The following is a 106,648-nucleotide window of genomic DNA, read 5'->3' as shown; positions in this document are numbered from 1 at the left end:
TTTCCTCTTGCATGGCTCTCTTGAAATTCCCTCTGAAAGAGGTTCAGGGCAGGGATGGTCTGTTCTCCGTTACTTGAGGGCCTGTCAACCCTCAAAATATCAACCCTCCCCACAGGGTCCAGGCTTTGGCAGACTCGCATCTGGCAGTAGTTCTAGGAAAATGGGAAACTGAGGGAACCGTGCTGCATTTGAGGAGAGGGGGTCGTGGTCCTCTTCTAAGAAAACGCCAGTGGAAGAGAGAGAGTATAGACCCCCCCCCCAGTGAAGAAACTGGTCCAAACCGTGGTAGTAACTGCTCTCCAGTTTATGCTAAATTGCCGTCCGCTGGGTATCTGCTGCCCAAGACTGGCTGTTTTGTGGCTTCGAACTGCAGCAGCGGCTGTAAAGAAAGCGGAGGAGGAGGAGGAGGAAGAGACGGAATGCTGGAAGGCTTGGGAAGAACAGCTCCAGGTCCCGGAGGTCACAGAAGGTCGAAGACTCTGTCCTCCCCTCCCACCAAATTCTTTCAATAACCGGGAGGCTTTGAAAATGTGCTACCCGTGTTCCTTGGACAGGCTGAAGAATCCACGGACAAAGCCGAAGAGTGTCTAGTGGTGCAGAGCAGGGATGCCACCACCTCCGACGTCCAGGCAGAGGGAAGCGGCTGCAGCGGCGGAGGCTCAGCCATCGTTGGCGGCCACCAGTTGCCCCATGCCCTCTCGGATGTAGACCGACTGGATCTCCTTGGTCTTCAGGCAGAAGTCGCAGGCCCACACGGCGGAGGCCTCGGTGGTCAGCAGCCCGTAGGCGTTCTCAGTCATCCCCGTGCACTCCCGGTGGAACCACTTCTGGCACGAGGCCTCGCACAGGATGGCGTCCTGGTCGTCATTGACCTCGCTGCGGCACGCCCCGCAGGGGTACACGAGGCCGGGCGGGGGCTGGTGGCCCGAGTTCCCGGAAGCCTTGCTGGAGGGCGGGAGGCTGTTGGCCTCGGGCGTGCCGCCCCCGCCGTGCCCCGTGCTGTTGGGCGCAAACGGGGGCTGGGTGCCGTTGATGGCTGCCGGCGAACCGCTGTGCTGCTCCTGGCTGAAGGTGCTGGGGGGCGGGTTGAGCGGCTTCCCCCCACCGTTGTCTTCACCGCCGCCGCCAGGGGGGAAGCTGGGATCGGGCCCAGGGAAGGAGCTGGGGTTGGGGGGCAGGTTGGGGAGGTTTGGGTTGGGGCGCTGCATGGAGGACTGTCCGAACATGTTGCCCGGCTGGTTGAAGCGCTGGGCCATTGGGGGGCCCCCGGGGGGGTTTAGGGCGGGCCCCGGGCCCATGTCGGCTCCGCGTGGGGGCTGCCCCATGGTTGGGGAGATCATGGGGCCGAAGCCGCCCATGGGGCCCTGCATCAGCTGCCCCCCAGGGGGGCTGAAGTTCTGCCCCAGGGGCTGGCCAAAGGGCTGGCCGCCAAAGCCCATCCCTCCGGACTGCACGTACCCGGGGTTCTGGGGAGGCATGTTGAAGGCGGGGCCCATCTGGCTTGGTCCAAAAGGGGGCGGCTGCCTCCGCATGGGCTGCGGGCCCCCGCCGTAGCCGGGCGGCACCTGCGGCCCCATCGCCCCCTGCATGCGGAAGTTCCCAAAGGGTCCGGGGCTGCCGAGGAAAGGTGCGGAGGCAGAGCCGACTTTGGGGGCCCCGAAGTCATCCTCAAAGGGGTTCGACGCCACCAGGTGGTCCACCATGGGTGTGGGCGGGGGAGCAAATTCCGAGAGGTGGGAGTAGGCAGGGCCCTGGAAGGGAAAGATGTGCCACAGTTAACAGGGGGGAAGCAGGGGACCTCTACTGCACAGATGAAACCAATCTGTACATTATGCCCAAGGAATTATGTGCTGCTCCACCTTGGGGCTGAAAACAGGGTTGTACTTCTCGACCATTCTCGCCATCCAGGATGGCCATTTGATTTAACCAGGTTAATTCTTAAATGTTTTTCCCCCCCTTAACTCAATTGATCTTTTTTGGAAAATGACACCCTCTCCTCAACAAAAAAATATTGAGGTATACAGTGAAGACACAGTGTAAGAATGTGATTTAACCCAGAGCAACCAAAGAGAGGTCTGGAGGGTGGCAACCTGAGAACGGGGCCTTTTCTGCAGTGGCTCCCCATTTGTGGAATGTTCTCACTTGGCACATTCGTTACATATCTCTAGATGCCAGGCAAAAAGGTTCCTCTTCAACCAGGCCTTTGACTGATTGACATCTGATGCCCTTTTAAATGTGAGGTGCAAGGGGGGATTAACTGGGTCGTCTCTGGTGTTATTTTTCATTATGTATTTTGTGGGGTTTTTTATTGTAATATTGTGTTGTGAACCACCCTGAGATCTACGGGTATAGGGTGGTATAATAATAATAATAATAATAATAATAATAATAATAATAATACAACAACACTCTGGATGTCTGAGAAAGTTCAGGACTGTTTGTCTTATTCATGTAATAAATAAAACAGTGTCAGTCAGTTGTAAATGACTCTTTGCATCTGTGCCAGCCGTATTTTGTTGGTCAATTTCTCTATGAGGACTAGTCACCAAATTATGTTAAGTTATTTCAATAAGGAAGCCCCTTCCATGTCTTTCTAAAACATATGGGCTATAGCAAGTCTAACTGCTAACAACACTAATAAGAGATTTAAATGAGATATCTACATTCTGAACCGGAGATACATTCAATGGGCTGAATGATTTATATGAGTGATATTAGGTATCTCAAATAATGACCACAATTACTCAAGTCTAATGCGACATCAAATCTAATACGCACCTCAATTTTCAGTACTTTGAAACAAAAACAAAAAAAAGTATTTCCTGGTGAATGTAAATGTGCCATCGAATCTAATGCACACCTTAATTTTCGCAACGTGATTTGGCCAAAAAAGGTGAGCCTTAGATTTGAGTAAATGCGGTAATTCTTTTGCAGCTGCTACTTCACTTTTAAGACAGTTGCAAATCTGCTTTTTGGTCAGGCAAGAAATTCACGTTCCAATTGACTGAAGCATTAGAAAATGGACGCAGCAAAGCGGTAGGATCTGTGCGGGGAAGGAAGAAGTAAGGAAAAACCCAGATCCAGAAATCTTACTTGGAAGAAAATTAAGGTGCATGCAAGGGAAAAGGGAAGCAGACAGTAATTCTCAGAGGCTGCTCTGTAGAGATGTATTAATGCTGATTCATATAGGGTGCAAACAGACACACACCCCAGTCACGTTACCTGTGTATTGGACTTGCGGCGCTTCTTCTCGGGACTCTTCATTTGAAGGCCTAATTAGGAGGAGAAAAGGGAGGAGAAAAGGAAATGTAGATGTGGCCGTGGCAATCCTGGTGCATCTGCTTGCAACTAAGCCCGCCCATGTCACCAGACCACTAAACCCAACAACACCCTGTTTGCCTGTCTACAGATAACTATGCTAGAAATTTGTGTTTCAAAAACAAAATCAACTGCATCAAGATCATTCCCTGCCTAGTTGCTTGCTTGCTTGGAAGGAGGGAAGAACCTTGCTTTTCCAGAACCATAAGAGAGACATTTGAAAAACGCACTGATTAAATTAAGTGCCACAGGATTTGCGAAAGCCCCCACCTTTAATATGCTTATAAAGGGGATCAGACAGACATAAGGAGGTGGGCTGGGCTATCATTAGGCTTGTTAGCTGTTACAGCTAAACAAAACTTCCAGGTCTAGAGACAGAATACTGGTACTTTTGAACAGATTTTGCTTTGGGGAAGTGCTGGAAGAGAACAAACAGTATGAGAAGGGAAACTGCCTTCAGGCCCTGCTGAAATATTTGCCTGGGCACAGTGGAAAACTGGGTGGTGGGTAAAAACCGCCCTGTGATCTTCAGATGAAGGGTGGCATATAAATTGAGTCACTACTACTACTATTGCTGCTGCTGCTGCTACTACTACTACTACTACTACTACTAATGTGTTCATGCTCATATTAAGCAAAACAGTTCTTAGATTCTTCTAAAGCATGTGTGGAGAAACTGTGGCCCTCCAGATGTTGCTGGACTATAACTCCTATCAATGGCAATGCTGGCTGGGGCTTATTGTGTCCAGTTCTGTGCAGCACAATTTAAGAAGGATATTGACAAGCTGGAACACATGCAGAGGAGGGCAACCAAGATGAAACCAAACCTTAGGAGGAATGGTTGAGAGTTGGGGATGTTTAGTCAGGCAAAAAGGAGACTGAGAGGAGATACATCTGAAGGAAGGGCTGTCACATGGAAGATGGAGCAAGCTTATTCTCTCCTACTCCAGAAGCTAGGGCCATAACCAGTGGATTTACAGTAAGTTGCTAGAAAGGGGATTCTGACTGAACACCAGGAAGATATTTCTGACAGCAAGAGCTATTTGAAATTGGAACAGAGTCCCTCGGGAGGTGATGGACTCTCCTTCCCTGGAGGCTTTTAAGCGGAGGTTGCATGACCATCTGTTATGGATGCACTGCAGGGTTTGGACCAGATGACCCTTGGAATCCCTTCCAACTCCCCATTCCTGTTCTAAGGGAGTAAATAAATTCATGGCACACCTGTCCATCGGTAGTTGTTACTAAAGCTAAAATAAAAATCACAGAAGACAACCACTTACTGTGGTGGAGGGAGCAGCAAAAACTGGGAAATGCTGCTGCCATCCAGCCCAGTATGGCACAGTGGCTCTCATGGTAGTAAGCAAAGGGCCAATTTAAAGAGGAGCACAGGAAGCTGCCTAATCCAGAGTGAGGCCATGAGTCCTTCTAGCTCTGTACTGCCTACCCTGGCTGGCAGTAGCTTTTCGGGATTTCGAAAAGGACATTCCCAGCATTGGGGCAGATGCACCCTGCCTCTGAGCTGCAGCCCTTCTCCCAACTGCCCTGTTCCTTCTAACTCACCAGGGTTCACGCTATCACACTGAACAACAGACTCAAAAGGACCTAGAGCTACCACGCGAGGGCTCAAACACAAGGCTGCTTGAGCTCCTGTAAGTCCCATTGATTTTCAAGGGCGGAGGAAGCTGCCACTCGAAACGTGCCGACTCCATAAGCATAACTTCCGAGTCCTACTGATTCAATGGATCTGATCTTACAGCAGCTAAGTCCGAACCCAACGTGCACGTTTTAAAATAAAACAAATATTTAAATTCCAGAGGGAAAAGGGGGTTCCACCCATAGACAAGACACCCCCCATCATCATCATCATCGTGCGCCCTCCCCTGTCACTCAAGGCCTCCGTCTCCATGACAACCACCCTCGCCCGCCTCCCGGGCCCTTACCGGCCTTGCCCTGCTTGCGGCCTGGCCCTGTGGAGATGTTCCCTGGCGGAGGAGGCGGCGGACCCGGAGCAGGCGGAGCTGGGCCGACTCCCCCCTCCAGCTTGTCGGGGTGCGGGGCCGCCATAAGAGGGAAAAGGGGGGGAGGGGGAAGGGAGAATGGGGGGGAGGGGAAAAGCAGCTACGAGCGCCGGAGGGGCCCTGCGCGCGCCATCGCGACGAGAACAGGAAGCGGAAGCCCAAGGCCATAGAGTTGAGAGGCAGAGGGGAAGGAGAGTGCCGCTTCCGCTTCCGCCTGCGACCGGTTTTGGGAGGAGAACGCGCGTCGCGCTGCCGCTCTAGGGACTAAGCTCTATGGCGACAGAAAAAGGCGAGCTGCGCTCAATAGTTAAACGAGGGACATTCTATTTCGCCCTCTCTATGGCTCAAGGAACCTAGCCAATAAGAAGAGAGCTTGGACGTGCGGCGAGTGAAGGGAGATTGGGATGTACCATTTCGTTAGCGGTAGGGGGGGTAGGGAATAGAGAAACTAAAAGAAAGCAGTTCTTTCGTGTGCATGCACACTTCTTCAGATAAAAGAAAGCAGTCACAGTAGATCCTGACCCTGCCTAAAGAATGAAATCAAGGCAAGGTTGACTTTTTTTTCCATAAAGGGTGACACGCATCCTCTTCCTACCCACCCCTGTGGAATATTCCTAAACGCAAGGCGGACAGGCTTAATCCTGACAGGCACGGCCGTTGGCTAATCAGCAGAAAGGAACTTCTTCTTTGGTGATCACTCGCCGCCGAGTAAGATTGTCTCCCATAAACACGGTTTCAAGAGCGACTCTGTAAGTGACTGTGGAGGCCAGTTCTGGATCCACACGTCCTTCCACAGTGGGGACATAGGTTTCCAGGCGGGAGTTGACCAAGGTGTGGATTTGCCAAGCGTGCCTTCCTCCCTTTTGTCCTGAGTTCGAGTGTCTTCAAAGCCCATGACACCTTTGGTAAAGGCTGTTCTCCAACTGGAGTGCTCACAGGCCAGTGTTTCCCAATTGTCAGTGTTTATACTACACTTTTTAAGATTTGCCTTGAATAAGTCTTTAAAACTCTTTTGTTGACCACCAGCATTAAAGGTAAAGGGACCCCTGACCGTTAGGTCTAGTCGCAGACGACTCGAGTTGCGGCGCTCATCTTGCTCTATAGGCCGAGGGAGCCGGTGTTTGTCTGCAAACAGCTTCCGGGTCATGTGGCCAGCATGACTAAGCCGCTTCTGGCGAACCAGAGCAGCGCACGGAAATACCGTTTACCTTCCCGCCAGAGCGGTACCTATTTATCTACTTGCTCTTTGATGTGGTTTCGAACCGCCGACCTTCTGATCGGCAAGCCCTAGGTTCTGTGGTTTAGACCAGCATTACACTTTCCATTTTTAAGTTCGGAATAGAGTAATTGCTTTGGAAGACGATAATCAGGCATCCACACAACATGACCAGTCCAACGAAGTTGAGGTTGAAGAATCATTGCTTCAACACTGGCGATCTTTGCTTCTTCCAGTACACCGATATTAGTTCGCCTGTCTTCCCAAGTAATGCGTAAATTTTTTTGGAGACCCTGTTGATGAAATCTTTCGAGGAGTTGGAGATGGCATTTATAAGTGGTCCATCTTTCACAAGCATACATTAAGGTTGGTAGTGCAATAGCTTTGTAAACAAGCATTTTGGTTTCCCTGCAAATGTCCTGGTCCTCACTCTGCACTTCAGTCGGGAGAAAGCCGCACTCGCAGAGCTCAGACAGTGCTGGATTTTGGCATCAATATTGGCCCTTGTGGAAAGATAACTGCCTAGGTAGGAGAAGTGATCAACATTTTCCAATGTTACACCATTGAGTTGGATTTGTGGCGCTGCAGAGGGGTTATTTTGTACTTGGTGCAGCACTTTGGTTTTTTGGATGTTGAGTGATAGGCCAAGCTTTTTGTAAGCTTCTGCAAAGATATTTAGGATGGTTTGGAGGTCATCTTCTGAGTGCGCACACTACATTGTCATCAGCATACTAAAGCTCTATGACGGAAGTTACGGTAACCTTACTCTTTGCTTTTAGCCTGCTCAGATTGAAGAGCTTTCCATCTGTTCAAAACGCTCTTAACCAGTGAAGCTTAGGGTCTGCCCTAAGGCACCATGGGAGTTGTAGGAATGAATATGTACAAGCGATTCCCTACTGCAGAGGCAGTGGGAGCGAGCAGCTGCCCATAGAGAGTTTAGGGAAGCAGCTGGCATTCCACACAGAGAAGCAAGTGCACTATACACGCAACGTGGGAATGAGCGTGTGCTTTGCCTCTCCTGAAAACGGAGCCTTGGGATCTGCTCTGGAACAGTTAATAACTTCTCCCACCCAAGTAAAACTCTTTGCTGGGTGCCCCCAACTCTGCCCCACCTGAAGCTAAACAAGCAAACAAATGAAAAAGGAGCCGCAGCTTTAAAGAAATACCAACTTTTAATAATAATAATTATAATAATAATAATCATTGGGTTCCTTTGGTATAATCAAGATAAAATCAAACCGATAAAAAGTGTGTGTATAGGATGGGGGAATTGGCGGGGGGAGGGGACAAGTGAGGTGGAAATGAAGTCCCCCAGGGTGGGGGGACAGGCACAGTGATCATGGGTGTGTGTGTGTGAGGGAGGGAGGGAGGGAGGCTACACTTTGGCTTCTGGAGTATAACAATGTACATGCAACACTAAAGTTATCAAACGTATTTACAAACCTGGGGAGGGGAAGGAGGTGTGGCTGCAGCCTGAGCACTGCAAGGAGACGTGGCTTTCTTCTACCCCCACCTCCTCTCTCCCTGGGTCCTTTGGGTGCTCTGGAAAGCTTTGTGCTCCCCACCCCAATATTGCCTCCTTGCGGAAGGTCCTCAAGTTCAAGGACGAGCGTCCCACAAATCCCGAGGGGTCCCTGCGCTGCTAAGGCTGTGCTTTCATAGAATCACGGAGGTGGGAGGGACCCCTGAGGGCCATCTAGTCCAACCCCCTGCAATGCAGGCGAGGAGAGGGGCTGTAGTGTAGGGCGTAGCCCAGAGTAATCCCACCCCCTCCTCCACCTTCCCCGCAGGGCACCTTAACCTTTTGCCAGCAGGGATGTCCAACAGGGGTGCAGGAGTGCCCGCCAGGGCACAGTGGTGGCTGTGCAGGTCCTAGAGACTGGGGGGGGAGTGGGGGGGGGCAAAAGAGAACGACAGCCTTCTTCTCTCCCACCCGCTAAACCCTCCCACCCCTACCCCACCGCCCTCCAAAGCAGACCACCACAGCGAGAGGGATTTTGCATAAAATCTCAGACCTGTAAAAGGGTCAAGGCACGCAGAGTTAATTAATATGTAAAGTGAGTGTTTTTTGGGGGAGGGTGTGTGTGTTACACATCTGGGTCCAGGAGGAGATTTGCGCTCTCTCTTTTTGTGCTTTACAAAAAAGGGAGGGGAGAGAGGCTATTGTTTCCCTCCCTCCACCCTCTCCCCCCACAAAAGAACAAAATACGACCAGCAACTTTGGCATTAGCTGAATCCATTGGGCAAAGATTCTATCAGGCGCTGCTACAAACGGAGACGGGAACGGACTTCCGCCCAGCCGCTTTAAAAAGTCAAGAGAAGGGTGAAGTTACCTGAACTGTGGGGTGGGGGGTGGGGTAAATAGGCAGGCGAAGTTTGGGGCTCTTCTGCCCCAAGGGAAGCTGTGCAGGCACGGGATCCAGCAAGGGCCATGAGAAACCGAGACCCTCGCGCCCTCCCTGAGGACTAGCGCCCTGCGCAGGCTTTGCAAAAGTGAGGCAGTGCTAGCCCAGGGCCTCCTTGTGAGAAATAAAAGGTGGGTGATGATAAGCGACAGGAGAGTTTGTTGATAATCAGAGAACATCTTCTACCAAGGAGGGATTTGCGGAGTGAGGCAGACGTCCAGCTCGCAATAAAAGGGAGACGCTTTGGCAGAGATGGCATCGCTCTGGCCTGTGGTGGGGGGAGCCATTAATGCCTGGTGTACAGGCGACACGTGTGTGAGGAACAGAACACCCGTAAAAGGCAGGAGAAGCTGAGGTGAAGCTGCTGGAAGGGGCAAGGCGGCAATTTTCTTTTTCTCCACTGAAGGATTTGGGGGGTGGGGATTAGGGTGACACCCCGGCCCCTCGCTGCTCACGATCTCCGCTCCACTGGTTGCTGCAGGCAGAGCTCGCTGCCCGCTGAAATGATTGGCAGCCGATTGTCCATGTGGTAGCTAATGAGGTGGCTGACGCTCTCGAAGCGGTGATCCTTCGTCCGGACCTGCAGGTGGGGGAAGCAGACTTTGGCTGTAAGGCTTTCTTTCTTTCTTTCTTTCCTTCTTAAACCCGAAATGCACTGCTTGCGCAATGGGGCTCCCCCCATTCCTGCCTCTTACCCCCCAAAACTGGCCTGGGGGTTGGTGTTGGGAAAACCTCCAGAAGAGCCCATCGGGAAAGGAGAGGGACAAAACAAGAATTGGTGGGCTCTGGCTCCGCCCACCTTTGGGTCTCCCTGCCTCCTGTCCTGCCTCTGGCTCCACCTCTTGTTGGCCTCTGGCTCCGCCCACCTTTGGGTCTCCCTGCCTCCTGTCCTGCCTCTGGCTCCGCCCACCTTTGGGTCTCCCTGCCTCCTGTCCTTCTGCCTCTGGCTCCACCTCTTGTTGGGCTCTGGCTCCGCCCACCATTGGGTCTCCCTGCCTCTGGCTCCACCTCTTGTTGGGTTCTGGCTCAGCCCACCTTTGGGTCTCCCTGCCTCCTGTCCTGCCTCTGGCTCCACCTCTTGTTGGGTTCTGGCTCCGCCCACCTTTGGGTCTCCCTGCCTCCTGTCCTTCTGCCTCTGGCTCCACCTCTTGTTGGGCTCTGGCTCCGCCCACCTTTGGGTCTCCCTGCCTCTGGCTCCACCTCTTGTTGGGCCCTGGCTCCGCCCACCTTTGGGTCTCCCGACCTAACACCCTACTAGTCTCAACAGGGGGCAACCAGCAAAGTGGGGATTTGTGACAGGAGGGGCTGTTTTGTAGGTCGCACTTGGCCCCTCTCGCCCCACAGCCTGAAGAAGAAGAAGAAAGCCTCACCACTCCTTCGGGGTCCACGAGGAGCAGGTGCTTGGGCTGCCCCCCCTGCAGCCCGGTCAGCACATACTGCCCCGGTGTGGTGGTGCTCTCGCGCACCAGGAAGTCCCCGTTGGCCTGGAGCAGCTTCTCGGCATCTTTGCGACTCATCCGGCCGTGGTACCAGGGCTCCCGTCGGAGCTGCTCCTCCATGGAGGCCACCAGCTGGGCTGGTGACGCAGGTGGCGGCCCCCGCAAGGCATCCTCAAATGGCTCTGGGGAGAGAGGCAAGCGGGGAGAGGCGCACAACAGCCAAGTGAGGACTAGGAGCTTGACAACTTATTTCAGTGCCAGCGAGATATAATTGGTTGGGAACTACAAGACGCTAGTAGAAGTCCACGAAGGAAAAATGAGTAGGGCAGAAAGCTCCCTCATCGTTTTATTCATTCATTCATTCATTATTATTATTATTATTATTAGGGATTTATGGTGGGAGTTGGAGCCCAACCCACATTGGTGAAGCCTGATTTAGAGCATCAGAAACTCTCCCACTACTCCCAATTGAAAAATTTCCAACAAAACCCCACATCGCAGGGCACCCCACAAACACCACAATAGTTTAAATGGAATGGTTTCAAGTCAGAAACATGTTAACAGTACTTCTTAATCATCTCTTTTGAATGGGATATGCACTTCTGCAGGAACAGGCGTGCATCTTGAGACGAGAGAGCAGTTAAATTAACACAACTAGATTATTTATACCTAATTAATGAGGTCTTGTGACAAACCAATCAAACAAACGAACAAACATCCTCCAGCCCAAAACACACTTGTAAATAAGCCTTTTAAATAAGGTCACCAAAAATTACTAGCGGCCTCCCAACCTCAAGCCACACTTCATGGAAGGCTCTCCACCCAGCATCCTCTCTCCTCTGCTATCGCTTAGGGGCAGCCATCCCATAAGGCTGCCTCAGCTGGAGAGATCGGGAGCAGAAGGCCCATTTCCTCAGTTGTGCTGGAGGCCCAGCTCCTGCCCCTGAACTGCGCCAGCTGCCCAATGGTTGAAGAACATGCCCGGGTTTGATTTCCCCCTCTTCCCTCCCTGTCGCTTCTCCCTCGTGTTGTGTGACCTCAGGCACTCTGGTGATCATGCTGGGGCCCGTTTTACCTTATTTTGTGTTATTTTCATTCGCTTAATTTTATTCCCCCCTTTCCCCCCCTTCCCTTATAACAGTGAAGATGGTGTGTGCTCAATGCGCTTCTCATCCCGGTTTCTTAATGCTGCTCACATTGACCGTAATACTAAAGATTTGATTTGATAGCTCAGTTGGTAGAGCATGAGACTCCAGAGTCGTGGGTTTGACCCCCACATTGGGCACCAGAGTGCCTGCATTGCAGGGGGTTGGACTAGATGATCCTTATGGTTTCTTTCAACTCTAGGATTCTATGAATTAGTGACGAGTTTGATTTCCCTCCCTTCCCTCTTTTCCTTGCGTGTCTTTTTCATTTCTAAGATAGCACCTGCCTGCAGGCTTGTGTATTGACCGTACGGTAGCCCCTTGGGAATCTTTTTGGCTGAAGAATGGGGTACAAACGCTTGATATGACAACTCTCCCCAGGAAGGCCTGCCAGGACCAATATTTGGCACCAGGCAAAGACAGGATGAGATATTATTATTGTTTTTTTCTCTCTCTTTTTTTACTTAGGATGCAAATCACTTTGGGACTTTGGTGAGAAGTGCACATTTCACAAGCCAAAGCTAGCTTGCAGGTTACTAATAATAATTGTACCAGCCTATTGGAAGATGAGGGACGAAGAGTTTGCCCTGCCCCTTTCAAACATTTCCCCACTAGATGCTTCCACCAGCTTTATTATCCGCCTGTGGCTACCAGGCAAGTGCTTAATTGCAAGGCTGCTGCCCCTATGCCCGCGAGTCTCTTGCACATACACGCACATGCCTTTCGACACTCACTCATGTCAAAGAGATCTCGCTGGGCACTGCCGTTGGCGGTGGCCCCCGGAGCCCCCTGCCGCGCCTTCTCCAGGTTTTGCACATTAACGTAGGATGGGTCGTCAAAGAGATCCGTGCGGCCGGGTGGGCCCCTCTCCCTTCCTGCGAGAGGGGACAGAACAGAGCGTTAGGAAACCCGCAGGAAGACTGCTAACAAATAGAAGCCCCACATGGCAGCAAACAGAAAGGGGAACTCAGGAGGTCAAGGGTAGCTAAGAAGAGCCTCTGTGTCCAGAGGCAGCCTACCAGGAAAAGTATGGGGTCTACCACTTCTGGCGGGGAATGGGAACGCAGAACATTGGAAGAAAGCCTTAAATTAATTCACACCCTATCAGGAGTTGCCAATACAGTACAGTGGTACCTCGGGTTACAGACGCTTCAGGTTACAGACTCCACTAACCCAGATGAACTTTGCTTCAGGATGAGAACAGAAATTGTGGGAGTGTAGGAAGGTAAAAGCTTACTGGGATATGATATATAATGAACTGAGGGAAATGTTGAAATATACATTTGTTAAAAAACCAGATTGGACAGTGTTCTTGAAGCTACTAACATGAGTTTGGCCAAACTGCGAGAGGCAGTGAAGGATAGGCGTGCCTGGCGTACTCTGGTCCATGGGGTCACGAAGAGTCGGACACGACTGAACGACTGAACAACAACAACAACAAAAAACCAGAAGCTTTTTTACTGGGTATTATAGGTACGGACATTAAAAAGCAAGATGTTAAACTTTTCCAATATGCTGTGACTGCGGCAAGGATTTTGCTGGCACAAAGGTGGAAACAAGAAGAAATACCAACAAAGGAAGATTGGACACTAAAATTAATGGAATATGCAGAATTGGACAAAATGACGGGAAGAATCCGAGAACAGCGGGACCAGAAATTCATCAAAGACTGGTTTAAGTTCACGAACTATTTGAGAAATAATGATTTACAATTGAATACGTTTATAGGACTACAAGAAGCTTTGTAGTTAAATGTGGAAATATTATTGTAATTATGAGTTTTTAAAGCGATTAATATGTATATTAATATTGTAAGCAATGATAGACTAAAAGAAGTATAGAACTATGATAGAAATTTGAAAGCCATGTGAAAGGTCTGAGGGAAGTCATGGCTATGGTGGCCAAAGTAGATGAATGTATGTGAATTTATATTTTATTTTATGTAGTAGTTATAGTATAAAACAATAAAAATAATTTTTTAAAAAAAGAGAGAACAGAAATTGTGAGCTAGCGGCGCAGCGGCAGGTCCCATTAGCTAAAGTGATGCTTCAGGTTAAGAACAGTTTCAGATTAAGAACGGACCTCCAGAACGAATTAAGTTCTTAACCCGAGGTACCACTGTAATTGAACCCAGGATCTTCTGTACTCAAAGCAGCTGCTCTACCACTGAATTATGGCCCTTCCCCTGAAATTAAAGCATGAACTAAAGGCAGATTTAAATAGGAAGCTTCCTTATCCTGAACCAGTTCATTGGTCTACCTAGCTCAGGGCTGACTGCACTGCCTGGCGGCTGCTCCCTGGGGTTTCAGTCAGGGAACATTCCCAGCCCTTCCTGGAGGTGCCGGGGACTGAACCGGGGACCTTCTGCATGCCCTACCACTGAGCCAAAGCCCTACAGCATCACCAGCTGCAAAGGGTTCCCTTTTCCCGCTCAAGGCAAAGCAGCGGCCTGGAAGCTCACCTTGTGCTGCGAGGTGCGGTTTCTTGGATTCGTAGTCCCCGGCAGACATCTGGGAGACAGGCTGAAGGAAGGAAGGAAGGCAGCGAGTGAGGCATCTAAGCTTAGACTGGATTTGGCAGGGGGAGGGGGGCCCTCAGGAAACCAGCTTCCTGCTTCTGTACTTAAGAAATAGGAGCTCAAATGCTTAAAGATGCGTTTGTGACATTACAGTCAAACCTTGGCTCCTGAACAAATCGGCTCCCGAACGCTGCAAACCTGGAAGTAAGTGTTCCGGTTTGCGAATGTTTTTTGGAAGCCGAACATCCGACGCAGCTTACGCTTGAGTGCATGAAGCTCCTGCAGCCAATCGGAAGCCGCGCCTTGGTTTTCGAACAGTTTCGGGAGTCGAGCGGACTCCCAGAACAGATTAAGTTCAAGAACCAAGGTACCACTGTAATGTCTAACGCTTTACAATTTTTTAACGCGCTGTAAGCCGCCCAGAGTGGCTGGGGAATAAATAATAAAATGCTTATTATAGCTGTAGATCAGGGATGGGGAACCCAATGTCCCTTCACCTGCTTATGGACTCCAACTCCCATCAGCCTTGACTAGCCTGGCCAATGGTGGAGTGATGGGAGTTGTAGTCCCCAACAGCATCAGATGACTCTGCAGTTAGGATGGAGCAGAGTGCTACTCTGGGCTTCAGAATACAAGAGTAGCCCTGGCTGATCAGGTCAGTAGCCCATCTATTACAGCGTGCTGCTCTCACATTATTCAACCATATGCCTCAATGGGAAGCCCACAAGCAGGCGCTGAGCCCCACAGCAACCCTCTCCATCCACGATTCCCAGCTTAGAGGCAAATCACGGCCTCCAACGGGATGGCAGAGCATAGCCATTGTGGCCACTGACAGTCTTTTCCATTAATTCTATTTTAGAACCATCCAAGGTGGTGGCCGTCGCTGCTTCTTATGGCAGTGAGTTCCAGGGCTTAACTACACTGTGGGAAGAAGTATTGTCACAGAACTGTAGCACTGGAAGGGACCCAAAGGGTCATTTTGTTCAACCCCCTTGCAATGCAGGAATCCAAACCTTTAGCTGCCCCAGATAATCCTGCTGGCTTCTAGTGTCATGAGATCGAGAGAGAAACCGGCCCCCTGTCCACTTCCTCCACACTGTACTTATTTTAGAACCAGCCTGGTCGCCTATGGCGACTAGGAACTACACGCAGGTGAGCGAGCGAGCTGGCAGAGGAACGCCGGCGCACTAACCAGGGTGGCTCCTAAGTGGTTGGGCATCAGGGCCGCCGCAGCTCCTTCTCTCAAGCGCATATCTACCACGCCTCCCAGGGGGGGCTCCTTCCCCGGGAAGTCGTTGTAGTACTGGTGGTCTGGCAGCGGTTCCTCCTCTTCGTCCCAAGCGGAGCCGTCGAATCCAGCCATCCTGAGGAAAGAGGGCAGGCGTTGAATGCAAGAGAAGCCCTGGCGGATCAGACCAGGGAAGTTGCCATCATGCTCAGCATCCCCACACAATCCAATAGGATGCCTTAGGGAGGGCAGACAACAGGGCACAGAGGCTACAGCCCTCTCCTGCTATCACTACTCCGCAAACAAGTTTTATTTCGTTTTTCACAGGCAGATAACACGATACAAGACAGCCACAGGAAAGAAGGGAGCGCAAATTGACCTCCTTGAAAAATCTCGCCTGATTTTTTTTCTTGGAAAAAAGGGGGGCGGAAATCTCGCTTGAGTGTCTGAGGACCTAATGGCTTCTTTGCCATTAGGTATAATTTTATTTTATATACAAACAGCAGCTCAGGAGGACCAGGTACCCACAGGTCTAAGCAACTGTCCAGATTTAGTACAGTCCAAGGTTACACGGAATTGAAATTTTGAAAAATGGCAGTGGTTTCGATTTAAACCATGGAACCCTTTGTAATCACAGAACACACGTCCTTCTCCTCTTGGTTATGTTTTCTTATCGATTCAGTAAATCACATAGCTGCATCCTTTATTTTTTTATTGACAACTAACCTTTCTTTAAAACAAAGCTATTTTTTCTTTCATTGCTGTTCTTGCCTGCAGTTGTTCAATAAAAAAAGGAAGAATCAGAAGCAGCTCCAGGGGAAATAAAGCACCAGAGTAATATACAAAGTTCAAGTGTTGTTTCCAAATGCTCCTGATGACAGCTGTCTGCTATAAAAAATAAAAAAGAGCCGCCACAGCATATAAACAGGATCCTGGAGATTCTGTTCCTTGTCTGAATTTCAGACGGTGTGTGATTTTCCTTTGTAATCGCTATATTCTCCAACACTACACGCATTTAATATGTGATCCCTGATTGGTTGGGACATGACTGGTCTAGGAAAGGGGTGGGGGCCCTCCAGGTGTTGCTCGATAAAACCAGCTTGGCCTTACCTGTCATGTGGGGTGACGAGCTTGGGAGGGTTCTTGAGGTACTGTTTGAAGCGCAGCTCGAACGCCTGCCCAATGGTGCTGATCACGTCCTGCGCCAGCCCCTCGGGGCACTCCAGGATGTGGCAGGCTGTTGGGGGGCAGGGAGAAGCAGAATAAGGTAACAGGTTGTATCTGATGCCGTTTCAGGTGCTCAAGAGTAGAAGCAGTGCAAAACAAAACAAAACAAAACAAAACAAAACACCACAATGAAATAAACCCAAGCAAACTGAAAGCGCGATAAAAAGATTGGGATGAAAAAAAGCAGTTACAAACCGACGTAAATACATATTTTGCACACACACATTATACCTATATCAATAAATTTAATGGAATCTTATAGCAATTAGAATCTCTCTCTCTCTCTCTATCCCCCATCTATTTATGTATTCCTATCCAAAGCAAAAACAAAGCAAACAGTGCATGCTAACAGAATATCAACAAACAGAAGACATGTAGCTCATGAAATATTGTCGAGCGCCATCACCGATCATTTCTCCAGCTTCCTGTAGCAGCACTAGAAGCTGCCTTCTACCAAGCCTGACCTGCTGGGTTCATTCAGCTCAGGACCGTTTACACCGGAGGTGGGGAACCTTTGGCCCACAGGCTTAGATCAAGCCCACCAGGCCTCCTAATTTGCCCCCCCCCCCGGTCACTGGCATGCCTGTCGGGCGCCGAGACTTTTTTTTAAACATTATTCTGATTGTGAGCGAGCTGAACGTGGTTGCTGGAAAAGCAGGATGCAAATCTGTTAAACCCAGTTGAAGCTGACCCGGCCCCAGGAAGTTTCTGGTTGGCACAGATCGTCTTACCTCTGTGATTGACAGGGTCTTTGGCAACGTAGGCAACATACTCGGCCGTGTCCTGGGAAGATAAATGCCAGATTTAAAAGGGCAGAGAGGGAAGAAGAGAAAGCACCCCACAACTACCCTTCATTGGCGCTGCTTTATTTGCTATATCTATCTATCCCCCACCTTTCTCCCTCAAGAAGCTCAAGATCGTGTAAATTGTTCCTTATCCTAACCACCCTGCAAGGTAGGATTGTGTGTGTGGCCAAAAGTCACAAAGTTTGCTTTGGGAACAAGTGGGAATTTGAACCTGGCTCTCCCCAGACTTCAATGTTACACCACACCAGCTCTCAGTTTCCCTGACATGAAGGAGGGTAATAAGGAGTTATCTGAATCCTGCTGGAGGAGAGAACGGCTAGTCAAAGGATCTAGCAACTGGGGTGCAGTGGAACGAATATAGTCAGGGCTGCATGGAGTCTGTGCTTGAAGACCCTAAAAATTCCACAGCACGCATCACTGGAATTCTGCAACCTGCATAAACTATGCGAACGGCGTTAATCTGCATAATTTATACAGGTTCTGCTAGCCAGAGGGAGAGTCTACGCATGGCTCACATGCAGAGAGGATGGCACTCAACTAATTTTCTGTGCAAGGATTAGCATTAATGCAGGAGGTTTCCCCCCATGTGCATCGCACACCGTCTCCAGAAACTCCAGAACAAGGTAAGGTGGCAAACCAGGGAGCGGGGAGAACATTTTGCCAGGAAAGGAGAAATCCTTAACCCTGTGCTGAAAACACCCCATCCACAAAACCCTCTCGACACTCACCGGATCCCCTCCGGATGCAAAAGAAATGGATTGCATATGATGGTTGGCGATGATCTAAACAATGGAAGGGAAGGAAGAAGGAAAAATGAGGTGCAAAGCACAGCAAAAAACACAAAACGAACTTCCTCCCCGCCCCTTCCCACCCTCCTAAAATTCTTACAGTAAAGTCAAGCTCTCCTGGATTATGGGAGTGCCAGATTGTAGCTCTCCAAGGCAGACTTCTCCAACCTGATGCCCTGGCAGGACGCTGGCAAGTGGGCACCAGGGGAAGGGGGGCAGTGTCTGTGGGGGCCTGTACCAGCCAGGAGGCAAGAATTGGAGACAGGAGGCAGAGCTAGAGGAAGAGGCAAGTTAGGCAGAAGAAGGGCTGTGTGCTTCTCCACCCTCGCCTGCAGCACTGTCACCCAGAACCAGGAGAGAGCTGAAGTGGGAAGAGCAGAAACGGCATCCACGCAGGCGCAGTCTCTGGCTATGTGCGCACAGTCCATTAGGGTAAGATATATAAACTGGTGGAGGGGGAGTCATCCCCAGTTGCTGCAAACGCCCCCTAGAGCGATGACCCGGGAAGAGCTGCCTACATGCTAGATTGCTGTGCGCAGGTATCCAGAGCCGTAGAAGCAGCTGTAAGTGTTATCTTGGACAATAAAGAGTTAACTCTCTGCCGTGCGCATTCCGTGTCTGGGAAGCACCCCTGACGCGGTTGGCATGGCCAATGGTTGATGGCCGTTGTGGCCTAGCAGTAGCTGGAAGGGATGCAAGTTCCCCTTCCCCACATTGGAAGAAGATCGGATTGTGACCAGAGAATTAGCTTAGAGAAGGCAAACAGAGGTTCAGTTCAGGGATAGGGAACATCTGACCCTCCAGATGTTGCTGGACTCCAACTCCCATCAGCCCCAGCTGGCAGAGCCAGTGGTCAGGAACAATGAGAGTTGGAGCCCAGCAATGCTTGGCGGGTTCCTCAGCCTTGCCTTAGATGCATGTCCCAGCCAATCAGGGATCACGCATTAAATGCACTCACAGAGGTGTAAAGCAGGGATGGAGAGATGTACAGCTGGACTAGCGTGGCCAATGGTCAAGGGACAAAGGGAATTGCAGACCAGCAACATCTGGAGGGTCACAGCCTGCAAGGGGGAAGGGTGTCTAAGCCACGTGAAAGTGCCCATGATCCTTAACACCCCTGTCCGTCGCCGAGGTGCAAGCATCCATCCTAGACAGTGTGTCCCAGAGGAGGTGCAGGAGGTTGGGAGGGAAGATATCTCCTCACCTGTTTACAGTCAGATGCCATGAGGTTGAGGCTGCTGGTGGAGATGGTGAGCGTGATTGGCATGCCGGCAAACTTCAGGTTGCTCTTGCCGAGGATGGAGTTGAGCGAGCGGCCGCAGGGCTGCCGAGAGGGAGAGAGACACACACCCGAAGGAAGTTAGCAGCAGCGCCGGCTGGAGAAGCCCGAGATTGAACCTGAGACTTTCTGTGTGCAAACCACATGCTCTATCATGGAGCGATGGCCCTTCTCCGTAAAACATCCCAGGATTGTCAGGGACTGAACCTGGGGACTTCTACATGGCACTGAGCTATGGGGCCTGAAACAGGGCTGGGTTAAACAATCAGCAAAATTAGCACATGCTTAGGGCATCAAGGAAAGGGGGGGCACCACAGAATTTTTCCACTGCCGGATTTCTAACATTAACGGTCACAAATCGCTCGTCTGAGTGTTTCATTTTCTCTGTGGAAGAATATTAAAAATCCCAACAGAACTACTGTGCAACAAAGCAGGCTGGATGCTTTATCTCTACTAAGTACAGAAGCAGACGTGTTACGTAAGGATCTGATCAAAGACTTTGCAATTAGATAAAGCAGGAGAAGATTTTTCAAATATAAGTCAAGTGGAAGTATACAAAAACAAACATCATTTTCCATTTTGCTGTAGGTTTCGTTTCATTTGAAAAATTAAAAATTTATTGTACGGTTTATTATTGTTTCTGTTTTGAATTAGATCTGGGGGGGGGGGGCAAAACCTTTTAAGTGCTTAGGGCCTCTAAAGGTCTCAATCCAGCCCTGGACTGAAATCTGAAATCCTAGAGATCTGCTGCCAGCCAGTGCGGACAATACTAAGCTACGTGGACCAATGGTATGGCTCAGAATAGAGCAGGCTCTATTTAAAAGCAGCTGCTTGTTCAAAACCATGAGGACTAGGGTCTTTATTTCTGTGTATCAGGCAGCTCCCTGTGTTCCTAAGACCCAAGCCTATTCGGGAATGGTGACTGCTAGCCACTGGGACTGGGGGTGGGTGGGAGGCCCACAGTAGGCGGAGCCAGAGAACCCTGCTTGAACCTCTGGAGAGCTGCTGCCAGCCAGCGCAGACATAACTGAGCTGGAAGTCTTGGCAACCAATCAATCAATCAGCTCCTTATATGTTCCTAAGAGATCAGGGAGAAGGGTGCACAGCGGGAAGAGGAAAGAGCGAGCCTGGGAAGGGCAGAAGGAACAAAAGGGAGGTGGGCGGATGACCAAACGGCCCCCTCACCTCCCCACCCTGTGCATGCCCCTCCACTTTCCTCCGCGTCCATTAGATGGGCTGTTATGGTTATCTATTGATCAGCCTCGCCTGCGCTGGGCCTTTATTGCAGCAACTCAGTCCCCATTTCCCAGCCTGAGGGGGAAAGGGGGGCTGAGGCTGGAGACCTCAAATGAAATCACGCACAGACACACGTGCAAGCTTTCCTGAAAAACAACGCACGGCTCTCACGCGTCTCGCACTCTGGGGTATGCTGAACGCATCCTCGCACCAGCTCCTTTTACCCAAATCACAAGCCCTTAAAGAGTTATTCCGCCCTCTGTGGTTGGTTCTGCCTTGCTTGCTTGCTTGCTTGCTTGCTTGCTTGCTTGCTTGGGGATCTTTGCACAGACTACTAGGCCTTGTTCAAACTACAGATTTAAACCACCGCAATGCTGATAGGAACAGCCACGGCTTCCCCAAAGGTACCTGACATTTTTAAGGGTGTTTCGGATCGTTAGGAGACCCAGCCCACTCTTGTTGCCCTCCCAGAGATAACAATTCCCAGTGGGGATTCCTCCCCCCCCCCACATTTCAGGAAAATAGTGACAGGTTAAAAGCACAGACATTTTTACAAGTTACACCCTTGAATATGTGAAATATTGTAGGGTCCTCCCAGAATCATACCCTAATAGACTCGAGCAGTTGTAACACTCTCTCTCTCTCTCTCTGCTGCAGTATACTATATCCATGAGTGGATTACCAGTGGATTACCGTGGAAGGCTGTCTTACATGAGGAATCCAATTTGTAGCTGCACACAAGGCAACACAGTCTGGCAAGATTTTATTAAAGCTTTTTCGTGATATGGTTAAGATAAAGGAAACTAATTCAAATAAAAATAAAAAAGCAGAAAAAGAGAAAACGCAGAAGTAGCTCTCAACCATTGTCTCACACGGAAAGTGGTGGACCGTCCCAGCTCTCACCTGGGAACTTTCCTTTTCCTTTTCTTTCCCCTTACCTGCCAATTCCCAGGGTGGTTTAAGAATCAATCCAGTTTCCTAGGGACCTCTGGGAATTGTAGCTCTGGGAGAGGAAGAGGAAAGGTTCCCAGCAACTCTCAGCACCCATAATGAGCCACAGCTCCCAGAATACAGTGGGACCTCGGTTTAAGAACAGCCCTGTTTACGAACGATTTGGTTTACGAACGGATTAAGTTCGTAAACCGAGGTACCACTGTATTTGGGGAGAAAGCCATGACAGTTTCAAAGTGGGGTCGCAGCTCTTGAGATGCATGGGGAGGATTTTGTCCACAGAGAGCCAAATAGAAAAACAGCAACAATGAAGTATTTTCTGTCCACCTCACCTTCCTCCTGCGAACGGCTCCCTTGGCACCAGGCACAGCTTCACAGACTAGGCCAATAGCCTCCCTGGAGGAAGAGGAGAGAAAAGAGGGGCGGGTGTATAGAATCTTAGAACTGTAGAGCTGGAAGGGACCCTGAGGGTCATCCAACGCCATGCAATGCAGGAATCTCAAGTATGTACTGGCAGAAAGTGGCAGGCGAGCTCACCTGAACCCTCGCCCATTTTCCTTCATTGAACTGCCCTGCCGGAACAGGACAAAGACCCGCCATCATGTCGAGCAGCCTGTTTTCCCAGCGTGGGCCAACCACCCTGACTTCTTTTGATGGGCGATATATAAATTAAATAAATAAGAGGGTGTTGGACCAGATGGGCTGCTGGCTTCCCAGGTTCTTAGGACTCTCTACCTTTGTCGTATCATTATGTCAGGTGTGCATTGGCTCAACCGATCGCTCCCAGTGCAGAAGCACTGTGGAATTGCCCGCTGTTAAGGGAGGGCACCTCTGGACGAGATGCCTCCCCATCGCTGCTCTGGTTCCTTTGCCCAGCAGGATACGTTGCCAGCCACCCGAGAGTCCAGAGGTTTCTAAACACACACACACACTCGCACATCACACATTTGTCGGTCACCCTTCCACGCAAGCGGGAGCTCAAGGATGCCTTCCGGGCAGGAAAGAACACCCGAAGAGGATGCAAAGCAAGGCAGATTGGGGGGCATGGCCTGGGGAGGGGGTGTGTGATCCCGTGGGCCGGCTAAAGAGCCACATGTGGCCCCGGCAGGCGGCCCATGCACACACACACATACACAGTGTGTTTGTTTGCATTGTGTGTGTGTGTGTGTGTGTGTGTGTGTGTGTGTGTGTCTCCTGGCTCCTTGGTGGCAGAGCAAGGATGGAAGAGGACGTGGGGGAAGAAATCGAGCAAGAGCTGTTAATATTTGATGATGCTGTATAAACGCTTCCTTCTTTAGCGGATTAAATTTTTTTTTAAAAAAACGCCGGCCGCTGATGGCAGGCTTGGGGCTTGGCTGCTGAAGCCTTTCCATCTCCTGCTGGCTGCTCCCTCCGGTCACCTTTTTCCAGACCCTGCGTCTGCCCGGTAATGGACAGGCTTACAGTGCAAAAACACACACACACACACACACACACACACACACACACACGCCTCTCTTCTCCCCCTCCAACCCAGCTTTAACTATTTCCTGCTGCTGCTAAAGGCTGTGTAGAGGATATGAGCCGGAGCAGCCTGCCTCTCTGCAGCCAGTTTTGGCTTCCCAAGGCCAGAGTGGCTGGGGCAAGGCAGCCAGATGGACGGAGTACAAATAATAAAATTATTATTAATATTATTATTGAGTCCCAGGTTTTACAGGTTCTGTTAATTTAATTAACGGGGGGGGGGGGGACGCAGCTTATCTTGCTGCACCAGGGACCCAGTTTGCATCTGATGCAGATGCACCACAGAATGACTTGGCCCCCAACGCAGTCTGATTGGGCAGCATCTCGCCCAGAGACACAACAAGTAGCCTCCTTTAATGGTGGGTGACTCTACAGCATTTCTGCACTGGAACAACAGATTGAGCCGATGAAGAGGCATAACAAAATTATTTGGCCCCCGGCAAAGCCTGGTTGGAAGGACAGTGTCCCATCCAGAGGCACAACAGGCAGCCTCCCCGGTAATTCCACAATGTTTCTGCATTGGGAGTGACTGGTTGAGCCAATACACAGCTGATGCAGAGGCACCACAAAATTGGCTCCCCAACAGGTGCCAGTTGGCAGGAGGAAACCCGGGGCAGGAACTCATCCAGAGATACAGCAGGCAGCCTCCTTCGAGGGCAGGAAAGACTATCGGATCACACAGTCAAGCTAAATGACCTCCACCGAGAAAATGCACATTGGAAGGAGGCAAACGCAAAGCAGCAACTCATGTAGAGACGCATGAGAAAGCCTCATGCAGGGACACGTGTCTTGATCGTCTCAATGCTCCCTATGCAGCCAAACCCAGTACGGTGCAGAGGTACCGCAGAATTCTGCACACACACACAGAGGCAGATATGGAAAGGAAGTAAGCCCAGAGCGGCAACTCACACACAGACACAACGGGACACACCCCCTCAAAGGTTATAGCATTTCTGCTTCAGGAGTTAGTGAGTGACAGGAGCGAGGCAGCAGTCAATCACCCAAGCAAGTTGGAGTTAACTCTTTATTAGCAAAAAACAGCATCTGAATAGGAGTGTCAGGCTTAATGAGCACAGCAACTCATCTTGCCCCCATGAAGCAGTTGCAGAGACTGAAGGTTCCCGCCTTCTCACAGCTACCTAAGCCCCCTCCTTCCCAGGGTTTTTTTTCCAAGCAATCGGAGACTGAGAACCTGCGTGCAGCCAATCTCTCCTCCACTCTTTTCATCCCTCTTCTGGTTCTGGGAGACAAGTGGGGAAGGGAGCTTGTCACCTGTGACTCTTCACCAGCCTAACTTATCTCCGCCTCTTGGCCTCCCTCATCCCACTCTCCTGCCTCTGACTCTGGACTCCTCTCTGCCACCGACTCTCCCAGCTCACTAAACCCTGTTACCTCTTCCTCTTCCGACACCTCCTCTTTCTAGTCTTCTCCCTCTGACCACTTGCATCGTCGCCCCACCACCAATCCCAGGGCTCTGAGCCTTCTTCCCTTGGGGGTTCCCCAGCTGGTTCCTCCCACCGTTTCTCTGCGTCCAACCAGTCGGTGACCCTGAGTGATTGATTGCAGCCTGTGCGGCGGCACAACATAAGCATCCCGTCCGACCTCTCCTGCCCCCCCCACCTCCCCCGGTCTCTGGATGGCTGTGCAGCTCACCTTGTGACTTGAGTCCTCGTGTTGAAGTCGAGAGCCCGCATGGATTGCAGAACTTCCACACAGCCCATGTACTGATGGGAGAAGGAAGAATGGGAGAGCCTGTTAGGTCCCAAAGTCCCCTCTGTTCCCATTCACCCTCATCCCCATCATCCAGATACAGTCATACCTTGGGTTACGTGTGCTTTGGGTTGTGTTTTTTTCAGGTTCCGAACGCAGCAATGCGGGTTCCGAACGCAGCAATCCGGGTTTCGCAAAACTGTTCTGCACAGTTTGCGCATGCGCTTAACCGTTCTGCGCGGTTTGCGCAGAAGCGCGATATCGCCGTTCGGGTTATGGACTTTTCAGGGTGCGAACGGCACCCTGGAATGGATTGGGTCCGTAACCCAAGGTACCACTGTATTATGAGTCAATTATTCCACCTCCATCCTGCTCACCTTCCCCTTTTTCCCTAAGGGAACAAGAGGGCAGGTAGGTCCCCTGGAAGACTTCCAAGTTGCAGTGTTATCCTTATTAGTCATCACCACCGTCACTGAATTTAATTTCTGCCCTCCGCCAGCAGGTCCAAGGAGGGCAACGACAATTTAAAGCCAAATGCAGCCGCAGGAATAGGGCGATGGGCACCGGAAACAACCACCTCAGGGGTCAAAGGCTGTATAGTGGAAATGCCAGGGGCTTGCTCCTCTGCAGGGAGGGAATTCCAGAACTTAGGGGGCTGCCACAGAGAAGGCCCAGTTCCAGGCCACCTCCTATCAGACAGCGAGCCAGCAGTAAATCACACCAAAGTTGGACTTCACTCTTTATTAGTAAAAACACAATCTTCACTGGTTGACAGTCAGGCCCAGTGAGCACAGCAGCTTATCCCTGGTTGGTCTTCCCCCAATGAATCAATTGCCCAGACTGAAAGTCCCTGCCTCCCAACAGCTGCCTAAGCCCCCTTCTCTTCGGGGATTTCCCCAAGGAATCAGAAACTGTGCCTGCATGCAGCCTGCCACTGCTCTGCCCTTTTCATGCCTCTTCTGGTTCTGGGAGACCAGGCGGGAGGGGAGCTTGTCGCAGCGGGAGGGGGAGAAAGCCGTGACTCCTCACCGACCCAACTCGTCTCTGAAGTGGTTAGAGGAACGGGTGCAAATTGTACCTCTGTGCAGTGAGCTAGTTTCTACACCCAGAGAAACACACACACACACACACACACACACACCTGGATAAAGCAAACCCAGCTCCCACAACCTCACACACACACAGCAGAGCCTGTGAGAAAGAGCCTCTCTTGGTCCTGATCACAAAGTGGCGTTTCCAGCTGGTTAGCAACACAGGAAACTGCCTTGGACCATTGGGCCCACCCATCTAGCTCAGTATTGCCTGCACTGTCCGGCAGCATCTCTCCCGGGTTTCAGAAAAGGAGTCTCTCCCAGCCCTACCTGAGACCTTCTGCATGCAAGGCTCTGCCGACTAAGCCGCAGCCTTTCTGTTGCCGCTCGTGGAACAGGGCGCAGGGGAGATTCATCGGCGCAATCGTCAGCTGGGATGAAGAACCGACAGCAAAGAGGGAGGGCGGAAGGGGCAAGCAGCTGGCACAGGATGTGCCACTGGGCACCTGCCAGGCCGGCTGTGTGCGGCGGGAAGACACAAAGACTTCAGCGACGCCAGCAAGGCGAGGCGAGGCTACCAGTATGAGTCAGAGAAGGGGAAGTGGCAACGCAAATGCCGCTCGCCAGACCCTGTCTCTGAATGCTCTCAGGGCACTGTTTGTCTTCCAATCGTCTGCCACCCTCCCGGGCGCTCAGAGGCAGAAAACTTGTCCTCTTGCAGAGTCTCCACCCTACGGAGTAGGTTAAGCAAAGGACGCTTCAGGCTCAGGCTCTGTAACGGAGCAGGCAATTCGGAAAACAGGAAGCTGCCTTGCACCGAGTCACATCAGGTGTTCATCCAGCTCAATACTGTCTATCCTGACTGGCAGCAGCTCTCCAGGGTTTCAGGCAGAGGGGGACATAGCCAGCCGTACCTGCAGATGCCGGGGATCGAACCTTCTGCAAGCAAAGCGGATGCTCTGCCCCTGAGCTATGGCCTTCCTTAAAAATAACCGTAAGATTCCGGTCCTCGTGATGCTGAATCGACAGGAGCACGGGAATCTGTGATCATTGGTCCATAGAGCTCAGCACTGTCAACACTGACTGACAGCGGCTCTCCTTGGGTTCAGGCAGGGCACCTTTGCCAGCCCAATGTGGGGATGGCAAGAATTAAACATGGGACATTCTGCAAGTGAAGCAGGTGTCCTGCCACCAAGCCACAGCTGTCTCCAAGTCTTGAAACTGACCCTGGAGATCACAGCAGGACGCAGGAAAGGAGGCGTTCCGGGGGGGGGGTGTTCTAGGGGTTTGCGTGTGAATTTGTTTCCGCGTAAATCCAAAAGGATATAAGGGCAGGGGGAGGAAAAGAAGGGGGGGTATTGGAAAACCGGCCCCCTTCCTGTGTTGTACCAGCAATGGAGGTCGAGAAAACATGGACTGGAGACCCGGATCTGGACTCTAGTCCTCCTACCACTCACCTTCTCCCGTCAAGGGTACAACCAATCGTTCTCTGTACAGAGTCGGCACTGGGACACCGAGGGCAAAGACACTCCCAGTGACAGGTTGTGTGCCCCCCCCCCCAGACAAAGGTTTCAGTGAGGCTCAAGCCCAGGGTTGGGGAAAAGGTGCAGTGTGGTGTCAGAGGTTAAAAGGAGTCTGGGTAGCAGCAGGGCATCTGCTTTGCATCCAGAAGGTGTCCTGGGTTCAATCCCCAGCATCTCCAGGTAGGGCTGGGAAAATACCCTGGAGAGCTGCTGCCGCTCAGTGTAGACAATCCAGAGTGAGGTGGACAAACTTGCTATAAGGCTGCTTCCTATGTTCCTATTAAATCAGAAACATGAGGACTAGAATCTTGGTTTATTTTCAGGGAAAGGGCGACAGCTCAGTGGTAAAGCATCTGCTTCGCTTGCAGAAGGTCTCATGTTCAATCCCCAATGGCACCTCCGGGTAGGACTGGGGAAAATACCCCTGCCTGAAATCTTGGAGCTGCTGCCAGCCAGTGTGACAATAATAATGAGCTTGGTGGAGCAATGGTCTGACTCGATGGTTCGGACTCAACTTCAGACCACCGTGTGTGAACACCCAGTGGGGGAACAGCAAGGCATGCACTCTGCACGCCACCAGGGGAATGTTGATTTAGCATTTCTGGTTGTACTTTACACGCAAGGCAGCCTGTTCTGTTCACTAGAGCTGGGCCAAACACCGCGATACAGTGATACACTGCAGCATTGGAAAGCGGTGGGAGGAACAAGGCCCAGCCCCACAAGGCACCAAGGTGAAACCACCTCAACTCTCTCGGCAGGAGCAGCGCCTTATGGGGCTGGGGCCAACAGAGCTCGTTCCTCCACATGCAAGGCGCTGGCAGGAGTCCCTCCACCACCAGCACCCAGTGCGCCGAGGGAAAAACGGGCTCCATCAGCCACGGTGCCTCGCAGCTCATTGCTCCCTCGGTTTGATTGCCAGAGTGCAATGGAGCCTTCACCTGGTGGTATATCATGGGTGAAAGTGCCATCGTGCTCAGGCCCTCAAACCAGTCCTGGGCGATGTATCAAGACATCACCAAGACCTACCATTTACCTGGGGCAGGTGGGTGGGTGGAACAACCTTCCTGCCAGATAACCTCAGCTCCCAAGCAGCCTGCGGGCAGCGCGAAGATGCAGAGACCTCCTCCGGCACACACCTGGACCAGCAGCAACGGGCTGACCAAACCCTGGACTCCGCCAAACCACAGCGGGATACCCCCCCCCCCAGCCTCCCAAAGTGGAGATCTGGGGCTGGCGGTCATCACAGCCAGAGGCTTGAAAGGGGGGCAGGGGAAGTGGAAGAGGAATGCAGGCCGACTCGATGCGCCTGGCGCATGTGCGCTGTGGCCCGGGGGATGGATGCTCGGGCGCACACTTGTCAGAAGCAATCATGTGGCAGAGCAGAAGACCCGGGACAGATGCCTGCCGGGGAGGCCACACCGTCGCAGCTATGCTGGGTGGGCCTGGCTGGCAGCCTCTGTGGGGAGAAAAGGGCAAAGGGGGCTGTGTGTCGTCGTCCCCCGCCCATCTCTGCACAAAGAGGCCAGAGTTAAGAGGTGGCCCCTGCTCAGGATTCTCTGCAACGCTGCCTTTCTTGGGAGACGGGGAGGAGGGCTGAAGGGAGCAGCAGGAAATCTCTTCGAAGGTCTTTTCAACAGCTCCCAACTCGAAATGACAAGTTAAGATAAGAAGCTGCCTCATACAGAGACTTAGATCATTGGTCCATCTAGCTCAGGCATAGGCAACCTTCGGCTCTCCAGATGTTTTGGCCTACAACTCCCATGATCCCCAGCTAACAGGACCAGTGGTCAGGGATGATGGGAATTGTAGTCTGAAACATCTGGAGAGCCGAAGGTTGCCTATGCCTGATCTAGCTCAATGCTGCCTACATTGGTTGGCAGCAGTTCTCTGGGGTTTCAGGCAGGGGATACTCCCTACCCTACCTGGAGATGCTGGAAACTGAGACCATCAGGGTGTGAGGCACGTGCTCAGTGTTCGAAATTATCCATGCCTGGGTGCCTGGATGGTGCCTGACATCTCCACCATCTGGAGATCCTCGGATCTGGACTGTTTTCACACACTAACACCCCATCCTGTAGAATTCTATCAGTTATATTTTATCTGTACAATCGGAATGAATTTCTGGAACCAAAATGCTTTTTCTGTGCAGCCTGAGCAGCAACAGCAGTCACCGTTAAGAAAAAGAGGTCGGAATAGGCCAATATACACGTGGACTGTCCCTCGGTCAAGCGACTTTCCTTCTTTAAGTTCTCAAAGCTCTTAACCTAGCCAGATGTTTAACTGAGAGTGAATCACAGCCAGTCCATTATTTGAAAAACGAGACTTTAGACCCGCCGTGCCCAAAATGGCAACTGGACATTCTGTTTTGGCGACTGCAACCTTGGTTTTTAGGAGCCATTTGTTGCCTAACTTGTATATCTGAGTTTCTAACACTGCGTGTGCTCCCTCAGTTAAGTTTTAGCCCTGCCTCTGAAAAGGAACAGGGAGATTCTAGTCCTCATGATTCTACCTGGAGATGCTGGGGATTGATGCAGTAGGTTCCTTTCCTCATAGCAGTGATGCCCTGACCTGTGTTGTATAGATATAGGAAGCTGCCTTATACAGAGTCAGTCCATGTATCTATACCGACTGGCAGCGGCCCTCCTGGGTTTTAGGCAGGGAACATTCCTGGAGGCGCCCTTGGGGACTGAACCTGGGACTTTCTGCATGCAAAGCAGTGGCACTACCTTCAAGCCACCGTCCTCCTAGGAATCAAGAAAGGTGCGAAGCCGAATTCAAAAGCTGCCTCATACAGAATCACACCATTATTTCATCTAGGTCATTACTGTCTGTGCTGACTGGCAGCAGCTGCTCTCTAGGGCTTCAGAAGGGACAGTTCCCCCCCCCAGCCCTACCCAGTGATGCCACTGAGGCCTTTTTTCTCCACGCAGAGTCAATGCTCTGCTGCGGAGCGACAGCCCTCTCCCAACTTATGTAGGTCATGCCCGCCCTCTCTCCACGTGGAAGCACCTACCCTGTTCCCAGAGAGGCCAGCTATGGAAAAGAGGCTCTCTGTATGCTCTGGAGAGGCACTGTTTTCTTAGCTCAAGAGGCACTGCCAACACACACACACACACACACACACACGTACTTCAGCAAAATATGTCCCCTGCACATTAGGTCTTGGCAACTGGAGGCCCCCAAGATCAAATCCGAGCCCCTCCCTCAGTGGCATCAACTATCCCCCCACCCCACAGCAACAGAGGGGGTGTGTGAAAGCGGGAAAAGGCAGCTATGGCCAATCAGTGCACCCCAAGCAACATGCTGAACTAGGAAGGGGAGAAGAGCTCTTGGCCCACTTTGCCATACCGACCCTGCAGCGCCAGCTAGTTGCCAACCAGCGGCTCCATCGTGGGCTGGCCCCTCCACGTGTCACTGGATTCTGACCCCTTTCGATCCTGGCAAGCACGGCCAGATGGGAGTTGGAGTCCAGCCACATCTAGAAGGCACTAGGTTCCCCATCCCTGGCCGAGATACGCGTCCCAACCAATCAGGGTTCCCAGTGATTGGGACTTGCTGCCAGACCACTGCACCCACAAATGTCCTGAAATACCTACTGTCCCAGCCCCCGCCCCGTGATCCCCATTCACTTACCCGGACAAGGTAGGAGACTCCGGGGCCCATCACCTTGTCGTCAGGGTGCAGCCAGCCCCGGCTGGGCTTGTTGACGAAGCTGCCGTGCCGAGTCCACTCGTCTCCCCCCAGCTGGCCGCCTTCCACCCGCATCCTCTTGGCGCAGCCCAACTTGTTCATATCCTGGGAATAGAGACCGACAGTCCTCGCTGAGTCCGGGAAGAGAGTCGTGGCAGCGACGGTAGCGAGGGGAGGAGGTGGTGGCGGTGGCGGTGCCACTGGCGGCGGGTGCTCCCCAGAGCTGCCTGCCTCCTTGGAGAAGGCACGGAGGCTGAGCAGAGTGGCCGGGTTGGCGAGCTTCAGGTTGGCCATCTTGGGGAAGAAGGAACACAGGGTGGTGGGGCTGTCCTCAGACTCGGACGACAGCTCGCCCAGGGGGAGCATGGGGCTCAGCGAGGAGGAGGACAGCGAGCTGGGCAGGGAGGGGGCCGCCACCAGGGGCTCCACGGGAGAGTCCCCATCGGCCGCCACAGAGCCCTCCTCCAGGGAGGAAAGGGAGTCATTGCGCAAGTGGTTGTATTTGCTCTTTTGCAGCAGATCCATGCCCCAAACCGACGGAGGAGACGGGACGAAACCAAGGCACCAGGTGGGGGGGGGGAAAGGGGGAGAAAGAAGAAGGAGATGGCGATGGTGTGCGGGCCTGGCACCAAACTCAGGAGCCCACGAAAGTCAGAACGGATCCGAGCGAGATGACTCCTGGCCGGCCGCCTGTAGGCATTGCTGCGGAGAAGAGAGGTGTTGGCGCAAGAAGGGCAGCGGAATTGGGGCCACAGGTGAAAGACCGTCGCCGAATCAACCAGGCGTTGCTCTGTGCCCCCCGCCCACGCCACCAGATGACCAGCGACCCTTGGACAGCTTTGCTGCGCTCGAGAGGGAGAGGGAGAGGCCGCCGGCTAGTCCCTGAGGCCGGAGCGATGGCCGGGAGGGAGGAGTGGCTGGCACACGCCCCGGAGAGCCGTCACGCCACCTGTGGAATGGCCACCCTGCCCCGGGGCCGCCTGCCAAAGGCCCTGTCACGTCTTCTTGGCCACAGGCACCCCACGCCCCGCCGGCAGGTCTCACACAGCCCAGAGAGAGAAAGAGAGAGAGAGAGAAAAGGCAGCTGAGATGCAGAAAGCAGCCGACGTCCAGAACGGTGGGTGCTCCGGTCTCGAGCTCGTTCACCGCTCCGCTGAACGGATGCGCAATATATATATAGATATATTTGAAAAGGAGAAAAAAATATTATCCAAGAGCAGGGAGGCCCTGGAGCGCCTTCCAGCTGGGCCCAGCTTGGCAGGGACCGGAGAGGTGGCGCGGCCGCAGGGTCTGCCAGGAACGCGAACAAGGCTCCTCTGTGAAGTCACGGGAGCCCACGTGTCAATCAGTGGGCAGACGCCGGCCTCTCTCCGAGAGATGGGAGGTCTGGGAACATGCTGGGAGCCGAAGAGGAGGGGAAACGGGTGGTGGCCCCCCCTGCACCCGGCTGGTCAAAGGGGTGAAGGCGGAACCCGAGTCCCCCTTGCTTTCGGGAACCAGCAGGCAGCCCCGATCTCGGCTCTCCCCACACCTCCTCCCCTCTTCCCGGCTGCAGTCGCCGCTGCTGCTGCTGCTGCTGCTGCCTCCAGAGCAGAGAGATGGTTAATTGCTACCGCATCCTGCTCGCAATCTCTGCTGGGCTCTAAGTGACTGCGGCTCCCTGTTCTGGGGAAGAGGCGGGCGCGGGTGCAGGCGGGTGGGTGGGGGGGGTGCGGTGGAATGAGAGAGAGAGAGAGAGAGGCCAAGCCCCCCCCCCCCGCTGCCAATGGTAGGGCAGTGCTGACTCACAAGAGCTCGGCTTCTGCCTCCCCCCCCTCCATGTGCGGAAAGGAAGACAAGGCATCTGTATAATAAAATGCGGAGGGAGGGAGGTGGGGCCTTGTGGGGGGGGAGAGCTGGAGCGGCAGCGCACAAACACTCGTGAAAATCAAGGTCAGCGGTTGCACAGGGAAGCGAAGGGAGGTTTTTCCGGCAGCTAGGCTGGAGGGGGTGGTGGGAAGAGCACGGGGGGGGGGGAGAGGGGGGAGCCACGACACAGGCAGGAAGAGCAGAGGGTGAAGAGGAGAGAGTGGGGCCCGGTTGCACAACAAGGTGGCTCCCGATCCAATGTGGGCCACTCCGCATCTGAATCCACACTCCTGACTTGACAACACCTCTGGTTTTGGAGCTAGTGTCCTGCTCTCCCTCTTTCTTAGTTAACGCTTTAGGATATAAAAGTTGACACAACACCCTGCAAGGTAGGCCACTGTTAATTTCCTCGCATTGCAAAGGCCTGGACGGAGAAAGAAAGAGAGAGAAGCAAAGGAAGGCCTTGACTAAGTAATCTGCGAGAAGCAAGATTCGAAAGGAGAGTCCGGCTTCACACACAACTCGGGCTGCCGCCCCACCTAGGCCTACTCAGAAGCAAGTCCCACTGAATCCAAGGGGGCTTCCTCCCAGGTAAGGCGGGTTCCGCTTGCAGCCTCAGTCTCTTAGCGCTAAAGCCTTCCTTTCATCACGACAGTTCCAGCCAAACAAAGCAATTTTTCACCTCGAAATCACAACTACAAATCCTCACAATAAAAATAAAAATGGGGGGCAGGAGCTGATAACAAGATTAGCCATTGGACAAAGGTTCGCGAGCTCCTAGGCGTTGAAGCCCACAATCAGAGTCAAGCTGCACTACTCACATCTGCAAATGCATGCTAACCTGCATTTTTAAAACCCCCGTTTTTAATCCCATAATTAAGCACCGAATTCCCTCAATCCAGGAGGAAGGTATAAACCAGCCTTTGCCAAGTTGTTGTTGTTGTTGTTTTGCAGGATGAGGTTGGAGTGGATGACCCTTTGGGTCCCTTGCAACTTTACAATTCTATGATTTTCTGCATTTGCGCCCTTCAGATGTTAAGACTACAACTCCCATCAGCCAGCATGGCCAATGATCAACAATACTGCTGTGTATGCAAGAACATCAGAAGAGCGGAGCTCCTGGTATCAGGTCACTGGAACCCAGCATCCTGTTCTCACAGGGGCCAATCAGATTCCGCCAGGAAGTCCACAGGCAAGAGCCCTCCCTCCCTCCCTGCCACTCATGGGAACAAAAGAAAAGCCCATCTGGATCAGGCCAAAGGCCCTTCTAGCCCAGCCTTTCCAATGGCCAAACAGATACTCCTAAAGGAAGCTGGCAAGCAGACCCTGAGCACAACAGCCACTCTTCCCACTTGCAATGGCCAGCAACTGGCATTCATATCACTTCTGCCCACGGAGGGAGGATGTAGCCATCCTGGCCAGCAGCCACCTAGAGCCTTATCCTCCCTGAATTTGTCTAGTCCAGTGTTTCCCAAACTTGGGTCTCTGGCTGTTTTTGGACTACAGTTCCCATCATCCCTGACCACTGGTCTTGCCAGCTAGGGATGATGGGAGTTGTAGCCCAAAAACAGCTGGATACCCAAGTTTGGGAAACACTGGTCTAGTCCTATAAGAAGATGTCCTGCCAACCAAGCAGTTTGAAAGCACGTCAAAGTGCAAGTAGATACATAGGGACCGCTCCGGTGGGAAGGTAAACGGCGTTTCCGTGCGCTGCTCTGGTTCGCCAGAAGCGGCTTAGTCATGCTGGCCACATGACCCAGAAGCTGGACGCCGGCTCCCTCGGCCAGTAACGCGAGATGAGCGCCGCAACCCCAGAGCCGTCCGCGACTGGACCTAATGGTCAGGAGTCCCTTTACCTTTTTATAAGAAGATGAGCCTGGCTGCTGGATCAGGCCGGTCACAGTGTTAGAAAGACAGATATATACACTAGGTGCTGGTATTTCGTAAGGGGTCAAAAGCCCAGGTGGGAAGAGGAGGCAACGCTTGGGTGAAGTTCACCAGATCGCTGGGGGAACTGAATTAAGTCCATGTGGGGGCAAAGCTTGGAATAATTTCTAGTTCATTTCTTACCATGTATTCCCCCCCCCCCTTTGGGCCTTTAAGATGAAAGTTCGAAATTGTCAGGAAAAAGAAATTATACCATTCTTATACCAGTGTGTGTGTGTGTGTGTGTGTGTGTGTGTGTGTGTGTGTGTTTTAAGCCTTCGATCAGCGAAGAGACCAGGGTTCAAGCTGGTGGCCACCCCTGCCTCCTGTGGCAAGGAGTTCCGCAGTTTAACAACACGTTGCATGAAGAAGTACTTTATCTGTGCTGAACCATCCAACTTTCAGCTTCATTGGGTGTCCCTGAGTTCCAGCGTTATAAGAGAGGGATGAAAAACTTTTGCTCAATCCACTTTCTCCGTGGCATGCATCAATTTAATCACCTTCTGTCTCCTCATCTCTGACTAACGTTATTCCTCCCCCCCCCCTTTGATCATTTTGGTTGGCCTCCCCCCCCCAACAGAACATGAACTGATCTGGTTTGTTCTGCAAAGGGACAAACATGAACTGGGGGGGGGGGAGTTCCTTTTCTTTTAAACACGCTGGACTGTGAACTGGAACCGGTTCCTTTAAATAAATAAAAAAGAAGCTTTCAAGGGGAGGAAGGAGGCAGAGTTTCACCCGCCTGCTCCTTCCTCTAAAAAAAAAAAGAGGGAGGCAGGATCATGAGACCCTAAAGACCTGAAAGAGGGAAGAAGCGGAAGGGAAGGGAAGGGAAGAGGGAAGGTTAAATAATGCTCTCCCTCCCCGAACAAGGCTACCGGATGTGCCTTTGGCCTCTCAGCCCCAGTTCAAGGACCGTGGGGCCAGGGAGGCAGGAAGGCACACCCTGTGCGGGAGGCCCCTCTGGGCCTTGCTCCTATAGGGGCTTTGGGAGGGGGCGGAAAGAGCAGCCATTTCCGCAGTAGCCTGGCCCTCCTAGGTGGTTTCTTGTCCGGGGATAAAGTGTTCCTGGAGAGGGGGTTCTCCTACCATAAGGCTAAGGGGGAAGGGCAAGTGCTCAGTGGTTAGAGCACCAGTTCTGGGTGCAGAAAGTCACAGGTTCAATTCTTCCGGGTGTCTCCTGCCCAGAACCCCAGAGAGTTGCTGCCGGTCAGTGTAGACACTACTGAGGAAGATGGAACAAATGGTCTGACTCACGACAAGGCAGAGCCCTATGCTGCCGTTTAAAACCTGCTGCTTTTTCCGAACCATGAGGGCTAGGAACTTCTGTTACTAGGAGACGGACCGCAGCTCGGTGGCAAAGCACCCACTTCGGGCACAAAAGGTCCAGGGATCCACCTGCAAGATCTCCAGGTGGGAAACTCTTGCCGTTCGAAACCCTGCCGGTCAGTGTAGGCAATAGTGAGCGAGACTGGTCAACCCGCGGTCTGATCAGAGTGCCGAGGGAAATGTGAGTGGGCGGGTTATAAAATGCAAGGTGGATGAGAAGGGGCAGAAAGCAGAGATGTCTCGGAGAGGAGGAAGATGAAGGCCTTGAAGAAGAGGGAGAACTGGGAGAAAGGAGAACTGCACAGGATGGGGTTCACATATTCATTGTGGAAACCACCTGCCAAATCTCAGGCCGCAGGATGCTAGTCCCTGTGAAATTCCCACCCATACATGCCTTCCTTTGTTAAGTGTTCCGGGCTGAGCAGCAATGTTCTCATTTGGCCACAAGGTGGGGTCGCTGCAGCGCAGAGCATTGGAAGCCACCAAAGAATCAAGGGAGTGTTGTTTTTTTGTGCCACAATAAAGACAGTCAACAACAGCATTACAATTCACCAACAAAACAAAGAGTTGTATGGGGTGCTCATCGTGCCCCTTAAAGATCACATGCAGTAATAATTTGAGGTTTACTTGTAAAGTCTGTGCAGGCTTCGCAACCCACTTTCAGTTTGAGACCTGGGTTAGGGCCTTTGCCCCAATAATAAATTTCCATTTTGATTCTGCCCGATTATTTCAAGGAGGTCAGGATAACATGCACTGAGCATCAGAAAGGTCACAGGCTCCCGCCTCCCTAGATTCATGCCTTGCCTTCTCCCTTGATAACATGCGCCAGGCGCAGGGAACCTTTGGAACTCCGGGTGCTGCTGAACTACAACTCCCGCCAGCCTAGAAAAACTTGTATGCTGCCATATCCCCTGATCAGAGGAGGAGCAGAATCGTGCAGTGGGGGGGGGGGCCTGTTTCCAGCTTTGGAAGCAGTGTTTGAAAAGCGCCAGACGCATTTTGCTCCTGGCTACTGGTGACCCAATTAAGATGCCTGGGCTCCAGGATGGCACCTGGTGTCTCCACCATCTGGAGGTGCAAGTCTGGGGATCTTTGGATCTGGACTGTTTCCACACACTGATACCTCATCCTGTAGAATTCTATCAGTTATATTTTATCTGCACAATCGGAAAGAATTATCGGGAACCAAAATGCTTTTTTCTGTGCAGCCTGATTAATTATAATTAATTATTGCAGCTTGGCTTCACTTACCCCACCCCTCTGCCCTGCTCCCAGTTGTGAAGAATATCCCTACGTTATTGTTAAAGGGGAAATCTGAGGGCTCCCTTGGACAAAAAACAAGGACACCAGCCAGGAATGCCAGAGCAAAACAGCAGCCAGTAGGCTTGGTCTTTATTGAAGACTGCCGCGACAGGACCTCCACCCACCACAAGATGAAGCAAGATGGAAGCCCCCCCCCCCGAACAGGAAGAGACCCCAACTTTTATTAGTTACTAATCCACCCAAGTTACACCCCCAAACGACATCATTACTACATCACAGATACATCAGAACTACATCGCAAACTGGGAGGGTCAGAGGAGGTAACCTGAGTATTCTGACACCTATGTCATCCCTCCTTGAACCCCTCCCAGGCACACATTTCTGCAAAACAAAAGTGTGTTCATGGTTTCCTGCCCTGCCTGGGCAGGGCTAATGCAGGGCTAATGGCCATCCTTTGTCTTAGCCAGAGTCGAATCCATTTCCAGGTGGTGGGCCTATTGTGAGTGAAATGTCCCGTAGTCTGACAGATTTGGGTGGTTACAGGTAGGTAGCTGTGTTGGTCTGCCATAGTCAAATACAAAATAAAAAATATGAAAGCTCATACCAAGAACAAACTTAGTTGGTCTCGACAGGGTGAGCTCCCATTGCTCGGTCCCAGCTCCTGCCCACCTAGCAGTTCAAAAGCACGTGAAAGCGCAAGTAGATAAATAGGGACCACTCCAGCGGGAAGGTAAACAGCGTTTCCGTGCGCTGCTCTGGTTCACCAGAAGCGGCTTTGTCATGCTGGCCACATGACCCGGAAGCTGTACGCCGGCTCCCTCAGCCAGTAACGCGAGGTGAGCGCCACAACCCCAGAGTCGGACACGACTGGACCTAATGGTCAGGGGTCCCTTCATCTTTTAAGGTGCTACTGGAAGAGATTTGGGTGGGTACATGCCCCTGTACGCTCAGGGGATTATGGCTGCCTTGTGAGCCTGTTACCTTAATTCTTATAACAAGCCCACTAAGTCTCCCCCCTTTTATAGTGCAGAACAACAGTGGAACGGTTTAGATCTGATATACGGTTAATTTTATATGAATTTATAACAGGGGAAACTTGGTATTGTCTCTGTTTCCGTGCTTTGCTACTGGGGAGAGCCCCCTCCAAAGAGCGCTCTCTCCGGGGTTCTCAGGCTCACTTCTGGAGACGGACCCAATTCCCTACCGGGTTGAGAAGACCCAAATCCTTAAAGAAATCAGCCCTGAGTGATCACTGGAATAACAGATCCTGAAGCTGAGGCTCCAATACTTTGGCCACCTCATGAGAAGAGAAGACTCCCTGGAAAAGACCCTGATGTTGGGAAAGATGGAGGGCATAAGGAGAAGGGGGCGACAGAGGACGAGATGGTTGGGCAGTGTTCTTGAAGCGACTAGCATGAGTTTGGCCAAACTGTGGGAGGAAGTGAAAGATAGGCGTGCCTGGTGTAATCTGGTCCATGGGGTCACGAAGAGTCGGACATGACTGAACGACTGAGCAACAAAATATTTGCTATTGAGTTGTTGCTTTATTATGTTGCTATTGAGTTGTTGCTTTATTATGTTGGTACGAAATTGTTTCTCCAGTGTTTGATTTTGAAATGCACCCCTGCTTTCTTTGCTGTAAGCCTTTACAAGTGTGATTTCCCCCCCGCCCCCTGTGGGTGGAAAAGCAAATAAAATGAATGAATGAAGAGAGACCAGGATCAACGCCACCGGGAAGGGAGGGGACACAGAGGGCTGACCCGCCACAGTTGCAGCCGGCCAGCCCTCCACCACACCCAGGAAAGGGAGAGGCAGCCGGCCTTACCGTGTACTCCATCACAGGCAGATGCCGGAGGGCCCCTCTTCTTGGGAATGAGACCTGTGGTTCAGCGACAAAGAGGGAATTAGCCAGGACAGTCCGAGCCACGGCGTATGCTGGAAAGCAGGATGGGGTGGGGTCTGGAAATCAGGGAATGCTCACATGAAAGAAGCAGGAAACTGCTCTGTGCCAGCTCAAGAGGTTTGGGGGTATGCATGGGACTGTATTGCAGAGCAGATATCATCAGGGAGAAGCCTCTGCTCCCAACCCAGCTCAAAGCTGCCTTGGAAAGCTCTTTTGAGCCAAAACCCAAAAGACAGCATTGCTGGGGGGTGGGTGGGTGGGTGTATATAAGGAGAAGTTCTTGGGAGAACAGAATGCTGTACGGGTGGCAGATTCAGCTTCCCAGGAAATCTCAACTTCTTCCCCATCACCCCATCCCTTCCTCAAGTGCCTAGTCCTCATGGCCACCTGCTGAAATTTCAGGTGCTAGAGAGGAGCCTGAACAACTGACTGAGGCCCCAACTGCACTATACCTTTAAAGCAGCGTCACGTCCCTGAGAACAGTCGCCGTTTCCCCCAAAGAATCCTGGGAGCTGTAGTTTAAGGGTGCTGAGACCCCTATTCCCTCGCATCCCAGAGCTGCAGCTCCCAGAGTTCCGGGGGGGGGGGGCCTAAACCACTTTGGAAAAGGTGGTTCTGCGAGGGGAACAGGTGTCTCCTAACAACTCTCAGCAGTGTCAGCAACTTTAAAGAAACTGCAGCTCCCAGGATGCTTTGCAGGAAAGCCACGGCTTTTTAAAGCGGTATGATACTGCTTTTAATGTACTGTATTGTGCGGACAGGAGCCTTCCCACACAAGATGCTGTTTATCCATGCAGCCCAGAACTGAGTACTCTTGTCAACCAGTTTGTCAATAATAATAATAATAATAATAATAATAATAATAATAATTTATTTATTTGTACCCTGCCCATCTGGCTGGGTCTCCCCAGCCACTCTGGGCAGCTTTCAACAAATATTAAAATACATTAGAATATCACAGATTAAAAACTTCCCTTAACAGGGCTGCCTTCAGGTATTTTCTAAATGTCAGGTAGTTGTTTATCCCTTTGACATTTGATGGGAGGGTGTTCCACAGGGCGGGCGCCACTACCGAGAAGGCCTTCCGCCTGGTTCCCTGTAGCTTTGCTTCTCGCAGTGAGGGAACTGACAGAAGGCCCTCGGCGCTGGATCTCAGTATCTGGGCTGAACGATGGGGGTGGAGACACTCCTTCAGGTATACAGGACCGAGGCCGTTTAGGGCTTTAAAGGTCAGCACCAACACTTTGAATTGTGCTTGGAAACGTACTGGGAGCCAATGTAGATCTCTCAGGACCGGTGTTATGTGGTCCCGGCAGCCACTCCCAGTCACCAGTCTAGCTGCCGCATTCTGAATTAATTGCAGTTTCCGGGTCACCTTCAAAGGTAGCCCCACGTAGAGCGCATTGCAGTAGTCCAAGCGGGAGATAACCAGAGCATGCACCACTCTGGTAAGACAGTCCGCGGGCAGGGAGGGTCTCAGCCTGCGTACCAGATGGAGCTGGTAGACAGCTGCCCTGGACACAGAATTAACCTGCGCCTCCATGAGAGAAGAGAAGAGTCTTTCAGAGAAGAGGCTACCTGAAGGCAGCCCTGTTCAGGGAAGTTTTTGGTGCGTGATGTTGTGTCATGCTTTGCTATTTTTGTTGGGAGCCACCCAGAGCGGCTGGGGCAACCGAGTCAGACGGGCAGCATATAACTAATAAATTATGATGATTATGGTTATAAAGGCTGCATATAAACCAATAGATGTGATTATTGTATTTGATCAACTAAGCATTTTGGGAAGTTCCTATCGTACACTGTTGTACATTTTCTGGTTTTTCAAAATGAATAAAGTGTGTGTGTTTGTGTTTGTGTGAAATACACCCCCCCCACATCCCTCATAGACATTCCCACAGTCTTGGGCTGATATGGTGGCAAAGACCCCTCCCCAGTAACCTCCAAAGGAAGAATGCAGAGTCCGAGATATGCTTGTGCGGGAGGCAAACAAACAGGATTTGAACTTCCTGGTGTTGCTGCTGGAAGCAAGCAAGCCTTTCTATCTGGGCCCCTAACCTCGCCCCAGGCATGGAGCCTGGCTGATGGGAGAGATTAGGGCGGGAGGCTACCAGATAAGGGGAGCTCAGAGGAGGAGCAGGAAAACGCAGCAGCAGGCTAGAGAAAGTCAGCCGTAAACAGGCGGTGATTAATGAGCTGTCTAGTGGGGGGAGCAAGCCAGGGAGGCCTGAAAGCAGGAGGGAAGGCAGAGTGGGGTGCCCAGTGCCAGCTCCCAATAGCTTATGTAGCTTTTGAGAAGGAGTTCCATGGATTCATGGAGCCCACATGTTCAAAGGAAGTCTACCCCAGAATGCCAGTTGCAGGGGGACAAGCAGGGGTGAGAGATGCTCGCTCCATCACATGAGTGGGGGGTTTTCATGAAAGCAGAATGCTTGACCAAATTGACTTATGGCATTAAAAGAGAGAAAAAAATGGCATAAACAATTTGCCCAGCGAAGCAGAGTGGTGTAGTGGTTAAGAGTGTCGGACTAGGACCTGGGAGAGACCAGGGTTCAAATCGTCACGGGGTGTAGCCCTGGTCAGTCACTGCCTCCCAGCCTAGCCTACCTCACAGGGTTGTGGTGTGGGGATGACCCTCAGGGCCCCTTCCGACTCTACAATTCTATTATTCTTTGACCGAGGATGGGGAGAACCACGTCTGGCACACCTGGAGCTCCTTGGAGAAGAAGGCCGGATAGAAAATGCAATAAATAATAAGTAAGTAGGGAAGTTCTGCTGCCATGGGTTCAAGTCTTGGTGTTGATCGCTGCACTCAGAGCAATGACAAAGGGAAGGGCCATAGCTCAGTGGCAGAGCTCCTGCATTGCGTGCAGAAGGCCCTGGGTTCAATCCTCGGCATCTCCAGGCAGGGCTGATAGGAGACACTGCACAGTGGTCTAACTCAGTATAAGGCAGCTTCCTATGTTCCTATGGCATATGCTCAGAAATATAAGACTTGGGGCGTTCCAAAGCTTACTTTTTGGTTTGGCAGCATATATAAACTTCGGCTCTGCAACTCAGCTGCAGAGGTTGTCAACCTTTTGCAGAAATAAGGATATGGGAAACAGCAACCCCACACCAGCCTGAGAGTGCCATTGCGGGCTGTGCCTTCTGCAGAGGCCAAGCACACTCCCTTCCGAACGGACGCCAGCGCAGGGAGACATGGCACTCTCTTTCTCCCTTTCGGCAAAGCCAGGAAGGAGTTCTTCCTCCTGGGCGGCTGACTTACGAAAGGGTGGCGATCCCTCACACAGACGGATTGGGAACAGAGAGAGCTGAAAAGCTGGCCTGGACACACGCACTTTTATAAACCCCCCCCCCCCCGGTCTCAGAAAGCAAAAGCAAACGCGCGAGAGAAGAAACTACAACCTCACCCCTTCAGGAATCGCTCCTCCTCTTCCTAGAAGAGAGAAAATTAGGTTTCCCTAACTTAAAATTGCTTCTGGTTCTTCATTTCTCCCCCGCCTCCTTTGCAGGCCATCCTGATTTTACAAGCCCTGAAATCTGAGATATCAGCCAACCCTCTCTGGGCAGGAACAACAAGACAAGCCCCATAACCCAGTCGTAGCTCAGACATTCCTTTGTTCTCAGAGGTTCCCCAGGTGACCAACCCAACCAGACCATGGAAGGAACTCCCACTGGCCTTGTTTTCAAACTTTTACTTGATGTACCTGGTGGAAGGATTGGTCTTTCTTTCTTTCTTTCGCAAAGTTCAGCGGAATGCAGTTAAAGGACCAGAGAAAAGGATGTCGCTGATAGAAAAACAGCGGTAAAGAGCTTGCTTTGAACAGAGAAGGTGCCAGGTCCAAGCTCCAGAATCTTTACAAAGGGGGCGGAAAGACCTTTGTCAAACTCTGGAGAGCTGCTACCAGTCAGGGTAAACAATGCTGAGCTAGACGGACCAATAGTATGCTTCTTATACACCAGGTGCTCATTGAGAACCATGAGGACTAGGACCCTGCGCTATTCCAAGGAGAAGAACCGAAGCTCGGTGGCAGAGCATCTGATACACACGTGGAAGACCCCCAGGTTCAATCCCTGGCATGCAAGGTGGAGAAATAACCCCTTTTCTGAAAACCTGGAGAGCTGCTGGTCAGTGTAGAGAATACCTAGTTAGAAACACCAAGGGGTCTTGACTTGGGATAAGGTAGGCTTCCCCACGTCCTATTCCCTTAAAAGTTCAGATTATAGAATCACAGAGTTGGAAGGGACCCTGAGGATTCTAGTCCAACCCCCTGCAATGCACGAATATGCAGCTGTCCCATACGGGGATGGAACCTGCAGCCTTGGTGATCCAGATGTCGCTGAACTCCAAATCCCATCACCCCTGGAAGTTGTAGGCCCACTACCCATCCCTGCCATGGGTGGACTAGTCACTGGAGTATTTTGCCTCGTCTTCCCGTGTGTTGTCCAGCCCTGCCGGGCAGTGGATCTTTTATATACGATGTGGGTTTTTCCAGAAAATTGTGAACTGGGAAAGTTTGCCATGCACATATTAGGAAAATTCGATTAAGAGAGTTTTTTTCAGTTTGCATCAAAACATTTTCTGATGCCAGCTAAAGCAGGTATGGGGAAACTTTGGCCCTCTGGATGTTGTTGGACTACAACTCCCATCAGCCCCAGCAAGCATGACCAGTGGCCATGGATTATGAAGGTTGTTGTTCTCAGGTGATTGACAGGAGGGTGGCTCCGCAGGTATGTGCAGAGGTAAAGATCTGATTTGCCAGCTGGATCCAGTTCCCCAGCCCTGCCCTAAAGAGTACAGTATGTTCCTTTTACTTGTACAGTGGTACCTCGGGTTAAGTACGCTTCAGGTTAAGAACTCCGCTTAAGAACAGAAATCGTGCTCTGGTGGTGCAGCGGCAGCAGGAGGTCTCATTAGCTAGAGTGGTGCTTCAGGTTAAGAACGGACCTCCGGAACGAATTAAGTACTTAAAACGAGGTACCACTGTATTTTTAAAACAATGCTAAACGTCCTGAGGAAGGCCTGTAATTCAGAGGCAAAGCTCCTGCTTTGCATACAGGAGGCCTCGGGTTCAATCCCTGGCATCTCCAGGTAGGGCTGGGAATATCCCTCTGCCTGAAACGATAGATGGTCTGTCTCCGATAGATGGTCTGTCTCCGTACAAAGTTACCTCCCTTGAAACTGCCAGCCTCCCCTAACACAGAATCTGAAGAAGTGTGCATGCACACGAAAGCTCATACCAAGAACAAACTAAGTTGGTCTCTAAGGTGCTACTGGAAGGGGAATTTTTTTTTTATTTTTTTGTTTTTGTTTTGGTAGAATCTGCAGTTGGCATCTATCGTTATTAATGGACTTATGAAACAGAAAGAATTCCCCCAGAGAAGGCTGGAAAGTTTTCCAGAAGATTTCCTGCCCCACATCCCTGGTCTCTTAGGGTTTTTCTTGCAGCCTCCCTTTTCCAGCCTGGCTGTTTGAGACAGCGTTCGGACTTAGCTAGGTGCCAGGTGCAAAATGAACCACTTGCGACCAAGTGAAGATGCTTGGGCGCTAGGATGGCGCCTGACATCTCCACCATTCGGGGATCCTTAGATCTGGACTGTTTTCACACACTAATACGCCAACCTGTAGAATTCCATCAGTTATATTTTATCAGCACAATTGGAATGAAGTTCTTTTTCCGAGCAATTAAGAAAGAGAGTTCAGAATAGGCCAGAATGTGGACTGTTTCTAAATCAAAGGACTTTTCTCAAAGCTCTTAACCTAGCTCAAGGTTGTCATCTGAACTAGCCAGATGTTTAACTGAGAATCAATCACAGTCAGTCAGTCTTGCCCTCAAATGGCAACTAGACATTCCGTTTTGGTGACTGCAACCTTTTGGCGCCTAGCTTAAACACCTGAGTTTCTAGCGCTGATTTAAAAGATCCTTCTAACTGTAAATCAATTAAGTAAGCTGCCTTGTACTGAGTCAGATCATTGGACCATTTAGCTCGGTAACGTCTACACTCACTAGCAGCAGCAATTCAGGGTTTTAGACGGGGGCACTCCCACCCCTATCTGGAGATGCTGCAGATTGAACCTGGGAAGTTCTGCATGGAAATCGGATGCTCTGCCACTGAACCATGGTCCTTCCCTTGGAAAGAAAGTAAAATTCCAGCCCTCATGATCTTAGACAAAGGATAGGATTCAAATGAATAGGAACATGGGAAGCTGACTTATTCCATCACACCATTGGTCCATCTAGCTCAGTATGGTCTACTCCAGGGTTTCCTAAACTTGGGTCTCCAGCTGTGGTTTGAGTACAACTCCCATCATCCCTTGCTAACAGGATAGTCAGGGATGATGGGAGTTATAGTCCAACCACAGCTGGAGACCCAAGTTTGGGAAACCCTGGTTTACACTGACCGACAGTGGCTCTACAGGGTTTCAGGCAGGGAACATGCCAAGTCTTACCTGGAGATGCCATGGATTGAAGTTGGGACCTTCTGCATGCAAAGCAGATACTGGGCTGTGGTTGTTCTGTCAGGCATCAAGATGGCCCCAAAGCCTTAACAACGGAGGAGGCTTCCTTTTTCCAATTTAACAAGCAATTCCCGAACCTCAACTGCAACCTGACTCAGTGTTTTGTCAGATCTCTGCTGAAGTAGCAGAACTGTGTGGGAGGCAAGGGGCCAAAGGGTTCAAGAGAAGGAGAGTACAGAAGAGGGAGGATTCACGGGTGCTTCCAGGATCAACTCCACGGCTGAAGAGTGTTGGCACACTTAACACGCAGCAGATTGAGCTGTGATACAAGTCAGGCAGGCAACCAACAGGATCAGCATCAGCCAGAATTTATAGCCAAGGATTTGCAGGCTTGGCTCCAATCAATACATGATCCCTGATTGGGTGGGACATGTGCCTGGCTGGGGACAAAGATGGGGAACATGTGGCCCTCCAGATGTTGCTAGATTCCAGCTCCCATCATCCCTGACCATGCTGGCTGGGGCTGATGGGAGCTGGAGTCCAGCAACCTCTGGAGGGCCACAGGTTCCCCCATCTTTTGCAGTAGAGAATAGTGGGTGAAATGGATGATCTGTATGAAGCAGCCTCACACGTTCCTTTTAGACAGCAACTCACACAGACAGGGAGGAGGGGGCTCATCCAAAAGAAGAAAACATTATTGAAATAAACCAGTCAGGGGGAGACCCCGAGAACACCACCTAATTTAAATCCAGACCAAAGCTTGCTGCAACTATCAAATGCTTGGGAAACACCACTAGGCTAGGGCACGAGGAGAAGCCGTCACAGAGGAGAGAAAGCCACATGCAAGACTGGAAAACCCCATAGATTTGGTTGCCAAAGCTTGGGATTTGAATATTTGCCTTCTCTGCCCCCAAGGGAGGACCCTGCCTGGAAGAGAAAAGCTATACATCTGCTATTTTGTAATCATGGGATATTACTCATTGCTTACTCACGTCCTTTAAAAACACCCCCACCAAAAGCTAAGCATTTCACAATGGGGTGGGATTCATGCACCCAGCCAGAACTGCATCCCTCCACCACCACCTGCTCAACCCCAGTTCCTGCTCAAACCAGGCAGGCTGATGGGAAAGAGACAAAACTCAGACCCACCTAATGAAGGGCTATAGGAGAAAATGGCACAGCAACTGCCAAGAGGAGGATATAAGGGGGAAAGAGAGATGGCACTCCTCTCTGACAGGAATGAGGAACCTCAGGCCCCAAATGCGGCCCTCCAGGCCTCTCTATGTGGCCCTCAGAACTTTCCCCAGGCCACACCCCTCAGTGACCCTGCTCTGCACCCTCCTTGAGTGTTTTTGCCTGGCTGGAATGTGTCCTTAAACACTGATCACACCTCTTGTTTGCTTTGATGGTGTGTGAACGTGTGTACCGCACAAATTTACACTTATTGCTCTGCCCATTTTCATATGTGGCCCTCAGAAGGCTGCTCATAAGGGAATGTGGCCCTTGGATTGCAAAGGATTCCCCCTACCCTTGCTCCACGCCGCACCAACAGCACTGCAGGGATACCTGACACAGGATCTGCGTAAACAGCCAGAGGTCCCCTCTCCTCATCTATGACCTAAGCCATTGTGTCTCAGAGCTATTGGGCCAAAGTAACAAAGAGGCTGAGCCGCGGCAGACCTGGCCGCTGCCATGAACTCATTAACTGGGAGCAAGAGTGGAGAACCTTTGCCCCTTCCAGCAGTGTTCAAAACTCCTATTGTTTTAGGCACATTTTGCAACAGGGAATGTCATTAGCTCGAGCAGTTTCTGAGCTCTGGGCGCAGTACTGAGCCTAAGATTTCAGATTAAAACTGCAGAGTGGAAGGAAAGGAGGACCTTTTTCTGCCTTTCCACTTCCAGCTACTCTCTGAAGACTGGAGAAGAGAATATTAGGGGGGTGGGCAGGGGAAGGACTAGACCATGTGAAAAATGAACATAATATTTTAACGGCAGTTCATTCATTTTCAGCTTTGCATTCTTGCTATAAAAAGGCACCTAGACATTCCGTTGTTGCGTCCATAACCTCGGTTTAAGTTGCCATTTAGCTCCTAGCTTTCATATCTCAGTTTCTAACACTGCCTTCCAGGAGTTGCTGGACTCCAATTCCCATCAGCCACAGAGCCAGCATGGCCAATGGTTAGGGACGATGGGAGTTGTAGTCCACCAACGTCTGCGGAGGGCTGAAAGTTCCCCAGCTCTGCCTTATAAGCAAGCCGGTCTTCTCTCTCAGACCACCTTCCACAACACAGGGATGATAATACTGACCCAATGAAAGAGACTGTGTTGTGAAGAATTTCAGAAAACAACATGAGCCTAGCTGCTAGATGAAGCCAAATGCCCATTCAGTTCAGCATCCTGCTCTCACAGTGGCCAACCAGATGCCTCGGTGGAAAGCCCAACAGCAGCTTTCCCCTCCTGCAGTTTCCACCAGCAACTGGTATTCAGGCTGCCTGATCATAGTCATTGTGGCTGATAAACCCTAGTAGCCTTCTCCTCCATGAACTTGTCTAAACCTATAGTCTTAGGTGCATGTTTGTAGCTTTCATGGAATACTAAACAGGTATTAACAGAGATCAAATCCACACCATACATTGAAAACACATCCAATGCCCATTTAAACCACACTGCTTTCCCCAAGGAATCCAGGGAACTGTACATAGGAACAAAAGAGAAACCCTGCTGGGTCAGGCCAAAGGCTCATTGTCCAGCTTCTTGTGCCCACATTGGCCAACCAGAGGCCCCAATGGGAAGTCTGCAAACAGGACCTGAGGGCAACAGCAACCTTCCCCACATGTGATCAACAGCAGCTGGGATTCAGAAGCATACTGCCTCCTCCAACAGTGAAGGGAGAACACAGCCATTGAACTTGAACATATCCACCATGAACTTGCCATATTGTGAAGAGGAAAAAGAGGACGCGATGACGGCAATTCAAAGCAAATAAATGCAATTTGTCTCAAATTTTACCCCTGGAAAAAGAGGACACATGTTGCTGGCCATCACTGCATCTTGTGAAGAACCCCAAGATAACTTGGTGTGATGATTTCCAGACTTTTAAGATGTGCAATCAATCATCATTGGAAATAATGACCCCACACCACAGATTAAATGCTGTGCTTCTCCATTTCAGTTTAAGATTCCTTTCCATAGCAGTTGCCCTGTGCCAAGAGCCCACACACCCCTCAACCTCCCCCTTTTTGAATACAATAACGGACCGAGTAGATTACACACACAGGCTGCCTCTACTCCACCATTCTGTTTCCCACACAGTAGCCAACCAGATTCCTCTGGGAAACCTACAGCTAAGGCAGGGAGGGCCTGGCCTTCCCTGGTTTGTCCCCTAGCATCTAGTATTCAGAGGTAATTTGCCTCTGAGCCTGGAGGTTCTGTTTCACAGACACGGCTCCCAGCTGTTTGCAGACTTCTCCTCCTCCACCTCTTGCATGAATTTGCCCGATCTCCTTTTAAAGGAAGCTACCAGCACAATCTCCACCATGTCTGCTCAGAGGCAAGTCCTGTTGAATTCAGTGGGGCTTGAACACACAAACACACACCCCACTAAGCAGAGTTAGGACAGTAGCCTACCCTGAATCTGCTGCCAGGTCTTGGATGACTCCAAGTCCCCCGTCATGGGAGAGAACCACTCATATGCAGAGATCTCGGGTTGGAGGAGAGAGGCGCAGGGTCGAATCCGCCACAAGGCTCAGTTTAACCCATTCCCTCCCTCGAAACAAAATTAAAAAATTCCTTCCAGTAGCACCTTCGAGACCAACTAAGTTAGTTATTGGTATGAGCTTTCGTGTGCATGCACACTTCTTCGAAAGCTCATACCAATAACTAACTTAGTTGGTCTCTAAGGTGCTACTGGAAGGATTTTTTTAAAATTTTGTTTCGACTACGGCAGACCAACACTGCCTGGCCTACCTTACAGGGCTGTGCCGAGGATTCCGAGAAGGGCGGCCCCCTCCTTTGCTACACACATACGATTCGCAAAACGAAACACGAAGAAGAAGATCCAAGTCCAGGGGGAAGCGAGTCTAGAGCGCCGTGGGGGGAGGTGGGGGGAGGAATCGCCCGGAGTCAGTCACGAGGGAGGGGCGGGGCTACGAGGGAGGGGCGTGCTCGCGCTTCTTACCGGGGCGGCGGCACCATGGGGGTCCTCAGCGGAAGGCAGAGGCGGCCTCCTTCCGTCGCGCAGCAGCTCCTCGGCAAACTTCAGCTGGGCCCCGGGCCCCACTCCTCCTCCGCCCCGTCAATCACTTCCGGTTGCGGCCGCTCCAGAACCTCACTTCCGTGCTTCAAGGGCTTACTTCCGGTTCCTCCTCTATGGCTCGAGCCCGACTGTGGTTCGCACGCCCCGCCCTCCGCCCTCATTTTTTTTTTTAACCAACCCTTCGCTAACCCCGCTAGAGATAGAAATCAGTGTAGAGTGACACGCGCAGCCTGAAAGTCGGAAGGCTCTTAAAAAAAAAACCAAAAAAAACAGCTCTTATTTAAAGTTCCTAATGGAGAAGGGGACGACAGAGGATGAGATGGTTGGACAGTGTTCTCGAAGCGACTAACATGAGTTTGGCCAAACTGCGAGAGGCAGTGAAGGATAGGCGTGCCTGGCGTGCTCTGGTCCATGGGGTCACGAAGAGTCGGGCACGACTGAACAACAACAACAACAATGGGGTTGTTTTTATTTCTTCCTCTCCTCCCATAGAAAGAGCTGTTCGACAGTGGAACAGATTCCCTCGGGAGGTGGTGGGCTCTCTCCTTCCTTGGAGGTTTTTAAGCAGAGGTGAAGGGGACGACAGAGGATGAGATGGTTGGACAGTGTTCTCGAAGCGACTAGCATGAGTTTGGCCAAATGCGGGAGGCAGTGAAAGATAGGCGTGCGTGGCGTGCTCTGGTCCATGGGGTCACGAAGAGTCGGACACGACTGAACGACTGAACAACAACAAAGCAGAGGTTGGATGGCCATCTGTCAATGGACGCTTTAGCTGAAATTCCTGCAGGGGGTTGGACTAGATGACCCTCGGGGTTCCTTCCAACTCTATGATTCTATGATTTACCAGGAAGTAGGGACCACCCCCAATACGAGAGATAGGAATAGGAATAAGAATAATTTATTATTGGCCAAGTACATTTTCCAACATACTTGGAATTTGTTTCAGCTACATTGCAATGTAAACATACAGACACTGTTCCTCTCACAATACAAAGAAGCAAGGAAACCCCACCCATAATTTACCCCCCCCCCTTCAGCTATACAACTATGAATTTAACAATTTAATGGCACAAGGGAAAAAACTATTCTTGTGCCTGGCCGATTTTGTATATGAACTCCTGTAGCGACGTCCAGATGGAAGTAAATCAAGCAGATGATGACCGGGATGTAAAGGATCTGCTACAATTCTCTCTGCTCTCTTCCTAACTTGGGTAGCATAAATTGTCTCTATTGAAGGCAAGCTAACACCAATTACCCTTTCTGCAATTCTTACAGCTCGTTGGAGCCTTTTCTTGTCTCTCTTGGAGGCTGTACCGTACCAAGCTGTTATAGAATTACAGAGAACAGTTTCAATGATGCCTCTGTAGAATTGGAACAACACTTCCTGGGACAATTTAAATTTCCTTAGTTGACGCAGGAAATACAGCCTCTGGTGGACCTTTTTAATAATGCTATTGATGTTGCTTGACCAATTTAAGTTATAAGAAATTATAGAGCCCAGGAACCTAAAGGACTCTACTACTACAACCATGTTACCAAGAGATGGGTGTGGTATATGGAATAGGGTGTGTAGACTGGAGTGTGTGAGGCAGGCAGGGAAGCAAATATATTGAGTTTTTACCAAAAATGTAACCAGTGCAGGTTGGACCACAGCCAACCACTCAGGATAGAGATGCAATCATAGGGCAAGCTGCATGGGTCAGAATTCTAACTGCCATGCAAGCTTTTAAAGGAAATCAGGTATCTCCATGATCTGCCACTTCTCTTAGGGACGGTATATATGGTGACGTGAAAGTAGCCTTCAATAGGCAACTTATATACCGTCCCTAAGAGAAGTGGCAGATCATGGAGATACCTGATTTCCTGTTCATTTCTTGCTCATATTTCCAAGAAACCCCAGAACAGGGTGTAGTGCATGGATGGGCCTTCCATATGCTGTTGGGCTCAAACTGCCATCAATCCCAGCCAGCAAAGCCAGGTGTCAGGGATGATGGGACCTGCAGCCCTCCAGCTGTTGGTTCCTCATAAGCGCCATGAAGACTCATTCTGTGGCAACTGTAAAGCCAAGGCATCATTCTTCTGCCTTGCTGCTGTCACTCTGCTCTGCCTCCTTTCCCCTCCCTTCCACAAAACTGGAAAGCTCTGGCTTTTGTTTTCGTTCACTGAACATTTAATACACATACAGCATCAAGTACAGAGGAAAGCAACGTTCTAAATAAATGAAATGGCTTTAATTTATATAAAGCTGTTATGTGTGCAGTGCTCTCAGGGACACTCACACTCACACACTACTAAATCGGATATTTCCCCCTCCATCCTGCTTGCAGAATTATTAAACCTCTTCTTGCTGAGCTCATCCTACAGGTCTTATTCTTTTATGCAGGAAACAAGGACGGCAATAGCCAGGACACACCTGACTTAGTGGGAAAATGAGTGTATGTGTGTTCAGACTCTTTGAGTGGCAAATTAGGCCCACTGGTCTTCAACTCGTGGGTTGGGACCCCCCCCCCCCCAGTTGATTGCAGTCTGATCCAAGGTGGGTCACAACAGGAGCAATACCATCTTGTAAATATATGGTAAAAATTTAGAAAGGGTCCCCAAATGAAGCAGGTCCTGGGCCTAAAAAGATTGTAGGTTCTAATAATTTATATTAAGGCTAAAGGGTGACCTAAATATGTTTTAATAACTGCATTATTTTTATACCAATATATATTATTAATAACATTTGTAACAAATTACCTGTAATTTATATTAGGGTCAATATAAAAATATTATGATTTATTAGAACACGTTTAACTGATATAATCAACTTTAAGCTATTATACAAATATGCTTAAAATCTGACATTTGTACATATAAATTATATTAGGGCCGAAAGGCGAGACAGCAATTTACGAACGAATAAAATATTAAAGCTTTAAATATACATATTTATTATTTCTTATATATTTAAATTGCATGTTATATAAACAAGAACGCAATAATAAATGTTTTCCCACACGGTCCTGATTTTCCCTGCCTCCCTTCCACTTCCGCGCAGAGGACGGACGGCGATAAATTATAAAAAAATAAAAAAGCGAGCGAGTAGGGAAAAGGGAGGGGAAATCCCAAGCCAATGCGAATGATAGCCTATCAGCCTTCTCTACGTCAACAAACGTCGCCCCCCGGCGCCTCCTCCGCCCAATCAGCGCCATCGGCGGCGGCGTTTGAAAAGCGGCGGTTGAGGAAGGGGTGTGTATGTTTGCGTGTCTGAAGCGCGGGGGAGGAAGGCAGACAGCAACAGGCGCCCTCGCGCACGCGCCGAAACGAGGTCTCGCGCCGGGCTCCTCCCTCGTCCCGCCTCCTCTTCCAACGGGCGCCAGTGAGAGAGGCCTGAGCGCGCGCCGCCGCTCGCTCGTTGGCTGCTGCTGCAGGGCCTGCCGGGATACTTCAGTGACGGGATTCTCTATTAATTATCGTTGTTGTTGTTGTTTCCCTCTCATGGCTCACAATCAGATCTACTATTCGGACAAGTACGACGACGAGGAGTTCGAGTACCGGTGAGAAAGGGCGAGGCCTAAGGCGGGGAAGCGGCGGGGTTTGCCCGGAGAGGGAGAGGAGGGGCGTGACTAGGGGTTGCTATGGCTACGTTGAGGGGCGGGGTCCTAAAGCAATGGGCGGGGTCTTCTCGGTGGCTTACGGGAGCAGGTGGGGAAAGAATCTTCCATAAAAGAGAGGTGGGCAGTGTGGTGTAGTGGTTAGAAGGTGAACACTAAGCCCTGGGTTCAAATCCCTCCACTCAGCCATGAAGTCCATTAGGTGGTGCCTGGCCTCTCAACCTAGCCTACCTCACAGGGTTGTTGTGAGGATAAAAATAGGGGAGGGGAGGGAGAACCATTTGCTCCATCTCGGCCTTCTTGGAAGGAAAGGTGGTGTCAAAACGTAATATTATAATGGAATAGCTTCAGGAAGAATCTCGGAATAATGAGCAGTTCTGATGGTAGTTTGGGGAGCAGCTCTGGAAAGGAGCTCATAATCTGTTATTTGGAGCTCATAATCTAGCATCATCATCATTACCATTATTGTCATAATTTCTGGTGTAGGGGACAGTTTTTAGGAATAATCTCTCGGAACAGTAATCAGAATACCAGTTATGATTGTGGGTTGTTGGGTGCAGCAGATTCAGTACCAGGAAAAAGTAAGTTTCTGATATACTTCCTTTGTTACACTGTGCATAGCTGTCAACTTTTCCCTTTTTTAAGGGAAATTCCCTTATTCCGAATAGGATTCCTTGCAAGAAAAGGGAAAAGTTGACATCTGTGGCGGGAGGTTTGGATTGAGAGGTGGCTTTCCAATGGCTACGATATGTATACTGCCTTGAGTATTGGAGGCAACATGCTTAACAGTTGCTGAAGAATGACAATAGGAAAGTGACATTTCCTTCAAGTCTAGTCTTGTGAGCTTCCCAGAAATGTAAGACCCTACTGGATCAGGCCAGTGGCCCATCTAGTGCATCATCCAGTTCTCATAGTGCCAACCAAATGCAGAACTCTCTCCTGCAGTTTTCAGCAACTGATACTCAGAATGAAACATTGCTTCTGATTGTGTAGGTAGTAGACCGTAGACATCATGGCTAGTAGCCATTGATAGGCTTCCCCTCCATATACTGGATGAATTGAAAATAATTGCAAGACTAGATGGGCCATAGGTCCAATTTGTTGGGTCTCTTTACTTTCTGATGAGTGAGTTGATGGTCACAAACTATTTCACAGCTATCCTTCCTGTGCTTCTTTTAACATTCTCTCCTCTTGATCCTGCCTCTGCAGGCACGTGATGCTTCCAAAGGACATTGCCAAGCTGGTCCCGAAGACCCACCTCATGTCTGAGTCAGAGTGGCGGAACCTGGGGGTCCAGCAAAGCCAGGGCTGGGTTCACTACATGATCCATGAGCCAGGTAGGTTGCACAATGGCAAAGGAGGCCTGGAGCAAATGCTAAGAGACTTTGCTTGAGGGGAAGGGCTGACAAAATGGCTTTCTGATATCAGGGTAGCAGGAGATAGATTGGGCAGGATGTGAGACCTGCTATGCATGTGCACACATTTCTTCTTCTTGATGACCAAAAAGAGCTGTACTACAATAGTAATAGTAGTAGTAGTAGTAGTAGTAGTAATAATAATAATAATAATAATAATAATTTATTACTTGTACCCTGCCCATCTGGCTGGGTCTCCCCAGCCACTCTGGGCGGCTTCCAACAAATATTAAAATACATTAAAGTATCACAGATTAAAAACTTCCCTAAACAGGGCTGCCTTCAATAGCTGCTTTAAACACCAATTTGAGTTGTGCCGCCATTGTGCCCTGCCAGAATTCTAGGCAGCTGTCTTTCTTACATCTAGAGCAGGGGTGGAGGATATGTGATCCCTGATTGGTTGGGACATGTATCTAGGGCATGCATGGCGGACCTGTGCCCCTCCAGATATTGGACCACAACTTTCATCATGGCTGACCATTGAGAGTCCTGGGATTTGAAGTCCAGCAGTCACAAGTTCCCTGCCCCTGCCCCGGATGAACAACTAGTCTGACCAGATATAAACAGCTCCTCTAGTTCCACACTGCACATACTTAAAACAAGGAAATCGCTCCCACAGGAGGCTGGCAGTGTTGGTCAACGACTCAGATGATTTTAAAATTGGACAAATTCATGCAGTAGAAGGTCATCAATGCCTATTAGCCATGGTGGCTATGCTCTGCCTCCACAGCTGGAGGCAGTAATGCTTCCAAGTACCAGTTGCTGAAAACTACAGGAGGGAAGAGTTCTCTTGTTCTCAGATCCTGCTTGCAGGTTTCCCACAGGAATCTGGTTGCCCACTGGGCTGGGCTAGGTGGCCCATTGACCTGATCCAGAAGGGTCTCCTTATGTTCTTATGGATAACGGTGAAGGAGGGCTTTTGCCTTTATGCCCTGCCTGTGGACTTCCTGGAGGAATCTTGCAGGCTCTCCTTATGTTCTTTGGAGAGCTATCCCATTCAAAGGGAGGGAGGGAGGGGTGCAGATTACTGTTACAAATTATAGTTACAATCTCAGTAACTGTATGGGCTGTATATCTATGCAGACATAAAGATAATTAGGCCTTTGCAGAGCCCTATAAAGCCTGTGTTTTTAAAAGCACACAGATGTGGCTTCAAAAACAGCATCCAATGCTTCTGTCATATTCTTGCAAATCCCAGTTTTGATTTAAAGTTGCTAGTTCCTCACTGCTTTCTATTTAAGCGAATGCCTCTGCCTCCCCTAGGAGCAGAGTTTATGTATTAATAAAGTACTCTTTATGGCCCAGTTTACTGGTGTTTATAATGTTCACCACCCTTGGTATGTAATTGAATATGACAAGATGAAAAGAATCCTGGCATATACTGCATATCTTGCCTCTCAGTTTGGCAGAGCACCAGCCAGTCGGGAGTGTCCATTACCTCCACTAAAGCAGGACGTTACTTTCGTCTTCCCCTAGTACAGATCAAAGTCAAGGTTGGCCTGTCACTCATTGGGTGACAGAAGCTCTGAACTGATCAGGGAGCTGGTCACGGATATCAAGAAGAGAAAGTGCCCTGCAGTAAAGCCAAATCGGAGTTTTGATGCAGCCATTTTTTATTGTATAAATAGAAATAATCATTTAAGAACTGTTCCTATAACTCACGCCTTGCTGTAATTGTGCTATATAGACTCATCTTAAAAACTGGACTGTAATTTGTTTTTATACTGAATATGCTCTGTGTATGGTTCTGTTATTGTTTGTATGGTTATATGTTGGCTTATACATATGCTTATGATAAATCAATAAAAAATAATGTGATTAAGTAGAAAAAAATGAAATATTAGAAATCTTTTAACCACCAAAAACAGCTTACAGTGTTCTGCAGTCACAATTTTAGAAGAGGGAGAGGGACTTGTGACAGGCGTAAGATTCAGCTTCTCCCAATCCCTTCTGCCTGCAGATTTTTTAACATAGGAAGCTGCCTTATACTGAGAGACCATTGGTCTATCTCTCCCAGTGTTGTCTACACTGACCAGCAGTGGCTCTCCAGTGTTTCAAGCAGGGGTTTCTCTCAGCCACACCTGGAGATGCCAGGGATTGAATCTGGGGACCTTCTGCATGCAAAGCAGCTGTTTTACCGCTGCTCTTACGCGGTTGTAGCTTTAAGCTTTTTGTTGCTGCAGTGAGGATTAGCAACTTCAAATCAAAACCTGGATTTGGAGGAAGCTGATAGATGCATCGGGTGCTGTTTTGGAAGTCATGTTTGTGACACAGCTGTGACTGTGCCATGTGCAAAGTGCTCATCTGATTTTTGACATATGCTTAGAAACAACCATGTTAGGCTTGAGTAACCTGGCCTTTCAATATTATTTTCTAAATCTTTTTTTAACATGCCATTTCCTCTCTCCCTGCAGAGCCCCACATCCTGCTTTTCCGACGGCCGTTGCCAAAGAAGCCAGAAAAATGATGTGCTTGGGCCTTTCCCCATGTTTTAGCTATAAGCACCTTTAAACAAAAAACCCAGCAACTGTGTTTTTTGGAAAAGTTTGACAAATGTTTAAACTATGTCTGTCAAGAAAAGGCTACTCAACGCAACAGTTAATGCGGGACAAGAAAAGCTTTGCTTGCTGCAGAAAGACTGTCTGCTGAAAAGGATTGGTTTTAGCTGCTGAAACATTGATATTTTTTTACACTGGCTGAAGCCTTGCTCCTGCTTTATCCAACACAGCAGGGCTGGTTTGGTTTTTAAACCCAGGAGAATGCAGTGTGTTTCCCTGGTTGGATATTTCTAATCTATGTTTTTTTAAATCTTTTTTTAAAACCTTGTATTTCATGTTAATCCTTTGGAACTTTTAAAAGTTACGCTTGATATGACTGTTCTTCAGGGTCTGTCAATAAAGCACCAAGGTTTTACACATCCTTTTGCTTATTTCATAGATTCCCTCAAACCTTCTGGTTGCTGTAATCTCAAATGTGGCTTGAACAGCTTTGTATTAACAGCTGATGTGCAAACAGTGCATGGAATTGCATGTAGACAAGTGAATGGACAGGCAGAGAAGGGGAAGATCTGTCAGTGTGCTGGGTAGATATCTATATCTTATCCAATCAGTTGTTATTTCTATGCCTTCTGGGGCAGCGCCTCCCTTCTTCATGGTCACCATAACAGTGCAAACAACAAACCTCTTAGCAGGCTACTAATTAATTTTATTTCTGCTGCTAAGTAATGTGGGTTTATTTACAAAGCTGAGCTAGAAGTATTTAAAAAATAAGCTGCAGATGAGATTGTGCATGTTGTTGGCATCCGTCTCTCTCGGGAGATAGTGGAGGACTATGCCTTTGGAAGTGATGTCAAACTGTTGTTAAGTTGCAGCGCCTGCTGTGGCTGTAGAGACCGATATGGGAGAGGCATGTTTTGTTGCAGGTGGGGCAGATGAAGGCATCCGGTTGTGCTGCTGCAGATGCACCACGGCATTTCTTCTCTCTGCGTCCCTCCCAGCAGTCATTCCTCCTCTGGTCACTGCTATGCAAAAATGGTGTGACTGTCTGTCTCCAGGCACTGCGGTCATCTGCAAGGAATTCCCACGTAGCAGGGTTGAGGTTGTCACGTCTGCAGACATCTTTGTAACGTGTGTTACAGCTTCTCTTTCTGAGGCCTTTCCGCAGAAATGGCACTGTCTTCTTAAAACAAACAAACTTCACGCATCAAGAAAGGACATCCCATTGCCTCTCCTTGATGCTTAAGTGGGCATAGGAACAAGTGGGTGCTGGCTCATGTGCATTCAGTTGCACAGTATTTTTTTTCCCCTTGAGGCAACTTCCACCTCTGGGGAAAGACTTGGCAAAGCTGCTAGCATGAACAAATGAAGGAATGGGTTAGGGTTAGGGTTAGGGTTAGGGGAACCTCTTGCCTGGGGGTGGATTGCAGCTCTCCAGTCCTCTCTGCCTGGCCCTCAAGACTTCCGCTATCTACACCCTTTCCTGGCCCAACCCTGTGCTCTCCTTGAGTGCTTTTTGCCTGGCTGGAATGTATCTTTTGCTAATGACTCTTCCTTGCCTGGATGTGGACACAGAGGTCTGTATGTGTCGAAACCTCTGTCTTCAGTGTGGCTGGAACATACTCAACCATACAAAGGTAAGTGTCATGCCTGTTGCTCCGCCCATTTTTGTCTCTGGTCACGCCCACAAGAAAGTCGCCTTTACTACAAGGGTAGGGTAACTTTTTCAACCTAATAGCTACTCATGAAATAAGTGATTTAGTTGCCTCACCTACTGCTTTTGAAAATTTGAACCTATCTTGAGTCCCAAGGGCATCAGAACAGGTGAGAGCACTCAGGAGAGAAAAATTGAATTATTTTTATTCCAGCTCAAATGCAAAATGTCCTCAAGTCCACCTGAATTTTTTTTTGGTAAGCTTAGAATTGGGCAGCAAACACCCTAATTGACGGAAGAGCCATTGCAACTGCCTTTAATACAAGAGTGGGCAAGTGTTGGCCTCTAGGTGTTGCTGAAATACAACTCCCATCAGCCCTAGCAATCGTGGGCAATGGCTGGGGCAATGGAAACTATAGCTCAGCAGCAACTAGAGGCTCCACCAACTTGACTCAAGAGGTTGTAGTGAGAATTAAGAAGCGGGAAGATACAGTTGTCTGGTTTACACCCAATTCAAAGCGATGGTTTGCTCAACCAAAGCATAGGTTGTCTGGCCCAACAAACTAACAATGGTCTGTTTTCTGGCAGTAAACTGTGATGTGAAGTCACAATTTCCTTGGCTTAGGAAACACAGTTTGTTTTGGCCATGGTGTGTTGTTATGTCCAATCCTAACAGTTTTGCTTGACCATGGCTTCTTTTGCCATCCCACCACATATGTTCGCTGACCTACAGAAGCAACAGAAGCTGGAAAACAAACCAAGCTTTGGAGAAACAAACCATAGGTTCTCTGCAATATGAGTAATGGCTTGTTGAGTAAACCATGGTTAAAGCAAACCTTGGCTTAGTTTTGTGTGCAAACACAATCAGTGCCGCAGCATTTTAGAGTTTTATGAGCAGGATTTGTGTGAGATATAAAAACATTGGTCCACCCAGATCTCAAAAGTAGGCTATCATGTTCTACACAAGCAGAACTTTAAGCGGTTTCGAAGCATAGTCTAATTTTTAACATGTACCATAGCAGCTGAGCTGACTGACATGTCCTGGGCTGGGCATCATTACTAAGGGGAAACAGAAGCACTCAAAAATATTTTTTACCATAATGAGCATGCATTTATTTATTTATTACATACACCGTACCAGCAACCATTTACTAAAATGTAACCATAAGGCACAAGCTGCCATCTTTTTTTCCCTGGAAGCATAAAAAGAGACTACTTGTGGGTGATGTTCTGCAGCATCTGTTGATTTTTCCAGCTTTGGAAATTGGGTTCATTTGGAGTTCTCCAGCTTTGGAAATAGGAGCCCAGCATCTGGCCCAAGCCTCCTGCCTTCAAAGGGAGACCTTTCACCATGAGCAGGGCAAGCAAATAGATGGCGTGGAACTTGGGGATATCTTTGCCCACAATGTGGCTAGCACTGGGCCACCAGGTGTGGTGTGTGTCGGGATAACCCACAACGGTCAGGTAGTTCACCAGGGCATCGACCCAGACGTAAATGGTCTGCGTCGAGTCGTGGGGGACAGGGATGCCCCACTGCAGCCGCTTTCGGTCACGCGACACAGAGGTCAGGAAAGTCCTGCTCCAGCCAATGGAGCACCTGCTGGTGGAAAGGCTCAGGGGTTATGGCTGCCTTGCTATGTTGGAGCCATCTCGGCAAAGGTTCCCGGAACTCAGACAGTTTGAACATGAAGTTCTCCTCTTTGGTCCAATGCACCTGGTGGCCACTCTCAAGTGAGACCATGTGCCTGTGGCCTTGAGCATTAGGATGCTCAGTGACCTGGGAAAGCAGCCAAGAAGGTTTATTCAGCAGTACAGTACCAGCCTTCATAGTGGGCCTGGTAGAGCCAGCCCCGGTCCTGAAGAAGTGCTCTACAGCCCGTTTGTGCCAAGGTTCTGTAGTACAGATGAAGTCTGTATAAGAGATGCCCGCCTGGAGTTCTTGGAATTTAGTTGACATACGGATACGGTTACAGAACGGTTCAGGGGAACTGCCTGCAACTGCTGCTGTGATCTGGATCTTCACACCATGCTCATCAGTTCCCGCGGTAAAGCGCCCCTTCCGCGGCCCTGCAGCTCCCGGTGCCGGTGCAGCGCATCAGCCAGCAGCGCAGAGTACAGGTGTCCGATGTGCGGCGGGCCGTTCCCGTAGAAGATGGGCGTGGTGAGCAGCAGCAGCAGCCGGCAGCTCCGATCCAAGGCGTGGCAGCCTCTCCGCGAACCCTGCCCGGGGAGGACAGCAGCGCGGAGCAGGAGGCGTGCGGCGAGGGAGCGGAGCAGCAGCAGCAGCAGCATGATGGCCGCCGCCGGAGGACAAGGAGGCCACGCCCCTCCTCCTTGCTTTGAATTCACATTATGAAAACAAAATAAAAAATTATTTCCAGTAGCATCTTAGAGACCAACTAAGTTTGTTCTTGGTATGAGCATGCACACGAAAGCTCATACCAAGAACAAACTTAGTTGGTCTCTAAGGTGCTACTGGAAAGAATTTTTTATTTTGTTTTCACATTATGAGTCACGAAGGGGACACCTGAAAACTCTCTCTGTGCAGTAGTACTTTTCTAGTGTGTGTGTGTGTGTGTGTGTGCATAGTTAACAGACAAGCTGATGTTTCACAACTTTCTCCTCCTTTGAGGAAATATTTTCCAAGTGAGAACGCCTGCTGAGGAAGTGCTGACCACATGCAGAGGATTCTGGGAGCAGGCAGGGTACAAACTCATTGTACTGGATAGACTGGTTGGGATTCATCACTGACCTACGCTGACTGCAACAGTGCCCTAGGAACACACCTCACACCCCTTCTTGCAAGGGAAAACTGGTAGTCCCAAGCAATCCGTAAAACAGCCTTTCTTCCCAACAGAGTTTGAAAACTGCTGCTACGGACTACGGAGGAGATATAGATAGATAGATAGATAGATCCTCGTAGCATATAATATATGTATTATATAATATATTAGCATATAATATATGTATTATATAATATATTAGCATATAATATATGTATTATATAATATATTAGCATATAATATGCATATTATATGATGGCAGCATGAAGTGCTGAATGAATGTTTGTTGTGGGGGAGGAAGGGAAAGGAGAATGTTAGCCACTTTGAGACTCCTTTGGGTAGTAATAAAGCGGGATATCAAATCCAAACTCCTCTTCTTCTTTTTCTTTTGGGCTACAGCTACAGGTAGGGTGGGGATCATTCACAAGACCATTATGTTATGGTTTCCCCATAGCAATGGCAAATTACGACCCTTCCCCGCATTCAAAGAAAATCCTACCGGACTTTAATACATAATAGAGTTATTTAGACAGGTACTTCAACCATTGGTTAGATATGAAAGGAGAACACAAAAAGAAACTCACTCCGTTCCATTCCCACCACAATTTTTGGATAGCTCAGTCGGTAAGAGCATGTGGCTCTTAATCTCAGCGTCGTGGGTTCGAGCCCCACGTTAGGCAAAAACGGTTCCTGCATTGCAGCGGGTTGGACTAGATGACCCTCGTGGTCCCTTCCAGCTCTACAGTTCTGTAGGCACTGAGCATACTCAAGCCTTATTGAACTTTTGAGAGATTTAGTCTCTCCCTCCTCCCCCTTTTCTGACTCCCCCTCCCAAATATTTTCCATACATCTGCCAACCTTGTCTGCTGATACACCTTCCTAGATTGATGATGATCTGTAGTGTATTAATATTAATACTATTTTCATTATCACCCTTCATTTCATCTCATTACTTTTAGCTATCTCTCGCCCTAAGAGAACACCACCAGCCCGACCTCCCTCCTGCCTTTCAAAGACAACCTCGAACGAAGGTGAATGCCGCAAAGCACGATGGGAATCGTAGTCCCCCCTCCGCAAGGGTCTCTTGCTCATTCTCCATCTTCCTTCTAGTAGGCGCATCAGGCTTGCTACGGGACGAAGCTTCTGGCCAATCGGTTTCTTTCCATAGGCCGTTCTCCCCCCCGCCCCTTTTCCTACTGTCCAATGGGAGGGGAAAGAGGCGGGGCGACGTCGACGGAGCGGCCAATGGACAAGAGGCGGGCGGAGAGATTCGCTGAGCTTTGATGATCTGAGACGGGAGGTGAGTAGGAAGAGCGAGGGAAGGGGAGGCAGCTTTGATTGAATATGAGTTTGGGGGCCTTCGCAAGGCTCCGTCCCAGCCCATGATGTCTTTTCAGGGCCACCCGCTTCCCCTCTGTGTCCTGAAGGATGCGAAGGAGAGTAACTCTGGCCACGTGCAGAGTGCTTTTCCTCCGAGGGGACACAAAACAGGGTTAGAGCAGAAATCATGTACAGTAGTAGTATTAGAGTGGACTGAGGGTTGCCAACTTCCGCACTGGCCCCTGAAGCTGTGCCTTTAAGAGCAGCTGGATGTGCAGCGATCAGCAAAGGATTCTGTTTATCTCCCGTGACAGCCACATCTGCCACCTATTATTGTTGATTTTATTGTGTTATTTTATTAATTTTTATTAATAATAATTTTATTTCAGATTTCTTACCTGCCTTTCACAATGAAGTCCCACAGTGGGTTATAGAAAATAAAAAAATAGTAATAATAAAAATACGGCAATATTCTATACAATACAATACTTATTTTCATTGATCTACCAATATATACTGGGGCAGAGTTTGGTAAGACTGGCGCTCTGAGCGAGGACAAAATTTGGCGCACCCACCCACCCAAATATTTCTTATTTTCACAACAATTCTTTTTGGTACAGTTACTTTTTTATGCAACTGTTGTAAGAATTTTAAGGTATTTATTTATATATAATAATTGTTATTAATGTACCAAAACAAATAAGGCCACATGTCTGAAAAAAAACAGCACAGACAGGCCTCCAACTGACCAAGTATTTCTTTGTCTCAGGAACAAAGGGGGGGTTGCCCTTCCAGCTACTCAGCAGCCCTCTGCCTGAGTGATAATCTCTGGCATCCTGATATCTAAGTGTCAGACAAAAAGGTGTGATTAACTTGGCTGGGATATAGGGAAATGTAAATATCTTTTGTTTCACTTGATGGGTTTTTTGTGGAGGGCAAGAGGCATGGGGGCAGGGTCCAAGATGCTACCAGACCCTCCCAATTTGTGATGTAATTCTAATGTATGGAGGGGTGGTCTTGAGCTGGAGGGGGGGAATTTCAAAAAGTCTACATAGGAGCTTGCGTACCTTTGTTCGTGGTCTTTGCTTGCAAACACCCTGCTGCAGCAGTTTCTAATAAAGGGCTACCGCCTTGCTTTGGGAGATTCTGTATCATCTCTATTTTATTCATAAGTGCTCTTGAGAGGAGGGGAGCCCTATTAAGGCTCTCCCCCGGGTTCGTGGACTCCCTTCTGGGGTTGAACCTAATTTTTATAACACAACTTCTCAGTGGTCACTCATATAAATATAGGTCATTATTATTATTATCTTGCCCTTCCCTCTCAAAGAATATTGTAGACCAGTATTTCCCAACCCCAGGGGCTACAGGAAAGGGTTTCAAATGGTACATCACACACACGCACACAACTTTATCATAGATAAAATAGTAGTATTAAAACTCCTCCCAAATTATCTTCCAAGAAGGGGCATGCCAGTAAGACTAAATTTTCAAACCCAATTATTGTAAGTTTGGGAAGTACCATTGTAGATAATGTAATACTTGTTTTAATTTATTTACAAACATATATATTGATTTTAACGTATTGCAGTCAATAGGATGGGCTGGGGTATTTCATTTGTGTGCGCGTGTAGGTGTTTTATGAGGATGTTAATGTTTTATGCGAATTTTTAATAGCTCAATGCATTTTTGCTTATTTTTTAAAAATGCAAGTCGCTTGGAGACCTTGTAGGAACAAAGGACTAGTAAATTTGATAATAGTAATAATAATAATAATATGTGCATCAAAACTTCGCTAATGTTGCTCATGTGCTTGAGGCTAGGGTGCTTTCCCTCCTTTCTTTTCTGACCGGTTGGCACCCATGCTCGAGACCCCTGGATTCTAGGCCCAAAGCAGGGAGGGAGGAGCCGGTGCCTCTGCTATGTAGCTTGGCTGGGGAGTTTGGATTCCTGAATTCCTTGAGAGGGAAGGGCAAGTGTAGCTCTGACTTCACCAACCTGGAAGCTTCCAGGTGTTTTGGACTGCTTCCCTGTGTCTTGTTTGTTTGGGGGCACGGAAAATGTTTTGCCTGTTTTGGAGAGGACCTTTCTGAGCATCGTCAGTTTCTCTTCTGTGAAATGGGTATTTTGCGGGGCCTGCTGCAGTCTCTCAGGTTTCCAAATGTGCCCGTGGAACTCCCCCAAAAAGAAAAGGTTGGGGACCCCTACACCAGGTGACTATGCTTTTAAAACACATTCAGAGCACACACACACACACAACCTGCAAAGAATTCTGGACACTGTAGTTTTTTAAGGGTTGCTGGGGCGGAGGAAGAAAACTACAGTACCCAGAAGGGACAGAATGTGCTTTGAATGTGCCTTAATGTGTACACAGCCATAACCATCGCTCCTGCCCTGTGGACATTTCAGTGCTCATTCTCACTGTTTATTAATTCTAAATCAGAGCTGTTTCATAGAATCTGGTGGCAGCTTTACATTAAGCCATAGCTTGGTGGCCATAGGCGAGAAGGAACCCCACGCAGGTGACCAAGCGAGCTGGCCCAAGTCTCCCCTCTTGCGTCTGGGTACGAGGTCTTACAAGGGGTGGTCCATCGCAAGGAGAGGTAAACAGAGAATCTTGCTTTGTGATCTTCTTGCTTGTTCCCAAGTTTTAGTTCGTGCCAGCCTCACCGCTTTGCCATGTGGGCCCCCCCGCACCCTGCTGAGCGCTGGCAGTGATGCGCTGGAACCTCCGGCTGTGCCAGGGAATTTTGCACACGGGACGGCAGAGCAAGTATCTCCGAGCCATGGCAGCACAGAGCAGCACCGCCGCTCCCGGAACCAGTGAAGGAGCCTCGGATGGCACCGTGACAGCCGGGATCATAGTTATCGGGGACGAGATTCTCAAGGTGCGTGAGCTGCGAGAAGGAGTGGCAATGGCCCTTGTCATAGATGCAATGGGTAAAGAAGTTGGAGTTCTTGATAGAAGCAGTGCAGAAAATTGTAGAGAAACAAGAACTCAGGCCACAAGGGTACAATTGTGTAGAACTGATGATTTAAAATTCAGGGGTGGCCAGCTCCCAAGATACTGCGATCTACTCACAGAGTTAAAAACAGGGAGTGATCTACCACCTTTTTGGGGTTCAGGTCAAAGTTGTTGAGCTTCTTTTAGGGAGGAGGAAAGCCACGTTTGGGGGGGTGCAGGATGAAAATGTTGAGCTTCTTTGAGGGGAGCCAGTGATCTACCAGTGATCTACCACAGACATCCAGTGATCTACCGGTAGATCATGATCTACCTGTTGGACGTGCCTGGTTTAAATGATTCAAGCTTTTCAAGCCTCTTCTGGATAGATTTATTCCTTGAAGTTTATATGCCAGATTGAGTTAATATGCCAGGATAAGGCCCTGTTTCGGAGATTCTTCATCAGCCAGTAGAGTCTTAATGTCTTAAGGTCAACGCGTACTAGTTGCTTAGAATTAGGGTTCTTCAAGAAATAAATCTATCCATAAGAGACTTGGAAAGCTTGAATCATTTAAATCGCCAGTTCTACACCATTGTACCCTTGTGGCCTGAGTTCTTGTTTCTCTACAGTTTTCTGCATTAGATGCAGTGGCAGCTGGTGATGCCCGTTGGGGGCTGGTGAGGCTGGAGGTAGAGAGGGCAACAGTAGGCAGAGCCCAGAGGCAGTGATAGGTGGAGCCAGGATTCTAGGTTTGTCCCCATCCTCCTCCTTCCTGCGAGAGGCAATGCAATGTAGTCTACATGATCTACATGGAACCCCAGCCGGTAATCTAAATCGAACTTTTGTTTTTATAAGATTTCATTAAGACTTTTCATAACACACTTAAAAGGAAAAGGAAGGAAGGAAGGAAGGAAGGAAGGAAGGAAAAGAAGAATGCAAAGTCCTCTCTCGAAGGAAGACGTGAGACCTTTCCAGCTCTCACCTGGGAGCTTCCCTTCCTTCTTCCAGCCTCCCACCCTGGGAGATCTTCCCTTCCCTGCCTCTCACGCAGGGTTTTTCATCAACCACCTGTCACCTTCATCTGCATGCAGACCCTTCCTTAACCCGGAAGATAAAAAAACCAAAGTGGAACAAAATCAATAGCTAAATTAGAACCCCCTGCCTATTGACAGGGCAGGCGTCTTCACTGTATCCTTTTCAGCGCCTGCTAAAAACATTTTTGTTTAGACAAGCCTACCCAGATATTTATATGATGCACTTTTGGGGGGGGCGTTTTTGTGGTTTTAATTTCTTTTATGTTTTATTGGGGGGGGTAAATGAAGTTTTCACAATACTATAAAAAAACAAACTAATCTACAGGAAATAAAAGAAATAAACCGAATAAAAAAGGGACAGAAAAAAGCTACAAGATACTCCCTCACCACTGCAGGTGAAACTCGAAAAAGTAGAATATCTTGGAAAAGTTAATTTATGTGAGCAATTGTTTTCATTAGCTACTGGAGTTTAATATATGAGATAGACTCATGACATGCAAAGCGAGATATGTCAAGCCTTTGCTTGCTATGATTGTGATGATTATGGCGCACAGCTGATGAAAACCCCCAAGTTGAAATTGTTAATTTGGGGGTTCTCATCAGCTGTACGCCATAATCATCACAATTATAACAAATAAAGGCTTGACATGTCTCGCTTTGCATGTCATGAGTCTATCTCATATATTAGTCTCACCTTTTGAGTTGAATTATTGAAAGAAATGAACCTTTCCACAATATTCTAATTTTTCGAGTTTCACCTGTATATGTTTATTTGTTTTTAACCAAGAATCCTTTTGTTCTTTCCTTTTTGTAAAACGCTGTGAGGTATTCTGCAATCAAGCGGTATGCAAATATTATGAAATAAATTAATAATCCGGCCTCTGCGTTTTGGACCAGCTGAAGTTCCTGAGTCATCCTCAGAGGCAGCCCCACGGCAGATTGGACTGCGGTAATCCAGTGTGGATTATTAAGTGACATATGTAATAGAATGCAGGATTTGGCAATATTTGTAGCAGACCTCTTCTCACTGACGGCTGTCTTGTTTCGGCAGGGCTACACCCAAGACACGAATTCCTTCTTCATGTGCAAGAGGCTTCGCTCGTTGGGTGTGAAGGTGGCCAAGATCTCCGTGGTTCCTGACGACGTGGCTGCCATCGCCGACGAAGTCTCGTCGTTCTCCAGCAAGTTCACCTACGTCCTGACCTCGGGCGGGATCGGCCCCACTCACGACGACGTGACCTTCGAGGCAGTCGCCCAGGCTTTCGGAGAGAAAGTCGTTGCCCACCCAGAGATGGTTGAGCTGGTGAAGAAGTTTTTTGGCAAGACGGGGGCCGACTGCCCCGAGATGAAGCTGGCCCGGATCCCCGCGTCGTCGCTGCTCAACTACGGCGAGGAGGAGAAGACGGGCCGCCGCCTCCCCTACCCGCTCATCAGCGTCCGAAACGTCTACGTCTTCCCAGGCATCCCGTCGCTAATGAGGCGAGCGCTGGACGGTCTCGGCCATCTCTTCCGCAACGAGAACACCCAGTTCTGCTCGCAGGAGATATTTGTCAACTCCGAAGAGACCCTCATCGCACCCATACTTGACCGGGCCAACGCCAACTTCAGACGTCGCACGAGCCTGGGCTCTTACCCGGATTGGGCCAACAACTACTTCCGGGTCAAGCTGACTCTGGACTCCGACTCGGAGGAGGACCTGGAGGAAGCGGTCGCCTTCCTGATGAAGCACCTCCCGCCGGGGATCGTGGTGCCCCTAGTGGCCGATCCCGTCTCGCAGGCAGCCCAGGATGTGTATGCCTTAGCGGAATCCGGTAGGGGAATAACGCCTGCCGTACGGCTGGATCTGTGGGGATAGAGGACCGCGAGGTTAAGAATGCGGGACTGTGCAGGGGCTGAAAGGAGAGGCAGCTTGGTGTAGGCAGAGGTGGGGAGACCTGTGGTCCCCTGTACAGGTGAAACTCGAAAAATTAGAATATCGTGGAAAAGTCCATTTATGTAAGCAATTGTTTTCATTAGCTACTGGAGTTTAATATATGAGATAGACTCATGACATGCAAAGCGAGATATGTCAAGCCTTTGTTTGTTATAATTGTCATGATTATGGCACACAGCTGATGAAAACCCCAAAGTTGAAATTGTTAATTTGGGGTTCTCATCAGCTGTACGCCATAATCATCACAATTATAACAAACAAAGGCTTGACATATCTCGCTTTGCATGTCACGAGTCTATCTCATATATTAGTTTCACCTTTTAAGTTGAATTACTGAAAGAAATGAACCTTTCCACGGTATTCTAATTTTTCGAGTTTCACCTGTAGGTGCTGTTGGACCCCAACTCCCATCAGTTCCACATGGCCTGTGGTCAGGGATGATGGGATTTGTAGTTCGGCGATGTTCTCTAGAATCCATCTCCCATTAGCCCCCAGCCAGTATGGTCAGCGGTCAGGGATGATGCCTAGAATCAGTTTCTGTGGCCTACGTTCTGGTAACCACTAGGTTAGATTACTGCAATGCATTATATGTAGGGCTGCCTCTGAAGACGGTTTGGAAACTTCAGCTGGTGCAGAATTCGGTGGCCAGGTTGCTTACAAGGGCAAGATGGTTTGAGCATTTAACCTCAATCTTGGCTCAACTGCAATGGCTGCAAATTACCGTATTTTTCGCTCCATAAGACGCACCTTTTCCCTCCTAAAAAGTAAGGGGAAATATTTGTGCGTCTTATGGAGCGAATGGTGGTCCCTGGAGCTGAATTGCCCACGGGCCAAAAGAGGATCATGCTTTTTATTTTACAAAGAGAAAAGGGGGTGTTGAAAGGACCCCGCTCAGCAGCTGATCAGCAAGAGATCGGGAGAGAGATAAGAGTCCCGGCTCCCTTTCAGCCCCGCCCTCCATTGTTGAATGTGCTGCAGAGGGAGGTTGTTTGTTTCCCCAGGGACATGTGACTGGCTGATTAGATTATCTGTCTGGAAACTGTAGAAAAGGCTCCCTTTCCTTTAGAAGCTGCAGAAATGTGAGTTGAACCCCATAAAAATGGGGCTTTTCCTCTTTGCTTTTCCCCCTTTGCAAAAAAAGCTGCAAAACCTTTAGCTGATCCTCAAAAAACAGGGCTTTTAGAGGAGGAAAACCAGAAAAATATTTTTGTTGTTGTTTCCTCCTCTAAAAATGAGGTGCACCCTATGGTCCGGTGCGCCCTATGGAGCAAAAAATACGGTAGTTTCCAGGCCCAATTCAAAGTCCTGGTTTTGACCTATAAAGCCTTGAATGGCTCAGGACCACAAGGACCAGCTCTCTCCATAAAAACACTCCAGGAGTCTGCATTCATCCTCTGAGGCCCTTCTTCATGTGCCCCCTCCATGGTGGGTCTAGGGGGTGGTGCAACTCGAGAACGGGCCTTTTTCTGCAGTGGCTCCCCATTTGTGGAATGCTCTCCCCAGAGAGGCTTGCCTGACCCCTTCATTAACTGGCTGATAGAACACGAGATCCTTAATCTCAGGGTTGTGGGTTCGAGCTTCAGGCTGGGCGAAAGGTTCCTGCGTTGCAGGGGTTTGGACTTGATAACTCTTGTGATTCCTTCAAACTCTGCAATTCTATGATTCTAGACACCAAGCAAAAACGTTCCTCTTCCCCCAGGTCTTTGGCTCATTAAACAACCCACGGCCTTTTAAACCGGGGGCGGGCTATTGTTTCTGTTTGTTATTATGGTAAGTATTGTTGTGCTTTTATATTGTAAACTGCCCTGTGATCTTCCGTTGAAGGGCAGTAAAGAAATTTAATAATAATAATAATAATAATAATAATAATAATGATAAGTTGAAGTTCACTAAATGGTCAAGTCTCGTCAACTTAAACTACCTTATAAGGTTGTTGTGAGTATAAAACAGGGGTCGGCAAACTTTTTCAGCAGGGGGCCGGTCCACCATCCCTCCAACCATGTGGGGGGCCGGATTACATTTTTTGGGGGGGGGGGAATGAACGAATTCCTATGCCCCACAAATAACCCAGAGATGCGTTTTTAATAAAAGGGCACATTCTACTCATGTAAAAACATGCTGATTCCCAGACCATCCGCGGGCCGGATTTAGAAGGTGATTGGGCCGGATCCGGCCCCCGGGCCTTAGTTTGCCAACCCATGGTATAAAATATGTAGGGCAGAACCATGCACACCACCTTGAGCTCCTTGGAGGAAAAGATGGCATAGAAATGTAATAAATAAAAGTAATAATGTTTATTATTATTATTATTATTATTATTATTATTATTATTATTATTATTATTATTATTATCATCATCATCAATTTTAAAGACCCTGTTTCACCCTAGTTGCTTTTACCTCTCTATAGGTTCCCCTCTTGGCCAGAAGGTGGCAGCAGCAATTCGGACCATTGAGGAAGCTTTGGATAAGTACATCCTGTCAAAGCTTTGTGTCGGATTCAATGGAGGGAAGGACTGCACAGCTTTGCTTCACCTCTTCCATGCTGCTGTACAGAGGTACTTTGCAGCCTCTTCTTTCAGTATTTCTCATCAGGGCTTCCCTAGATTGGGTTGTTTTTTTAAAGCCTTTTCTAGCCCTGATTGCATAACAAATCGCACAGCTTAGTCGTTTCCCAGCTTGTGGAATTTTTTTAAAAAGGCAGCACAAGTTTCTAGTCCTCATCACTGGCTTATCTGTATTTTTCTTCTTCCTTTCTCTTCCCCCCCCAGTTCAGATTTGTTTATTGGAAGAACTATATAAAACAAAAATACAAATCAGGAGGGGTAGGTGCCCATTTGTGGCATTTTTGAGGGCCTCAGAATCAGGGCTTGTCCAGGATGAATTTTCCTGCCTGCAGAGGCAGCAGCTGTTAACAAGGATACATAAAGAGAACCTCCTTATTCCAAAGCAGTCTATCCCTGGGTGCCAGTTGCAAGTGGAGAAGGGCAAAGCATCTTTCCTTTCCTTTCCTTTCCTTTCCTTTCCTTGCCTGTGGATTTCCCAGAAGCTGGCCCCCCATGAGGAATGGGGTGCTCTGGGGGTGGCAGGGCAGACATAGCTCATTGGTGCAGCACATGCTTGGAATGCAGAAGGCCCAGGTTCAACCCCTGCGTCTCCAGTTAAAAATAAAACCAGTTACCTGCTAAGAGGGAAGAAGACCCTTCTCTGCCTGAGAACCCTGGAGAGCCACACTGCCAGTCAGAGTAGGCAATTCTTGCCTAAATGGACAAATAACCTGGTATAAGGCAGCTTAACCAGTTCCCGCTGAAATGAAGGGTCCCCGTGTTCTCTCTTTCCCACCCAGGCGGTTTCCGGAGAGGTCGGAGAAGCTGCAGGCTCTTTACATCCGGATCGTGTCCCCGTTTCCCGAGATGGAGGAGTTCATCGAAGACACAGCCCAGCGGTACGAGCTTGTACTTTCATTCCTGGGAGGCTGGTGTGAAGTCCCTTAACAGGCAACAAACAAAACAATCGGCACCTTCGTTTGTTGTACTCCCGTATTTTGTGTTTGTTTCATTTTGAGAACCGCCTGGAGGACTTTTTTGGAAACGGGAACAGCGCTGTCAGCTGGCATTCTGGGGGATTTGCTGAGGCCCCAACATCCCGGCAGGACTCCTTGCCGTTTCCACCCAGATCTAAAATGCACCAGTCCTCAGTGATCATTGTTATTAAATCTGTTGCGAACGAAAAGGTCTTCTTTGTCCGGCACAAATAAATAAATAAATGTTGGCGTCAGGTGAGACTCCCTCTTCCACCTCCCGCAGGTACAACCTTCAGATGTGTAATGTCCACGGGAACATCAAACAGGCACTGGGTGACCTGAAGGCACAACAGCCGCAGCTACAGGCTGTGTTGATGGGCACCCGTCGCACGGACCCTTACTCACGCACCTTGACGCCCTTCTGCATGACGGATGCCGATTGGCCCCAATATATGCGGGTCAACCCTCTCCTGGTATGTAGCAAAGGCAACGTGGCATGTCAAAGGGGGCTGGGTGGTTCTGTTGGGGTTCCTCAGAGGCATCACGCCCATTAAGCAGAGATGATGATGATGATGATAAATTTATTATTTATACCCCACCCATCTGTCTGGGTTTCCCCAGCCACTCTGGGCGGTTCCCAACAAAATATTAATAATAATAATGCAATAAAACATCAAACATTAAAAACTTCCCTAAACAGGGCTGCCTTCAGGTGTCTTCTAAAAGTCAGACAGTTGTTTATTTCTTTGACATCTGGTGAGAGGGCGTTCCACAGGGCGGGCGCCACCACCGAGAAGGCCCTCTGCCTGGTTCCCTGTAACCTCGCTTCTCGCAGGGAGGGAACCGCCAGAAGACCCTCGGAGCTGGACCTCAGTGTCCGAGCTGAATGATGGAGGTGGAGATTGCAGCTAAGGGTCTGAGTGTGGAAGGGGGGAAGTGTGGCCTCATGGCGTGGCTCCCCCAGAGTGCCACCCAGTGAGTTCTGGGCTTCAAGGGCGCCACCTCGGCTGCAGTACCAGCCTCACGGGAGAATTCCATCAGCTGACCCCCCACCCCCCCACCCGACCAATCCTGGCCCTCCAGCCCCTATAAAACAGATCTTGCATCTCAGATGTCATTTGCGCTCTGCACTTAAAAGCACTCTCGTGCCACTTGAAGCAGGCCTGGCTAGAGAAAATTTACTTCAAGTTGCTGCTCTTTTATTAGTTGTGCTAATAAGGAAGACAATTCGCCTCCTTCGCGCTGTGTAAAAATCCAGAACTCTTAACATCTGTATTTCTTTTTTAGTATTCCTCTCTTGTTCACTGAGCTCACTGGTGGTGACCTTTATCCTTTCGTATCCTGTCATTTAAACTGTTTTCCTGGCCTTATTTATCTCCCTTGTCTCCCATGTGTAATAGAGGTTTGCTAAAGTGTTATCCTGGAGACTGCACTATGTGTTGCCTGCTTTAAAAAAGGGTTTTTTTTGGGGGGGGGGATGTCAGGTGTCTTTTGGGGGATAAATAGTTATTTGATCTGCTGTTAATTGCCGTATTGCATTCGACAACCTTTGCAATAACTGCCTCTGACTCAGAAATGACAAAACATGCCTGCTGCTGAATACTTTATTATTCTGTTCCTAGATAGTATTATTGAAAGTTAATAAAAAATATATACCCCGAGAAAGGCATGGCTTCCCCAAAAGAATCCTGGGAACTGGAGTTTCTTAAAGGTGCTGAGACTCCCCTCATGGAACTACAATTCCCAGAGTTCCCTGGGAAGAGGGACTGATTGTTAACCCATTGTTAACTCATTGTAACTGGTTGGTTGGTTGGTTGGTTGGTTTAATGCACCTGCCTTCATCAAAAGATTTCAGGGGGGTTCACAAGATAAAAATACAACATAAAAGCACAACTAAATAGTTAAAGCAGAAAAAAAACGATACCGCCCTCTCCCATAAGTACATTTAAAAGGCTGTAGGATATTAATCCATTGTGGAGTGAATGGGGGTCTTCTAATGGCACCCTTAACAAACTACAGTACCCAGGAGTCTTTGGGGGAAGCCATGACATTTTAAAGTGATAGGATACAGATTTAAATGTATTGTACAGATGCGGGGAGGGAGCTCAGTCTGATCCATTCTACTCACTAGAGGAGACATCACCCAGTTAGACTTCTCTTTTCCTTTCTGAGTGCAAACCCTTTTCCTGCCTTTCTTAGACACCGCATTACGTGCCTCTGGCCCTCCTCAGATCCTCTGTGCCTAGGAAGGTATATAGGTCTAGACCAGGCATGGCCAAACTCGGCCCTCCAGATGTTTTGGAACTACAATTCCCACCATCCCTGACCACTGGTCCTGTTAGCTAGGGATGATGGGAGTTGTAGCGCCAAAATACCTGGAGGGCCAAGTTTGGCCATGTCTGGTCTAGACTTACCTTCATTTGCTGCATAACTTCCTAGAATAGAGGAGTTTGAAGGACGGTCAGCCCTCCTGATTATGTTGCTCTCCTTTCCCCAGGACTGGACATACCGGGATATATGGAAGTTCCTTCGCACGCTCTACATCCCATACTGCATTCTTTATGATAAGGGGTAAGAATAGATGGAGAATTAATAATAATAATTGTTTGTTGTTGTTGTTGTTTAGTCGTTGAACACTAATAATAATAATAATAATAATAATAATAATAATAATAATAATAATTTTATTAACCGCATCTCAATGCGATTTCACAATGCAGTTGTTGTTGTTCAGTCGCTCAGTTGTGTCCGACTCTTCGTGACCCCATGGACCAGAGCACGCCAGGCACACCTCCCGCAGTTTGGCCAAACTCATGCTAGTTGCTTTGAGAACACTGTCCAACCATCTCATCCTCTGTCATCTCCTTCTCCTTGTGTCCTCCATCTTTCCCAACATCAGGGTCTTTTCTAGGGAGTCTTCTCTTCTCATGAGGTGGCCAAAGTACTGGAGCCTCAACTTCAGGATCTGTCCTTCCAGGGAGCACTCAGGGCTGATTTCCTTCAGAATGGATAGGTTTGATCTTCTTGCAGTCCATGGGACTCTCAAGAGTCAATAATAATAATACTAATAATATAGCAATACCAACATATTAACTCCACCACAGCTGGGTGATTTGGGAGCCAAGGTCTGGGTGTAATAGATCCAGGAATGCAGCTTAATCTGGAAACTGCAGCTAGAGCAGGATGCTGTGGCACAAATTGCTGACAGGAGCGAGATCCTTTCACCACGTAGCACCTCTGCTCAGAGAACTGCTACAAATTCAAGGCGTTACTATTAGCATATAAAGCCCTTAACAGCTTGGGACCGATTTACTGCTGAAATCATCTTACCTTCATATACGCCCACCCGAACCGCTCCGATTTGCAGAACCGGCACCATTAGGGGTGCTACATAATCCTCGTTCCGCGTTTGTAAGAAATCAATCTTTTAGTGTGGCAGCACCTACACTTCGGAACACCCTGCCTATTGACATCAGGCAGGCACCTTTGCTGGACATGCATTTTAATCTGGTTTTTGTTTTTGTTCAGCTTATTGTTGCTTTCAGTTAACTTTTGAATGTTATAAATAGTTGCTTTCCACTCTTCTTACCTCATTGTTTCATTCTTTTCGTAAACCACTTCACTTGTTGTTGTTGTTGTAATTATTATTATTATTATTATTATTATTATTATTATTATTTACAATCAAGTGGTTTGTTACCATTTTGTGCAAGGGAATAAATGTAAATAAATGCTGTAAGGCACATTGGAGATGAAGCACCCCTGAGGGTAATAACTGAAGTTTACTTGCTGTGGCTTAAATCCCACCTGTCTCTCTCCCCCACCCCAATTCCTCTTGACAGCTACACTTCGCTTGGGAGCATGAGTAACACACAGAAGAATCCGGCCCTGCGCTATACGAACGCCGCAGGGCAGGAATGTTACCGGCCGGCCTATGAGCTAGAAAACGAAGAGGACGAGCGCAACTCCCGCCACTGAAGCCTGGCTAGGCCTGATGCTCGTTGCCCCGGCAACCGCTGGCCAGTGCTGGAGAGCTGACAAGGCCCGAAGCCTAGCGTGGTTAAGGCTTGGGCCAGGCCTGCTGCAGCTGAGGCAAAATGGCGTCGGTGCCGCCACCACCGCTGGGCCACCAAGGAGCTGCTCTCACACTGACAACATGATCGGCCAGCCCTGTCCTTGTGACAGTTGGCTGTAAGCACCATTCCGTCCATCATGTGAGGGGACAGTAGACGCTGGAAATAAATTAGTTCTTCAGTTGCCTCTTTGGGTTATGTTCTGCTGTGTGTTTTAACAGTGGGGTGCAGGCAAGGTGGAGTGAGAGAGGGGCTCTGCAGGGTCCGATGGTGCCAAAGAGTAGCACTCAAATCCTTTCTTTGACCTTCCCACACCCCCAAATTTGCCATATCAGGGGCAGGGAGCCCGGCGCCATCCTGAGGTTGCTGAACCACAGCTCCCATCAGCCCCAACCATTGCCCATGTGTGGGGATAACCAACTTCTGGCATAACCAGTAATTCCCAGAGCACCTGCTCCCACTGGTTATGATTGGGTCCGCTGGTTATGAAGCTGAAGGTCGTGAGAAGTTGTTTGGAGTTCTGAAGGTTTCTCTGGAGTTACGAAGGTCGTTACGAAGGTTTAAGGTTCCAAAGAGGAAAGGATAGGCAGCGAAAAGAACAGCAGAAAGTGTGGCCAAAAATAAGAAAGCGGCCAAATAAAGTAAAGAAATAAAAGACTAAGAGACTGCAGTCAATGGTGGAGTTGCGCTCTCCCGACTACTACTCTGTGCGGCTTGGTTTCTCTCTTGCTTGTCTCGCACGGTTGTTCTCTCTTGGCTTGTCTCGCGCACTCTACACACCGCTACAGAGAGCAGGGGCCATTTATTGATAAACTGAACAGCGTCATAACATTAACATAAACCAATCACAACATTGCATTTGGCTGTGTTTCCGGGCGGGAAACTGCTTTCGGCCGTTACTTTAAAGCTTCCTGGCGCGCTTTACTGTAAGCGCGGAGTGATCCAGGCAGCAAACCTTAGCCAGATCTCTTTGCCTTCCGTGCTGCGGCAAAGTGCGGGAAGTCCACAAAACGTATTCCCACACCCATGCTGGCTGGAGCTGATAGGACTTGGGAGTCTGGCAACATCTGAAGGGGCTGCTGGTTCCCCATTCCTGTGCTAAGTGCTGGAACCAAAGGCCCCATCTGCTACTATACTTTTAAAGCAATAGGATCTCACATTAAATAGTCACGGCTTCCCGCAAAGCATCCTGGGAGCTGTAGTTTGTTGAGAGTTGCAAGGAAGGCCCCGCTATTCCCCTCCCAGAGCTAACGATTTCTAGAGTAGTTTAACTGGCGCTCTGTGAGGGGCGACAAACTACAGCTCCCAGGATTCTGTCTGTTTAAAGTGATATGATACGGCTTTTAATGTCTGGCATGAATGGGGCCCAAGTCTGTTTTTCAAACCTATTTGATCAAAATTCACTCTAGAAGCTATTCAACAAGGTTGGGTCCAGTTTTGAGGGTGCCCTGGGGAAAAGGTCCTCTGATTAGCCCCCTCCTCTGTCAAGCGAGCCGAGTGGGGCTTAGAGACGGGGAAGAAATGCAGTTAAGTTCATATGGCTGCTTCACACCTCCTGAAACGAAAAGAGAACTGAAATGCACACTTCTCCAAATTTTGCATTGCAGTTCTCAGGCCAACAATAGAAAGAGCAAGGGAAGGGAAGGTAAAGGGGAGCAGGTGGTGCTGTGGTCTAAGCCACTGAGCTTCTTGGGCTTACTGATCGGAAGGTCGGTGGTTCGATTCTCTGCGATGGAGTGAGCTCCCGTTGCTCTGTCCCAGCTCCTGCCAACCTAGCAGTTCGAAAGCACACCAGTGCAAGTAGATAAATAGGTACCGCTGCAGCGGGAAGGTAAACGGCGTTTCCATGTGCTCTGGTTCCCCTCACGGTGTTCTGTTGCGCCAGAAGCGGTTTAGTCATGCTGGCCACATGACCCAGAAAGTTGTCTGTGGACAAAAGCCAGCTCCCTCGGTCTGAAAGCGAGATGTGCGCCACAACCCCATAGTCGCCTTTGACTGGACTTAACTGTCCAGGAGTTCTTTACCTTTACCTTACATAGGTAAAGAAGGTAAAGATACCCCTGACCGTTAGGTCCAGTCGTGGATGACTCTGGGGTTGCGGCGCTCATCTCGCTCTATATGCCGAGGGAGCCAGCGTTTGTCCACAGACAAACATACAGAAACACAAATATTATTTGGCTAAAATGTGGATAGCAATGCATATATTAGTGAAAATAACATACCGAAATGCATTCTGTCAGGGGAAACTTTTGCACAGAAAAATGTGTATACTGGGAGAAATTTGCACTAGACTAGAGCATGGATTTATTTTTATGAGGACTTTTAGAAACAGATTTGCAGACTGATGTGGAGGACTGAATACTGGAAAATCGAGAAGCAGACAGCTGGCACTGAAACTGACCGCTCTGCCCAGCCTTAGTTCAGGGCAGCCCTTTTAATTTCCCATAATGCCCCAGTGTGACAGAACGTCAAGGACTATGGGAAGTTAAAAGGTTGGGTCAAAGTTGAAAATGAATTTATGGGAAGAACCTCAGGCGTTGGACCTCAGCAGCTCAAGGCTGTCAGATGTTGACTCTACTGTTGTTAATATCCTTGGGAGTGGGGAGGATAAGCACAAAAAGGGGATCTGCCCCCCACTCCCACGCTGGGTTTGGCATCAATTTCAGTAGGGTGGAACAATTTAGGTTGTGAAAGCAGTTAAAACTGGCCTCCTTTCGTGCCCCTGCTCAGATCGAAGCAGCCCTGTCTAGCCCCTCAGCTGCTGATAATGTTTAAAAAAATAAAATTTTGGTGGTGCATTCCCCCACATCACACCTGCATTGTGGCTAACAGCTTGCGCTGCGCACGAGGAAGACTCCCTCCGCACCACAGACCTCAAACCAGTGGTTTTCTCATGACGGGAAGGAAGCGTAGGTCACCTGTTGAATTTCGGGCCGCTTCTAACAAGCACGGATTGCGCCTTGTCATAATGAACCTGCAAAAACAACCGTATTTGAAAGAATCGGTTTTGGGGCTTTCCAGCGCTAGAATGTAGGATTCTGTGGCTGTGAGATGCCCTTGTGGTTTGGAAAGGGTTTCCGGGTGGGGGACTTCTCTCCGCATGTGACAGAGGGGGGACTGTTCTGGCATTAGGCTAGCTAGCGAGGGGCAGGCCTCGGCAGCACCCAAAGCGGCCTTGTGACCTCTTGGATAACTGAGAAGTTTCCAGCGATTTGCACAAAAGGACAGCGTCGGCATCACACGCCTGCTAAAAGCCAGCTCTGAGCCATCCTCCCCAGAGTTGAACATGCATCTTCCTTTGCAGAGGTTTGCAGTCCCACGGCCGTGGGTCTTGGCCCTCACGGGTCCCTACTTTGGCCGCCCAAGGGCCGCACGACTGCTTGCCCTCCCCTACTACAAAAGCGGGAATGTGGTCAGTCTGGGTTATGGGGCCCTGCAAGCTCTCCGCGAATGTGTGTACGTCCTCCTCTGTTGCTGGTGCTTGAAGGAGATTCTGGACTAAAGGGTGTCCGTCTCCCATGGGTGCCTGGCCTTGTGGGCTGCGCCATGCTGAGCTGCCAGGCTCCTGTGCCACCTTACCCTTCCGGGCGAGCCTTTGCCCCAGGTTTTCCAGATCTTGAGGATTCCTCCCTGCTGCCGTGTAAGTTTTGTGTGTGTGTGTTTTTTTTATGCTTCTCAATTGCCTAATGCTGCTTTCACCAACCTGGACTACAACTCCCATTGTCCATTGTCATTTGCCATGCTGGGAATTGGAAGTCCAAAAGATCCGGAGGGAACCAGTTTAGGGAAGGGAGTGATCATAAGCGTGCTGGGTTTTTTGCTGCCTGCCTGGGACCGCAGAACTATTCGCCATGCTGTAATGCACATTTGGGTGGGAGACCTAGTTTAACAAGGCTGCTTTTGCGTAATATAAAAAGCTGCTCTCTGCCAGGTCTGATAATGCATCCATCCCATCAGTGATGTCCACTCTGACTGGCAGCAGCTCTCCAGCATCTCAGGCAGAGGTCCTTCCAGTTACCAACCACATTGCTCTTCTTCAGCCTCATGCCCCCTCCAGATGATGTGAGACTACAACTCCCATCATTCCCTGCCAGCTTAACCAATTGTTCTGAATGATGGGAGTTGTGATCCAACAGTATCTTTTTAATGTGGTCTTTTAAATGGCTGTAACAGGCCCTGGGACCTTAAGATAAATGGCGAGTAGGAAATCAAAACACTGCTGCTGCTGCTACTACTACTACTACTACTACTATTTAATAACAGACAATTATGATTTAATACTACTATACTACTGGTCTGGGATGCGGGTGGCGCTGTGGGTTAAACCACAGGGCCTAGGGCTTGCCAATCAGAAGGTCGGCGTTTCGAATCCCCGCAACAGGGTGAGCTCCTGTTGCTTGGTCCCAGCTCCTGCCAACCTAGCAGTTCAAAAGCACATCAAAGTGCAAGTAGATAAATAGGTACCACTCTGGTAGGAAGGTGAACACTGTCTCCGTGCACTGCTCTGGTTTCACCAGAAGCAGCTTAGTCATGCTGGCCACATGACATGGAAGCTGTGTGCGGACAAACACCGGCTCCCTCGGCCTGTAAAGCGAGATGAGCACCGCAACCCCAGAGTCGTCTGCGACTGGACTTAACTGTCAGGGGTCCTTTACCTTTTTATTACTACTGATCATAATAATTTCCTACATTTATATCCCTCCTTTTCCTCTAAGGAGCTCAAAGTCCGTTGATAGTTCTCCTCCTCATTTAATCCCCACAACAACCCTGTGAGGTAGGCTAGGTTGTTGAGAGGCAGTGACTGGACCAAGGTCACCCAGTCAGCATCATGGTTGAGTGGGAATTTGAACCCTGGTCTCTTCCAGGTCCTGGTCTAGCACTCAAACCCTTGTAAAACTGGGGTCACCAGCATCAAATGATGATGATATAGACAATAGAATCATAGAATTGTAGAGTTGGAAGGGACCACAAGGATCATCTAGTCCAACCCCCTGAAATGCAGGAATCTTTTGCCCAACGTGGGGCTCGAACCCACAACCCTGGGATTAACAGTCTCACGCTCTGCCGACTGAGCTATGCTGGCTGTGTTCTATTTGTATATTTGTAAATAGAGCAAATGCCACAGGGATACTTTAAGGCTCCCTGATTGTCTCACCCAAAGAAAATAAGCCTGGTACTGCTGCCCCCTAAACTTCTGTCTGCTCCAGGAAAAGGGATGTGCACAGTAATAAAACAAAAACACACTTATGAGTGAGAAGGGCAGGAGTGTGAGACTAGGAAAGTTTTTGCTGGAGAAACCAGCTTCCCAAATAAATAGTAAACCAAGTAGACTATAAACCAATGACAGGCTAGAATATAGGCAATCAGTGAACCCTGCTGCATTTTGCTCACTAGATTCTCACCAGGAACCGTCCGATCAGAGGAACAGGAGTTTAGGGCAGGATAGTCCCGTCCCCGTCCCCACCCCGCCGACTGAACTTCTATTCCGTTTCAGGCTCCTGAGATGTAAACAGGACCAAATGAAATAAACCAGCAACACCCAACCACCAATATAACCCAGTTCTCCAAGAGTGATGAGGATAAACGGCGGCTTGGCTCTGGGAAAAGGAGAGAGACAAAAAAGCCGGTGTCTGCGCTGGATTTCCGTCAGCTGCCGGGCTGGGGACGACTCAACAGAAATAGAAGACTCCAAACAAAGATATACAGACTCCCAGCCTGTATCCGGCTGGCTCATTCGGGGGGGTGGGGGTGGGGACAACATGGCATGTACATTGTCCTGGAATTCCACCACTGCAGCTTAGGGAGACCTTAAGCCACAGATAGGAAACCTGCAGATGTGGTTGGACTACAATTCCCAGCTTTCCTGAACCATAGGCTGTGCTGGGTTGGGGCTGATGGGAGGTGGAGTCCAACACCAGCTGGAAAGACCCGGTTCCCTTTCTTTTCCAGCACGATGCCAGTAAGCGCATTTGAGATGTGTTCCCTGATTGGTTGGGACATGTGTCTAGGACAGGGGTGGGAAAGTGGCTGGACTACAACTCCCATCTTCCATGAGCCATTGGCCATGCTGGAAGTTGGGAGTCTGACAACTTCTGGAGATGTCCTCTATCATATGCCTAGGAAAACAGGGCTTCTGGGGCAGAGGGAATTTCAGTTGCTGGTGCTGCTGGTGGTTTTGCAAGGTGAGGATTGGAGGGGAGGCGGCTGAAATGCCCTCTTCAACAGAGCTTTGAAAAGGCAGGGGAGCCTTGTTCTACCTTGCATGTCCTCACGATGACTTCAGCCTGTTTTAGTGCTTCTCACACACACATGAACCACGTTAAAGCAAAATTCCCTGTATGTAGAAATGTGTCGTGTCAAGGCAAAGGGGTGACCAGACCTCTTGCCCCTGAGGTGCTCGCTTTTTTCATGCAGGTTTTTTTTTTTTAAATGGGACAGGGGAGATTCACGTGACCCCACCCCCTGCAATAAAACCACCATGCACAGTGGTATTTTGAAGTGGTCTACGTTTGCGGTGATTATGGACTGAATCTGATTTTTAGAGAGGTTTGTGTTGTTTCTGATCCAGATACACAAGGTACTAATGGGTTCCTGTGGCTACGCAGTTTGCAAAGTTGGCTTCTTGCAATCAGAATGGAGTTGGGGTGCCCTGGGATTGTGCGGACTGACTTTTCCCATGTTCCCCAAGCAAGTTCCCAGAGCACCCAAGAGGGGAAAGGTGCCATTCGAATGTGCCTCCTGCCCCATTCCTTGAAAGCAGTGCCTACCAACCCTTCCAGCTTCATGGTTCAGCCTTTCTGTCTCTAAGAAATGCTCATGTAGCCTAAAAAGCCAATAAAGTCTCTTTGAACACTGGCTATATTTTCGTCAGATCAGCACTTCTTCACACAAAGAACTTGCGGAACTCCCTGCCACAAGAAGTGGCAATGATCGAAACTACCTCAGATGGCTTTTAAAGAAGCATTAGGTACGTTATAGAGGAGGATAAGCCTATCGATGATGATAAACAATGAGATCAAAATGGAACTGCCATGTTGGGAAGCAGTCTATCTCTGAATAGCAGGCGGTAAGGACAAACAACAGTTAATGCCCATCATCTTCATAACACTACGGTCCAGCGTGAGGGGCTTCTGGCAGTTCCCTATGAGAAGCGAAGTTGCAGGGGACCAGGCAGAGGGCCTTCTTGGTAGTGGCACCCACCCTGTGGAACGCCCTCCCATCAGATGTCAAGGAAATCTGATGTTTAGAAGACATCTGAAGGCAGCCCTGTTTAGGGGAGTTTTAAACGTTGAATGTTTTATTGTATTTTTAATATTTTGTTGGAAGCTGCCCAGAGTGGCTGGGGAAACCCAGCCAGATGGGCGGGGTATAAACAAATTATTATTATTATTATTATTATTATTATTATTATTATTATTATTATTACTACTACTACTACTACTACTACTACTACTACATAGCCTGTGTAAGCTTCCCAACAGCATCTGCCAGGCCATAGTTGGAAATAGGATACATTAGGATAGATGGATTATTGGTCTGATCTGCCAAGTTAATAAAACAATGAGATACAGGACTGCCTTTCCTATTGGGGTTACTGGCGCATTGCCCCAGGGCGCTGGCCTCTCAGGGGCGCCCCAGCGAGTGGGGGAGCTGCGTGGCTTTGCCAGCAGCCTCCCCTTTCCCTGCACGCCTGCCAGTTGTGCCCTGTCAACCATATGGCTGGCGGGCGTGCAGCTTGCCTTCCAAGACTGTGCGGGAGGAGAGCGATCCCCGAAGAGGCTTGAGAAAAGGTCGACAACTCTGGGAAAGGAGGGGGGGCGCTGGAGGAATTTTTGCACCACGGCACTGGATATGCTTAAGACGGCCCTGGTGAGATATATATGGAATAATTACTGCAGGGTGGTGATTCGTGACATTGCAAGACTGGGGTCACCAAGCGTTATAGGGCCATGAGCAGATTTCGATTTCTGAGCATGTTGCCGGGGGCACAACCCCCTTTGGCCACTTCTCTCCCTCCCAGTGCCGGATTTACATATAAGCTAAACAAGCTATAGCTTAGGGCCCCACTCTCTTGGGGCCCCCAAAAAAATTTAAAGGGGAAAAAAATCTGGATGTGCATTTCCAAAATATAAGATAAAAAATTAAATTAAATTAAACCTACATACAGCAACAGTGTTTTGTGTTGTGTAGGTTCCTATGATGTAAGTAACGGGTCCCCAATCATTTTAAGTTAGAGCTTAATAATTATTTCACTATTAATATACTTCTTCTTAATTGTATTTCAGTTCAACATTTACTTTGATAAAATTCATATTTTGTTATGTGCAAATGGCTTTAGATACCTGTTAGGTCCATAAATTACCATATAGCATATATTCAACACAAAAACAGCGACAATTTGTTGTTGACAAAGGACATGTAAAGGGCCCCATTACCTTCAGTTGCTTAGGGACGCACCAAACCTAAATCCGGCCCTGCTTGCTCCCCTAATCAGCCCTTCCTGAAAGACAAAAAAAGTGTGCGCACTCAAACTTTTGCTTTTCCAAGTGATCTGGTTGATATGTGGATCCAGTAGAATTAATCTGAGTCACATGGCACTCAGAGAGGGTGTACAAAGAAAGTATCAGGTGTTAAACCGATTATGATACACCAAGACCAAAACACCAACACAGCTTGCAAATATAAAGAACATTTTTACTGGATTAAACACACTAAAGTGCAGTGGCGAACAGAGCCACTTGGCCACCCGGAGCGGCAAACCAGGGGGCACCCCCTGGGGGCGGGGCGCCACTCTGTAGCGCGCATGCGCAGCGCCGCTCCGTAGCGTGCATGCGTCGTGGCGCATGCATCGTGACGTCACAACGCATGTGTGCTACGGAGCGGTGCTGCGCATGCGTGCTACGGGGTGGGTGGAGGCGAGGGGCAGACCAGGGAGGGGGTGACGTCCCTCCCTGGCCCGCCCCTCGCCTCCGCTCCAGCCAGAAAAAGGAAAGCACGCGCCAAGCAGGTTTGCGAGCAAGCTGTCAGCGTGCGCTTTTTACCGGGCAGTGGGGCTCTGCTTGGGATTCGTGGGGGGCACGCCAAGTGTCACCCCCCTCCAGGGTGGCATCCGGGGCGGCCCACCCCCAACGCCCCGCCCTTGCTCCACACCTTTAGGCACCAGGCAAAATCGTTCCTTTCTAACCAGGCCTTTGGTTGATCCGATTTATATTCTATGCCCTTTTAAATTGTGTTGTTGTTGTTTTTTTGTGGGGAGGCCATTGGGTTGGTTTTTATTTTATTTTTATTAGGTATTTTGTGGTTTTATATCTTGATTTTATTCTGTGAATTGCCCTGAGACCCCCAGGTATAGGGCAGTATAACAACAACAACAACAACAACAACAACAAATCTCAAGGGCTGTCACATGGAAGAGGCAACAAGCCTGTTTTCTCCTGTTCCAGAGGGCAGGACTCGAACCCATGGCAAGAAAAGAGATTCCAAGTAAATATCAGGAAGAATTTTCTGGTGGCAAGAGCTGTTCGACCGTGGAACGGACTCCCTCAGAAGGTGGAGGACTCCCTCAGAGGTCGGGTGGCCATCTGTCACGGATGCTTTAGCTGAGATTCCTACATTGCAGGGGGTTGGACTAGATGACCCTCGGGGTCACTTCCTTCCAACACTACGATTCTGTGCTTCCCTGCCCCAACCCCTCCAGCGTTCGGTTTCGCTGCTGGGTTCTTGCGTTATCCTCCCCTCCCCTCCTCCTCTTCCCCTTTCAGTCGCCACTTCCCCATTCCTGACTCCGGCTAGCCCTGCCGGCTTGTCTCCAGCTCAGCTCCAGGCCGTTTCCTGCTTCTCTTGATAAGATCCTCTCTCTCTGCAAAATCCCAGACTCGCTGGAGCTCTCCGCAAAGGTCACAGCCTGGACAGGCCTGAAATCTGGCTAAGAATGCAGCCGTCCCCCCCCCCTCCCCCGGGGCACTCCCCTGTAGGAACCGGGGCTCCACATCTCTTTGCTTCCACGGGGTCCGGCGGTGCCAACTGGTGCCAACCGTCTGTTCTGTGCTGGTATGACTTGGCGCCCGCCTGGGCCGGCCTTGCAAAGCACTGGTCCCTGCCTCTGTTGCAATCCTGCTGCAGACTTTGGAGCCCATAAACACCGAGCGTTTAAAAGCTAGGTTCAAAGCACATTCTCCCGTTCTGTTGAACTGTAGTTTAACCCTCACAGAGCTACAGCCCCTAGCACCCTTGGCAAACTAGAGTTCCCAGGCTTCTCTGAGGAACACCATGTGCGTGGGGCAGAGGGAAGAGGGCCCTCCCAGACCAAAGCTGTGTTCACAACATATATTTAAAGCACACACACACAATGCAAAACAAATTCTGGGAATTGTAGCGTGCTGGAAGCGGCAGCTCCGTGGAGGGGTAAGCTACAGTTTCCAGGGTTCTTGGGCGACAAGATGTGATTTAACTGTATGGTGTGTGTATGGGGTTAAAACACACAGCTTTCCAAAGGATAGAATAAGGAGGTTTGATACATGCAAAATGATAAAGGCAGTGGCGTACGGGGCAAACACGTGGGCACCCCCCCCCGGGGCGGGGTGCTGCTCTGTAGTGCATGTGCGTCGTGACGTCACAACACATGCACGCTATGGAGCGCAGTCCATCCAGGCTGCCGGGTGCAAGCAGCCACACGGACGGGCTGCTTGAGCGGCGGCTGCTCGCACCCAGCATCTGGGACGGACTGCACAAGTGCACACATGCGCAGTCCATCTCGGATGCCGGGCACAAGCGGCACCCCATCCATGCGGCAGCAACTCATAAGGCTGTAGCGCGCAAGCAGCTGCCGCACGGAATTGGTGCCAGGCGGCGGCTTGGGAGTCGCGGGGGGTGGTGGCGCTGAGTGTCACCCCCCTCCAGGCTGGAACAGGGGGGCGTGCCACTCTCAACCCCCCCACCTTGCTACGCCACTGGATAAAGGCATTCTCTGCGAATGCGAAAAGAGCTCCAAAGAATGCTAACTTTCTAGGTAGCCAAGCACACAAGTTAGCCCGAGAGCTTCTGGCCGACTTGCTAAAAACCATGTTTAAAAAATGCAAGATGCATTTTAATTGTGACAAGGGCACCCCTTTCACCATGGAGGGGGGCAGTTGAGGACAGCAGGAGGGGGGGAACTCATGGGTTTGTCACCACCCATCCCCCAAATCGTTGGAGCTGCCTGCTCAAAGAGGATGGGGGCAGCCCCGGGCGCCAGTCAAATCTCGCTTATCTCCCTGGAAAATTGAAGGAGGAAGTGTAAGAGATAGCCAGCTCTGAGCCATCAGACTTGGACGCCCTACGCCCTTAAAGGGGCAGCCTTTTCCAGCTGCTGCACAATTGCCAGGTTTTTTTCTTTCTCCTCTCCCCGCTATGCTGCTATAGCAGGTGCCAGACCGATGGGAGTTTAATCTCGGCCTGAGTTCCACTGCTGCCCCCCATTACTGAACTGGTGACTGGGAGAGCGGCTGCTGGGACCATATAAAACCAGTCACGAAAGACCTACATTGGCTCCCAGTACGTTTCCAAGCGAAATTCAATGTGTTGGCGCTGACCTTTAAAGCCCTAAACGGCCTCGGCCCAGTATACCTGAAGAAGCGACTCCACCCCCATCATTTGGCCCGGATACTGAGGTCCAGCTCCGAGGGCCTTCTGGCGGTTCCCTCCCTGCGAGAAGTGAACAGGGAACCAGGCAGAGGGCCTTCTCGGTAGTGGCGCCCACCCTGTGGATTGCCCAGATAAATAACTAAATGAATTTTAGGTCATCTGAAAGCAGCCCGGTATGGGGATGTTTTTAATGTTTGATTTTTTTATTGTGTTTATTGTGTTTTTAATATATTCTGGCGTATAAGACTACTTTTTAATCCAGGAAAATCTTCTAAAAAGTCAGGGGTCGTCTTATACGCCGGGTGTAGAATCTGCGGTCGAGTATATCTCAAACTCTATATTTTAACTGGAAAAGTTGGGGGTCGTCTTATACGCCCAGTCGTCTTATACGCCGGAAAATACGGTATTTTGTTGCGAGCCGCACAGAGTGGCTGGGGCAACCCAGTCAGATGGGCAACCTCTAAATAATATAACCACAATGGTGAAGGTGATGCAATACAAGCTATAGCTTGAGCCATTTTTGTAGGCCGCACTGCCACGTGGCAGGCACAATTATGCTCACCAACCACTGCATGGCTCCTGCCTCCCTCTAAACAACTCAAAACAGCTTCTAAATATCTGAGAGGCCGTTTTCCCTCCATGCAGACCTTCCTAGGTGTTGAGATCAGAAGTGGGGGGCCTCTTGTTAGATCTCGCCACTTCGGAAGTTCGAGGTCACTGGGGAGGCCTAGGAGAGGGTCTTCTCTGTGGTGGCCCCTAAGCTGCGAAACTCCCTTATCAGAGGTACCCTACCTGGCACCTCCACTCTGCAGCTTTCCACAAATGCTGAAGACACACAGTTGACACCTGAGAAGTGTGTTTTCAGGGCTGGATAACGTTAACTGTTCTCTTATAATGGTAACGATGCCCACCTGAGAGGTGCAGGCACTGAGTTCGGGTGAGTTCTGGCTTTTTAAAAAAGCTGGCACGATCCGTTCTGAATCGTAAAATCGTTGGAACCTGCCCTGGGAACTGCTGGTGAAGGGCAGGTAATTCAAATACTGGATTCTTCAACATCAACTTCGTTGGACTGGTCATGTTGTGCGGATGCCCGATTATCGTCTTCCAAAGCAACTACTCTGTTCCGAACTAAAAAATAGAAAGCGTAATGCTGGTGGTCAACAAAAGAGGTTTAAGAAGACTGTCTCAAGGCAAATGTAAAAAAAAGTAGTATAAACACCAACAATTGGGAAACACTTGCCTGCGAGCACTCCAATTGGAGAATAGCCTTTACCAAAGGTGTTGTGGGCTTTGAAGACACTCGAACTCAGGACAAAAGGGAGAAACGTGCTAAGAGGAAGGCACATTTGGTAAACCCTCACCGTGATCAACTCCCACCCGGAAACCTATGTCCCCACTGTGGAAGGACGGGCGGCTCCAGAACTGGCCTCCACAGTCACTTACGGACTCGCTGTTAAAACCGTGTTTATGGGAGACAATCTTACTCGGCTACGAGGGATCGCCAAAGTAGAACTACGAGGAATAATAATAATAATAATAATAATATAGTGTAGGCAGAAACTTTTCCTGCTTGTACACCCTGCTGGAATAAACATTGCTTGGGTAGGATTGTTTAATGCGCTTTATGCCCCAAAAGTTAATTTAATGGGATACTGTATACATTTTTTTTTCCTGACATCCCAGGCACCGAGAAAACCTTCAGGTCAACCCTGGCAGTTGCCTGCTGCCATTGGCATGACCCACCCTGGCAGAGATCCCTCCAGACCAAGGTGTTTTCCCCCCACCCCAAGTTCTCCCCCCCCCCAAGTTCTCCCCCCACCCCACTCCACTGACGCCCCGTTTCCTCCCCTTGCTTGCTGCCTCCCACGCAGAGAGAGAGAGAGGGAGAGAGGGAGGGAGGGAGGCTGGACTGAGGAAGCCTGGGGAGGGAACAGCCCGCAAGAAAAGCGCTTGCCAGGAAGTCTGTGGGTTGAGCCGTCCTGGTCTCCTGGCGGGGTCTGCACCCAGTGGTGTGTCCAGCCGCTCGTTGCCTTCACAGTGAGTGCGATCCGCCCTACCTCGCTTTTGGACAGGCGTCTCTAACTCGCCGGGCAGTTAGGGAACCTGCTTGATGCTGCTGGGTCCCGGGATGGGCGCATTAACATGTTAGGTGCCCGCGCGCGTGCAATGGGAGGCATGCATGTGTGGGCGCGTGTCACTGTCGCACGCGTGTCGCTTGCGCGGGGTGCACGGGTGATAATTTGCTGACCAGCGACGGATTTAGGTTTGATGACGCCCTAAGCTACTGAAGGTAATGGGGCCCTTTATATGTCCAGCTGTCAACAACAAATTGTCGCTGTTTTTTCGTGTTGAGTATATGCTACATGGTAATTTATGGACCTAATAGGTATCTAAAGCCGTTTGCACATAACAAAATGTGTATTTGATCAAAGTAAATGTTGAACTGAAATGTAGTTAAGAAGAAGTATATTAATAGTGAAATACCATTAAGGAAAAGTATATTAACAGTGAATTTTTTAAGCTCTATCTTAAAATTATTTTTTACTCATAACAAACTTAATAATGCAAACACATTGGAATTTGGCAATAACAAAAATTCCTTTAGAAACACAGTTTTAAAAGACTAATAATCTAGTGTCTAGAAACTTGCTGTAACATGAAATAATAATTGTAAATTTTATTTTATTTTTATCTTAGATTTTGGAAATGTACATCCAGGTTTTTTTTTATTTAATTTTTTTTGGGGGCCCCCAAGAGAGTGGGGCCCTAAGCTATAGCTTGTTTAGCTTATACGTAAATCCCGCACTGGTGGGAAGGAGCCCCCCACTCTCTGATGCCTCTATAACCACCATTGCATCTTCCCCCAAAGAATTCTGGGAGCTATAGTTTGTTAAGGGTGCTGAGAGTTCATAGGAGACCCCCTGTTCCTTTCCTGGAGCTACAATTCCCAGAATTCCCTGGGAAGAGGGATTGTTAGTTAAATCGCTGTGGAAATTGTAGCTGGTGGGTGCTGGGAACTATATTTCTCTGTGAGGAAAACAGGAGTCTCCTAACAACTCTCAGCACCCTTAGCGAACTATAGTTCCCAGAATTCTTTTTTTTGGGGGGGGGGAGCCATGACTGTTTAAAGCAGTATTATCACAGTGCTTTAAATGTACGTTATGAATGTGGCCTCTGGTTGGGTTAGTGTGGTTGGTTCCCACCCACCCCCTGTTTTTATATATATGTTGTTGTTGTTGTTCAGTCGTTCAGTCGTGTCCGACTCTTCGTGACCCCATGGACCAGAGCACGCCAGGCATGCCTATCCTTCACTGCCTCTCGCAGTTTGGCCAAACTCATGCCAGTCGCTTCGAGAACACTGTCCAACCATCTCATCCTGTGCCGTCCCCTTCTCCTTGTGCCCTCCATCTTTCCCAGCATCAGGGTCTTTTCTAGGGAGTCTTCTCTTCTCATGAGGTGGCCAAAGTACTGGAGCCTCAACTTCAGGATCTGTCCTTCTAGTGAGCACTCAGAGCTGATTTCTTTAAGGATGGATAGGTTTGATCTTCTTGCAGTCCATGGGACTCTCAAGAGTCACAAGAGTCTTTATATATAAAATTTTTATTTATTTTCCTGCCTCATGGCTTTCGAAATTAACCTTCATATCACTGCAATGTATACGTTTTCCAATTCCAATTGGACTTATTGCAGAATGTCTCAAAATTTAAACAAAGATAGAAAGAGAGAAAATTTCTCATTACAAGTCACCGGACAGCCCTGCTTGTGATGTTAATTGCTTACAATAATCTTGTATAAATTTACGCCAACCCTTTTGGAATACTTGATCGTGCTGGTTTCAGATTTTTCTGGTCAGCTTCGCCTGTTCTGCAAAGTCCATCATTTTCACCTGCCGCTCTTCTTCCATTGGTACTTCTTGCTTTCCCCCCCATTTTTGGGCTTAAAGAATTCTTGCCGCGGTTGTTACATACATAGGGTTTCTTTTCCATTTGTGTGCCTCTCTTTTGCCCAAGTTAGAATGTGGCTGTGATGTGCAGTGGATGCTGGTTGCTTTGTGGCTGTGATGCACAATGGATGCTAGTTGCTTTGTGCTGTTGTGCCGCTGGCTGGCTGCTGTTTGCAGCAGCGCAGGCTCTGGGATTTTCAGTTGGGCTTCCTAGCTGTCGCCAACAGATGTGAGGAAGCATTTGAGCATTTGGGAGTCAGAGGAGGTCTCAGAAATTATCTAGCCCACCTCCTCGCTGTTTGATACCATTGCGGCTCCCCGACATCTCCAGCCTCTAGAGAAGGAGATCTCCTCATCATTCAAGGGACAGACTTTTTGCTTGTTTCTGAATAGTCAGACTATTGGCCCATGTAGTTCAGTACCGGCTACACTGGCTGGCAGCAGCTCTTTCGGGCAGCACACTCTCTCCCAGCTCTAACTGAGCCTGGGACCTTCTGCACACACAGCAAATGCTCTGTCAATTAGTAATAATAATAATAATAATAATAATAATAATAATAATAATAATAATAATATGCCACCCATCTGACTGGGTTGCCCCAGCCACTCTAGGCGGCTTCCAACAGAATATGCAGAAACACAATAGACCACCACACAATAAAAGCTTCCCTATATATAAGGGGGACGCGGGTGGCGCTGTGGTCTAAACCACTGAGCCTAGAGCTTGCCAATCAGAAGGTTGGCGGTTCGAATCCCCGCAATGGGGTGAGCTCCCATTGTGCGGTCCCAGCTCCTGCCCACCTAGCAGTTTGAAAGCACGTCAAAGTGCAAGTAGATAAATAGGGACCGCTTCAGCGGGAAGGTAAACACCGTTTCCGTGCGCTGCTCTGGTTCACCAGAAGCGTCTTAGTCATGCTGGCCACATGACCTGGAAGCTGTCTGCGGACAAACACCGGCTCCCTTGGCCTATAGAGCGAGATGAGTGCGCAACCCTAGAGTCGTCAGTGACTGGGCCTAACAGTCAGAAGAAGAAGAGTTTGGATTTGATATCCCGCTTTTTACTACCCGAAGGAGTCTCAAAGCGGCTAACATTCTCCTTTCCCTTCCTCCCCCACAACAAACACTCTGTGAGGTGAGTGGGGCTGAGAGACTTCAGAGAAGTGTGACTAGCCCAAGGTCACCCAGCAGCTGCATGTGGAGGAGTGCAGACACGAACCCGGTTCCCCAGATTACGAGTCTGCCGCTCCTAACCACTACACCAAACTGGCACCAAACTGGCTCAGTCAGGGGTACCTTTACTTTTATACAGTGGTACCTTGGTTCTCAAACTTAATCCGTTCTGGAGGTCCGTTCCAAAACCATAAAATGAAAGCAATAATCAATATATTGTACTATAAAATAAATAAGACAGTATCGTAGATGATAGTCATTGTTTGGATTGGGGGGGGGGCTTTTATCCATTTCCGCAGTCACACAATCAATCAATCAATCAATCAGTAGCTGAACTGGGTTCCACATAGTCACAAAAACAAATTAACTGAAAAAGCCTCAAAAACGAAAACACAAAATAAATAGCAAAAACAAAACGCCAAACATAATCCGTTCCAGAAGTCCGTTTCGACTTCTGAAATGTTCGAAAACCAAGACGCAGCTTCTGATTGGTGTAGGCGCTCCAGAAACAATAACTGACAACCGCATCGGATGTTCAGCTTCCGAAAAACGTTCAAAAACCGGAACACTTACTTCCGGGTTTTTGGCATTTGGGAACCAAGGTGTTTGAGAAGCAAGGTACCACTGTATACGGCAGACTTCTTCAACCTTGGCCCTCCAAATGTTTTGAGACTACAATTCCCATCATCCCTGACCACTGGTCCTGCTAGCTAGGGATCATGGGAGTTGTAGGCCAAAAACATCTGGAGGGCCGAGGTTGAGGAAGCCTGGTATACGGAGACACAACAGACCATCACACATTAAAAGCTTCCCTATATAGCACTGCCTTCAGATGTTTTCAGAAGGTTATGCAATTGTTTATCTGTTTGCCATCTGATTGGGAGGGCGTTCACAGGGTGGGCGCCACTACCAAGGAGGCCCTCTGTCTGGTTCCCTCCCTCTTCCCTGCAAAAAAAAAAGCAAAACCCTCAGCAAAGATAATGATGCTCCCTCAGGTTGCTAAGCAACACCTCCACCACCTCTTGGTCAGCTGACTGCCACACTCGCAGAATTAACCCTTAAATTACAAACTGAATGATCCTTGCACTTCCAACAGGCTATTTTACAGGGATGCATTGCGAATGATTGAGGAGATGCTTTGAACACGCGCAAAAAATAAATAAATGCTGTTTTTGTCGTTATGTCTCTATAAAGCCTCATGTTCCGGTCTCGGCGAGCCAGCTTGGCACAACGGCTTTGGAGGCACCGCTGCGTCACGCCCGGCCCCGACGACAGCCACGGGGCGTTGAAGCCGGCGGCTCTGGCCCTCTTCAAGAAGCTGAAGGAGAAGGAGCTGGAGCTGCTGCTGTGGGCGGTGGAGAGCAGGGGGGCGGGCGAGTCGGGCTGCGTCTGGGTGGAGTCGCGAGGCTCCAAGCCGGGCCTCCCCGCCTCGCTCCTCCTGTGCCGGCTCTTCCGCTGGCCCGACCTGCGCCACCCGCACGAGCTCAAGCGCCTCAGCTTCTGCAAGAGCACCGGCGGAGAAGGCATCGTCCACTGTTGCAACCCGCATCATCTTAGCCGGCTCGCCGTACCAGGTGAGGCACGCTGGAGGCAAAACAGGCGGTGTTTGGAGCCTTTGACCCTCTAGGTGTTGGCAGACTACAACTCCCATCATCCCTCGTAAGCTTGGCCTATGGCCAGGGATGATGGGTGTTGTGGTCGGGCAACATCCGAAGGGCCACAGGTTTTCCCCCTCCCTCTGGTAGACACACGTCCCAACCAATCAGGGATCACAGACCAAATGCACATGCAGAGGTGTAAAGGAGGGATGGGGAGCCCAAGGCCCTCCAAATAGGATGGACTCCAACTCCCAGCAGCATCTGGTGGACCAGAACACCCATCATCCTTGGCCATCAGGCATACTGGCTGGAGCTGATGGGAGAACCCGGAAAGTTCACGAGGGCCACAGGCTCCCCGTTCCGTTTTCCCTGGGGGCCGAACCTGCTCTGGCCAAACTTGCATGGACTTCCAATGAAGCTGAGCGCTGGAAGTTTCAGGGCAGGTAGAACAAAGTGCTCCTTCACGCAATGCATAGTTAAACTATGGAACTCCCTCCCACTGGAGGCAGCCACCGATTTGGATGGCTTTTGAAGAGGATTGGACACGTTGGAAGTGAAGCCTACCTACGGCTAATAGCCATGACGTCTGTGTTCTCCTGCCACTGTCGGAGGCAGCATTGCTTCTGAATAACGGTCGCTAGGAGTCACAGGAGGGGAGAGTCGCTGTTGCATTCTGGCCCCGCTAGCGAGCTTCCCATGATGCATCTGATCGAACAGGATGCCGGACTAGATGGGCCAGATCCAGCAGGCTGCTTCTGCTGCTGCTGCTATTATTATTATTATTATTATTATTATTATTATTATTATTATTATTATTATTATTTACTACCTTTATCTTCCAACGATCTCAAGGTGGTGTACATAGTTTCTCCTCCTCCCCATTTCATCCTCACAACAACCCTGTGAGGTAGGTTAGGCTAAGAGGTGGTGAATGGCCCAAGGTCACAACCAGTGAGCTTCATGGCTGAGTGGGGATTTGAACCCTGCTCTCCCAGGTCCTCTAACCATTACACCACACTGGCTCTCAATATGTTCTTATGGTCTTCCATATTCAGCTGCCACCATCCCTGTCCGTTATCCAATCTGGCTGGGGCCTATAGGATGCTGGACTTATCTCACGGCAGCAAAACACAGGCCTCGTCCACCCGCTGCCACCTAATCCTCAAGATATGAGCCAAAGGATGATGATGATGATGATGATGATTATTATTATTCTTTTATAGAGACCCCCCTGCCCCCCTACGGCAAGATCTCGCCTTTCGCAACCCCTCTGAAGTGCGGCAACACATTGAACAACAACCGCAAAATATGGCAAGGTGAGAAATCGGTGGCCTCGGTAAGAAGGTGCGAGAGAGGGTCGGATCCTGCGCACGGCTGAATCTGTGTCCAGGCTGTCGGCAAGGAAACGGTTTTCCCAGCAGGGATTGGAACCAGCTTCCGATCTGGTTTGTGGGCCAGTTACTCCCAGCTTGCTGAGACTCCCCGAAGGGGTAGAGCGCCTGCTTTGCATCTGGGAGATCCCAGCTTCATTTCCAGGCATCTCTTTGTTTGGGGGCGGCCATTCTAGCAGCAGGGGAACAGGGAAGCAGAGCCCCCCCCCCCCGATCTGCTCTGCCCTGACAGGCCATCCCCATCCGGTCTCCCCTCGCCCATCCCTTCCAATATGAAGAGGCTTGAAACCAGGATATCGTCTTCCGGGGCTTTACTGCTGCGCAAGTCTCATGACCTGTGCGAGATTGCTGCCCTCCCCGAAAGGGCTTTTTCCGGACACAGTGCCCCCAAAGTGCTTTTGGGAGGGGGCAGCAAACTTGTGCAGCACCTCTAAACACGCGCTTTGGGCTGCCATGCCACAAAAAGCGCAGCCCTCAAATAACACGAGATCGCGGCGGCCATCTCACAAGAAAAATCTGAATGTCCCGTTTTCACCAGGGCAGTTGGAGGGTATGTTCTCCTGTCACCTTGGGGCATCAGGCTGCCTCAGAGGGAGAGTTACGAAGCAGAAGGTTTATTCCATCAGCTTTGCTGGAGGCCCAGCTCCACCAGGCACCACCTGCCCCTGAACTGTGCCCACGTTTGGTCGTTATAGGGCAACAGTTTTGAAATCAGTGCCTGATTTTGGGTTTTCCTCTGCCCTCCCTGTCCCTCTTTCCTTGTGTGTTGTGCGTTTTTCGTTTTTAGAGATTGCAAGCCTGCAGCTAGGGACTGTCTTGCTTTGATTGTAGGCAAGTCGCTCCCGGAGCCTTTTGGGATGGAGAGTGGGGTACAAATACTCAAAATTAATATATTTAGGTCCTTGACTTTATGCCCCATCTGTGGGCTTCTGAGAAGCATGTGGCACTTGTGGCAGGGAAGAGAAGACTGAGCTAGACGGAACTTAGCTCTGATCTAGCAGTGCTCTTCTTAATTTTGGCCGTGTGTGGACTGAAACCTGCCTCTCTCAGCACCACCCTGAATAGTGGCCCCAACCCTGTTTGAAAACCCTCCTGATCCCGGGCTCCCCGATAATGCTGCCCTCTTGCGAGGAGCATGAAAAACTGGCAGGGAAGGGCCCGGCCCAGAGGTCTCTCCTGGATGCTTTGCAGAGCAGAAACCTTTAAAAAAGTGGCTGCCCCTGTTATTTCTGGTTCCCGGCGGCCGGGAGGAAGTTGCAGCCCGCGGAGACACAGACAATGTGCCTTGACGTACAATGAAGCCTGGGATCTGGCGCCCAGCCACGCCGCCACGTCTGAGCAAGCTCTCGGCGCCTGGGCTGGCTTTTCCTCTGTCCCAGCCAAAGATGTGGGACCCCAGCGAGAAACCGTGGGGCCTACGTGCCGCCTCTCAGCGCTCCCAGCCGGCCCCCGTGGGACTTCCCGCCTCCATTGTCCCAGGGCGCCTTTGTCTGAGCAGAAACCCAGGAGTCTCCTTGACCAGGAGGAACAGTCCATTCCTTATTTGTTTAATTCTATCAGTCCCTAGTTTAAAAAAATTAATTTTTTAAAAAAAATCTTATTTTTTTGCCTTTGGGGGCTGTGCCTTGCCACAATTGGGCCAGAGGGCCATAACTCAGTGGTAGGATGTCTGCTGTGGATGCAGAAGGTCACAAGCTCTACCTATTACTTTATCTTAGAAGTGAAGTAAGATTCTAGTCCTCATGGATCTGGATAAATAGCTGACTTAAATAGGAAGCTGCCTTGCACATCGAGCTCAGTACCCAGTAGGGTTTCCTGGACATAGCCAGGATTTGGCCATCGTAAACAGCGTCCGGGTGGAAATCGCTTAAATGTCGTGGAAATCCGGACGTATGGCAACCCATCTCTGAAGTGTCGATTTTGGCGAATTTCCTTGAAAATGGCTCAAAAACAACTTCTTCTTTTTTTTGATGGGAGAAAAAAGCTCAACCACTTTGGGCAAAACTAAAAAAAAACTCAACAACTTTTGTGTCTGGATTTTCAGTTTTATGGCAACCCTAGTCAACACCAGTGGTTCTCAAGCTTTTTTTCCTTTGGGCCACACTTTCAGAATAAAAAATGCTCGCGCCACACTGGATTTTTTCATTGATAAGAAATGCGCTGGAAAACAAAAATATACAACTCCTAGCGGTGTTTGAACACAACTACATTATAATATGACCACGGGGCATGTGGAAAGTATGAAACAATGCAGCTACATAAGAACATGACTCATTCCCAGAATATATTATTGGTGGTCCTTGAATCTTCCCTTCCTATTTGACATCCTCTTCTGCCACACCCTTTGAGAATCACTGGTCTGCACTGACCAGCAATGACTTCTCCAAGAGTTTTGGGCAGGGGACATTCCCAGGTAGGGCAGGATTAAGGTTTGATGAGGCCCTAAAATACTGAAGGTAATGGGGCCCTTTATATGTCCCACTGTCCTTTGTCAACAACAAATTACCACTGTTTTTTGTGTTGAATATATGCTAGTGTGGTGTAGTGGTTAAGAGCGGTAGACTCATAATCTGGTGAACCGGGTTCGCGCCTCCGCTCCTCCACATGCAGCTGCTGGGTGACCTTGGGCTATTCACACTTCTCTGAAGTCTCTCAGCCCCACTCACCTCACAGAGTGTTGGTTGTGGGGGAGGAAGGGAAAGGAGAATGTTAGCCGCTTTGAGACTCCTTTGGGTAGTGATAAAGCGGGATATCAAATCCAAACTCTTCTTCCTCTTCTTCATTATCTATAACTTTGCATCTGTACATATGCACCAGCGCATGAAAATCTCTGCCTCGGTTTTTGTTTTTTTTGTGGCACACAAGTGCCCACATTAACTTTGTGGTCTGATCCTGCAGGGCTCTCCTTAAAAGTTCCCAAATGAATTTTGGAATAAGGTGTTTTGCTGAGATCTCTTTGTTAACGAACAAAATCTTTCCATGTTTCCTCCTAGCTTTTTTTGAGGCTGTATGTGGAAATGGAACGGGATTTGGAAAGGAAAGAGCTTATTTCTCATCTCTTAACAGCAGCCCATGGCTAATATCCTGGAAGACTTTTAATCTTAATCATCTGGCATTTAAGGGTTTGGCAAATTGCCCTTCCTTAAAATTTTTTTATCTCCTAAACGAAAAGTATCTAAAAGGCACAACTCGAATGACTCATTCATCTATATGATCTTATTTCTTCTGCAAATATTTTTATACACCACTTTTATCTTCCAAGGAGCTCAAAGTGGTCTGCAGGGTTCTGCTCCTCACAACGACCCTGTGAGGTAGGTTAGGTTAAGAGATGGTGACTGAACCAAGGTGAACTTCATGGCTGAGTGGGGATTTGAACCCTGCACTCCCAGGTCCTAGTCCAGGGGTTAGCAAACATTTTCTGAAGGGGGCCGGTCCACTGTCCCTCACACCTTGTAGAGGGCCGGACTTTTTTTTTTTTAAAAAAAACAAAACACGAATTCCTATGCACACTGAAAGAGGAGCAAGTAGTCTTCCTCCCCACCCCAGCCTAGCCCCAGCTGCCTTCTTGGTTTGCCGAAGGGCTGGCGGCAGTGGCGCTAAACGGGCTTCCTCCCTGCCTAGAGAAAGAAGGTGCTGTGCTTACCTGCCACTGCCACTGCCACCACTGCACTTTCTGGCCCACAGGAGCACCAGGGCGGCGGCGGGAGGAAGAGGCCAAGCGGCGGCGGCTCTGTCGATCAAACGCCGCGCCTGGTTTACCTCAGCGCGGCGCAGGGACGTCTCTGCCAATCAAATGCCACTGAGGTAAAACCAGGCGCGGCGTTTGATCAGCAGAGCCACCGCCGCTTGGCCTCTTCCTCCCATCTCGGCTTCGCGGAGGGTTCTGGTTTCGCAGCGCGGGCCAAATTTAGGACCCAGGTGGGCCTGATTCTGCCCGGGGGCCGTAGTTTGCCGACCCCTGTCCTAGTCCATCACTCAAACCACTACGCCAGTTGAGGCGCCTGCTCACTCAGTGCCACCAGCCTATGCAGATGTTTAGCTCATTTAAACCTCTGTTGGAACCTTGATTCTCAATAATGATGGAACTCACAGTTGGAGAATACTTTCATTTTTTTTTATAAATCTTTATTTTAAAATACGGCAACACTAATTGAATATGCAGCTGGGTTATCTGCACTAAGTTCTTCTTTTCGTTATCTTTGCGCTTTTCGTTAGTTAACAAATTGATATTTTTTTTAAAAAATAAAAAGTTCTTGGAGGGCTTTTAATGTGGAGGAATTACAATATGCAGTTGACTTAGATATACTACTAAGGACCCACGGAGGGGAGTCCTAAGGTTCAGAAGAACCTTGTTTGAATTTCAAATTTCAACGATTTATTTTGTAAAACCAATAAAAATATTAAAATAAAATAAAATAAAAACAAAAAGTTCTGAAGGGAATACCTTTCTCTTCCCCCCCCCCTGCAGACACCAGCCTCTCCCAGCGCTCCCTCAGAGACGGCCACTGGTGCAAACTGGCTTATTGGGAATACCGCCTTCGAGTGGGGAGGCTCTTCCCCGTCCACGACGACCACGTCAACATCTTCGCCGACCTCCCAGCCGGCAGCGGCTTCTGCCTGGGGCATCTGGGCTCCAGGAACCGTAGCCAGGCCGTGCAGCGAGCCCGGGCCAAGATCGGGCAAGGCCTGCTCCTGAGCCGCGAAGGCAGCGGCGTATGGGCTTACAACCGCAGCGACCACCCCGTCTTCGTCTGCTCCCCAACCCTGGGTCCTCCCGGCGGCTCCAGCCCGGCTGTTCACAAGCTCCTTCCCGGCTACTCCCTCAAGGTGTTCGACTACGATCGCGCCGGCAACCTGGTCGGCTGGCAGCAGGGCCACCACGATGGGCCTTACGATGCCCACAGCGTCCGGATCAGCTTTGGCAAAGGCTGGGGCCTGTGCTACTCGCGGCGGTTTATCACCTCTTGCCCATGTTGGCTGGAAATCCTGCTGAGCATCCCTAGATGAAGAGGGGGGGCAAGGAGACAGGAAAGGGGGCTGGTTTTGCGGGTGGGGGGAAGGAACCCCCTCTCTGAGCCCTGGGGGAGTCCGGGAAAGATCTACGTATATTTCCCAGCTTCCTCGCGCGGGGAGAGAGAGGATTCTGCGAGAGTCGGGTGGCTTTTGTAAGTGATCTGTTTCCTTATAAATATACGGGTTGAGAAGGTAGTGTGTCATATATAGATATAAGTCGAGGAGGTAGCCCAAGGGCGAGCAAGTTAGAGGCAGTCACAAGGCGGAATTAGAGACAGGCCCAACAAACTCAGGTTCACAGCAGAAAGCTTTTTTTTTTCTTTTTTTGTAGTTCACAAACCAGTTCAACCAGTTCAGTAGCTTCCTCCCTGGGAATTTTAGCACTTCTGCTAGTGCGACTGCAGTTTTAAAGTTTCAGCATCCCTCTCCCTTATTAAAAACAAAACAAAACTACAGTTCTCAGGGAGGGCTATTTAAAAAAAAAGCGAAATTGGTTTCAAACTGGGTTTGTCGTGTAAACGCAGCTGCTGCTTTGGGGATGGAGGGCAGCCACTCAAAGCAGTCTGCTGGGGCAGAAATGACACCATTCAGGTTTGTAAAACGGGTGGGACTTGGGGCCACCCCCGTGAATCTGAACAGCAATAAGTGCAGGTTGGGGAAGCAAAGGGTTTTGGTTTTTTTTGCTGTCCATTTACAGCATCAACTGTAGGGAACGTTCTGCTGGCTTAGATGGCCTTAGAAAACAGGACTGGAGTGATTCCTGGAGGAGGATTGACCCACCGACGTCTCTTAAATGTGGTGGGTAAATGGAACCTCCAGTTCCAGAAGCAGTCTACCTCTGAATATCACATGCTGGGGATCGGTAGCAAGGGAAACAACCCACGGCTTCCCACCTCGCTTGTAGGACACGGGTAGCCGATTGATACCAAATCAGTCCATTGGTCCATCTAGCCTGGTAGTATCTACACTGACTGGCAGCAGTTCTCCGGGGTTTCTGGCAGGATTCTTCTCCGGCCCTACCTGGAGATAACCAGGAGCAAACCTGGGACCTTTCTGAATGCAAAGCAGATGCTCTACCACTGAGCTAAGGTCTTTTATGTAACAAAACGAAACCCTAAGATTCCAGTCCTCATGATTCTGAATAAACTGTTGAATTAAAGAGGGACATCGGAAGCTGCCTTAAAGTGAGTCCGGCCCTTGACCCATCTAGCTCCATGTTATCAATATACCGAGGGCAGCAGAACTCCAGGGTTTCAGACAGGGGGTCATTTGCAGCCAATCTGAAAATGCCAGCATTTGAACCCAAGACCTTTTGCATGCAGGGGAGATGCCCTACCCATTGTGAACCTCTGGTGGGCTCCCTATTGAGGACAGGACGCCAGGCTGAGATAAAAACCCTTTGGTCTGATGTATCAGAGTTGTTGTGGAAAGAAGCAAGGAGGACAGCAAAACAAAAATTAGTGAAGGAAATCGCACTCGTGTCCCGACCCTTTGGATCTCTTAAGCAAAAGCCCAGCTTCGGCTGAGACATTTCCCTATCTTTGCCTGCTTTTCTCTTTTGCTATTAGTGTGCCATGTTTATTTCTAGTGCGCTGCATAGAACACATAACTTAATATTTGTGCCGGGGAGGGGGGAACCAGGTGTGACCCCCATCTCTGTTTGAGCAGAGAGAGAGAGAGAGAGGGTTCAGAGGGGATCCTGAAAGAAGGAGGAAGGGGTGTTTGTGAGGATGGGGAAGTGGGTCTCGAGGAGAGAGTCTAAGGAGAGAAGATAGGTAAAAGATGGGAGGTTTGCCGGGGCAGAAGAAGAAGGCAGGATGGCTGGAAGGGGGCTGGGAATGGGTGGGGGTTGTGGGAGCCGGAGGACGTTGTGCTATAAAGAAAGTAGGAGCCTGGCGACACCTTTCGTAGGTGTGACGGGCCAAGCAATTTCATACCCAGTTTATTTATTTAATTGTCATTTCATTTAAAAAAAAAATTATACCACTCGATTGTAAAAGGAAACCAGCAACCCTCGGAAGAGGTTTACAACAAGAATAAAGCAAATAACACGATCCGTGCAGACTGTTTCAGAATCATAGAGCTGGGAGGGGACCCCGGGGGTCCAGGTCCCTGCAATGCAGCTGCCCCGTGCAGGGATCGAACCTGCAACCTTGGCATCATCAGCACCACGCTCTCGGCAACGGAGCTATCTATCCAAGAGCAGCTACTTAAAACGTTCAAAGGAATAATTGAAACCAACGATAAACCGAAAACCAGATTGACCTTCTACAAATCTAGGCGGGCTTTCCTAACCGCAGGTTTTTAGCAGGCGCCGGAAAGAGTGCAGCGAAGGTGCAATCGGCGTCAATCGGCAGGGAGTTCCAAAGTGCCAGTGAATCCTCACTATAGAAGTTTGATTTCTTAGCAATGCAGAAGGAGTGTTCTTTAGGGACATAGGAAGGTGCCCAATACTGAGCCAGGTCATGGGGTCAATCTAGCTCAGTATTGTCAACACAGACGGGCAGAAGCCTCTCCAAGCCCTATCTGGAGATGCCAGGGATCTCTGCTTGCAAGATTCTAGTCCTCCTCATTCAAAATGTACAGCTAGTTTAAAGGAGGTCATAGGAAGCCGACTTATACCAAGCCAGACCATTGGGTCCATCTAGCTCCATAGTGTCTACACTGACTGGCAGGGGTTCTCCCAGGCTCCAGGCACGATTTCTGGAGATGCCAGGGATCGAACCTGGGACCTTCTGCATATGAGGCAGAAGCTCTGCCACTGAGCTACGGACCTTCAACTGGAACCCTGAATTTGACCAATCGCATGCAGGTGCAAATTAGGAGGTCAGGTGGGCAGACATAAGGTTAAGCACCCCCAAGTACATTCTCTGCCCAGGAGCTTGCAGTAATTATTACCAAGTTGACCACATATTTCATTTGGAGGGTCCCTTTGTCAAGACACCCCCTCTCTGGAGCCACTTCCCCCAGTGAAGCTTGAAGGCAGGGTATACATTTCCCAGGGAATGAATGCTTGTGACTAGAGTACTTCTGAGCACGTGCAGAGCGGCACAAAGAAAGGAAGCAAGAGCGCCGCTTTTGCAGCGATTGTGGAGAGATGTGCTTGAAAGGGCTTCTCTGAGCATGTGCAAAATGAATTCCCCCCCCCCCCCGCAATGCCGCAAATGCATTCGGATCCAGCCCATCTGGAAACGGGAAGGAAGGAAGTCAGGCTGGGTGCCATGGGAGAGGGAGGTGGGCTTCTGAGTCCCCCCCATCTTCCCAGGGAACCTCTCTCCCATTCTTTGAAATCAGTGCGCTCAAAGCGGCGTCTCTGTGACTGCCAGCAGGGGGCGGTGTGTCCCCAGCTGCACCAAACGTTTCCTAAATATTTTTTCAGGGCCCTTGTACTGTAGAACACAGGATGCTGCCTTATCCGGAGTCATTGGATCCATATATAGCTCAGTATTGTCTACACAGACTGGCAGCAGCTCTCCAGGGATTGAACCTGGGATCTTTCGCACACAGAGCAGATCCGCTGAGCTATAGACCTTCCCCCGAAAGGATGGTTGTCGCTCTCTCTTTCCTGGCCTGGCTCCTATGCCCATACAGTTGCCAGGCAAGGAGGAGCCCAACAGGTTTGGCTTTGACCCAGAGGAGATGCAATGGACCATCTGCTTGTCAGCGTAGGATAGCTTAAAACACACACACACACACACGGGGATGGGGAACCCGCACTGGCACCCTCAAGTGCTGTTGGACTCCAAATCCCATCATCCCCGACCACTGGCTAATGCTGTCTGGAGCTGATGGGAGTTGTAGTCCAGTACCAAAGCTTCCCCACACCTGCTTTTAACAATACACATCCCATACATTTAAAGCTCATGAAGAACCCTGGGAACCAAAGTTTGTTGATGGTGCTGGGGATTTTAGCACTGTGAAGGGTGAGCTACAGTTCCCAGTTTGTGGGAGGGGAGGGTGGTGCACAGGTTTCCTAGTCCCGGTTTATCGCTTTGCAATAAAATAGCCCGGTTCACTACTTTTGAAAAACAATGCTCAGGCTTGAGTACAAGGTAAGAGTTAAGCTCATAGCAAAACGGAGGTGCCTCTTGGCAGCTCCCAAGCAGGGCATGGAGGCAACAGCCCTCTCCTGTCAATTGTTCCTCAATGTCTGGTATTTGCAGATATACTGCGCCTGGAGATGGAGGTTCCATCATGGCTCATGGCTTTATGGAAGTGACCTCCCCGGGGCTCAATCCTGGGCAGTTTGAATGGAGGTTGTGGGCTGCCCAGATGACAAAACCACCACCCCCTGATCTCAGGAGTCCAAAGAAAAGGAGAGCAAGATGTTTGGCACCAGCTTGGCTGCAGGAGTTGCTGGAGTTTGCTGTCCAACTGTCTTAGGGACTCCACTTTTGTAGGGTTTACTCCTTAGCCTTTTCTTCCCCCAAACTGTAGACAAATACTAAGTGCAGCCTTTCTAAGGCAGCTTCCTATTAAAGCCAGATCTTTAATATGGGCCCATGAGGACTAGAAGCTTTCTTCGGCTTTAGAGGAAGGGCCAGATATCTGCGATGGGAGTAGATGCGCTTCCTTACAGCTCTCGTGCAAAGCTTAAAGGCCAGATCCGTAGCCAGGCGGCCTCCAGAAGCTTGCCCAGAGGGGAATGTGGCCCTTGGGGTTGAAACAGATTCCCCTCCCTGATCTGAAGAGCAACCCCCTCCCCGCCTGGGAGACCACGAAGCCCAGAAGCTAAAATTACCCGGCTGTGCGGCTGTGGCTGTGTGATATGAGCCATTTTTTGGCCTTTCATGTTCCTAGACGGCTGTTTATGACGGGGGAAGTGACGGCTTCCTCCCTGCCGCTTCCCAACATCCCCCCCACCCACCCACCCTGCCCACCCACAACCCGCAGCGTGATTCTCGAGTCTTCAGAAAAACCGAAAGATTTAAAGGAAAACAGAGGGTGGGGGGGTGGAGGAGGAAGAGAGCGAGCCAGAATAAACTTCTTTGTGTTGTCATCTGACTGCTGGAGGGGGCCCGGGGCAGCGGCTGGGATCCCCAGACATCTGGTAGCTGAGGGAAGAAGAGAAAGACTCATAGAACTGCAGAAGGTCTTCTAGCCCAACCCCTTGCAATGACAGAATCTCGAAC

General features: G+C 49.6%; 5 protein-coding genes and 2 non-coding genes across 10 annotated transcripts; 3 read left to right on the top strand and 4 right to left on the bottom strand.

Moving 5' to 3' along the window:
* Positions 1-259: 259 nt before the first annotated feature.
* PYGO2 (pygopus family PHD finger 2) lies at positions 260-5,431 on the bottom strand. Its single transcript, XM_033135751.1, has 3 exons — positions 5,259-5,431; positions 3,223-3,272; positions 260-1,751 (listed from the first exon to the last, which is right to left on the bottom strand). Exons 1-3 carry the CDS (start codon positions 5,380-5,382, stop codon positions 660-662), a joined length of 1,266 nt encoding a protein of 421 aa, XP_032991642.1. The 5' UTR covers positions 5,383-5,431; the 3' UTR covers positions 260-659.
* Positions 5,432-8,771: 3,340 nt separating this feature from the next.
* SHC1 (SHC adaptor protein 1) lies at positions 8,772-50,093 on the bottom strand. 4 transcript variants are annotated; one of them, XM_033174526.1, is made up of 14 exons: positions 49,938-50,093; positions 39,223-39,276; positions 30,975-31,136; positions 24,731-24,801; positions 21,907-21,970; positions 19,313-19,432; positions 18,049-18,102; positions 17,246-17,297; positions 16,398-16,524; positions 15,252-15,423; positions 14,003-14,063; positions 12,276-12,416; positions 10,328-10,578; positions 8,772-9,537 (listed from the first exon to the last, which is right to left on the bottom strand). In XM_033174526.1, exons 2-14 carry the CDS (start codon positions 39,232-39,234, stop codon positions 9,409-9,411), a joined length of 1,416 nt encoding a protein of 471 aa, XP_033030417.1. In that variant the 5' UTR covers positions 39,235-39,276; positions 49,938-50,093; the 3' UTR covers positions 8,772-9,408. The 4 variants fall into 4 exon arrangements, with proteins under 4 accessions (XP_033030417.1, XP_033030418.1, XP_033030419.1 ...); XM_033174527.1 differs by lacking the exon at positions 39,223-39,276 and having other exon boundaries at positions 49,938-50,092; XM_033174528.1 differs by lacking the exons at positions 39,223-39,276; positions 49,938-50,093 and adding an exon at positions 49,727-49,800.
* A 3,217-nt stretch (positions 50,094-53,310) lies between these two features.
* On the top strand, positions 53,311-57,945 carry CKS1B (CDC28 protein kinase regulatory subunit 1B). The gene is made up of 3 exons (XM_033136052.1): positions 53,311-53,554; positions 54,821-54,948; positions 57,441-57,945. Exons 1-3 carry the CDS (start codon positions 53,496-53,498, stop codon positions 57,491-57,493), a joined length of 240 nt encoding a protein of 79 aa, XP_032991943.1. The 5' UTR covers positions 53,311-53,495; the 3' UTR covers positions 57,494-57,945.
* A 7,945-nt stretch (positions 57,946-65,890) lies between these two features.
* On the top strand, positions 65,891-76,966 carry FLAD1 (flavin adenine dinucleotide synthetase 1). The gene is made up of 7 exons (XM_033135786.1): positions 65,891-66,163; positions 68,303-69,062; positions 71,594-71,741; positions 72,530-72,628; positions 72,990-73,179; positions 75,204-75,277; positions 76,549-76,966. The coding sequence occupies exons 1-7, from the start codon at positions 65,993-65,995 to the stop codon at positions 76,682-76,684; spliced, it is 1,578 nt and encodes a 525-aa protein (XP_032991677.1). The 5' UTR covers positions 65,891-65,992; the 3' UTR covers positions 76,685-76,966.
* Positions 76,967-81,789: 4,823 nt separating this feature from the next.
* Positions 81,790-81,862, bottom strand: TRNAN-GUU. Its single transcript has one exon. It is a non-coding gene; the product is annotated as a tRNA-Asn (tRNA).
* An 8,441-nt stretch (positions 81,863-90,303) lies between these two features.
* On the top strand, positions 90,304-103,578 carry LOC117038862 (mothers against decapentaplegic homolog 6-like). The gene is made up of 4 exons (XM_033135816.1): positions 90,304-90,438; positions 94,709-95,088; positions 96,336-96,428; positions 100,972-103,578. Exons 2-4 carry the CDS (start codon positions 94,713-94,715, stop codon positions 101,508-101,510), a joined length of 1,008 nt encoding a protein of 335 aa, XP_032991707.1. The 5' UTR covers positions 90,304-90,438; positions 94,709-94,712; the 3' UTR covers positions 101,511-103,578.
* Positions 103,579-104,220: 642 nt separating this feature from the next.
* Positions 104,221-104,294, bottom strand: TRNAM-CAU. Its single transcript has one exon. It is a non-coding gene; the product is annotated as a tRNA-Met (tRNA).
* Between the last annotated feature and the right edge of the window lie 2,354 nt (positions 104,295-106,648).

Source organism: Lacerta agilis, chromosome 17 (assembly GCF_009819535.1).
Source record: "Lacerta agilis isolate rLacAgi1 chromosome 17, rLacAgi1.pri, whole genome shotgun sequence".
NCBI classification, from domain to species: domain Eukaryota; kingdom Metazoa; phylum Chordata; class Lepidosauria; order Squamata; family Lacertidae; genus Lacerta; species Lacerta agilis.
This window is presented reverse-complemented; position numbering and strand designations above follow the sequence as displayed.

Bases quoted from the DNA above. Each gene is read 5' to 3' on its own strand.
- SHC1 (XM_033174525.1), bottom strand. From the start codon at position 31,556: ATGGATCTGCTGCAAAAGAGCAAATACAACCACTTGCGCAATGACTCC. The intron at 19,433-21,906 runs GTGAGGTGGACA...CCCTCTCGGCAG, and splicing joins GAGCCGTTCGCAGGAGGAAG to CCCTGCGGCCGCTCGCTCAA. The intron at 10,579-12,275 runs GTGAGTGTCGAA...CTCTCTCCCCAG, and splicing joins GCGAGATCTCTTTGACATGA to AGCCATTTGAGGATGCCTTG.
- LOC117038862 (XM_033135816.1), top strand. From the start codon at position 94,713: ATGTTCCGGTCTCGGCGAGCCAGCTTGGCACAACGGCTTTGGAGGCAC. The intron at 95,089-96,335 runs GTGAGGCACGCT...ATTCTTTTATAG, and splicing joins TAGCCGGCTCGCCGTACCAG to AGACCCCCCTGCCCCCCTAC. The intron at 96,429-100,971 runs GTGAGAAATCGG...CCCCCCCTGCAG, and splicing joins CAACCGCAAAATATGGCAAG to ACACCAGCCTCTCCCAGCGC.
- FLAD1 (XM_033135786.1), top strand. From the start codon at position 65,993: ATGCGCTGGAACCTCCGGCTGTGCCAGGGAATTTTGCACACGGGACGG. The intron at 69,063-71,593 runs GTAGGGGAATAA...ACCTCTCTATAG, and splicing joins GTATGCCTTAGCGGAATCCG to GTTCCCCTCTTGGCCAGAAG. The intron at 73,180-75,203 runs GTATGTAGCAAA...TCCTTTCCCCAG, and splicing joins TGCGGGTCAACCCTCTCCTG to GACTGGACATACCGGGATAT.
- PYGO2 (XM_033135751.1), bottom strand. From the start codon at position 5,382: ATGGCGGCCCCGCACCCCGACAAGCTGGAGGGGGGAGTCGGCCCAGCT. The intron at 3,273-5,258 runs GTAAGGGCCCGG...CCTCCTAATTAG, and splicing joins CCGCAAGCAGGGCAAGGCCG to GCCTTCAAATGAAGAGTCCC. The intron at 1,752-3,222 runs GTAACGTGACTG...TTTCCCTTCCAG, and splicing joins GCCGCAAGTCCAATACACAG to GGCCCTGCCTACTCCCACCT.
- CKS1B (XM_033136052.1), top strand. From the start codon at position 53,496: ATGGCTCACAATCAGATCTACTATTCGGACAAGTACGACGACGAGGAG. The intron at 53,555-54,820 runs GTGAGAAAGGGC...CTGCCTCTGCAG, and splicing joins GACGAGGAGTTCGAGTACCG to GCACGTGATGCTTCCAAAGG. The intron at 54,949-57,440 runs GTAGGTTGCACA...CTCTCCCTGCAG, and splicing joins CTACATGATCCATGAGCCAG to AGCCCCACATCCTGCTTTTC.